Raw genomic sequence first — 144,179 nt, forward strand, 5'->3', positions numbered from 1 at the left:
AGGTGACTTCAGAGTTTGGGGCCTGAGTAACTAGAAAAACGGAGTTGCCATTGACTGAGAAGTTTAGGGCTGTCAGAGGAGCAGGTTCGAAGGAGAAGAATGATAGTACATTTTGGACAAGTAGAGATGAGGTAGAGATGAGGTAGAGATGCCAAGTAGGCAGTTGTATATGCTAGTCTGGAGTTCAGGAGTGAGGTCTGGGTTGGAGATCTATAGATGGTATTTAAAGCCAAAAGACATGATGAGATCATCAAGGAAATGAAGTCAGAGAGAAAAGAGAAGAGGCTGGAGCTCCAGGGCATCTAGCCCTGAAAAGGTAGGGAGAAGAGGATGAATCAGAAGAGACTGAGAAGGGTTCATTGAGACAGGAAGAAAATCAAGAGGGCACGAGGTCCTGGAAGCTTAGTGAAGAGAACATATCAAGGAGAGAAAGGGTTCACTCACGTCAAATGATGCTCATAGGTCAAGTAAAGTGAGGACTCTGGTTTTTCTTTGGATTTAGCCAGTTGGAGGTCGTTTGTGATCTTGATAAGAAGAGTGTGATGGAGTGAGTTTAGGAGAGATGGGAGGAGAGGAATTGAAGACAGCTAGTACCTACTTCTCTCCAAGGAATTTTGCAGCAGAGAAATGGGATGGTAGCTGGTGGGGGAAAGAAGAGTCAAGAAAAAGGTGAGGTTTTCTTTGTGTTTGTTTTTTACTTTTTATATGGGAGCAATAACTGCATGGCTATCTACTCATGGGAATGACTCAGTAGAGAGGGAACATTGATGATGTAGGAGAGAGAAAGATAGATTGCTAGAAGGGTGTCCTTGGAAAGACAAAAGGAGATAGATGGATATTCATCTGAGCTAATGTACATAGAGGCAGAGTATGTGTGAGATGCTGGTGGGGGCAGATGCAGTAGTGGGGATCTGTGGAAATTCTCTTCTGATTACTTCACTTTCTCAGAGACATCATCTGTTGAGAGCAAGGAGGGGGAAGGAGGTGTAGGGAGTTTGAGAGTCATTTAGGAGAATAAGGAGTGTATGCGGTGGGGGTGGCCCCACTCCTAGTGGGTGTGCTCTGTATGGATCTTTGTTAATGGATTTGGGGTCTGGAGAACCCTAATATTACCAAATCCTGCAGCCACATCTTCGTTGAGGATGATGGAACATGAGGCCTTAGGGGAAGGCACAGTTTTAAGCCATTAATTAGACTTGGTATGGCCTATTTTACAAGTCTTTTTTTTTTTTTGACTTTTTTGTTTGTTTGTTTGTTTTAATAGTTACTATTTATTTACTTATTTGGCTGCACCGGGTCTTAGTTGTGGCATGTGGGATCTTCGTTGCCATGTGTGGGATCTTCATTGCAGCATGCAGTATCTTTTTTTTTTTTTTCGGTACGCAGGCCTCTCACTGTTGTGGCCTCCTGTTGTGGAGCACAGGCTCCGGACGCGCAGGCTCAGCAGCCATGGCTCACAGGCCCAGCCGCTCCGCGGCATGGGGGATCCTCCCAGACCGGGGCACAAACCCGTGTCCCCTGCATCGGCAGGCGGACTCTCAACAACTGCGCCACCAGGGAAGCCCCCTGCAGTATCTTTTAGTTGCAGCATGTGGGATCTAGTTCCCTGACCAAGGATCAAACCTGGGCCCGCTGCCTTGGGAGTGCAGAGACAACCACTGGACCATCAGGGAAGTCCCTACAAATCCTTTTTTGCATGAAGCTTTAAAGTCTGGTGGGAAATACTGTGAAGAGAGCTTGGGGCTAGAATGGCATCTGGAGCCTTTAAACAAAGGGCTGCTCTGATCTCAGAAGTTGGGGGTGTGAGCAGAAAAGGAGCAGCCCTAAAAAGAAATGAGGCCACAGACTCACCCGAGGTCAAAGAGAGCACATGCTGTGGCCTTCCTGGGCAGATGACTTAGGGTATAGACCAGGATGGCTGCTTAGCCTCAAATGCCCTCTGACCCAGCACTGGGGGCTTCCTTCTAAATCACCTGACAGAAAGGACCATGAACCGAAAGGGCCAAGCCAACATCTGGGAGCTCGAAAGGGCTGTGACCATTTAGGGGCTGGGATGAATATTCAGAGCCGTAGTCTCCCCCGTGGAGGACAGCAAGAGCAGTGAGCAGTGCAGTGGAACAGAGACAACGGCAGTGAGTCACATGACTCGCCTGGGTTGCGGCTGCCCCACAGCTGGGTCACTAGCCTTCTGACCAGAAGGGAATTAGCCCAGCTCCCAGACCTCATCTCGTAACTTGTTCTTCAGAGAACAGACACTCTGCCAAGTGGTCTAGCCTCGTGCAAGTTGGCCAGCCCTACTGGGGGTTTGTCTAACCCTTCCCAGAACCGAGAGGAAATGAGGGAGACTGAAGAATGTGGATTAATCACCTCCAGCTGCTGACATGCTGCTGACAGTGGCAGATAAGAACGGATGAGTGGCATATGCTGAATGCAAGCTCCGATAGCGCTCTACTCGACTGCATTCAGATGGCTGGTGTTCAGGGTAATTGAAATTATTTATTTAGATCCATCAGCCCTGTTTGGGAAGCCTGACTAGTGTCAGCAGACACATGTGAGGAGCCACAGGGCAGATGTGTCAGGGCTCACACTTGCCCAGCCTATGCGCTGCCTCCCCGCCCCACGCAGTTCTGAATGTACTTCCTCCTCCTCTTCTTAATTGTGGAAGAGTGAAAGGGGCCTGGGTCTTAGTGATTCAGGCAACTCTTGGACTATCCAAAGTTTGTGTGTTATTAATTCCTGTACCTCCCAAGTGAGGAAAATATATAATTCTTTATGAGTATCTAAAATGGAGCAAAGGACTGTAGCAACCTCATGTAACAGGGCCTCACTGAGTAGGGGAAGTAGTCATGATGTGGGGAGTGGGCCACTAGCCCTAGGATCTTGGGCAGGACCTGTTACCTCTCTGAGCCTCATGTTCTCATGTGTAAAGTAAGAGAATTAGATCAGACTAAATCAGTGCCTTTTCTTTTTTCTTTTCCTTTCCTTTCTTTTCTTCTCTCTTCTCTTCTATTCCCCTTCCTTCCTTCCTTTTGCCTTCCTTCCTTTCAATATGGAACTATTTTCTCAAAAAAAGAAAATAATTTCACTGGCCTTACACTTTTCCTTGGTTCTTGTTCCTGGCTTTTTAGGGTGAAACTATCATTCACATGGTAATTTATGGATAATCTGTGGTATAGTCCAGGGTTCGGTGAACTTTTCCTGTAAAGGGCTAGATAATTTAGACTTTGTGGGCCATTTGGTCAAGTGAAAAAGCAAGAGTAGACAATAGGTAAACCAATGGGCATGACTGAGCTCCAATAAAACTTTATTTACAAGAACAGGTAGCAGGCCAGATTTGGCCCATGGGCTGTAGTTTGCTCACCCCTGGGATAGCTCTGTCAGTAATCTCTTCCACTCTTGAGCCCTGTATGAGAACTCCAAAGTTAAACTGAGTGAGGGAAAAACTGAGACAAGGACCTGGATTACTTCATTTCCCTACCCCTAACCCCCAAAGCATTCACCTCACATCCCAGCCTAATAACAGAAGTTCACAAATATATGCTCTATAGAGAATATTTTCTATTTAGAAATAAATTACTGTACATTCATGAAGGGAAAAGAGGAGAAAGACCAAACACCAAATTGTTGTTGACTCACCTGGTGAACAAATTGGTAACCATTCACCTCTGTCCCATAGGGCCAATGGTGAGTCCAGAGCTGGGTCCTGGAATCTAAAGGGTCCTGCCATCTTCTCCTACCACCGCAGAAGCCCACACAATGCCCCTGTCTGCTTGCAAAGTACTTATTGTATAATAGCTTCCCAAAAGTCCCCATGTCAGGTTGTTAATTATATAATGAATCTGCCTATGTAAGGGTAGAAATTCTAATAAAAACCCTCGTGTACAATATTTTACAGTAACAGGGAACACGTACAGGGCTATTTGGTCAGTCCTCTTCTTCTGAGTACTATTCCTCCCCACTTCTAGGAATCACTTCCTGTGTGATAGAGGCTCAAGGAGGGCCCAAAGCCGCCCCTTTCCTGCCTCAGGACATTTGCACATGGGCCCCAAACATTTGCTGTTTCCTGGACCTAGATCACTCTTCCTCCAGCTCTTTCCCTTATTCATTCTTATTTATCTCTCATATTTCAGTTTACATATCATTTCCTAAGAGGTACCTTCCTGCACCCTCCAGTGTAAATTAGTCCCCTCTCTTATCCTCCCTTAGTAGTCTATCCTTCTCCTTCATCATATTTATCATAAGTGTTGTTATATTTTTATTTGTTGTCTTTTGGTTTAATGTCTGTCTTCCCCAGAAGAATTTAGGGGAAGAACATGAAGACCATATCTATTTTGTACAACATTGTATCCCCAACATCACAAACTGTGCAGTGAGTTGGCACTTAGTTAACATTCGTTGAATGAATGGCCATCATTTGTTGCTACTCGTAAAAGAAAAGCCTGACATCTTTGCAGTGGGTCAGAGTCCAAGCGCACTCTCCACTCTGCAACTTGGACTGAGGTTCTGTTATGGACTGAATGTTTGTGTTCCTTCAAAATTCATTTGTTGAAATCCTAACCCCAAAGGCAATAGTATGAGGAGGTGGGCCTTTGGGAAATAATTAAGTCATGACAGTGGAGCCCTCATGAATGGGATTTGTGCCCTCATAAAGGAAACTCCAGAGATCCCCCTCACTCCTTATTGCCCGGTGAGGACACAGTGAGAAGACGTCAGTCTGCAACCCAGAAGAGGGCCCTCACCAGAATCCAACCTAGCAGGCACTCTGATCCCCAACTTCCAGCCTCCAGAACTGTAAGAAATGAACTTTGTTGTTATATAAGCTACCTTGTTTGTGATATTTTGTTATAGCAGCCTGAGCTGACTAAGACAAGTTTTTAGTAACTACACAAAGGACTACTCACAGGATATAAGTGATAATACTCTGGGCACTGCACTGACAAGGAAAAAAAAAGAGGTGGGAAGGGGGAAGCAGGATGAAAAGTCCACAGAGTACAACGTCTTGATTTCCAAAGTGTTAAAGGAAGCTTTAGAACTCCAGCCAATGTGGACTTGGGCGGTGTCTTTCATCTCATGAAGGTTTTCTTCTCCCTTAATGAGAACTACCTACTCCTTGACACTTCCTAAATTTATGGTAACCCTACTGCTGTCTCCACTCCACACCCACACCCCAACACACCCAGTTACTTGGTCCACACTTGACTGTGACCAAATAAAGTCCCTTCCCTGAGACACCCAATGCAAACCGAGAGATTCAGTCTCTCCATGATCTGTGGATCAGAAAAGCAGAAAAGATTTGTCTGCAGATAAAGAAGAATCAAACAGATGTGATGGGAGGGTCTGAGGGGAGGTGGAGAGAGAGCGTTAATTGTTCCAGTTCTTGATTATAGCCCTTTTATGAAGTCCAGCTGCAAACTCACCCTCAGGTGATTTGAGAAATCTACCTTTTTGATTAGGCAAGTTACCTACTGAAAAATGAACTCTAGGTAAATATAATGATTTCACATAGTCCATTCTGTTTAACCCTCATAACAGTACAGTGGGGGAAGTACTGTTATCCCCATTTTACAGATGCTTTTTGGCTATAAGAAATTATCCTTCATTGAATGCTAGTGAGACTTGAATTCTAGGCTTAATTCTACCATGACTGCATCGTCTGAAGCAAATGAACTTCTTTCAGCCTTTCTCAAGAAGCAATTTTAGACTGATGGAAAGGGTCAAGAATCCTGCTTGTAATTTATGAAACCAATGATCGTGACCTAGAAGATTTTGAATGGACAGGAAGCTGTCAATAAGCTTGGCTTTAGTCTCCTCATTTCAAAGTGCATGAATTGGATTATATGGTATCCAAGATGCCTTCTATGTCTAACACTCAACAGATTATTTTCTGGCTTCAATTACCAAGAGGTTTACTCTCAGTTATGAAGGAGCTGGAAATGGCTAATAAATTTGGTGAGATATTTGGACAACACAGTTATAGACCCACTTGTATCTGCAATAATTCTTTCTGGCTCTGAAAAACCTTTGAAAATTTTCCCTTTTATTATGACTACATGGATCATTACTTGGCAAAGAAATTCCCCCTAATACTGATCTATGAACACAAAGAATGATGTGCCAGGATAAAAGGATATAAAAATAAAATCTTTTAAATTATTGACAATAAAAGTCAGGGCTGAATTTTCCTGAAAATGAACCAACAAAAGCTACCAGCAAAACTGGATGAGCTGAGAAAATACAAGCTTAATTGACTTACACTGAGTAAGTGGTTTTCAAATGAATGTTTCCCAGTTCTGGGCATCCAAGACTTTCTTGAAATTGTTTAATAGAGAAAATTGATCCCCAAATTTCCTTGATTTGGGAGAGCTCACTGAGAGCTTTGACCTTGATTGCCATCTTCACCATGCTGTTCAGACACCCCCTCTTCACACGTTAACATTCCTCGAATGAATGAAATTCCAGAAAACCAAGATCATATAACCTCACTGCATTAATGGGGAAACATAAACAGAGCCTACTAGCCTGGATCTCACTGAGTTTCTAAACTGAAAACCCATTAAAGGATGGGTTGATAGTCTACCAATGTCATTGGCAAGCACTTTCCAAAACTGTCACAAAATTTGTAGTCAAGTGAAATTAGGAAACTACTTACATTTTTCAAACATTCAAGATGGAGAAAAAACAGATCTATTCATAGAATAATTCCTGGCAAATATCAGGTGTCCAATAAGTGATTCTTAATGAGTAAATTAGCTTTACATTTTTATACAGCTATCAAAGTTTTTAAGTGCATACACATAATATGTTTACATTTCATTACACATAAAAAGACAAAATATTTTCTTATTTTGTATTATTTGTCTGTTAATTCTTCACCTCAGTTTGAATGTACACACTTGCTCAGCCGTTCCAAAGTATATTCTTCCATATTGCTTTTTGAGTCTCATCTTCTGACCTTTAATGACCTCATCACCTGAAGCTTGAATGAGAATGGGGGAAACTCCATTCCCGGACCACTTAAGAAGAGTCCTTTTCCTGTCAAGGCAACTAAATATTATTTTGCTTCCCTTGCCACACGGATATATATAGATAGATACAGATACAGATATAGAGACATAGAGATATAGAGGTAGCTATAGGTAAATAGATATAAGCAGAAATGGAGATATATATTTCATTTTTACCTGACTTTGTCCTGAGCAGTAAAAATCCTGAATTTACCTCTTCCTGCTCCAAGCAGGTGATGCAGTGGTGTCCTTAACCTGTAACAGAACCCTTCATCTTCATTAGATCTCCAGGTCACTGGCCTTCATTAGCCTGCTGCAGCCTCTCGTTTGATTTGCATTGCAGGTTCCCTATTTAGGTAATGATTCTAATTTTGAAAATCTCCAGAGGTTACGGCAAAGAAGCTGGGCCAGAAAGAAAGATGGACGGAAAGGACAGAAGCGGTGCTGCCTCCCCTCACCCCTGCCCCGCCCTGCAACCTCTAGAGAGAGACAGGTTGCAGGCTGGTTGGCATCATGGGGCTTGGGGGTCTGAGACTTGTTCTATACTGTCTTTTCTTTGGTAAATGAGCATTCATAGTTAGTGCCTCAGAAAGCTTGACAAAAGGAAACCAAAACTTTAGACTGAAACCATTAAAGGCATTTAAAAGGCACCAGCTCCTCTTGTGCCCCGCTCTCTTTTATATACTACACAACTGCCACAGCAGCTTGCCCCCTGCCTTCTTGCCTCAGGGCCTTTGCACATGGTGCTCTTTGAGCCTGGATCTCTCTTCCCTGATAAATTCCTACTTATCTCTTGGGTCTCGGTTTATATATCATTTCCTAAGATACACCTCTCGTGGCCCCCTGATCTAAATCAGTTCCCTCTTTTATTCTCTTTTTTAGTATCCTAGTAGCCTCCTTTACCACACTTATCATAAGTGACACTATATATTTATTTGTTGTCTTTTGGTTTAATACCTATCTTCCCCAGAGGAATTTAGGGGGATACTGTGGACTGAATGTTTGTGTCCCCCCTCAAATTCTTATGTTGAAGCCTGAATCCCCAATGTGATGGCATTTGGAAGTGGGATCTTTGGGAGGTAATTAGTTTTGGGTGAGGTCATGGGGATGGAGCCCTATATTCATGATGGAATAGGGACACCATGGTGGAATTGGTGTCCCTATAAGGAATGAAGAGACCAGGGCTTTCCCTCTGCTGCATAAGGACACAGAGAAAAGGTAGTTGTATACAAGTCAGGAACAGGGTCCTCACCAGAACCTGACCATGCCAGCACCCTGATCTTGGACTTCCAGCCTCCAGAACTGTGAGAAATAAATGTTTGCCATTAGTCTACGGGGCCGTATCTATTTTGTACAGCACGGTATCCCCAGCATCTCACATCATGCAGTGAATTGGCACTTAATTCATGTTTGCTGAATGAATGACCAATTTTTTGCTGCTGTTGATAAAAGGAAAGGCTACGTCTTTCCAGCGGGCCAGAGCCTGATCACATGCTCCACCCTGCAACCTGGGCTGAGGGTCTTACTAACAGCAGGACTGCTCACAGGATGTAAGTGATACACTCTGCTCTTTGCCACAAGCATTAGCAAGAAAAAAAGAGTTGGGAGAGGGAAGCTCAATGAAAAGTCAACAGAATACAAAGTCCTTGTTCCCAAAGTGTTAAACAAGAAGTTAGAACTCCAAGCCAGTGTGGGCTTGTGCTGCGTCTTTCATCTCATGGGGGTTTTCTTCTCCCCTGAGGAGAACTATGTACTCGTGACACTCCCCAAACTAGGACTGCTCCAAAGCCCCCCTGGCTTTGGCGAGTTCATGATTTATAGTTTGCTCCTTCAAGCAGGCAGCACCCAGACACTTGTCTGAACTAGGGGTGCTTTTGCAGTCAATAAGGTCAACTAGTTGTTTTCATCTCCTATGGATACTGTAACAAAGTACCCCAAATTAAATAGAAATTTATTACCTTACACCTCTGGAGGTCAGACATCTAAAATGAGTCTCACTGAGCTAAAAGCAAAGTGTTGGCAGAGCTGTATTTCTTTCCGGAAGCTCTACGGGCGAATCCCTTTCCTTGCCTTTTCCCCTTTTTAGAGGCTGTCTGCATCCCTGGGTTCATGCCTCCTTCCTTCATCTTCAAAGCCAGCAACATTGCATCTCTCGGCCAATTCTTCCACGATCACCTATCCCTCTCATGCTCTTCTTCTGTTTCCCCCTTTTACTTTTAAGGACCCTTGGGATCATATTGGACGCACCCATATAACCAGGATAATCTCCCTATTGCAGGTCCTTAAATTAATCACATCTGTAAAGTCACTTTTACCACGTAAAGAAAAATCATCATAAGTTCTGAGGATTAGAACGTGGACAGCTTAGGAAAGATTCTCCCTACTATACTGGTAAATTATTCCCAGTCTCAAGAAACAGATAAAGAGTTTGTAGCTCCACCCTGCCAGTTCCTTTGAAGAGGCAGGGAATATAATAAGAAAGAACTGAGGCTTGGAACACTGATTAAAAAACAAAAGGAGTGGGCTTCCCTGGTGGCGCAGTGGTTGAGAGTCCGCCTGCCGATGCAAGGGACACGGGTTTGAGCCCCGGACCAGGAGGATCCCACATGCCGCAGAGCGGCTGGGCCCATGAGCCATGGCTGCTGAGCCTGCGCGTCCGGAGCCTGTCCTCCACAACGGGAGAGGCCACAACAGTGATAGGCCCGTGTACCACAAAAACAAACAAACAAAAACAAAAGGAGTGGCAGAATCCTAATGGCAATGAATCCCATTCTTCAACATGTCAGCCACCACAGTCAATAAAAGCCACCTGTGAAGACACTTCAGGCCCGGAGAAAGCTATGTTAAATACCAGATTGGAGTAATGTGAAGTCTCTGATATTTGCTAACAACAAATTTGGGGTACTTAGAGGTACAGTTCAAAGCCATTTGTGTTAGGAATTGTTTCAGCTGCAAATAACAGAATAACCACATACCAGTGGCTTAAGCAATAAAGACATTTAATTATTTCATGTAACAGAAAGCTTAGAGGTAGGTGGGTCCAACATGGGGCCAGCAACTGAGGGTCAGCAAGGACCTAGGGTCTGTCCATCTTTCTGCTCTGCCTTTCTTAATAGATTAGTAATGTCTCCCCTCATGGTGGTAAGATGGCTGCCACATTCCAATAATCGTGTCTTCCCAAAATGTCATCCCAAGCACAAAGGGCAAGCATGTGGAGGAGGACTGTTTCTCCTCTTGCTACTCTCTCTTTTATCAGACAGGAAACCTTTCCCAGGACTTCATTGGCCATTCAGGTCACTGGGATTCCCTGGCAAAGAGGAATGGGATTCTATGATTAGCATAGGTCAATCAGAAGTTGTCCTCTGTGTGTGTGTGTGTGTGTGTGTGTGTGTGTGTGTGTGAACATTGACACTCCAGGTAGAGTTGGGGCTCTGCTAAAAGAGAAGAAGGGGAATGGCTATCGGGTAGGCAATCAACAGTGTCTGCCATATAAACATTAAGTGTTGTTATCTATTTTTTAAAATAGATGTTTACTGGAGTATAACTGCTTCACAATACTGTGTTAGTTTCTGTTGTACCACAAAGTGAATCAGCCATATGCATACATATGTCCCCATATCCCCTCCCTCTTGAGCCTCCCTCCCATACTCCTTATCCCACCTCTCTAGTTCATCTCAAAGCACTGAGCTGATCTCCCTGTGCTATGCTGCTGCTTCCCACTAGCTATTTTACATTCAGTAGTGTATATATGTCGATGTTACTCTCACTTCGCCCCAGCTTCCCCCTCCCACCCCGTGTCCTCAAGTCCATTCTCTATGTCTACATCTTTATTCCTGCCCTGCAGGAATGGTTCATCAGTACAATTTCTTTTCAGATTCCATATATATGTGTTAGCATACGGTATTTGTTTTTCTCTTTCTGACTTACTTCACTCTGTATGACAGACTCTAGGTTCATCCACCTCAGTACAAATAACTCAATTTCATTTCTTTTTATGGCTGAGTAATATTCCATTGTATATATGTGCCACATCTTCTTTATCCATTCATCTGTCGATGGACATTTAGGTTGGTTCCATGTCCGGGCCATCATAAATAGTGCTGCAGTGAACATTGTGGTACATGTCTCTTATTGAATTATGGTTTTCTCAGGGTATATGCCCAGTAGTGGGATTGCTGAGTCATATGGTAGTTCTATTTTTATTTTTTTAAGGAACCTCCATATTGTTTTCCACAGTGGTTGTATTTTTAACATGTTAATGTATAAATAGATCGATCTCCATTCAAAATATGGCAAGCTTTATGCCCAGATCTGAGATATTTATCAGACTAATCCTCTCATCAACTGGATCAGAACAATTTTGGTTCAAATATACAGAGTTACTCTAAATTTATCTGATTTTATGTTAAAAGGGGGGCATTAAACTTTGTATTCATGGACAAATTCCCATGGAGTAATCATCCATTAAAAAGTTATTAGTTGAGTACCTACCATATCCCCGGCACAGTGGCTAAGCACCAAAGACTAAGATATAGTTCCTCTTCTCAGGTGATTATAATTAGGATGGTTAAGTGTTATTACAGGTACAAGTACATGAGACCAGGGAATGTGTCTAGGGAGAGCCCTATCTTGGCATTAGGGAGAGTTTTGGAAGATGTGACATTTAAAGAGATCTGAAGGACAAATGGAGTAGCCAGATGATGCATGGGATGGGGACTAGGCTATGGGGTGAGAAGAGGATGAGGGAGTGCTCCAGGCAAAGGAACCAGCTGTGCAAAGACTTGGAGGTAAGGGCACTCAGGAAAATTCTGAAAAAAAATATAATTCACTGTGGCAGGAGCAGAGTGTGATTGGTGGTGTGAGAAGAGAGATAGGCTGGGGTCACATCATGAACTTAGACTCTATCTCAAGGACAATGGGGAGTAACATAATCAGATTTGCATGTTAGAAATCCAGGTACTAGGTGGAAAATGGATTAGAGAGGATCAGTGGTAGTTTGCGTTATTGGCCCCAGTGCTCACTTCCTCCTGCATCCACACCCTTGCCATGGCCTCCCAGTGAACTGAGTGTGCTTCTCCACCTCTTGACTTTGGGCCAGGCCATATGATCTGTTTTGACCAGTAGCAGGTGGTAGAAGTAACCATGTGCCATTTCTAAGCCTAGGCATTAAGAAGCCTTGGGTGTTTCCACTTGCCCTCTTGTACCTCTGTCTTTGTCCAGGCCCATGGGGCCCAGGAGGAAGATGGGAGACAAATAAGCACAGCCAGCCCAGCTGCCCCACAAACTCATGAGAGAAATAACTGTCTTTGTTTTACAAGATGTTGAAGTTTTCAGTATGCAGTATTATTGTGACTATTGCTGAGAGAGTCACACTAGAAGCAGAGTGATGTATTAGGAGACTATTGTAGCTGTCAGGTGAAGGCTTATGGTCACCTGAGCCAAGATGATGAGGGAGGAGATGGAGAAGGACAGAGAAATTCAAAAGAGACTTAGAAAACAGAATGCCATGACACAGTAGCTTATAGAGAGGAATTAGTTTAGAATGTCTCCTGTGGTTCTTCCTTGGGTAACTATTCACTGAGATGGGAATATAGGGGGAAGATGATGTGCTTAGTTACACTGAATTTGAGGCACCTGTGAGATGTCCAAGGGCAGTGGTCCAGTAAACATGGGGTCTAGAACTTGAGCGAGGTCTCAGCTGGGCCATAATGCACACATACGTGGGTCTGGATAGGGACCCTCGGGGGAGGGTATAGAGCAAGAAGAATGTGAAGGGTAGAACTTCGAAGGGGCCAGCATTTGAGGACAAATGAACAAAAGTCCTCAGAGAAGAGCAGCCAAGAGAAGGAGAAACGTCCAGGGAGGGTAGTGTCCTGCGAGCAAAGAATGAGAGGGCTCTACAAAGGAGGGTGTGGTCAATTGTGCAGAAAACTGGTGAGGAAAGAGGCAAAGAGTTTATAAGGAACCATAAAGATTTGCCTAATTTACAAACAAAGAAAGGAAAGAGATTTTTGCCCAAGAAATTTCAGACAGTCCCACAGTAGATGAGTCAATAAAGCCCTAACCACAAGAACAGATGCTGAGATTCACTGAGATGTTCAGAAAACGAGCAAAAGCACCATCCAGGGCCTTTTGAGTCATTGTTTTTCCCGGTCCCTCTGGGTGAGTGGGTGCCTTTGAGCAGAACCTTGCCTTACCTGCAGCAGATTACTGTGTCATCCAGGCCACTCCACCCACAGGCCCTGGCAACCCTGACAAGTCCATGAGAAGCAGCGTCTGGCAGTGCCAGGGCTGGCCAAGTCCCTGACTCATTTCCCATTGACCCAGGTGAACTTTCTGAGTTCCCTGGAGGCCTCTGATGGATCCAGCCTGGCTTCTGCTGGGATCCAGGATGGCTCCTGCTTTCAACAGCACAGCTGGCTCTCTTCCCTTGTGTTTTGAGTTCCGTAGACCAGCTGCTGGCTGAAATATCGATACCCCTTCCACAGTGTTCCAGGAGAGGCGCTGGAGAGGGGGTGAGACGTGAGCCTGTAGAGGAATGGGATGCTAGCACAAATGCACGCGGCCACCCAGCCCAGCACAGGACTTGCAAGCTCTAGAGGAGCAATTACCACATGTACGGCCTCGGCAATTGCTCACGTTGGGGAATGCCAGCTACTTGAAGTTTGTTTTCCTGTTCAATTGAAACTGACATTTCCCCAAGACTGGATTACTTTGAAACCCAGAAATTGCAGCTCAGATAGTCCATAAATTTATTTCTGTTCCACCTTGTAGCAGTTATTACAAAGACTGATCAGCCGAAGAATACGGGCTTTCTGCTTTTTATTTCCTGTTTTATTGCAGTCACCTTTTAAGATAGGGTGGTGTGGTCAGCAGGGTGCAGGTGGCTCACAGGCAGCGAGAAAGGGTGGAACTAAGTAGAGAGAGGCGTCCTCTCACTCTCATGGACTCCATCTGCTGCCTACTCTACCCAGCCCCCTGGAGGAAGGGTCTGGAGAGAGATACCAAGGGTCCTGGGAGGAAGGTGCAGAAGGGGATGAGTTAGGAGGGACCAGAAACCCCCCACCACGCTGGAGGTAAACCCAGAAGAATTCCAGTGGGGCAGCTATTCTCTCCACCTCTGCCCCCTGCAGCCACCTTTTTTTTTTTTTTTAAATAAATTTATTTATTTATTTTTGGCTGTGTTGGGTCTTCGTTTCTGTGCGAGGGCTTTCTCTAGTTGCGGCGAGCGGGGGCCACTCTTCATCACGGTGCGCGGGCCTCTCACTGTCTCAGCCTCTCTTGTTGCGGAGCACAGGCTCCAGACGTGCAGGCTCAGCAGTTGTGGCTCATGGGCCCAGTTGCTCCGCAGCATGTGGGATCCTCCCAGACCAGGGCTCGAACCTGTGTCCCCTGCACTGGCAGGCACACTCTCAACCACTGTGCCACCAGGGAAGTCCCCGCCTGCAGCCACCTTTGGGGCAGGTATAGAGAGGGTCTTTGGTCAGAGGGAAGAGATTATAACCCCAGACTTCTGGAGAGGTCTTCTGGGACTTCAGGTGACTGATAGTCATCAGTCATCAGGATGATAGTCATCATCCTTGTGTGAGTGCGTTGGGTGTGTGGATGAGACAGAAAGAGAGATTTGTTATATAAACATTTTCCTACTAGAGGTAGACCCTAGGTAGGGGCCTAGGAGCTCACCAATAAATTGTCCCTGTCCTCCAGAAGCTCCTAGTCCTGTGGGGTCACTGAGCTGAGAGCCAGGATGGGTGGGCCCAGGTGTGGGGGAGTGCTATGGAGAGCTTCCTGGAGGAAGCGGAGGCTTCTGCTTGGAAGGCCCTTTGATGCGAGATAATTGCCTTCTAAGTGGTTAGACCCGGGCTCCTGAAACAAGAAAGGAGGCAGGTTGCGGGGCAGAAGCCCACTCCAAGAGTGACAACTGTGCTTTTGACCGTTTAGCAGGGCGTGAAGAGTCCTCCCACTTGATATCCTGGCTCTGTCATTTGCCAGCTCTCTGGCCTTGATCTTTTTGTGTCTCTGTTTCTTTATTTGTAAAAAGGGGCAAAAATGGCTTCCCTCATAAGCTTGCTGAGAGGATACAATGAGAAAATCCATGGATCATTTGAAGATGGTGCCTGCACACTGGAGCTTAGTGCAGCTCTGTTAATGGGGCAGGCCCTGACTTTGTGAATTTCAGAGGGGACAAGGAGGGTGAGGAACAGCCAGGGCCTGTACCTTTGTTCCTCGGGCCCTGTTCATGCAGAATAGAGGGCTGACCCAGTCATAATCAGCCTGAGAGTTAACTGACAACTTATTTTAAATGAGCAAAGGAGAGCAAAGTTTTTCTTCATCTATCACATGTCTTATTATCATCCTCACTTATTCCCTTGTGAAATAAATGGCTAGGAGCACAGTCTACCTTTCCTAACTGGGAGGATGAAATCTCAATGTGCTTAAATAACTTGTCTGAAATCCCACATTGAGATTATTAAAGAGTAGGGGTCTGAACTCTGATCTTCTAAACTACAGGTGCAGGCCTCCTAATCAGTCACATTGCTCCCTGTCATCTGGTACCCAGCAAAACCTGCTCACACAGGTGGAATGATTTCATCAAGTAAGCCATGCATAGAAACAGAAAATGTCACCTTAGGTGTTTTCTTGGATGCTTGATTTTAATATCAAAGCTAGTTCTGACCATAATGAGCAAATACCAAGTGATTGATTCTCTTAGGTTTCTCTGACAGCAAAGAATGGAGACTGAGAAGCAAGGAAGGGTCAGCAGAAGGGGACAGGGAGCACCAAGTGACTATTACTGGTTTGAGTAGGGACTTGACTTTGCACTGTAACTCTGTTTGACTATTCATCCAAAGGAAAATTGTGGCTTATAATTACAGAAAACCAGTACCTGGAATTATTAATAATAGCAAAAAAGTTGTTTGCACAGCAAGTAATGTGTGATAATGTTTGGTAATTGATAGTCATTTCTATTATTTAAGCACTAATTAATTCTTGTACTAAGCAATGTATTGACTTTACTTAGGGTGTTATGGCAGCCCTCCTAGCTTGAAATAATCCCTTACTGTTTTCTTTAGATAATTAAAATGCACTGCTTATTTGTTCTATTTGTGGTTATTGATAGGACTGAACCTTCTGGGAGGGCTTTATGGGCAGTTTAGGCAAAAGCGACCACATATAAGATCTGGTCCTTCTAAGGAGCCAGCCTGATACTTTTATTACCAGGAGAATTCACAGAACATCCCTTAGTAATCTGTCCACACAGTCCCCCTGTTTTTGGCTTTACTTGACCCATCTGTGAAAGGAGAAGAGTCAAACCTGTGAATGCAGCTGCCATTCTGCAGCAATGACCCAGCAGGTCTGGCTCTGACAAGTTGCAGGGGAAAGTCCCTCCATCTCTCCAGGCCTGTGGGCTTCCTCTCTAGGCCTGTAAAACGAGGGAGAGGGAAGTAGTCATCCTTACAAGTTCTCAGGGCTCTAAATTGAATGAGTTAACAGAATCAGTGAATATGCTTTCTTGCAGGTGCAGTGAAGGTTCTGATTGCTGGAAAGTGAAAAAAACACAAAAAGATTAATGGACCAGTGTCACTCAAGGATTCACAGCCAACAAACATGAGCTGTCTGTTCCTGTTTAGTATCTCTGCATCTTCCTGAAGGCTGAGTTTTACTATTTGACTCCTTCTATCCCTTTAAACAGCAGGCTGCACATAAAATAAAATCTACTGAACCTTAGCTGAGGCTCTAGGCTGATGTCTTATATGAGATATTCCAGAGTATTTTTCCAAGTATATTTATAAGATGGGAGTCTTTACATTCCATTTATTGGGCATATTAATTTTGTTTTTGTTTTCTTCTTAGCAAGAGAGACAAAAGCTCTCTTATAAGCTGTCAGTTCTCACCTCACAAGGTCAGAGCTGAAAGCCCCATGTAGGAAAAAATCAACTCCAGAATGCAAATATGTTGTATTGCTACTGCCAGCTTGTGGTTGTGCAGGTCAGTTGGTTTCAGCAACCTTGAGAGATCAAGATCATGGATTAGCATTTCTTATAATTCCATGAACTTTGTTCCATTCCATGGCTTCATATCACAGTCTTGGCTCTACCCAGCTATATGCAAATATTTGTTGCTGGTTGTAAGAAGCGTTTGCTCTGAACTGAAGCTTAGTGCTGGATTCTTGTTACCTGTGGCTGCCCCCTCTTCTCCATCTTGGACCAACCAATGCTGAGCCCTTTCCTGAATCACGGCTGGAAAGGTTAAGTTTCTTGGCACAGGATGTCTTGTCTGCTTGGTTGAATTTTGACTTTCAGATGGTATTCTCCAGCTCAATGGCTGCCCCATCATCCTACTGAACAGGTCTAATGTCAGGCCTATGCCTTCCCCCAAATTCATTTGACCCGCCTTGAATAAGGTGTCATGAGCCTTGTTAACCTGTCCTGAGATACAATCACAGACAACACCTCTTGGGATATTACACAACATTTGGAAGAGGTCAAACAAGGAAACATGGCTACTTTTTAATAAGAAACTTATCAGAGAACCAAAGGGCTACCCCCAACATTGACTTTGGACTTTCCCTCCGCTGGAATTCATTAAGAAAAAATATGGATGAAAACAGCTAAACTATTTTTTTAATAAAAAAATAGTGAGGAGGGACATGCCCTAGACATTAAAATATAATATTAATCTGAAATAAATAAGCATTTGGTATGATCACAGAAATAACATATCAAGAAGAAATAACTTAGATATAGAGCTTGATATTTACAATTGAGCTCTAATAAAGGAAGAATTACAAATTCAATAAATGGATTTGGAGGAGAAAAATAATTAACTTAGATATTCCTCCCATAGCATTTTACAAAATAATTTTCAAATAGATGATATGGGTAAGACAGGTATATATACAAAATGAAACTTAAAATCTCATAAGAAGGGCTTCCCTGGTGGCACAGTGATTGAGAGTCCGCCTGCCGATGAAGGGGACGCGGGTTCGTGCCCCGGTCCGGGAAGATCCCACATGCCGCGGAGCGGCTTGGCCCGTGAGCCATGGCTGCTGAGCCTGCGCGTCCGGAGCCTGTGCTCCGCAACGGGAGAGGCCACAACAGTGAGAGGCCCGCGTACCACAAAAAAAAAAAAAATCTCATAAGACATTGTAAAGATATTTTTATTTAACATCTACATGGCGAAGGACTTTTTAAGCGTTAAAAACAGTGGGTGGAGATCAAACAGATTTGACTAAATAAAAATTGAAAACATCTGTATATTTAAAGTGTTCATATTCAAAGACAAATTATGGGAAAATGTTTACCAGGGAGGGATTCTGGGAAGATAACAGTGACAGCAGCATGGTTTTAAAATCTCCCAGAATTTCCACATAAAAATAGAGTAGCTAGATAGCAAAAAATTAAAAATCCATTGACAACATTTACAACAAGGTTAAGTGAAGAGGTATCCTCCAAATCCCAACACAGAAGCAGGTGGGTCAGACCACCAATAGCTTCAGGATCTTCAAAGTACCAGCATGTGTAGCCGAGGAAGCTGGGGAGGGGGGGCGATCTGACAGAGTGTGGCAGGCTGACTCGAGGACAGCAGATAAACCTAGGAGGGGTTTTGCCCCATCCAATAGTGGCGAATGAATACAAGAAGCTCTGTGAGGAGGTCTTAAGGGGCCCCAGAGCAGTCTTTATCCTGCCATCCAGAGTTCCCCTATGGGAGAGTTCTCAGTAATTTTACAGGTTGTGGTAGTTTTTGTACTGTTATTCTGTTTTGTGTATAAGGTGGAATGAAGCAAAGAAGTAATTATGGAATATTCTATCATCTCCTAATTCCTTGAGAACCAGGATTTTTGGCATGAAAGAAAGGAGTATAGATATACTATAGATGAGGTTAAGTGAGTATAAGTGAGTAAAAACCTTATAGTCTTGCAATTGAATTGGAAGTACCAGTATGAATACCTGAGGTGGGTGCATGTATGTGTTCAGTTCTGCTACAGTATGACATATGTGTTCCTAAAAATCGCCACAATGGGCAATAAACACCACAGGGCTTATGGTAAAAATGGTGGTAAGGGCATAACACTCAAAAATTTCATTAGTGACAAATTTTTTAAAAGGATAGAAATTTAGCAAAAATGGTAGCTCAGTTCTATACAGGTCAAATGAGTCAGAAATACATAATATAAATATTACTATAAATACGGCACTTTGCCTTGAAAAAGACCTGAAGTTTGCTTGTGGAAGTGGGTGTTGAAAGGCTTGTTAGTTACTGTGAAGTGGTGGAAGGAGGCTTACCTGAAATTGGATGGTAGTTGTATCAGACGTGGGTGGCTGGCTCATTGTCCTCTGTTGGGCATTGGTGCTGAACACCTGAGTTACAGCCTTTTGCAGCCTTAAATCCTGGGTCATGTTTTTCTGTCTTTGAGATGGAGGCCCTTTAAGGCACGCATTTATAATACACAGCTATTTCATCACAACTGAAAATATTGGATTGGCCAAAAAGTTCATTTGGTTTTAAGTAAAAATGAAAGACACAGTTTTCATTTTCACCAAGAACTTTATTGAACAACGTATTCACTAACAGAACAAACTTTCTGGCCAACCCAATATTATCCAATGTACAGCTTTCTTCTCCGGTTAACTTCTGTGTCACTGCTGGAAATTCTTTTGCTTCTTTCTCATCTGCAGTTGCAGCCTGCTTGACAGCTGAGAACTCTGGAAATTGTAGTGATGTTTGAAACCACCAAACCAGCCTCCCATAGCAATAAAAGGTGCCACTTCTGCAGGATTTAGTGATTTCTGTTTAGTCTCTGTATACAGATTGTGTTTTCTCTCTGATTGTGGAAAAGATTATTCCTGATCTTTTTTTTTCTTTGCTGTTTCATGTATTCTTATACAGCTTGGTTCAGCTGGGTGAAGTTTTCTGCCTTCACCTAATATTTCTTCTGTATAAAATCACCCACAGCCAAATGCAAAAATTTGTGTTAGATTCACATTGTTCCTTAATATACCAATCGTATTTGAACAAATCTGCATTTTCAAAATAAGCATTATAGCAGAATTAACTGTATATAAATTTCCCCCCCATTAATTCCTCAACTCTGTCCACTCAAAGGACTAAAACAATGATAATGTTGTAGTAAAGTAGCAATGAGCATCTCTAAAAGATGACACTAAAAGAAGTCAAGGATGCTTGGATGAATGACTGATTTCAGGTCTGGGGCAGGAGATATATAAGGTGAGCCTGGAATATCTTGTCATAGCAGATAGCAGGGAATGGTATCAAGGGTACCACTAGGGTCATGCCAGCAGAACTCAGAACAAATTGAGGAAGCTCCCACTGCCCAAGATGGAACAATTTGTATTTCAATAAGGATAATAATTGTACAAATACATTTAAGTTCGTCAAATACGTTTAAATCTATGGATTTCTAATGCTATTTGAAAAAACTAATTGGTCACTATTAGAGGAGAAAAGGCACCTATTTGTGATCTTGAAGACAAATAAGATAAATAAGACAAAGAATCAAGCATCCGTCCTGCCTTTCCTTCAGGAACTATACCACTGGGTAACCAAATCGTAGACGTGAGGAAACATCTCTTTATGGAAGTATCCCAACTAATAAATGAAAAAAGAAATGTTAGAATGAGAACATCACCATTTGCAACCCCCAGTGAATTAACAGAGCCAGGCATTGAACGTCAACAGCTGCTCACATCACAAAAAGGGAGACGTGCAGACATTATGTGCCTCCTGATGAAAAACATGCCACTATCTATAGTCTTGCCAAAGGGATCAAACTTAAGTCTAATCAAGCCTTTGGATCCAGCTATCAATTTGCAGGAAATACAGAGCTCAGAGGAACACACTGAACCGTTCCTTGAATATGCAATCAGCAAGATCCAGACTGTGGGAAACATTACAGGGTAAAAGGCTCAGGTTCTTAAAAAGAAAATTTATAAAATTAAGCGGGAGTCTAGGTGGAATTTATACCTTAAAAATGATTTAAAAGACATCCCAAATTTTTAAAAATTGACAAGGCTAAATTATGATGTTTTAAGGAATGTACTTTTTAGTGATAAAGCTACAAAGAAACACAAGGCAGTGGCTGCTCTGAGTCAGGGTAGCCGGGGATTAAGTTAAACCAGAGAACATAACCGCAACTGTGTTGCCTGTGCAACTGTGTGTGAGGACTGAGAGTCATCCCCACCACGTGCCTTTATGGCCCTGCTTTTCCTAACCTGCCCTGTCTGGGGTTATACATAGGCTTGCCTCCAGCCAGATTTGTATCCCCTGCGGTAGCAGTAGTGGCCCTGAGGACTCGCACCCCCCAGGGCTTGGATGGTTTTCTCCAGGCTGACTCTTGCCATCCTCCTGTGGCTGAGGCAGTCCCCTGGGAGGAGCAGAGCGGCTCTTTTACTCCCAGATCTCCTAAGATTGTAAATTCCCTGTTCGTTTGTTTCCTCCGTCCATTCAGGAAAACAAAACCCAAAAAGAAATGCTGGGCCTGTCTGAGTCATTTTCCTCGCCATCCGTACAAGAGCCCAGGAGTCCTATTTGGCTGCTTCGTGACAAGCCAATTAGATAAAGATTGTTAATCGGAGTAATGGAGGGAGAAGGGACCAGAGGAAAGGGAAGGAGGGAAGGAATGTGGCCGAGGCAGTAATGGAAGATAGAGAGTACTGCCCCTCCCTTCCTGCTCCGATGTTTTATTCAGGCTATTTGCAAATGAGCCAGTGGAAACAGAATTAACAATAAATGAGATGCATTAGACTGTGGAGAGCCAGGGAGGGAGATCTGAGTGCTGTTCCTTGCCAGCCAGGCTCACAGGCTCCTTATCAAACAAGGTGAGCCCTTCTCAGTTGGCTTTACCTGCTCTCCCACCTGTACTCAGGCCTTCTGAAGAGGTTCAGATTTCACTTAGCAAGTAATATGAAGAAGTTCAGAGATTTTTTAGCACACGAGAGCCAGCCTAAAAGGCAAAGCCAATAGGTCAAAACCCAAGGGCTAGAAACTTGCACTCTCAGCCTCAGCACTGAAGTTGTCACAACCCAAAGGGTCTGTTAGGCAGTCACTCCACTTTATTAAAGTAGCTAATACTCAATTTATCCTTTACTCTTAACCAAGCACTTTCATATGCATTGTCAAACGTTTCTCATAATAACCCTGTAAAGTAGTGGTAGTGACCAATTTTATAAGCAGAAGAAGATGAACAAAATTACCCAAGACCTGAAAGTCCTCACATTCAAGAATGCAGGTGTTTCCATTATTCTTTTCCTTTGGACAATTTGCATAACCTCAAGTCCTCCCATCTAGTAATTTACCTAGACATGTATAATTACTTCCTTCCGTTCAGCAAATAGGTGCTTCGTGGGCCAGGCACTGAACAAGGTGGAGAATAGGAAATCTCAGTGGCCAAACAACCTACTGTTTTATATTATAGGCTATCAAGCTGCCCATCTTCTGCTTGATATGGATTCTGATTCGACTAGAATTAATACTTCCCATTAAAAAAATAACAATAGCTGTAATTCATTAAGCACTCATTTAATGCCAAGCACTGTGGCAACCAGTTTATGAATGCTATTTTATTTGAAGCTTTGGGTCCACATCTAAGCCCAGAGCTCATGTTTTCACAATAATATGCTATAACACACAGTTCTGTTATAAAGGGGAAAAGCTTTATTTTTCCACATTGACTCCCCACCCTTTTACAGCCTCAGTGAGACCCAACTCCCAGTAGAGATGCACTTTCCACCTGTGTGACGTGGCAGCATAATTCTGTGAGTGTATTTCTTCCACTGTATTTCCTCTTCACACCTATCAGCAAAGGGGGATAAAGCAAGGCCATGTTTCCTTCAAAAGCTGCCTCCAGCATATAGATGTTGGATTCCTGTTGGCCAGGCCAATGACACTGAAAACTTAGCTTAGAGTGATACTCCCTGGCACCTACCTCTTTCTAAGGTCATCCAAAATATCCCCTGATATCCCAGGAAGGCATAAAGGAAGGAAGAGCCTTCTATCAAAGAGGACCAGGGCTCAAGAAGGCAATGGCTTATTTCTGAGCATGTGGTCCTCACTGCAGCAGAATGGGCACCAAGCTCCACTCCAACGTACTCAATCAGAGTCTGTGCTTCAGTAAGATCCCAGATGACTGGAATACATGTTAAAGTTTGAGTACATGGGGAAGGAGTACAGTACAGCCCAGTGGTTCTCCAAGTGTGGTTCCCAGAAACCAGCAGCATCAGCATAGTTTGGGAACTTGTTAGTAATGAGAATTCTTGGGCCATACCCTAGACCAACTGAATCAGGAACTCTGGGGGTGGGGCCCAGCCAACTGGGTTTAATAACCCTTCCAAGTGATCCTGATGCATGCTAAGTTTGAGGACCACTGGTACAGATGATTACCTCTCCAGGCCCTGGGTCCCTTACTTCTGATACATCAGTTAGGATGCAATCTTGGCTGACACTTGGGAAAACAGAAGGAAGGTCTCTTGTGCTCAGCTTTCCCCTTTCCATTTTATCACCCTGGGGATGGTTCTGAAAACTCAAGCTTCCGAACAAAACCTCCCTTGCTTGTAAGTTAATCCTTCATTCACATTGTCAATAATAGCAGGAAGAAAGGAGTTCCAAGAGACCTACTGGCTTTTAAGCGCTTTATTGTATCTGCTCAGAAGCATGCCTGGGAATGGAAGGCCCAGATTTCCCAGCATAAGAATAAACAGGGCCACCAGCCACCAGGAAGAGGGACTCTGGTGGTCACAGGCTGGGGGTAGGGATAGGCATGGGGAAAACAACCCTGGTACAAGACAGATGCAGATTGGGAGTGTCTACACAGACAGAATAAGGATATGAATATTCTCCAAATCCAAGAGTCACTGGCTGGCTGTCAGAAAGCAATCTAGCCCATCCCCCAACTCTGGTCAGTATCGTACCTACATCTCTCCAGACTCAGGACCTCCATTTATTCAGTATGGGGAGGTGCCAACACCAGTCACTGATATTAAAAGAAAAAGCATGATAGTGTCCATTCATGTCTTCAGTAAGTCTTTTTTGAGATTGTCTTATATGCCAGACACAACGCCATGAGCACAGGGACAGATGCTACTTCCAACCTCACAGGGTGTATATGCTAGTGGAAGAGACAGGCATCAGACTCTCAACTAAGTGTTTTCTTACAGCCTGTGAACATGGCAGGGGAGACTGTAACAGGGAACCAGGCCTAGTCTCAGGCCAAGGAAGGCTCCCCTGGGGAAGGTGGTTGTTTGAGTCTGGATCTTAAGGAGTTAACTAGGCAAAGGCAGGTATTGATGGTGGTGAGAACACTACAGCAAAGGGAAAGGACCTGAGTCATGAGATAGAGGTTGGCAAGTTTAAGGATCAGAAAGAAGAACCAAGGAAGGGACCCAGACCATGGCAGACGGAGGTGTGGCATCAGATGACACGGGAGTGGAGGGCAAAAACCACGCCATGCAGGTTGATAAAGCTTTTTTGGGTCTTCATCCTAAAAGCAATGGGAAGCCTTCGAAGGGTTTTCAGCCGAAGGGTATCGGGACAGGTTCACATGTTGTAAAGCTCACTCTGGCTGCATTATGGACAGGGAAGTGCAGACGGCAGAAGGATAAGCCAGCTGTGAAGCTAGGTGAGTGGTCCAGGGGATTCTGACCAAGTGCTAGTAGTGGAGGTGGGGAAAAGAACGCAGACTAGAGTGAGAGAGACTTAGATGAAGTCCACAGATCTCAGGTATGGATTGGATATGTCGGCCAAGAGGAGAACAGGCACCAAAGGCATCTCTTAGGTCACTGGACAAGGGCTGAAAAGGGGGCAAGGGTTGGATTGAGAAAAAGAAAGAGTAGATTATTTACAAGTATAGAAGAGGTGTACTCAGAAAGGACAAGTGATGAAACTAGGACAGTCTTCAGTGAATAAGACTCACTCAGTGTTTAATTAAACTTGGTGTCCAAACAGCTCTCAGTCATTCATGGTGATCTAACATGTTGATTTGAGTCCCGTTGCTCTTGTTGCAATCTCTGTGCTTTGTTCATTCTTGCCTTTGACAGCAGGTAGAAGAAGGGAAAGTGTCTGGGTTGGTGGGGAGGGACCAGGTCACTTAGTCATGTACATCTGGTGGGGAGATGAAACCCAAATGGCCTCACCTACTTGGAGTGCCAGCTCATCGTGACTATTTAGCTTAGGACAGCAATCCTCTCCCTGAAGGGGAGGGCTGCATATAAATGCAATTTACATCTCCAGCAACATTCTACAACCCTCCCTTAATGAATGAGTCAAACCATCAAGGCAACCAAATTGGTTACTGAGATCCTTTCATCTTCCAGGTTGTTTGCCTTTAAAGTCTGGAATAGAATTGAAGGGTATTAATAGCAATGGGATGTTTTTGTGAGCCTGGGGGGAGGGGTCTGTGATAAATAAACCCTAGAGAACTGCAGAAAATGAACCGGCCAGTGGGCTCTTTTAGGCAGGTTTACAATGACTGGTTGCTCTGTCTCTTGGGAAGTCATGCAGGCAGCAACCACCACTGGGCTTGGAGATTATTTGTATGGAAAAGGGAGTCCAAAACTACAATAAAATTTTAATTGTATACTTTCTCTCTTTCAGGATGAAGAATCCAGATGGATTCAGGTTTCTGTATTAGGATCAGGACAGGGATCAAACAGTACACTCAGAAGAGATAATTGAAGATAAATTAATGAAGAGACTATTTCCAAGGGTGTGAGCAGGGTTAAAGGAAGCTGATATGGGATAGTGAAGTATCCAGGCTACCCAGAAATCTCTAACCTCCCAAGGCATGAAAGGGGAAGAAGAGAGAGTGGTTAGTTATTCCCGTAGCTGTAGGATGACCTGGAATCTGCAGAGGAATGAAGCCACTGCCAACTACAGCCCAGCAGGGACAGAGCCTGGGGAAGAAATACTCAGCCCTTTCTTCTTGCACGTACTTCTCATGTGTCCATCCAAGCCAGAAACCAATGAGCAAGGGAGCACGTGGCCTCAGTTCACACAGGCAGCCTCCCTGGCACAAAGCAGGGTGGAAAAAGTTGGAGGATCAATGAGTAGGGACAAGCCGAGAGAACCCAGCGCAGGAGCTGAGACTGATTCAGATGTGCAAACATATGTGGATCAATATATGTATGTGGCTCTGTGGATTTCACTGCCAGTGCTCTTCTGGTTTCATAATGATATTGTTAATCCCACATGGATGGTATTACACAAAGCAACAATGGAAAACAGACCTGCTAGCCTAGGATGTGTCTGGGGTGAGGTGGGGAGAGAACTGTACCCAACAGCACTGTCATTTCCTCGGTTTCCCCTCTGAAGTCAGCTGTGCCTCTGGCCACTGGATTTCTTTCTTTCTTTCTTTTTTCTTTTTTTTTTCCCCAAAAGGAGACAGGTCTTGAATTATTGATGAAATCAAAAGGATAAGTTTGGGGATTGCATGTTTCCATCCTGCCTGCTGTTTGCCCAGTAAATAACATTTCCTTTGTAAAACTTGAGTTTTCATCTCAAGCATGTGGACCATACTTAAGCAGACATCGAAGCTTCCTTTGGAGAAAACCCTCTGTGATCCCGGATAAGTTTGATCTGTTCTCTCCTGCTATGCAGTCATAACATACAGAGTCTATCAGGACACTTTCCCCTTGGCCCTGGTTTATTTCCCACTGGGCAGCCCACTCTGCAGCAGACTTTGCTCCTGCTCTTTCCTTTCACTGGACTTATTCTCCCCTCACTGGAATTTGCTAATTTCAGAGCAGTTTAAAGATTCCCTTTGGTGAGGCAGGGAACCCCTGAGGGCCCCAACAGAGGCAGACCCGCTCTGACACTGCCCTCTACTGGAAACTGTTGGTACTGCTCAAGTCTTCAGTGACGGCCGTGCACCAGTGCTGAGCAGTGAGTGCCTCACCCTTACTAGGCTGCAGATACACAGCAATGGAGATAAGGCATTACTTACTTAGAAAACCTCTCATTAACAACCCAGATGTGAAAAAACATTAGAATATGATGCAGGAAGATTTTTTTCATGAGTTTATATAGAAACTTGTTTCTAAACAAGGCACAAAAACCAAAACTTATAAAAGACTGATACATTTGACTGCTTCAGAAACAACTTCTGTATGAAAGAAGACACCATAAACAAAGTTAAAGGGCAAAAGGAGAAAATACTTGCAACAAAGGATCAATATACAGAATATATAAAGAACTTCTACAATCAAAAATAAAGTGAAAAACAGTTCAATAGAAAAATATTCTAAAGGTATAAAATGCTGATTCACAGAAATATAAAATATAAATGCAAAAAATTTTATAAAGCAAAAAATGTGAGATATAAATAAAAAGAAAATATAAATGGCCCCCAAAATGCATGACAAAAACCTCAGTTTTACTAGTAATCAGGAAAATGGAAATTCAAACATGAGGCAGGTTTTTGTTCCTAATAAATTAGAAAAAATTAAAAAGGATATAGGAGAAAAGGTATTTCCATACACTACAGATAAGATTGTAAACTGGTATGATCACACTTTGCAGAATAATTTGGCAATATCTATTACAGTGTAAAATGTTCATACACTATGATCCAATGATTCTATTTATCCATATCTCCCCCAGAGAAACACTTACTCACGTGCTCAGAAGGCAGGTCCAAGGATGTTTGCGGCAGCTTTGTTTGCAATAGCAACAAGTCAGAAATAATTTAAATGACCATCAAAGTGGGATTGGCTATGTTCATTGCAGCTCTATTCACAATAGCCCGGAGCTGGAAACAACCTAAGTGTCCATCATCGGATGAATGGATAAAGAAGATGTGGCACATATATACAATGGAATATTACTCAGCCATAAAAAGAAACGAAATTGAGTTATTTGTAGTGAGGTGGATGGACCTAGAGTCTGTCATACAGAGTGAAGTAAGTCAGAAAGAGAAAAACAAATACTGTATGTTAACACATATATATGGAATCTAAACAAAAAAAAAAGGTTCCGAATAACCTAGGAGCAGAACAGGAATAAAGATGCAGATGTAGAGAATGGACTTGAGGGTGCGGGGAGGGGGAAGGGTAAGCTGGGACAAAGTGAGAGAGTGGCATGGACATATATACACTACCAAATGTAAAATAGATAGCTAGTGGGAAGCAGCCACATAGCACAGGGAGATCAGCTCAGTGCTTTGTGACCACCTAGAGGGGTGGGATAGGGAGGGTGGGAGGGAGACGCAAGAGGGAGGAGATATGGGGATATATGTATATGTATAGCTGATTCACTTTGTTATACAGCAGAAACTAACACACCATTGTAAAGCAATTATACTCCAGTAAAGATGTTTAAAAAAAAATGGGATTGGCTAAATAACATGTGGTTCATCCATACCACACATACACATATACATAACAGCAGATTTTTTTTAAAAGTACTATATGTACTGACATGGAAAACTCTTCAAGACCTATTGTTAAGTGAAAAACAATCAAGCTGCAGAATGACATGCAGTATGATAACATGTATGAAAACACCTGGGCACATTATCCAATATAATTTTTTCTCTATGGGTCTAGATACTATGGGTTTTTTAATGCATGGTAAATGTGTAGAAGAAGACACATCAAACTGATGGTGAGAGTTACCTCTGGGGTGGAGATGACGACTGGAGGTGGTGGTCAAAGAAGACCTTATCTGTAATGTTTAATTTTTTATAAAGAGAATGTATTCATGTATTACTTATATAATTAAAGCTAATAAAAACTATTCTTATTTAAAAGGAATGAAACTAATCTTAATCTTTATTTATAAAGCACCTGGAAGGCCAGGGAATCATTGAACTGTAAGCAAAATGGGTGATTTATCAGGGGACATGTGAAGTAGAGGGCACTGTGGTTGTCATGGAGATGGCTGCTTTCAACACAAACTATCCTGTGCATCCATCTACATGTCAGACTATCTCCCATTCAGTGTCATGCTTTTAAATCTTGGTTCACAAACTCAGTAGTAATAATACAATCCTTAACATTTATGGAAGGTATTGGATGTTACAATGTAACATCTTATTTAATCTTTTATTCTCTCCCTCTCTGTCTCTTTGTCTGAGCGCCCGTCCCCCTCATCTCTCTCCCTCTCTCTGGATGAGGTTGCTTAGCTTTAGAGATATTATATAACCTGTCCAAAGTCAGTTAACCAACATGTGGTAGAGTTTGTCCTAACCCCAGCAGCCATACTTTCAACCATTTAAACTGTATTACAAAATCATAAACATCTTGGTATGTTTGTTAACTTCAGAATATCAACTTCTGGGACTTCCCTGGTGGTCCAGTGGTAAAGAATCCACCTTCCAATTCAGGGGACGTGGGTTTGATTCCTGGTGGGGGGAAGGCGGGGTTGTGACTAAGATCCCACATGCCACAGGGCAACTAAGCCCGTGTGCAACAACTCCTGAGCTCGTGCGCCTCAGTGAGAGAGTATGTGTGCCGCAAACTACAGAGCCCATGCACTCTGGAGCCCACGTGCCACAACCAGCGAGAGAAAAACCTGCACGCCTCAACAACAAGCCCACATGCCTCAACAAAGATCCTGCGTGCCGCAACTAAGACCCAACACAGCCAAATAAATAAATAAACAAATATTAAAAAAAAAAAAAAGAATATCAACTTCCTGTCAGGAGCTTTCCTAGGTTTCTCTGCCACTCAGGCCATACCCATTTGCCACATTGCTCTGAATCAGAATGGCAGCTGGTTCATTCTGGGAGAAAAATATACCATAGGATGAGGTGCTACTCAAGCCAGTACAACTAAGAAGCATGAAGACAAATACACACTAAAGAAGCAATTAAGAGATTAGGAATCATCCTCAACCCAGAAGACTACTTCCAAGTATATTCAAAGTTAATTTTAGGAACAAAACTAATCAATAATAGGAAAGGTTAAAGTCTGAGAATAATGCAAGCCTTGTAAGACTCTCATAGGACACAATGTGCTTCATTTTCCAAATTCTAGAAATTTCTTATATCGATATTAAATGCCTCCCACTGATGCAGGCCTGCTCTCACTGCTGAATCATTCCTTCCAGGCACAGAGAACACAACTGAGCACCATCAGGGACTACAGAGATATGTCTCCAGGCAGAGGCCCCCGAGAGGGCCCTTAGGGTCCCCTTTGGAGAGGAGGCAGGTCTCCTCCTGCTGCGGAGAAGAGGGCTTTTGAGGGAGGTTTCCAGAATAACTTATGAGTAGAGGGGGCAGCAAGTTTACAAATCAGAGCTGTGATTCCTTCTCTTCCAATTTAAAAAAAAATGAGTTACTTTCTTTTGGTTTCTTATTTGAGAACAGGTGTGTCTATGAATAATACATAGATGGGCAGGCCACACATGGATCTGAAGGCCCAGAAGTCTGAAAGCAAATGAGACCCAGAGTGTGAAGATTACACAGTGGGTTTTAAGTAGCATCACATAGGCAAGGAAAAACCTGGAAGAGCACAATAAAACAATCTGCAAATAATAAGCACATCCAAGCCCCTGGCTATGTACACAAACACATCTCCTCTCAGATAATGGCAATTGAAAGTCACTAGGTTCCCATTGGGGGAGGGAGGAGATAAATTAAGAAACACAATCTAAAGAAAGATTAGAACATTAGTGTTTTAATGAACAATGTTTCAGGGCAGGGAATTAAGGACATTTAAATCTTTCTTTCTGGGTTGGAACTCCAACTTCTCAAACTCAGGAGGGACTGAAACAAGAGGGACAATGGTTAGGGCAGCAGATAAGGGGTGGGGCGGGAGGCTGCTGAACTCCTGGGTCCATTCCGGGATTCCACTCCTGACTCCCAACAGCTGAACTCTGGTCTGCCCACTGAGGCCAAAATAGGTTTTTCCATTTGTTAAACATGAGATAACACCACAGCATTATATAGACTAGGGAGATTAAATGTCAGCAAAAGCCTTGTGATGTAGGATTATTAACAACAGGGTCTTATCCTAGAGCTCTTTGGGGGAAACAGGAAGATGTTGAAAAATGTGCCCCCCGACCGGCCTCAAGAGCACGGGAAAGATCTCCTACTACCTGATTTGGTCCTTTGAAGACCTGTGGTGTCCCCAGATAAAAAGGAAGCCGCAAGCATCACTGAGACTACTTATCTTTCCAGCAAGGAAGTACTGCTGCCCCAAGGAGGATAGCTTGAGATCTCTACAGCTTTAGCATGCAGGCATGCAGGCAGGCATGTGCTCAAGCACACACACAAATACATATGCTTCTTATCAGCTCTGTCGAGCAAAGAATTTTCAAGGGTAAAGGATTTGGATTTTTATCTTGTCCAAATCCCTTCAAGGTATTGTCTCGAGATAGGACAAGTCCCATTAACGTTGCCCCATTTGAAAATGTAACAAGTGAAATATTACCTTCCTGCCACTCTCCACCCCTCAAGTAAAATGGCCCACATTTTGGAGCAGAAGGTATTTGGAGCTGTGGCAGGAAGCAGATTAATATGTGAACCGAAAACAGACAGACCCTTTAAAAGTCTGCCCACATTGCAGAATTGGAAATAGATGAGCCTCTTTCCCATTACAGCAACAATACCACAAGGTGGGATTTCTTTGCAAGAGAAGAAATTGGCAAACAGGCTGGGACTAGAAGGTGGCTCTCCCCTCACTGGCCTGAGCAGGGCTGAAGAGGAAATCCCAGGCGGGGGCAGGCTCCCAGGGGAGGCAGGGCAAGGGGCTGCCCAGAACGCCCCCATCCCAATATCTCTCTCCTGGTGGCTGGAGTCACTCATGGATGGAACCCGGTAGGGTGCGGTTGGGTCAGCAGGTAGCTTGCCCTTTGTCCTCACCATGATGAGACCATTCCTCGTGGTGGCAGAGGCATTGTAGTGGAGAGACAAAGAGCACAGACTCTGCCATCTGCCACCCAACTTTGCATTCTGGTTCCACTGTGTATGAACTCTGTGACCTTAGACAAGGTGGAATAAGACATGCCCAGCAGTTGTACTGGAGTAGGTGAGAGGTAGGATGGAGGCCTGGCAAGAGCCTCGGAGCCTTATAAACCAGCAATAGGGGTGGCACCTTTATTCTGGGGCATATACCATGGGTGCTTACTCAGAAACCACCACTCTGTCTCCCTCACCCCAGCCTGCGGGTCTCTGTTCCCTGTGGCTGTGAGTCTCATTCTAACACCTCTCCTGATATTGCTCCAGCCCCTCCCACACACCCATTTAGCACCGCCTGAAGCATGCCACCCAGTCACACAGACCTTTAATAGCAAGTGAAACAGTAGCAGGTGTCAGAGCTGAGGGAGGGAAAAAATTCTTAATCCCCACCAGAAGGCGAAGATCATTTTCTGTATTTCGATTTAAAGGGAGAAGTGAAAAGCATGAAATCACATGCCAACCAGGAGAAACAGTTTAAACCAGAATAACCTTGACAGGAGCACTCACCAGCAGCTTCCAGGTCACGGGTCCCCAAACTGAACTCCTGGGGAGAAATGGACACACGAGCAGGGACACACAGGAAGAAGCCCCCTAGCCTTCTACCCTGAGTGCCACCCCACCCTATGGCCTACATGACCTTTAAACTTGGACATGCCTCAGGCTCTCAGGCTCTCCTGCTCCAAACTCAGCTTGTCATCTTTCTTCCAAATCGGCTCCTCTTCTAGGTCCCTTCCCACATAATGACTCCTACCCAAGCCAGAGATCTGGCAGCTCCCAGGACTGTTCTCTCTTCCTAATACCCACACCCTACTGCACCAGCCACAGCTACCCAGCATCTTAGCCCAGTCCATTCTGTCCCTGCTTCTTCCATCACCACTGACAATGGCCTTCGTCTGGCTCCATCGTCTCTTGCATGGACTGTTGCAGTAGCCTCCTGGCCAACCTCCCCTGAAACCCTCTCTCTAATCCAGCTTCTATTTTGCTCCAAGTATGATCCCCCCCCCTCCAAATGCAAATCTGATGATGGAAATTCCCTTCTTAAAATCCTTGAGTATTTTCTGGTGTCAGGAGAAATTCCAAACTCGGGCTGTCGAACAAGGCAGTCCAAGCCTTGCCCCCAGCTGTCCAACTTGATCTGCTTACCTACTCACCAACACCCACACCTCCCTGCCTGCCCCATTTTCCACTCTTTCCCTCAAGACTTCAGGCTTTTACACACTCACGACTTTGAAAAGCCTGTCTCCTTGCTTGGTCTTCCTGATGAACTCTGATGAACTCGTCCCTCCAGACCCAGCTCACACATCTCCCATTCAGCCCTCCATCTGTCGCCTCACGCATCTCCTCCATCACATCGGTGTTGCACATGCTCGGTCACCCTCTGCCTCCTCCACCAGCTCCTTGAGAGCAGGGACTCTGCTTTGTTCATCTTTGGCTACTCAGAAACAGGACAGAACCTGATACAAAAGTCTGAACAAATGTCCAAGGAACGGTCCTCTCTGGGGCCAGGAGAGGCTGTGGAGAGAGACTGGACAGCTCGGGGAACGTGGTGGTGTGAGAGAGGAAAGATGCTTCTCCCCCTCAGGGACCTGGAACCCTGCCTGGGACAAGTCCTGGGCTTCCCAGTCAAGGGGGCAAATGGCACACAGACACTGAAATCCATTAGAATAGCAGATACAATATAAAAATATAAATATTTTAAAAAATATCATGAGAGAGAAGTCACTGCCTGCTCCTGAGATTAGAGATCTTCATTTTGTCCTCTCCTGGAGGAGTGTTCTAAACTGGACCAAGGCCAACCAGGCTTCAGGGTCTACAAGTGCCAGGATATAAGGACATCAGAAACATCACTCTACAAGAAAACCAATTTTTTTATAATTATGTATGGTGATGGATGTTAAGTAGACTTATCGTGGTGATCATTTTGCATTATATAAAAATATCAAATCAGTATGTTGTGTACCTAAAACTAACATAATGTTACACCTCAATAAAAAAAAAAGAAACATCAGTGCTTCACCAGGAAGTTGAAAGCTGACTTCACTCACTTTTTTTTTAATTGAGGTAAAATTCATATAATGAGGAATTCACCATTCTAACCATTTTTAAAGTGTACAACTTAGTGGCTTTTAGTGCATTCACAATGTTTTATAACCATCACCACTATCTAATTCCGGAAACTGTTCATTGCCCCAAAGGAAGCTGTGTACCCACTAAGCAGTCACTCCCATCCCTCCCTTCTCCCAACCACTGGCAGCCACTAATATCTACTTACTGTCTATGGATTTGCCTGTTCTATTTCATATAAATGGAATCACATAATATATCTTTTGCATCTGGCTTCATTCACTTAGTGTGACGTTTTCAAGGTTCATCCACATTCTAGGATATGTCAGTTCTGCATTACTTTTTTAGCTGAATAATATTCCATGGCATGGACATATCACACGTGGTTTATCCATTCATCAGTTGATGAACATTTAGATTGTTTCCCCTTTTTATCTATTATGAATATTTGGCTGCCATGAACATTTGTGTACAAGTGCTTGTGTGAACATATGTTTTCATCTCTCTTGGGTATACAGTTGGGAGTGAAATTGATTTGTCAAATGTTTATGTTTAACATTTTTTGAGGAACTGCCAATATGCTTTCCTCAGCAGATGTACCATTTTACATTCCCACCAGCAATGTATAAGGCTTCCAATTCACTCACTTTTTAAAGATCTCAGATGTTGAATTCCTAATACCGGGGCCTTTCCTGTAGACCCTGCAAGAATACAACCAATTGGATAGTGACCGTCGGAACCTAAAATCTGAAATGGGGAAACAGCTTCAGGCTGGATCTGAGCTGATCACTGATGCCTCCACTCACGCATCTCCCAAGACTGGCTCCCTGCAGCCGTCACTCGAGTTCTGTGCAGCTCAGAATCACAAAGATGTCATATGACCTGTCTCCTAGACCTATTAGGTAAGTCATCTCCACTGTCCTCCCACTTGCAAATAGGATGAGGAGAAGAGGTGAGTCTAGATCTCACTGGCAAGTAGGAAGGAGAGGAAACAGGCCAAATCCAGGGAACCATTCAACAGAAATTAGTTTTTTTCCCGTGGAAGCCAGAACACCGGGGCATCCTCTGCGGTGGGATGGGTGGACCAGCAACAGGGCTCAGAATGGTTGGCTGCCAGGCAGGCACAGAGCAGCTTTGGCTACACAGAATTCTAGGCAGGTGGGAGGTCTGAAAGCACCAGTCACAGCACAGCCTCAAGGCATGAGTGTGAGGGGCAGATGGTGCCTGTGGGCGACAGGTGAGAACAAGGCAGGGTGCTGGCAGGCCCCGGAGGTGGGTCCACCTCCTAGTGCACCACTGCCCCTCCCCAGACCACATCTCAGCAATAAAAGCAACACTCACTGCTAGGTCCCTGAACACAGTCTGCACCCTCAACTTACCCCCATCATGTGCACACGTTTTCAGCTCCCTGAAGATTCCCATCTCTAGACAACTCCGACTTATTCTTCAGTTCTCAGTTCAAGCAGATTGCTTCTAGGAATCATTCCCCCTCAGATGCTGTCGGAGGGCCTGGGGAGAGCAAGGCATCGTTTTAAATCAGGGTTTCTCAGCCATATCACTATTGACATCTGGGGCTGGATAATCTTTTGTTGTGGGTCTATCCTGTGCATTGTAGGATGTTTAGCAGCTTCCCTGACCTCTACCCATGAGATAAACACCAAGAGCACTCCTCTTCTAGTTGTGACAACCAAAAACATCTCCAGACATTGCTCTTAGGGGACAAAAGTGTCCCCAGTTGAGAACTGCTATTCTAAATGTTTTACAAATAAACTCACAAAAACTCTATGAAATAGGTCCTGTTATTATCTTCATTTTAGAGATAAGTAATCTGTGGCACAGAAAGGCTAAGTAACTTCTCCAGGGTCACACAGCTGGTGAGTGATAGAGTGGGATTTGAACCCATTCAGTCTAGGTCCTATATCCCTGCTCTTACTACTGTTAATTTTAGCAAGTCTCAGAAACCGCTGAGCTGACCCCACACAGAGAACTGGAGAGGAATCCCCCTTTTGCTCTGTAGGATAGAATCAGAATTGAGGGTCTCCTTGCTTGACCACAGGGAGTACCAGCAAGATAAAACAGAGACTGGGAGAGGGAAAAGCACTAGAAAAAAAGGAATGGAGACAAGGCCAGGGGAACACAAAACTCCTAGGCATCCATGGAGGCTGACTCTGTGTGGCCTGATGGGAAAAGAGACAAGTCCTATTCTGTACCACCCTCTGCACTATGGGTGCTCATGACCAGCTGGTAGAAACGCCTCTCCGGTCTCCCTCCTCCCTTCCTCCCTCCTTCCTCTGTTCTTCCCTTCCTTCCTCTTTCCCTCCCTCTCTCTCTTCTTCCCCACTTCCTTACTTCCTCTTCCTTTCTTTCTTGTTGGTAATGGGCTATGCAGCTGCCTTACCAGATATTGTGGAACATAAGAAATAAGAGTAAATAAGTAAACTGAGGCTCTGAGCTTAATGAGGTCTATCGTACACACCCCTCAACCGAGGGAACTACTAGTAAAGCTGGGATTTTGTATCAGTTATGATTGCTTTTGGCTGCAGATAACAGAAACTAGACTTAGAGTGGCTTCACTAAAAAGGGGATGTTTTCCCTGAAGGGTCAGATGTAGGCACTCCAGGACTGCTGGGTGGTTTCACAATGCTATCCACACCCTAGGCTCCCTCTGTCTTTCTTCTTGGAATGTGGCTTTCCTCCTTTTGCTCACAAGAAGGCTCCTGAAATTCCAGGCATCACAACTGTGACCAGGAAGCAAATGGGGGAGGGGAAAAGATGGGAAGGTGAGTGCCAGCTAAGTCTGTCCCACTGCCTTACATCTCAGTGGCCAGAACTGTATCACATGTCTACCCTACCTGCAAGAGAGTCTGGAACGGTGTTTATTTTTAATTGGGCTATCACCACTCTGCAAAAAATATTGGGGTTCAATAAGTAAGAAAAAGGAGACAATGGATATTGAGGAGGCATTTAGCAGTGCCTGCTATAGATTCCAAAGGCAGCCTTCATTTCACTAGGAAACACTATTTCCTGAGAACCAGCCCTGGAATGGAGATCTAAGCTCTGGAGATGGATGCCTAACCTTGAATCCTGTCCTTCCCCTTACTATCTGTTGTGACCTTGAGCCAATTGCTTTATCTTTTCATGCCTCATTTTCCTCATCTATAAAACTGAGGAAAAAATAATATCCTATTCACGGTGTTGTCATAGGGATAAAATCAGTTAGCATATGTAAAATACCTAGACTAGTGCCTGGTGCGTAAAAAGTCCTCAATAAATATTAGCCATTTTTAGCTGTTATTGTTTACTGAATATCTACTCTATGCCAAATGCTCTACATTATCTTCTCCAATCCTCACAACAAATGATAAATGAGTTCAGGAGGGGTGCCCAGCCCCACTCCCTGTCATTTCACCGTTTCCTCAGAGTCTTCTAATCCTAAAGAGTTTCTTTAATGAAAATACCTCTAAGAAAGGTCTCTACGCCCTTTTCAGCAAGCAGCTTAGCAGTTGGTAGGGGTCAGAGATTAGTAGCATCAGCACACCGGGGTGTCAGACATAGCCTCTCCCTGGCACTTTCTAGTAGGCCTTGCCCTGGGTTTAGTTCCAAGTTTTTTTTTTTTTTTTTTTTTTTTTTTTGCGGTACGCGGGCCTCTCACTGTTGTGGCCTCTCCCGTTGCGGAGCACAGGCTCCGGACGCACAGGCTCAGCGGCCATGGCTCACGGGCCCAGCCGCTCCGCGGCATGTGGGATCTTCCCTGACCGGGGCACGAACCTGTGTCCCCTGCATCGGCAGGCAGACTCTCAACCACTGTGCCACCAGGGAAGCCCCTAGTTCCAAGTTCTGAGTAAAGATTTAATCTAATTTCTCTTCTCTCTTGCTTGATCTGCAAATTGGCTCGCCCATCCCAGATACTTAGAGAAATGTGTTAATGGCACTCTGGGGATAAAGCAGGGGCTGACACACTCAGGGCTTCCAGTGCTCAGTTAGGACCGGGTGGTGGAATGGATAGAAATGCTGGGGTAGAGGAATGTGTGGGAGAGGGGAGACCACAGCCTACAAGAGAGTTCAGTAGTTAGCTCCTGGGGAAGGCCAGACCAGGCTAGAGGACAGTCAAGTTCAATGCCCCAGACCCAGGTGCTGACTGAAGGGCAGTGATGTCCGAGGCAGCCAGCAGGAGGGAAGGCATTGTTTCTACTGCGAAGGTGAAAACAGATCCGAGTCCCCACTGCAGTCCCTCTGTGCTCACCAAGCCCCCAAATAAACCATCAGATTGGGCAGGGTTGACTCCTGGAAGTTCAGTCTAAACGACATTATATATTCCTAGAAGAGCTTTGAAGAATTTAAAGATTCCTGTCCCCATAGGATAAATTGCACTTGTAGGAATATTTCCTACAGAGGTAATGGGCAGAAGGATTTTGCATTATAACATTGTTTGTAACAGTGACCAATTTGGAAACAACCAAAGCATTCATGAATAAGGGGCTAGTAATTTATGGAATACATACATTTAAAAACAAAGTTGCACATCAGAATTTACTAGCATGAAAAGATGTTGCTGACATGTAAGCAAAAAGCACATTATGAAGCAACATGTAAAATATGTACTACTTATGTGAAAATACATATACACACACATACACACACACACATATATATAGTAATACACACACACACATATATAGCAGAAAGGCAAGAACATGGACAGAGACAAAGACAGAGATGTCTGAAAATTTTTCACCAAAATGTTAGCCTTGATTTCTCTGCATAAAAATTTCCTGCAGAGCCGGGTATCTCACTGTTGGAGTGGGAATTTACAGATAAGTAAGGGGAGGAAGCTAAAGTAATCCATAAGGTAATGGATTAGAGTTTGCAGCATCAGTATGAACTCATGTTTAGCTTAATATAGATATAGATGGTTACATATAAAAATATTTATACTTATGTATATACACACATATGTATTTCTGTCAACTAAGAGGATCTAGAAGAAATGACATGCCAGTAGCAAGGAGCACATATAGTGTCTAGATGTTTACTTCTAATACTAGTCTCCAATAAAAGGAACCAGGGATTCTTGAAGAAATGACTGATTCGAGGACTAGGGCAAGAAATATACACAATGAGCTGAAGCATCTTGTAGTGCCAGCAAGTAATAAAGTAAAATAAAATAAAATCACCTACATTGATGGGTATGTCAAAGGAGCACAGGAGCCAACTGATAGAACTCCCAAATGGCTAATACTGGAACAATTTAAGCAAAATATAAAATAAAATAAGTATTATTAGATTATAATCCAAATATAAAATAAATATCTATGAGTCCATACTAATACAAATAAGTTATTGAATAAATTAATAAATGGGGGAAGGAGACAAGATAAATCTCTCATGCAGAAGAATTCTAAATAATTTATGTAGATATTCTGCCCTCAAAGAGGAGAAGCATAACTCTCCACTCCTGAAGTGTGGCTATGCACAGTGACTTCCTCCCAAAGAGGACAGTGTGGAAAGAGAGGGAAAAAAAGAGCAGCTTCATAGTGGATAAACCTGACAAACTTGTCTCAGTCCTGTGATCAAGGTCAACATCAACAGTCATAAATCATGTTGATAGTATGTAACCCTGATATGATGTGAAAAAAAAAATGACACTTTGCCTCTATGATCTTCCTCCTCAAAATCCACAACCCCAGTCTCATCTTGAGAAAAACATCAGACAAATTCCAATAGAGGGGCATCCTACAAACTATTACATATAGGACGGATGAACAACAAGGTCCCACTGTACAGCACAGGGAACTATATTCAGTACCTTGTGATAAGCCATAATGGAAAAGAATATATTAAAAAAGAATGTCTCTATGTGTAGAACTGAGTCACTATGCTGTACAGCAGAGATTGCCACAGCATTGTAAATCAACTAGACTTCAATTAAAAAAAATTAAATTGAAAAAAAGGTAGACATAAAAAAAAAAAAGCCTGGCCAGTGCTTCTCAAAAATGCCACAGTCACCAAAAAACAAGGAGAGGCTATCAAACTGTCACAGCCAAGATGAACCTAAGAGACAGGTAAATCTAAAACTGTTCTTTAAAAAAGGGTGTTTTTTTAAGTTCCCACAGAACAATTTTTCCCTAAACAAGAATCAAAGTGAATTTTGATCTCAACCTTCTCAATACAGAAAAGCAGTAAAAGACTTACAATTAAAAAGCTTTTAAGCTTTTCCTTAAAAGTTTTCCAATATCCTGGATCAAATTCTTACATGGGGTTTAAGGTCAAAGTTCTTGGGCTTTCTCTAGGAAACAGAACAATTTTCCTAAAAATATTAGAGGCAGACACAGCCCTGACTGAAGGGAGGGGCTCAAGAAGGTTGAGGCTTCCTTTTCTGGGATGTTGATGTTTTCCTTAATACACATACTTGTAGGTTAAGTGTGTGCGTCTCAGCACAGCCTTTGTGAGATGGCAAAGCCAACTGTGTCCAGGTACACTTGCAACATTTTCATCAGGCCCTGGTCCATCTCAGTAGTTCACTTCTCAGGCCACTGTCTGCCCTTGGAACAGACCCATTGGAGCTTTTCAGAGAGGCCATGGAGTCTCCATACAGAAGCACACAGGCAGTTGCCAAATATTGGTGGTCACTACCTTTAGGCCCCTGATTCACTGGGATGGTTAGATGCTTCGCCATGATGATATCCAGTCTGTCATAGACTGGTTGATGAGACAGTCCAAAGATTCCCCTGGACGCCAATTTAAGTCAAAAAAGAAGGATCTTGAAAGGCTGCACTTCTATGAATCAAGAAGCTAAAGGGGGCAAACCATGGAATTGTTTTATTCCTTCTTACTGATTTTGTATGTATGCAACTTGACGAAGTAGAATTATAGCAAGTTGGTGTTCCTGATGACCCAGGAAATGCACTACAAAATAATTCTTCTGACTAGTCAGAGAGGTCCCTAAAGTTAGCACTAGGATTCAGAAACAAGTCAGAAAATGACATCTTTGAAAGCTAGAAATGGCAAAAATCAATATGCAATGAATGGAATTAGTCCCCCAGGTATTCAACTCCTGTAAGTCATTCACTCTCAGAGATGTTCGGAAAACATATTACAGATAAGACTGGAGTGTCTCCCAAATCCCGTCAAGGGCCCCAGGACTCTTCTGTATTTCCACGGGAAACTACTAAATTCAAATGGACTTTAGCTTATTGAGATAAGCTACAGTTTGGAAAATTGTGACATGCTAATGAAAAATGCAATGGAAAGCTCTACATGGAATCTAGAGACAAGAGAGAAATAGAAAAGTTCTGGTCAGTGTTTTAAAAATAGGTCTAACCAGTAGTCTGACCAATTTGTGGTTTCTGGTTGCTAGAAAAGTATCTTTTCCTGGGACAACTAGGGCAACTTCTCAGGTTCTACCAGGGCTAGTCCTGTGAGAGTAGGTAACCCTTTCTCTGATTGTGAGTCCTCCAAGGAAACTTAGGATCTCCAGGGAATACACTGGGAAGGAGGTGATCCAGATAAGCAGATGTAAGAAGTATCCGATTACTAGAAGTCCTGCATTAATATGTTTATAAACCAGTGTCTTATAATTTTGGAAAATGTCCCTCCATACTCTGGAACTAGAGCCCCTGCATATACTGACACAAGTGGGTTCCCAAACCCCAAGGCTGGGGACTCAGATGCTGGACTAAGCTGTCCTCACTAGGGGCTACTCCATGAAGCCTGCTTGGGGAGCTAGCTGGCTTCATTAATGCTTCCTCACACTAATCTGGATCTTGATTTTTTAAAATAACATCTTACATCTTTAACTCTACAAGGCTATCTATTTACTTAAGATGCCTCTTAGATTCATCTCCTTTTGGGATTGGCTAATGTTACAGTCAGTGAAGATGGATTCATCTGACTTACCAAGATCTTTCTCTAATTATGTTTGATTTTTCAAATTCATCTAAGAGCAGTAGGGTTGGATTCTTTCTTATATGCATTGAACCACTTGGTAACCCCTACCCAGAGGTTGGGTATCAGTGAAAGAACCGTGACAAGATGTGTTTAGAGCACAAAGCCCAAAGCCCAAATCCTTTACTTATGCTGCACACACAGACTTTATATCCATTTGTATGGAAATAACCTTCTATGACCTGAAAACAGCACTACTTAATGGACTGCAAATTTTTTCACTTACAATTTAAAAAGTAACACTCATAAGAGACAAACCTGTGGTAGTCACCCATGTGCAGTGAGCAGGCCCCAGTTTCCCTGAAGAAGTTTCATCCATGGGATAAAGACCTTGTGTTTTAAAATATGGTTTATATATGAGTAAAAACAACCTTATTTCTCAGTATATGCTCTTTAACAAGTTATTTGTACTCTTTTCTGCCTTCTTAGACAACAACTATCACTTCTTCCCCACTTTGCCCTCTCCTCTCTGTCAAATGTTTTCTATCACAAAGAAATTGCAAAGCTTCTGGTCATATTCAGCATTCTCCTTGGTTTCTGCAGGGCTTCTTGGTGAACACACGCCCTGTTATGATTAAAAACATTTGCCAGCTATAAAATGTCTTCTCTAAGCCTCTCTATAGAAGAATATTAAAATCAAAGCTCATGCTGTTATGAGTTTCTGGAACAATAGTCCTGGAGGCAACAGCTGTTCTTTCTTATTGTTATAACAGCAACTCTCTTGGCAGCACTGAGATGGGCTCTTATAACTTCCCTGGATGGAGCCCACTAAAGTTCAAAGCAGATTCCCACCAATCCCTGACCTCTGAGTGATGCAGAAGAGCCCTGTGCAGGATGGGGCTCATGAGCCCCTCCTTCTATGAACCACACAAGAAGGAAATGACAAGGAGAGAAAGAGAGCTCTCGGAGACCTTGGACAAATTTTCTCTTTATCTAATGGCCCCACTCAGAGGCAGCTGCCCAGGCTAGACATTCAGCTGCTTCCTTCAGGCATGACTTCCCACCTGGAGTATCAGGAAGGCCTTTGGTCAGGTGTCAGCACTTTGCACCAAAGATACCCATGGGTTTAACTTCCAAAGGAACAAGGCAAGGATCCTCCTTGCTGAACAAACTCCAAAGGAGAACAAAAATGGAGCTTTTTAGCAAGAAGCCTGACTTGACAGGTCTCTGGTTTGCTAAGGAGACAGCAGCATCACTGACAGGTAAGAACACAGAGGGTAAGATGACTCCTGCAGCTTGAATGGTTCAGACATGAAAACTAAATCAGAGGGCTTCCCTGGTGGCACAGTGGTTGAGAGTCCGCCTGCCGATGCAGGGGGTACGGGTTCGTGCCCCGGTCCGGGAAGATCCCACATGCCGCGGAGCGGCTAGGCCCATGAGCCATAGCCGCTGAGCCTGAGTGTCCGGAGCCTGTGTTCCGCAACGGGAGAGGCCACAACAGTGAGAGGCCCGCGTACCGCATAAAAAAAAAAAAAAAAACTAACTCAGAGTATTTGTGGAAGTGCAGCATCAGGTCCATGCTTTCTGCTCAGTTCTAAGTGGCGAGATAATCATAGCCCAGCTTTTGAATGAGCACAGACTATTTTTTTTCCTACTATCTGCTTCTGTCATCCTTGGAAGCCCAATAGATAAACCATTTTAATAGGCTATAGTAATAATATTAAGTACCATTTATGTTTTACATACATTATAATATTAAATCCTCACAATGAACCAATGAAATATTATTATATCCATTTTATATGTGAATAACTTGACAATGTTAAGGGATAAATAACTTACTCAAGAATATGCAGCAAGCAAATGGCTGAGGGGGGTTTTGAACCCAGATTGTCCTGGCTCCAAAGCACATGCTCTTCATCATGTTATCTTCCTTCTCTACTTCCTACTCCCTCCTTGCCCAGAGTGGCTGCACCTCTAGAAGAACATATGTCAAACCCTCAGAAGAAAATGACCCCTACAACACACTTTGAGATCTATTGCCTGAATATTTTAGACACTATTTGCTGCTGTGAAAGCCTGCATTGGGCTATATCACATGAATAGAGGGCCTTTTAAAATACCAGCGTCTCAGGGTTGCAGGGGTCCAAAAGAGGCACCTAATCTTCATATACATCTCAGGAATTCTTAAAGTTACAGTGTCAGCCCAAATCCATTTTGCATGAGGATCAGATGAATGGGTTCAGAAACTGGCACAAAACATTTTGAGGACTTCCCGTAAAGCCTGGAAATGAAAAGCATGTATTTACCTTTGCTTCCCAACATCTCTAAAATGACAGTACAGAAATTTAAAGGAATAAACCATATGGATACCGAGAATGGGAGAGGAGACAACAGAAGGCAAGATGATGGAAAGTGAATGGATGAGTGATCATTGCAAACCAGAGAAAGTTGAAACCGAACTGCCTTCAGAGAGATGGCCTGTGAGAAGTAAGCTGATTTGCACTGTGCAGCCCCTAAAAGGCTTTGGGTTTGAAGGTAGGGATGAGGAGTCTGGCTGGAAACAACGTGATGGACAGAAGTCTTCATGAGAAGCATTTATCCCACAGCTCCGTCCTTTCCCATACCCTACTCCATCAGATGGTCAGCCCTCCTCTACCTACTACAGGAGACAAGAGGTATATCCCTTGGAGGAACTGAACCAAAAAGTTCTCAGGTTTGGGGAGACAAGGTTCAACAGAAGGCAAAGTACTAAATGAAAATGGGTAATTCATGAAAGTCTATATACTGAATAATGAGACTCCAAGCCCTGTCTCCATCCCCTCCCAGGCTTACAGACAGATGCTTTGGACAATATGAACAACATCAGAGAAAAACTTACCTATGATGACATTTCAGGGCAGCTTAACAGAAAGGCACCGCTTCTGACTTAATTATTTTGTTAAAAAAATTTAAGCTTCTCATTTTGAAATAATTTGGCTTACCAAAAAAGTTGCAAATATAGTATGTAGATTTACCACAGACTCTTCATCCATCTTTCCCAATGTTAAAATTTTACATAACTGTAGCACACTTATGAAAAACAGGAAATTTACATTGATACCATACTATTAATATATAGACCTTATTTAAACTTAACCAAATTTTTCTCCTCTGATCTAGGACCTAATCCAAGACCACACACTACACTTAGTTGTCGTGTCTCTTTAGACTCCTGCAATTTAGGACAGGTGCTCGTTACTTTTTTGTCTTGAATGACTTTCACGCTTTTAAAGAGCACCGGTCAGCTACCTTGTAGAATATTTCTTCTCAGCACATCATATCAGGAAGCATACGATGTCAATATGACTTGTTACTGGTGATGTTAACTTTGACCATTTGGTTAAGGTGGTATCTGCCGGGCTTCTCCACTCTAATGTTAATCTGTGTGATTAATAACTATATTGTGTGGAACAAAGTATTCTGTCTCCCAACACATTTTGACCCACCAAGTTCAGCATCCATTGATGCTTTTCCTTGTAACAGTTATAACTGTGGTGTTTTTGCCACATGATGATTTCTAAAAATGTCCATCCTTCCTTCTATATTTTTAATTGAAATTCTAGTCAGAGCTTTCTCTTCTCCAATTATTTATTTATTTATAAAAGTATTTAGTTACATCAGTATGGACCCATGGATATTTATCTTATTCATCTTATTCTATTCTATCTTATCTATCTTGTTCTACTCTCATTATTTATTTTGTTGTTCTAATTGGCCACTGAAAACTTTTGAAAGCTGTCTCCTCTGTCCTTTTAACGTGTCTTTTTTGAGTACTTTCTTACTTTCTGGTGGTGTAAGATATTCCAGGGTCATCCTGTACTTTTTCTTACCTAGCCCAGAAAGAGTCATTTCTCCAGAGAGGATTGGCTGCTTTTACTAGAGAATGATATTTAAAAACTAGGATTGGTGAGGCTTACCTGGTGGCACTTCCCTGGTGGCGCAGTGGTTGAGAGTCTGCCTGCCGATGCAGGGGACATGGGTTCGTGCCCCGGTCCGGGAGGATCCCACATGCCGCGGAGCGGCTGGGCCCGTGAGCCATGGCTGCTGAGCCTGCGACTCCAGAGCCTGTGCTCCACAACGGGAGAGGCCACAACAGTGAGAGGCCCACATACTGCAAAAACAAAACAAAACAAAACAAAACAAAACTAGGATTGGCACTAGGCATGCTTACTGCTGTTGGAGTACATTCCGCCTAGACCCTCTCAGGGACAAAGCTAGAAAATAAACGTATGGACACACATATGCATACACACATCTGTATCCTATGGTTGTTTCAAAAATAGCAACCCAAATTTTAGATTAAGATTGATGTTTACTAAAATCTGCTTAAAAGAGGAAGAGCTGGAGAAGCCTAATACAACAACGGCTCAACTCCTCAGTCCCCTCAATTCCATGAAGTTATAAAACTCTTTGATATACTTTTACAGGGAACAAATATGTGAAAATAGATTAGTAACTTGAGCAAGTTGTCCAGGGTTTCTTCTTAATAGCCATCTGTCTTCATGGCTTCTATTCATACTATTTACATAGCTTATGGGATATCTACATAGGTTCAAAATTCCTACCCATAAAATATTTACTAATTACAAAGGCAAAAAAGTAAAACTTTACACAGAAGAAGCCTGGCAGATACCTTCTTAATCAAATGATCACAGAGAACATTGTCAGTATTAGGACAAGTCAAAGTCATGCACTCTTGATAGGATACAATGAGAAGCACACAGCAGCCCTTCTGTGATAGTCCTACCAAGGATGCATGACCTGAACCTAATCAAGGGGAAACATCAGACAAACCCAAGTTCAGGGAAAGTCCACAAAATAACTGACGTGTATTCTTCCGAAGTATCAAGATCACAAAGGAAAGACTGAGAAATTATCCTAGATTGAAGGAGACTAAAGAGAAATCACTAAAGGCAACACGTGATTCTGAACTGGATCTTTTGCTATAAAGGACTTTATTAAGGAAAACGTAAAAACTTGATTGGGGTCTGAGAATTAGAAGATAGTAATATATCAATGTGAATTTTCTGATTTTGATGGCTATATTGTAGTTATGTAGGAGGATGCCCTTGTTTCTGGGAAACATACACTAAAGCATTTGGTTATTATGGCATTTTCATGTCCAAAACTTGCTTTCAAATAGTTTAGGGAAAAAAGTTCTTACTATATCTGCAAACCTTCTCTAAGTTTGGATTTGCTTTAGGATTTGAAATAGCTAATTAATTAACCAAAAGAGAGAAATCATGAGAGAAAAGTTTTTTTTTTTAATACAAAGAACCCCTGGAAAGGGGAAAAAAAAAAAAGTCACATACTCTTTACGAGGCAATTTTTGACTGAAGAGGAGATCATTTGTCTTTGCCCAGCCTCAAATCAATAACATTCATTTTTATAAGACAGTGACTGAAATGTTCAGAGTTAGAAAAGACACACATCAGTCAAAAGGAGTTTTTTCAACAAAGTCCTGCCATTTCTACTCAAGATAATGTTAAATTATAATCAGAAAATGCTCAAACTAGTTTCTCAGACTTTTTCTTTAATGAGATTGTTTCTTGAATGGTGTCAAATGTCAGAGCAGAGATTTGAGACCCACCTGCCACTTGTCCTGGGAAGGCTGCATGAAAGAGGATAAGAATAAGGCTATCCGTATATCTTTACATAGGATATAAGAGATATAAAGGATAAAGGTCCAAGGATAAGGTGTGTGGACACCAGCTACTCACTGCTGCTCTTCTGGAGGTGACCTGCCTCTTTCATTTATACTCAAAGATGTTTAACAGGGATGCCATCCAATTATAACTTTTTCTTTGTAATGTGGGGCTCCAAGAGGTGGATGACTTCTATTTTCTAACAGAGATTCTACAATGTATTGATCACACAAAAGCTGTCATGACATAATGTACAACAGGAAAAATAAAGTCCCCCACTCATCCCTGTTCGATTCTATCCCTCATTTGCCTAGGCTTTCTCCAGGAATGGAACAACATAAGCCTTGCTGTCCTAGAGTGTCCTAGAATCAATTCCCCAAATCCATACATTCCCAGATAAAGGAAGCTACTGAGAGTCTCTGCCACACACACAAAGGAAGAGAATCAGAATCAACCTAATGACACGTACTGGATTCCAGTCCCCAGTTTTTGCTCCCTCAGCCCAGTACCTTTATGCCTCCAATGTAAAAAATGCCAAACATACATGGTAGCCCTTGGCATTTAGCCTAACCTGCTCCTCAGCTGGTGAGCTGGGCTGGAAGCAGGTCAAGTGGCCCTGCTGACTTCTTCCCCAAGACTTACAACCTGCCTGAGGCCTTGAATTCTGGCTGCTCTGTTGGTGAGAAGCAGCACAAAGAGACACAGGAAAAGAGGGCGTTTCTCCCTTGAGCCTTGAACAGCTGGTCCAAACCTGTCCCTCCATGTTTTCCTCTTCCTCTGTTCCATTTTCATCCTTGCTTGCAATACACGAGCAGGGTGGCCTCCTTCCAAGCAAGAGGCTGCCCAGACCCATCTTAGCACAGCTTATCACAGCCTGGGGTTTGGGGCTGGCAGTGGAGACTTTGCCCTCCCTAGAGACTGGAATGTGACCCTCACATCTGTCCAGAGCTGAGCTGTGCATGGGTGGCTGCAGGAGAACTTGAATGGTGCCAAGTAGAACTCAGATGCCACCAGAGGCTATGCCAGGGAAGAGAGAAACTTGGGTCTTAGCAGTTCCACTGTCTGAGAACTCACTGTCAAATGTGGTTTCTGTTATCCTTCTAATTGTTACCCTTTTGAATGTGCTTCTTAAAGTTAGCGTGGCCTGAGGAAGCACAGGTTACGATGGAGAAGGCTCTAGCCACATCAGTTCCACCCAGGTGGAAATCCTCTGAGTCACGCCCCAGCAGCTCCCCAGGGCCATGGGAAGTACAGGAGATTTGTCAACAAGGTGTCACTCCCTTTGGACAGCTCCAGGGCTTCTCCTCATTAATGTGATTCAGAAGATCATCCATTAAAGTTATCTGTACACGAAGAAAATTTAAACAGCATTCATGATGCCTCTGCTCTATCTGCCCTCAAACAATCAGTATCATTGAAAGGAAAGAGAAATCCTTTCCAATTCCAGCAAGCGGATTTTTAAAATCTCCATCCTTCCTCAGTTATTTTGCCCTGTGACCTGACCGAGAGCAGCCTTGAGGCTCACACTCCCACACACGCCACCAGCCATCAGGGATATATATTAAAGTTTGTCTTGACCTAATTCCATTCCAAATTTGAGAGCCTTTTGGTACCTTAGGAAGTCCTGAGTCACCTATCAAAAGTCTCAAGGTTAGATTCCCATTGTAGAGAAATTATTCCTTCCTTAGTTATGATAAAACTCTTCCAATTGGACCAGTGTCTAATTAGGCACTAACTAGAGTGACTTCTCAGCTACCAAATGTAGGAATCAATCAGATCTCCTTCCTTCCCTATGCCTATGAGCAATGGAGCCAGACTGCTTGTTCAGATCTTGACTCTGTTACTTATTAGCTGTCACCTTGGACAAACCTCTCTATGCCTCAGTTTCCATATCTGTAAGATAGAAATAATAATGGTTCATAATTCACGGGATTATTGTGAGGAGCAAATGAGTTAACATATGCAAAATGCTTAGCACAGTACACCATTTAGTACTCAGTACTTCATGAGCTATTATGGGTTATTATTATTATATAATAATATAATATGGGCTATTATTATTATTACATGGGCTATTATTACTAATAATAAAAATATGGGCTATGGGGCTTCCCTGGTGGCGCAGTGGTTGAGAGTCTGCCTGCCGATGCAGGGGACACGGGTTCGTGCCCCGGTCCGGGAAGATCCCACATGCCGCAAAGCAGCTAGGCCCATGAGCCATGGCCGCTGAGCATGCACGTCCGGAGCCTGTGCTCCGCAACGGGAGAGGCCACAACAGTGAAAGGCCCGCATACCGAGAAAAAAAAAAAGGGGGGGGGCTATTATTATTATTACATAACCGTGGCCCAATTTAGTAAAAGGTCTTCATATCTCAAAGTGCTGTAAGAGTGCTTGTATCATCCTTAAAAGGCAATAAAAAATCACATTCCCCCTGCACACCAAATAATGGCTTCCCTTCCAGTACTGATACTTGTAGGCAAGTTATTTCAGTAAACTATTTTCCCAGAGGTTGTTGGTCTTTATGAGCCCAGTGAAGCTTCTTGAGGTAACAGTAACATTCAGAAATAAAGAAGATTTATCTTTTCTCTGGACCTGCTTCTCCAATTCTGTTCCCTCTCTGACATCTTCATCTGAGTTTAGCCTCCAGGGAAACAAGCTTAGTCTGACCTGGCCAAGAGTCCACAGCTAGAAATAGCCCTCATGTGTGGGAAGAATCAAGTGGGGTTTCAGTCCTGGATCATGGTGTGTCCCTCCCTAGGATGCCAAGTCCAATCCCATCTAAGTTCCCCTTGGTACTGCTGGCTGTTTGCAGTTTTTGAAAAGAGACAGTTGGCCACGAAGGAGGTTCTGACTAAGTATAAGGCTCCTTGTAGCCTTGGCTTCCAGGAGTTTGGGGGCATGTGATGAGAAGCTGGGCTGGGCTTTATTCTCAAATAAAGGATCAACTTCAGATCCAGCTTTAGCACTAGTTCTAGACAGGGCTGGCCTCCCTGTCCTGCCAAACTAGGAAGAAACGAGATGAAGAAAATAGTGCTTTAGGAGAGCAAAAATGCCATTTGTGTGTAAGGTAGAAAGACTGGATCTGAAGACAGGGAGATGGTCCAGAAGGGAGAAAAATGGGCCTGGACCAGGTGGTGCCAACAGTAAAAATGAAAAGAAAGGATAGATATGTCTTAATCCACTCAGTCTGCTATAACAAAATACCACAGACTGGGTGGTTTATGAACATTGATTGCTTACTGTTCTGGAGGCTGGAAACATGAGATCATGGTGACAGCATGGTTGGATTCTAATGAGGGGGTGTCTTCCAGGTCTCAGCCTTCTCATTGCATCCTCACATGGCAGAAGGGGTTTGGAAGCTCTGTGGGATCTCTTTTGTAAGAACATAAATCCCATTACTGAGGATCCCACCCTCATGACCTAATCACCTCCCAAAGGCCCCCATCTACTAATACCACCACCTTTGGGGGTTAGGATTTTAACATATGAATTTTGTGGGGACACAAACATTCAGACCATAGCAAGATTTAAGAAGGTCCCAAGGAAAAGCAATCTGGAATACTGGTTGGCCAGCTGGATGTGAAGCAGCGGGAGAAGGAAGGTTTAAGAAAGCCCAAGGTTTAAATTTTGGGTGGTTAAAAGAATCTGTGATTAGGAGGAAGGCCCAGTGATAAAGTTGAATGATAAGCTGCTGGGTTTGATGACATCCTCCTGTAAAGATCCAGTCAGCAGCAAACTTGGGGTGAAGAAAACAGTCAGAGCTGAGAACTCATATTCTGCAGTAACTCACATACTTTGTGAAGTTCTGAGAATGGGTGTGTTCTCTGAGGGAAAGAACATAAAGAGAAAAGAATGAGAAATTGCCATCCAACATTGAAGAAACCTCTAGTCAGGGCAGAAGGAGGAATGAGGACTAGAAGGAGACAGAGAAGGAAAAGTCTAAGAAGGAAGAAGTATTAGGGTTTTTCAGAGAAACAGAACCAACAGGAGAGAGATTCATTTTAAGGAAATGACTCAACCTATATATAGAGAGATTCATTTTAAGGAAATGGCTCACATGACTATGAAGGCTGGCAAATCTAAAATCTGCAGAGTAAGCTGCAGGCTAGAGACCTAGGGAAGAGCCAATGCTGCAGTTCAAGTTCAAAGGCCATCTGATGGCAGAATTCCTTCTTGCTCAGGGACCTCACTTTGTTCTCTTAAGGCCTTTAACTGATTGGATGAGGCCCACCCGTATTATGGAGGGCAATCTGCTTTACTCAATGTCCACAAACTTAAATGTTAATCTAATTTTTAAAACACCCTAAAAAAAAAAACCTTATAGAAACATCCAGAATAATGTTTGACCAAATGTATGGGCCCAGCCAAGTTGACACATAAAATTAATGATTATAGAAGATGAAGCCATGTCTTTAAAGAGACTGAGGATAGCATTCTAAGATAGATAATGATGATCAAACATGAGCACTATCTGAGAGTCTGGGGATTATGAAGGAAAAGTCCAGTGCATTCTGCATCTGGGGATCATTGCTAAGCAACTTTCTCCTCCTATTAAGTGTAAGGTACTGGTTAAGAGCATAGGCTTGCAGCTAAAAAAATTTTGGGAGCCCACAATGACTCAACCATTACTTGCTATGACCCTGTACAAATCACTCTCCCTCTTTGGGGCTCAGTTTTCCAACGTCTAAAATAGGGATAATTGTACCTATTTCTTAAGATTACTTTGAGCATTAAATGAAATAATACTCTTGAGGGTCTAGTACATACTAAGTACTTGATAAAGAGTAGCTCATACTCTTTAATTAAATTAAATCAATTAATTAGATTATTAATAGATTAATATTGTCATCATCTTGATCATTATTATCTTCATCTATCCCAAATTCTGAGGACACAATTTAGAGTAGAAAGACTAAATGGATTAAAGGGAATAGATTAAAGACTAAAGGAGTCGTTGAAGAGAAAATGACAAGTAAGGAAAAATGTGTGCCTGCACTGGATTGCAGACCCAGCATTCTACACTGCAACCCAGTCCTGAGACCTGAACCCTTTTGATTCATTCCCTCTCCTTCATAAGCAAGGAAACATTTTCAGTATTAATGCACTGACTTCTCCCAACCCTTAGGTTAGTAACAGTCAGAACTAGAGAACAGACCTTTTCCTCTACTTTATGCCTATGTCATCAGATCAACATGTTCCCAACTCCTATGACTTAGCCCTTGATTTTGATGCATTTCCTAGAAAACTGAGAATGAGGGTCATAGCGGACCACATCTTCCCCTCCCCAGAGCAGTGCTGAGGCAAATGAGGAGGAAGCAGGTATGGAACTTAACACTGCACAAGGCAGGCATGGATCCTGACTCTTACATTTAGCTCAGCGTTCCCTGACAGTCAGACTGCCTTTCCTTTCTTCTTTCAGCCCAGTGGAACATGGGTTAATGACTTTGTCCAAAGAAACAAAAGACTCAAAAAAAGATCTCAGAAACAAGTCAGGCATAAATAGTGTTCCAGAAACTCTACAATTGAATTTTTTTCATTGACAAATGATCCTGCCATCATTGTAGACAGGGTAACATATCTAATTCCTATAATTCTGTATCTTTAACTGAAGCCTTCAGGAGATTCTTTGATGGAAAGAAAGATCAATGGGACTGAAAGGAATATATTCCACTTCATTCCCTCTCTCTGAACTCAATTTCTCACCAGGTACTCTGATAGCTTCCCTCTTCCACCCCTGCCTGAAGCCAATTCGCATTTATTCAACCCTAATGAAGAACACGAATCCAATGGATTCACCAAACACTTAACCTAGTAAAGACCTCAACTCCCTTCCCCAAGCAAAACTCTTCCTCTTGGTAATTTTGTTTGATGTTCTTCATCCAGAAGAGAAAAAAATAAACTGGAAAAAGACCAGAAAGAGAAGAGGTGGAGAGAAGATTGAAAGGCCCTGAGAATTCACAAACAAGAGAACCTGCTTCAGTGTTATAAAGTGCTAACCACACTTGGTTTATACTCAAATTAGGCTTCATTTGGCTCTTCTAAGCAAGTACCAGCATTCAAATCATTCAATTAGTGGCATATCCATGGCCTGCTATATATTGCATAATGCTACATGTTGCCACTATGAAGACAAGACATCATCTTGGAACTAACGTTACTTGCTATGTGATCTTGGACAAGTTATTTAATCTCCCTGTGCCTCGATTGTTTCATCTGTAAATGGGTATAGTAATAGAGTCTACCTCAAAGGCTGTGATGAGAATTAAATGAGTTATTATGTACAAAGCAATTCAGTGCTATTGTAGAGATAGTATTAAAAGAGCATAGGATACCGGAGAATAATTCCACCAGGACCTTCATGAAGGATACGGTACTTGGACTGAGCCTTTAAAAAATTGAGTAAGGGTTTAAGGAGAATGGAAAAGCATTGGAAAGGCCATCCTAGAGGCGAGGCCTACATAACAATGGCACAGAAGTGAAAATACGCACAAGTCACTGGCTGGTGAGGGGCTGGAGCAGGAGAGAACAGGAAGGGGTAAGCTGATGGAACCTCGGGGCTCCTATCTCAGGCTCTGCTGGGCCGGTGCCTGCAGGGGGAAGGCTGTCCAGATGATGTATGGTGCTCCTGCTACAGGGAGGAAGCAGACCATGACTGAGTACAGGAAGAGCAGCCCTGGAAGAGGAGCGGGGAGCATCTCCCATCGGCTCCCATCAATTCCCTCAGCATCTGTTCCCATGACTTTCCCATGGGTGGGGCAGGAAGGACGGAAATGGTGTTCAGCCTAGGATGGGATGCTCTTCCAGTTCAATTCAAACAGTACTAAACCTTGGAAAGTTTCTAAGTGGAGCCTTCTGTTTTAGAAGTTTTCCTCCTTCTGGGCACCACCTTCATAAGCAGCCCCTACCCACAGGCTTCTCTCTGCCCCTCACTTTTCAGAGACCCCCAGCACTCCGAGGAAGGAGCAGCCCAGGTGAGGCAAAGCTGGGGAGACCATGAGGGTACAGAAGTGACCTCAGCAGACATAGCATCTGTCCTCTCACAGGGAGACCAGACTGTCCAGGGACAGAGAGAGGCAGAGGTCAGGGAGAAAGACAGAGATGGACATAGAGAAGGAGGAAGAGAAATGGAAGGAGACAGAGAATCAAAACCACAGAGGGAGAGAGAGTCTGAGTGTACCCAACAACTTTTGTGCTGCATCTCACAGTGCCTTGGTGCTCAGCTTTGCAAAGGTGTAACCTGGGTGGAGGTGAAATAGTTCCCTCGCCACCATCACTCTCAGTGGTCCGCTGTGGGATTTGTGCTCCTGTCTCATGACCTTAGGCTCTGTTAGATTAAAGGCCCCAAGTCCCAAGGTGGGAAAATAGTTGGAGTTCTACTAGAAGCCATGACTGCCATCTGTGCATTATAGATTTCTCATGCCAATTCATGAGCAGGCAAGAAAAGACGTTATGACATTGGCAGGCAGGGGTGAGGGCGTTGGGGTGGGGGGCAGGCAGCTGGTGGCCCTGACAACCACGAGGAACTGGGCTGCTGCTCTACAGTGGGAGGCAGGAAGAAGTGTGTCTGGGACCCAGGGGATCTCCTGGGATATCTCTCAGGGCTTCCTGTGCCCAATGATCACTGTTAATGGGGCCATTTGTACAACCATGGAAAGGCTCAGAGCCCTTAGAAAGGAAGATCTGGGCCATCCCAACAATCTAGCTGCCTTGACCCACCAAAGTGTTTGCTGAGATGAAGGAAATATAGAAGATGTGGTGGGGAAAGTGGATAATGAATCTTCATCGAGGCTTGGGACCAGTTGTAAGATCACAAACCATGGCATGTTCCACTAACCTCCTGTCCTAAGGCTTTTGCAGAGATGGCAGTTGGCCAACACCTTGCAGTCTCTGTGACAAGTTGCACTTAACGGAGACATCACTAGATCTGCACAGTGCACGGGAGGACTGGGTCTTGCATCTTGCCTCACTCCTTCCTGGCCCACTTTCCATCCTGCTGTTGCCGTGGTGACCACCTTTGCACAGGGGTAAGCTGAGAGCATCCGGCCTCAGTTGCACATGCCTCAGGGTTTCTTGGCTACAACAGCATGGAGCCAGCTGGATCTCCAAGAAAGTGCAGTCCTGAAGCTACTTGATGTATCTCTTTCCCTTCTGTCACTTAGGTGGATATTTCTGAGCACATTCTGTGTGACTCCTCAGAGCATCCCAGTGGGGTTGAGCCCCAGTGGCCTGCCAGAGTGACTCACTCAAGAACACCCACTGTAGTGGCCTCTGGCCTTGCCTGTCACATGCTTTCCAGTCCCCACTCCTGTTCCCCAGGAATCACTTCCCCAAGCCAGCTGCCCGCACCCACGCTCTTTGCTCAGCTCTCCTCTGAGGAAAACCCAGACTAAGACACACACTTGGTAGGGGAGGACGAGACAGAGAAGAGAGCCACAAAGGGAGATGTAGAGGTAAATAGAGCCAGCAAAAACCATAAAGGAGAAAGGTCAGAGAAGAGGAGAGATGCTCCATATTCCCAGACTAATCAAATTCCCAGGTCAGTTTCTGGGTCAGAGAGGCAACATCGAGTTTAAAGTGGGAAGGAGAGGCCAGTGAGGGATGTGAGTGGGGAGGGAAAACTGTTACGATTATAGGGAACACGCTACAATCCAGACCTCTCACCACCTCGTCACCCAGCTGCCCAGATTCCACAGCCAAGTCTCAGAGCAGCTCTGCTGCAGAAGGGACTGCTCGGAGAAGCAGGGCCAAGGACACCTCCGGGGAAAGGCATCCTCTTGGAAGGTGGTCTGAAAAGCCAGGACATAGATGTAGATGGGCTGAGCCACCTCCTTCAGGGAGAAATAAAAGTCAAGCTAGGGAGACCAGGCCAGTTTCCGGGGGTGGGAGCTGAGTCATAAACAGGAGACTGAGTCAGGGATTAGGAGCCAGGCTGAAACAGGAGCAGAATGGGAACTGGAGGCACACTCCTGAGCACAGGCAGGGATAACTGTCCCTCTCTGTGGCTTCCCTCTGCCTGTGTGAGGGCTCCCACAAGGGTACAGAGGAGGGTGGCTCAGGGTCAGTGACACAAGGAAAAAGCAGTCACTCCTGCCAACAGCTCAGTGCACTAGTCCAAAGATATTAATGTAGTGTTCTTTGAAGAGTATTTATCCAATAAATATTTATTAAGCACCTACCAGGTGCTGGGCTCTGTTCTAAGCACAGCAGGGAACAGATCCCCTGCCTTAATAGAGTACACAGTCTTGTAGGGGAGGCATGATGTCTTAGTGTAAATGATTCTGAGAAAATTCCCCATAGTGAGTCTTACCTCTGCTGACTCAACTCCTTTCCCTACACCATGAGTCTCTACCCATAGCAGGCTTGTGTGGGAGGGAACGCAGAGTAGGTACAGCCTCGGGGTCCCCTCAGGATCCCTCTGAGGCTCCAAGCCCAATCTCTCCCTGGGGCAGGTCAGTCCCTGCCTCCCCTGGGTCGGCTCAGCTCTGGCACTGACCCCAGCCTTGCAGATTTAGCCCCGTTGCTCCTATGTCACACAGTGCACAGGCTCCATGGGGTGCTGCATGCCTACCCTGCTCTTGGTGCTGGATTCACTTGCTGCCCTGAGCCTGTGGCTCGGGGATGAGTTCCACGTGCCCCTGAGCTGCGGCCTCTGTAGTCTGGGCTTGTTCCTAGTTGCTCTGCTGGAACCAGAGCCCTGCCCTGAGCCCCAGCTCCCTTAGCTGCATGGGGAAACCATACCTGTCCCCTGCTCTTCAGTACCCCCAGCTGCCACCTGGTGTCATGCTCCAAAGAGAGGAACCTCTTAGAACCACAAGGCTGCCACTGCAGACTCCAAGTACCATCCCAGGTACCTGACTACTCCTGATGCCACACCTCACCCCTCAGAGTCATGCTGAGTGGCAAGGCTGCTTCAGATGGTCTCATTTCAGGGACTTTTTCCTCGCTTTTCCCTCCATCTGCCCCACTGACTCCCAGCCTGACTCATGGCTGAGCATGCATGGATTTGGAGAGCAGCAACACTTCTGACCAGGAAGTGAATATATATATGTGTATATATTACAAGATATAGATAGAGATAAGTGAAACCTTTTTCTAATATAAAGATCCAAGTCTTTGTAATGGTTTTAAATTACCCCATTTTCTATAGCAAAGTTACACATACAGACATGCCATATCTTAAACCTAAGTTGACAGGGTGTGAAACTGCCTGTGGTTTACTATATAATGAAACACTTTAATGATACTCTCAGAAACAATGCCTTTGCTCTGAACCACTTTTCTTTTTAGTATTTAATGTACATTATTACCACAATTTTCATCTGTTTTTCAGAAATACTCTTCAAAATCCATTTTCCTTGTGAAACTAAACCCAAAGAGTAGGGATCCCTGTATACGTTGTTAACAAGTATTTTGAGATTCCTTTAGAGATGTATAACTCCACAGAATTGAGCATACAGGCCTATGAGATGCTGAAAATGTGTCACATCTATAAGGATACCTCTGGGTATAAGTTGAAATGAACACTAGAGGGTGGGGGGCAGGGTTCTACTCTTAGAAGCGTTTGTTGGTTGTCTGAGACAAAAACACTCACAAAGGTGAAGCCAATAATAAAGCAAATGACCCCAAAAAATTTTATATCAATTGAAACTAGTTTTTCAACTGAAGTGAGAAAAACACAACTCAGTCACAAAAATGTGTGGAGAGCGGACAGTGGAGTGAGTTTCAACATACCCAAGTCCAGGAACTCAAAGGGAAGCTATCATATCTCTCTCCCTCTCCGCTCTGTTTTTTGCAGTGTGGTAGCCCCAATCTCTCTGACTGAAGAAAGATCTTGGTTGCAGAAAATTCTAATCATCCCAGCAGATCCTTCCAGAGAAGGACACTGATTGGTCCTGTTTCAGTCACATGCTCACACATGTCCAATCACTGGGACCTGAAGGATGGGGCACTACGATTGGCCAGATTCTGGCCACATGCCCATAGCTGTGGCTTAGTGGACCGGAGCACCATAAGTAGCAGACCCACCAGAGCCACATAGTATAGAAAAATGGACATTTCCCTAAGGAAAGGGAGTACCAGAAAGAGGGTGGAAGGGAAACCAGGCAGATAAAATAATACATACCTACCTCAAAATTCAACACATTGGTTTTCCTCAACTTACACTTAACCTCTTAACAGTTTCTTCTGACCTCATAAAAGTGGAAAAGAGGATTTGCCTATATTCATATATAACACAGACAGAAGAATGAAGAGAGACCCAGAGAATGCTCCAAAATCTATCAGTCAGCATTCTGCTTCCAGAGAAGGAGCCAAGTTCAAGTCAGAGGTGATGAATGTAAGCAGGAAAGCTCACTTCCTCCAGGAACATTCAGGTCAAGTGGAGGAAAGGTTGGTCAACACTGTGAAATCATAGCAGAGTCAGGCAGGGCTCAGGATGAAAGCTGCTGTCACCGTCCCACCCCAACCGATCCAATGCGAACACGTACCTCTTGCAGCCCAGCTTGACTACATCTACCTGGGTGGTCCCACCAGCTCCACTGAGCACTCTGACTCCAGCACAGACTGTAGCTCTCTTGTCCTATCCTTCTTCCCATCACCTATTAACCAGGACTTAACTACCCCTTTGCATTCTGCTTTTGGCTTCTGCTTCACCAGGCTGTGGGAACTTAGATTTCATAATTTGGCTGAGACTTGTAAAAAGAGTTTTAAGGAAACTTATTCCCACACTACTAAAACAGTTACATGATTCTGGCTCCCCAAATTCCCAAAGTCTTAATCCTTGTTCTGAAAACTCTGATCTCAATCACTCTCTCTGGTTTTATCTCCACTACTTTTCTTCATAAATACTTCCTTCAAAACACTATAGGGGGAGGGCTTCCCTGGTGGCGCAGTGGTTGAGAGTCCGCCTGCAGATGCAGGGGACATGGGTTCATGCCCGGGTCCGGGAGGATCCCACATGCCGCGGAGCGGCTAGGCCCGTGAGCCATGGCCGCTGAGCCTGTGCGTCCGGAGCCTGCGCTCCGCAAGGGGAGAGGCCACAACAGTGAGAAGCCCGCGTAACGCAAAAAAAAAAAACAAAACACTATAGGGGGGCTTCCCTGGTGGCGCAGTGGTTGAGAGTCTGCCTGCCAATGCAGGGGACATGGGTTCGAGCCCTGGTCTGGGAGGATCCCATATGCCGCAGAGCAACTAGCCCCATGAGCCACACTTACTGAGCCTGCGCGTCTGGAGCCTGTGCTCCACAGCGAGAGGCCGCGATAGTGAGAGGCCCACGCACCACGATGAGGAGTGGCCCCCACTTGCTGCAACTAGAGATAGCCCTCGCACAGAAACGAAGAGCCAACACATCCATAAATAAATAAATAAAATTAAAAGAAAAAAAAAAACAAAAAAATCACTATAGGGCTTCCTTGGTGGCGCAGCGGTTGACAGTCCGCCTGCTGATGCAGGGGACATGGGTTCGTGACCCGGTCCGGGAGGATCCCACATGCTGCAGAGCGGCTGGGCCCGTGAGCCATGACCGCTGAGCCTGCACGTCCGGAGCCTGTGCTCCGCAACGGGAGAGGCCACAACAGTGAGACGCCCGCGTACCGCAAAAAAAAAAACAACCCCCCCCCCCAAATCCCACTATAAAATAATGTCCTTCAACTAGTTTTTTACATTGCAGCCACTGGGCTTTTCCCATCACTATTCCCATGTTCCCACCATTTGGGTTGTTCTTTCTCCCATCAAAATTACAGTGATTCTTCAAATGTCACCTCAAAAACAACTTTCCTATTGGAGACTCCTATGGCCACCACAGTGGGAAATGATTGCCATCATTGGTATTAGAATTTAGTGTTGGAATCAAGCTGATTTAACTAGCTTTCAAGAATGAAATTTCTCTACTTGTCTCTATGATATTCTCCACCACTTCTAGAAAATGATTTCACCCAACACCAGCCAGAAAAATTAACACATGCTCTGGGTCTAAAGAAAGTATTGCTTTTTGGATTGTTATAAGAATTTAGGATTGAAAGAAAACTGTGATTGTGCTATACAAAATAGTATGAGCCTTACTCTCATGAACTCAGGGAAGCAAATTTATATGAATCTGTGAATCTCAGAACAACATATAAAATATGTGAGGATCTGATAATACAAGGGATACTCATTTGAAATTTGGAAATTTTGCTGCCCTACCTCCATAAACCATAGTAGCGACTGACAAACACATTCATTGAATGTTTAGCCCACAAAAATTTACAAATAAATTCCCAGAAATTTTACTAATGTGTGGTAGAGCACTCCAGTGGTTAGAGCTTATGAAACATACAAACCGCTTCTAAGATAGTCTTTCCCTTTATAAAATTGCCCTAACTTAATATAGGTTAATTTTTGAAATTGTCTACCTGAGAGTTTCCTACTTGTTAGTATTCTGTTCTCCATCACAGCAAGCTATTCCAGAGATTTCCCTGTTGGGAACCTTGGATTTACAGATATCTTTTAAGAATATGTTTCAAAAAACAGTAATTTCTCCTTACAATCAGACTTTTAAAACGTGTTCTTGCCCTGTCTCACCTTGTCACCCACTGCAGTGTGGCCACGGATCTCACCACCTAACTCTCTCACCAAGATTATAACCACCATCTGCTGACAAATCTAACAAGAATCTTTTGGGCCTCATGTCACAACTTATCTGTGGTATTGACACTGGGGGCTACTTTCTTGTTTTTGAAATGTGTCCCTGGAGCTCAATCTTTGCATCTCCTTCCTCTATGTTCTCCTGAGCAATCTGGCTCCACCAGTGGATTCAACTCCCACCTGTCCCACTGAGCATCTTCACCTTGACACCCACCTCACTCATCTTCACACACAAAACATGCTCCTCCTCTCACGTCCCCATCTCAGGAAGGACATCACTCCCACCTACCTTGTTGTTGGGAGTCTTTCAAGATTCCTTCTCTCTCAACCCTCACATCTGATTGGGACTAGTTCTTATTAGTTCTGACTTCTAAAATTCTCACATAATCTGGAGAAAACTCTAATTCGAAAAGATACATGCACCCCAATTTTCATTGCAACACTATTTACAACAGCCAAGACATGGAAGCAACCTAAATGTCCATCGACAGAGGAGTGGATAAAGAAGATGTGGTACATATATACAATGGAATATTACTTAGCCATAAAAAAGAATGAAATAATGCCATTTGCAGCAATATGGATGGAACTAGAGATTATCATATTAAGTAAGACAGAAAAAGATAAACATCATATGATATCACTTATATATGGAATCTAAAAAAAAAGATACAAATGAACTCACTTATAAAACAGAAATAGACTCACAGACATAGAAAACAAACTTATGGTTACCAAAGGGGAAAGGGTGGGGGGTAGAGGGATAAATTAGGAGTTTGGGGTTAACATATACACATTACTTTATGTAAAACAGATAACAAGGACCTACTGTTTAGCACAGGGAACTATATTCAATATCTTGTGGTAACCTATAATGGAAAAGGATCTGAAAAAGAATATATATATAAAATAACTGAATCACTTTGCTGTACACCTGAAACTAACATAACATTGTAAATTAACTATACTACAATAATGAAATAAATTAAAATCAAATCAAATCCCCCATATAGGTTGTCTCCCTCCTTGCCTTTGCCAATGCCTTAGTGCACTCATTGTTTCTTGCCAGTGCCTTGTAGCCTCCTAGCTTCCATTTCTATTCTCCCCATCTATCCTCCCACTGCTGCCAGGGTGATCTTAACATGGCATCATGTCTCACACAATCAGAATCAATCAATGACTTGAATCCCCTACAGAACGTATCCTAAATTCCTCTTCACAGCGTATGAATTCATCCCTACTTACCTGCCCTATCTCTTCTCTGGCCTCTCCCCAACTGTACTCTGTGACCAAGGACATCTTTACCCTTTATCTCTGTCTTCTTCACTCTTGCCCTTCAGAAAAGCCTAAAGCACACCAGAAATGAGGCCACTGGGGCGTGTTCCTTTCTCTTCCCTATAGGGTTTTCAAGGTGACTACAACCTCGAAGGTTGTCTAAGCCTATGAAATCATATGACTGAATGGTTACACACTCAGGCTCCTGAGCTAGACTGCCTGGCTACAAATCTCAGTGCCACCACTTACTAATTCCAGCTGTGAGCAAGCTGTTTAGCTCCCCAATGCCTCAGTTCCCACATCTGTAAAGTAAATATAGTCGTAGTACATACCTCATAGGGCAGTTGAAGGATTCAATCAGGAAATAAATATGAAATGCTTAGAAAACTGCACATGGTAAGTGTTCAATAAATTCTTACTTTTATGATTATCAATAATAATAATGAGGTTTTAATTATCCAAAGACCTATATTTACTGGGTCCCTATAGAGTATACAGCCATGTGTAAAGTGTTGTGGGGAGATACAAAAATAATTGAAGTCTTGACTTTTGTTCCCACAAGAGTTCATGAACAAAAAGAAGACAAAACATAAAAGCAAGAAGTCTCCCAAGGCTATAGAAGCAAACAACACTTCTGCCAAGACGAAAATTCTTGTCTTTCAGTAGATTAGTGCATGCTTAGAATACAACTCTCTTCAAAGAAACTCAGAAAGTAAGACATTTCTCACTCGCCTTTGACAAAGTCATATTTGGGTTTATTGCAGTGTTTCTCAACTTTGGCACTATTGACATTTTGGCCAGGTAATTCTTTGTTGTGGATGCTGTCCTGTGCATCGTAGGATGTTTAGCTGCATCCTGTGTCTCCACCCACTAGATGCCAGGAATACTTCACCCTGCAGTTCTGACAACCATAAATATCTCTGGGTGTTGCCAAATGGGGGGCAAAATCACCCCAGTTGAGAACCACTAGTCCATCAGCATTTCAGGAACAACACCCAACGAGAGCTCACTATAATGGAAAGAATAAAAGAACATGACATTTTTAAATGGCTTCTCTCCATAAAACCTGGGACAAGGCCCCATTTCACTACCCTAAACAGGAGACCTTGGTCCTATCTCTTCCCCTTGCCCAGGCTATCTTTCCTTGTTGGTAGAATCAGGTTATCGTGGGCAGCCTCTCATGATTGTGGTGGGGATTAATGGAGTTGTGTTAGTGAACCTTCTTTAACTGTAAACCACCATTACCATGTAAAGAGGTATCATTTTAAACACCCAGAGGACTATTTCACCATTGTGATTGTGCCTTTGTGTGGACAAGTAAATCTGAATTGAAACATCATCACACTAGAGTCTAAGATTTTGAACCCGGATGATTCTGAACTTAGTTAATAAATATTCACAGAGGAGAAGACCCCCTTCATGTTAGGCACCAGGCTGTGCCCTCTAGAGACATAGGGATGGATCAGGGGCAGCCTCTACCTCAAGGCCCTATGGTTGTCAGGTGTGGTCTTTGCTCCATCATCACCCATGCCCAGGACTGGACAAATTAGCCCTTCATGTTCACAATTCCCAGGAAAGACAAAAACTGAGTTGCAAGGTCCCATCTGGGTATATTGCCATGTGTGGTTATTTTACATTAGAATTTCACAGGGACTATAAACTTAGCCTTTAAAATCTCTCAGAGGACAGGAAATAAACATTTGTTGAGTCTGTACCACGTGCCAGATTCTGCTCAGGTTCATTCAGGACTGTGAGGAAGGTATCATTATCTCGTTTTTACTGATGAGGACATTAAAGCTCATTGAGAATAAAGTAATCATCCCAGTGCCACAGGGTAAACGGCAAAACTGGGATTTGCATCCACATTGGTTTAATCCAAAGCCTTTTGCTACCACACCATGCAAATGGAGGTGTATTTGGAAATGATGGTCCTACTATGGATAGCAGGAAGTTGTGTGCACTACTCAGACCATCTAGCCCAGGGATGTGGATGTCAGAGGAAGACATCTCCTGTGTGAATCTCACGTTTGGGTAATGCTAGGTAAATGGCTGTCACAGTGACCTGCAATCCCTCTGCTGAAGAGGTGCTATCTAGGCTGAGCCAGTAGAATCTGGACACAAAGTACAAAGGAGGGGGACTCCTGACCAAAAGAAGCAATTACAATTGATGTTCCAGTCTGTGGCTTCTTGGAACCGAGCTGCCCCAACAACCCAAACAGAGATAGAGCATCTCTGTGAAGCTAGCCTCTCCAGGAGTCAACCGGGTTAGAACAACTTAACAAACCAGCAGAACCAAAACAGAGGCATGGGGCTGAAGATGTGTTGCCTGTAAGGCCAGATCCATAAGAATTATGCTCAAGGTCATCCTTGACAAATAACAACAGTGCTATGATTTTGCAACCCTGTAATTTCACTTATAATATATGAATATGCTTGGGGCCAGAGAAAGGGAGATTGATAACTTCATTTAGAGCAAATCAATTGGATTTCACTGATAGACTCATGAACCATCCAAGAGACAGACAGGGGTGTCAAGGAACACTGAGTCCTCTCCCCTGTTGATTTTTACAAGCCTCATCAATTTCTGTCTAACTGAACACTTCCATTTGGGTTATTAACATAAAGCTTCTAGAATTCAAGAAGTTAAATCCTTTCTAAAATTCTGGCACCTTAGCCAACACAATTTTGTCATCATGCCTTTGATTTAATTACCATGAATAAAGAAAATGTATGCCCATCCAAATGTTGGCTGGTCAACCATGACACTTAGAAAAAAAGTCATAATGGCAACCATTGGCAATGTCCCCAAAAGCAGTGTCCTGGAAAGAGGGAGACTTAAATAGTCCAGATGCCCTTGTCAAAAGACTGTTAGAGCCATCTTAGCCTCACACCATTACACACAGTAAAACGTTTCTTGTTCTGATCCTATATGTATCGACTGAGTTGGAGGAGTTGCTTTACGCCACAACCTCCCCTGATATATCCATGTACTCCATGACTGACATAAAGATTAAGAAGTCACTGGGATGAAGTCTCATATCCTGGGGTTCAGTTATAAAAAACACAGGTAGTGGACTTAGCAGAAGATGGGGCTTGGTACAGGAGGAGGGTATAAGATGCCCATGGATACCTCCATATTGTTTTACATATTGGTTGGACTAATTAATATTCCACAATAGAGCTACCATATGATCCAACAATTCCACTTCTGGGTATGTACCCAAAGGAAATGAAAACAGTATTTTGAAGAGATATATGCACTCCCTTGTTTATTGTAGCATTATTCACAACAGCCAAGATATGAAAACAATGTAAATGTCCATCAATGGATGAATGGATAAAAAAGATGTGGTATATATACAAAATGGAATATTATTCTGCCAAGGAAAAGGAGGGTATCCTGCCATTTGTGACAACATGAATGGACTTTGAGCACATTATGCTATGTGAGATGTCAGAGAAAGACAAGTACTATATGATATCACTTACACGTGGAATCTAAAGAAGTCAAACTCATAAAAAACAGAGAGTAAAATGGTGGTTACCAGGGCACGGGGCTGGGAGGATAAGGCTGAGGCTGTTTAAGGATACAAACTTGCAACAAGTAGTAAATAAGACATAGCAATCTACTGAACAATATAATGAATATAGACACTATTGTACTGTAATTATGTAATGTGATAAATATTGCTACAGTGGTAATCATCTTATAATATATAATTCTATCAAAGTAACACATAAACCTTAAATTTACACAATGTTATATGTCAAATTTATTCAATTAAAATAAGTAAATAAATAGAGCCTTTTCCACCTGTGGCCAAAAGAAAAAAAAAAAGATGCTAAGGACAATGTAATGTGCTTGTGCCCTCCCTCCCTATTATCTGCTGCCACATCGCTGAAGTTTGCTGTTAGTGAGTTGCTGGTGCCCACATAGGCTGGTGCCTGGAGACAAAGGTCTTCCCCTGCCCCTTGCTATTTCTTTGCCATTTGGTGGGGAGCAGGGGAACTAGTAAAACCCACTTAAAGGAGGCAATCATGGGGATGTTGAGAGCTAACTGACCATAAGGGAAAAAGCCTTGAGCTATGAATAGGGCTTGATGTCAGAAGGGGTTAGTGTGGTTCATGGTGGTGTGCAGCAATTGACACTAGAATCTGTCCTGAATCGTGTGCATGCCTTATGAGGGAGAGGTTGCACAAGCAGCCTTGTTCTGGAGACTTTGCATAACTAAGAAGAAATATTTCTTCAAAGAGGGATAAAGGATCTTTGGCCTTGGGTCCTGTAGAACTGTCAGAGTTTGAGTGTGTGATATTACGTTCATCTAGCTGGGATAGCTATTAATAAACAGGACTTGTGTGTGTACAAATATAAAAAGCACCTCTGGGTTTCTAAATCTATTTGGGGAAAATAAATTTAGAAAAGGCTGAGATTCCAGCAGCAAACAGAAAAGCTCAGAGCCATGAAGATTCGGATCTTTTTTTAAAAAAAGTATTGAATTTATTTTTAATTTAATTTAATTTTTATTTTTTATTTTTTGGCTGCATCAGGTCTTAGTTGCGGCATGCTGGATCTTCATTGAGGCAGGCGGGATCTTTCACTGCAGCGCAAGGGCTCTTTGTTGCATCGTGCTGGCTTCTCTCTATAGTTGTGTTGTGCGGGCTTCTCTCTAGTTGTGGCGTGCGAGTTTTTTTTTTTTCTCCTCTCTCTAGTTGTGGTGTGTGAGCTCCAGGGCACATGGGCTCTGTAATTGTGGCAGGTAGGCTCCAGGGCACATGGGCTCTGTAGTTTGAGGCATGCAGGCTCTCTCATTGAGGCGCACGAGCTCAGTAGTTGTGGCATACGTGGGCTTAGTTGCTCTGTAGCATGTGGGATATTAGTTCCCTGACCAGGGATCGAACCCGCATCCCTTGCATTGGAAGGTGGATTCTTTACCATTGGACCACCAGGGAAGTCCCGAAGATTTGGATCTTATGGAGATTACATCTTTATTCTCAAGCTCACAAAGCCAGAGATACCTAGGATATATATGCTGACCAATCTTACCCACCACAAATATTTTCATTCTGTAAGGCATTAATTTCTTTTGTCTTTGTTGATTTCTTTTCCCCTTTTAAAGCCAATCCCTCTACATGTGACTACTTGTGACTAGATTCCAATCCTTTCACTAACCCAAAGATTTCGCTCCAGCAATTCTCTTCCTTCTCTTACATCAGCAGTTTTTCTGTTCCTATTGGGCCATTATCATGAGCATATGTGCATGCCACTATTTCTCCATCATTAAAACAAACAAACAAACATTCTTCTAGCCCTACTTTCCCCCCTAGCTTAAACCCCATCTCTTTGCTCTCTTTTCTATGAAACTCCTCAAAAGTGTTATGTATACTAGTCAATCACTTTCCTCCCATTCTCTCTTAAACACTCCAATCAGCTTCTTGTTCCCCAAATTGCTCTTATAAAGGTTACCAGTTACCCACATATTCCTAAGTCTAACGATTTTTAGTTCCTGTCTAACGTGATCTACCAGCTGCATTTGGCATGATTTGCCATGCTTTCCTGCTGGATTCACTGCCCACTGGCTTCCTGGGAAATACCCTCTCTGCTTCTCTTCTCACCTCTGTGGTTCCATTTTTAACTTTCTCTGTTCTTCTTTCTTTTTTCCCCAACCTGTTAAGTTAGAGTGGATCTTTAATCTATCTACACTCACTCCCTTGATGATTTGATCCACTCTCATCATTGTTTTAAATCCCATCTATTCTCTGGTGACTCTCGAACTTAATCTTCAGCACAGACCTTTCTTCTCAACTCTAGACCCATATTATATGCAACTGCCCATGGGAAATCTTTACATTTTCACTTAATATGTACAAAACTTAATTCCTGAGCTGTGCCCGAAACCTATTTCATGCACATTCTTTCCCATCTCAGTTGATTGCAACTCTATTTTTCCAGTTGCCCCACCCAAAATCCTTGAATTAATTATTGACTCCAGTGTTTTTCTTATACTCTCCACATATAATATGTCTGGAAATCCTATATTTCGAAGTATATCTGGAATCTGACCACTCCTTACTACCTTCCACTGCTACCACACTGGTCTGAACTGACATCCCCTCTCTCCTGAAAGATTGTAACAATGCCTTAACAGCTCTCCTTGCTTCCACCTTGCTTCCAAACTATTTTCAACATAATAGAGTAATCTTTTTTTTTTAAAGAAAGAAAATAAGAGTAATCCTTTTTTAAAAGGGAGAAACTGGTTTAATATTTGAAATTCCACCAGTGTAATTCATTGGTTTAACAGAATGAGAAAAATCACATAACCTTTTCAATAAATGCCAAAAATCATTTTATAAAATTCAAAACCAATTCCTGATTTAAAAAAAATTCCCACTAAACGAGGAGTAGGAAGGAGTGTTCTTAAAATATCTACAAGACAAAGAGTATCTTCAAAAACAAAAAACCCCCCCAAAACTGCAACTTCATACTCAGTGGTGATACACTGAAATATTTCTCCCCCAAGGCCAGGAATAAGATAAGGATGTCCATCAACACCATTTCTTTTCAACATAGTACTGAAGATCCTAGCCAGTGCAGTGAGGCAAGAATAAGAAACACAAGGCTTAAAGATTGGAAAGGAATAAGTAAAACTCTCCTATTCACAGATGACACGATAGTATATATTGAAATTCTTAAAGAATATTCAAATTATTAGAATTAATAAGTGAATTGAACAAGGTCACTACATATAAAGTGAACATACCAAAAAATTAACATATCAAAAAATTAACAGTATTACTGGCAAAAAACAGTTGGAAAGCTAAATGAAAAATACCATCTACAATGGCATCCAAAATAATCAAATACCTAATAAAAATCTAACAAAAGATGTGTAAAACCTCTACACTAAAACCTACAAAATATTGAGAGAAATTAAAGAAGATTCAAATAAGGGGATAAATATTACATGTGCATTAAATGGAAGGTTAAATATTAAGATGCCAATTTTTGCCAAATCGATCTATAGGTTTGATTCATTCCCAATCAAAATCACAGCAAGATCATTTATTTTTTTATTATTATTATTTTTTTGCGGTACGTGGGCTTCTTACTGTTGTGGCCTCTCCCGTTGCGGAGCACAGGCTCCAGACGCGCAGGCTCAGCGGCCATGGCTCAAGGGCCCAGCTGCTCCACAGCATGTGGGATCTTCCCAGACCGGGGCATGAACCCGTGTCCCCTGCATCGGCAGGTGGACTCTCAACCACTGCGCCACCAGGGAAGCCCAAGATCATTTAAATTGACAAGGTGATTCTAAAATTTATGAAAATGCAAAGAACACAGAATAACCAAGACAATGTTGAAGAAGAGTAACCAAGTTGGAAGACTGCACACTATCAGATTTCAAGACTTATAAAGCTACAGCAGTTATGGCAGTGTGGTATCGGTGTAATGCAGACAAATAAATCAATGGAAAGAATAGAGAGATCAGAACAGACCCACACATGTGTGATCACTTGATTTACAAAAAGCCACTGTAATTCAGTGGAGAAAGAATTGTCTTTCCAAAAAAATGATGCTGAAGTAACCAGATACCCTATGAAAAAAATTAACCTTGACTTCTACCCCACACTATACACATATAATAATTCAAGGTAGATTATATGCCTAAATGTAAAAGCTAGACCCTAAGCATAAAAGAAAAAACATAATAAATTATATTTTACTAAAATTAAGAATGTCTATTGGTCAAATCATATAATTAAGAAAGTTAATTGGCAAGTTACAGACTGGAAGGAGATATTGACAATACAAATATCTGACAAAGATCTTATACCCAAAATATATAAAGAACTTCTACAAAATAATGAGAAAATAAGCAAACCATTTTTTTAAATGAGCAAAATGCTCAAACAGGCACCTTATAAAAGATGAACTCAAATGGCCAATAAGCATATGGAAAGGGGCTCAGTAATATTACTCACTGGGAAAGTGCAAATTCCCACACCCACCAGAATGGTTAAAATTTAAAAACTGACAATACAAGTTTTGGTGAGGATGTGGAGAAATTGGAACTCTCATACATTACAGGAAGGAGTGAAATCAGGTCACCATACTGGAAATATCTATTAAAGCTAAATATACCTGCCTATTCCATGCCTTAGTGATTACATTCCTGTATGAAATACTCCTGGGTATATATCCAAGAGAAATTAGTGCATATGTCCACTTAAAACATGCACAAGAATGTTCATAGTAGCCAAAAATTGGAAACAACTCAAATGTCAACAGGAGAATTGAGTGCTTCCCTGGTGGCGCAGTGGTTAAGGATCTGCCTGCCAATGCAGGGGACGCGGGTTCAAGCCCTGGTCCGGGAAGATCCCACATGCTGCAGAGCAACTAAGCCCATGCACCACAACTACTGAGCCTGCACTCTAGAACCCATGAGCCACAAGTATTGAGCCTGCATGCCACAACTACTGAAGCCCGTGCGCCTAGCGCCCATGCTCCGCAACAAGACAAGCCACTGCGATGAGGAGCCCACACGCTGTAACAAAGACCAACACAGCCAAAAATAAATAAATGAATAAATAAATTTAAAAAATTATATATAAAAAAACACAAGAATTGATAAATTGTGGTGTATCCAAACAATGAAATACTTTACATCAATTAAGGAATTTTGCAAACAAAATGGTGAGCTAAAATAGCCAAACATGAAAGACTATATTTTGTGTGATTTCTTTTATAAAAAATTCAAGAACAGGCAAAATAAATCTGTGATGATAGAAGTCAGAATAGTGGTTACCTTGGTTGGTGGTGGGGTTATGGATTAGAAATTGACAAGGGAATCTGGGGTGCTGGAAATATTTTATAAATTCATCTGGATGGTGGTCACAATGGTATATATATATATATATATATATATATATATATATATATATATATATATATATACTCGTGAAGCTGTACTTTACTATATATTATACCTCAAAAAGACATTATATAACTGAAATGTCTACTGGTTAAAGGATATTATATTATATCTGGAATTCAGAGAGGAGGAAAAGTGAATGGGGGTATAGATATAAAAGATTGACAACGAGTCAGTAATTGTAATTGTATTCTATCCGCTTTAAAATTTCCATAATAAAAAGTTTAAAACAAACAAAGATTAATTAAAAAAAAAAGTCAGATCATCATTCCTGGGTTTACATTCTTGCCTTGCTTTCCATCTTATTCAGAGTAAAATGTTAAGTCTATACAATGGCTACAAGGCTCCACATGCTGTGTTCTTATGGCCTGTTACTGCTCTCTGTCCTCACTCATGCATTCCAGTGACATTGGCATTCCCCCTCCTTACAGTCTTTGCTTAGACTCTTCTCTCTGCCTAGAATGCTCGTCTTCCACTTACCTATACACCTCCTTCAATCTTTGCTGGAATGTCATCTTCTCAATTGAACCATACTGACCACCATATTTAAAGCTGTAGTCCATTTCCCTGGTGTTCCAGATCCCTTTTACCCTGACATATTTCCCCCTTTTCCCCCATGGAACTAATAACTTTCTAATGTACTACATACTTCATTTACTTATTATGTTTATTGCTTATTGTCTGTGTTCCTCTTACTTCTGCCTTAAAATGCAAGCTCCTCAAAAACAAGTATCTTTGTCTGTTTTGTTTACCAAAGTATCCGAAGCACATAAAACAGTACCAAGTTCCCCAAAAAAGTACCTGGAACATAATATGTGCTCAATAAATACTTGTTTAATAAATCAACAAATGAACAATAACGCAGTAGAAAGACTGATCCTGACTTGACCTCCCAAGCATCTTGACTATGGGAAGAGAATGTGCTGGTCATGCTACCATAATTGCTTCTGGCCATATAAGAGTCATTTTTTTGTTGTTGTTAAAATGGCATATGTCAATCTTTGATGGTATAACAAACATGTTAGGCAATGTGCCTGTTATTCTCACCTTCCTGTATATCTTAATGGAGAAGATCTTCAGGGCCCTGAAAGGGGGAGATCTAGGAGCTTGTCTTAGTTCATGCTGCTATAACAAAATACCACAGGCTGGGTGGCTTATAAACAATTTATTTTTCATAGTTCTGGAGGCTGAAAATCCAAGATCAGGGTAGCAGCATGGTTGGTGAGGGCCCTCTGGGTCGCAGCCTTCTTGTTGTGTCCTCACATGGCAGAAGAAGCCAGGGAGCTCTCTTGAGTCTCTTTTATGAGGGTACTAATCCCATTTATGAGGGCTCCACCCTCATGACCTAATCACCTCCCAAAGCCCCACCTCCTAATACCATCTCCTTGGGGGTAAGATTTCAACATATGGATTTGGGGGGATATATTCTGACCAGAACAGAGCCTGACTGATCTGGCTTCCTCAGCTACACTCAGTTTGATGGAGAGTAAACCCAGGACACAGGCCAGTGACAAATCTGACCAATCACCTTTCATCTCTCAAGAATTTAGACCACGAAACACAGAAACCAGTCAGCATGGTGAATGCCGTACCTGAATAGGTTGGGTCCTGCACTAACAGGGAGTGAAGTACATGTAGCAGTCAGGCAAGGAGAAGTGAAGGAGGAGGGCCTTGGCCTTTGAGGAACAAGAGGGTGACCTCTGTCCTGACTCTATTCCCCTTTACACTCCCTGTCCCCAGATGGCCCAGCAGGACTCTTTCTCCTGGCCTTGGATGCCCTGTTGGATCCTTAAAATAGACCCTCTTTACTGAAGCTTCAGTGACTCTGTGTTCATTGAAAAGGCATCCTCATATTGGGGCACACAAGCCCTAATATGCCTGAACCTTGGGGAATTCCAATGGAGGCAGATCCAGTCAGCACATCAGTGCTTCCCAGAACACTGGTCCAACCTAATCAGTACACACCCTTGGGCTGAATTCTCAGAAATATAGATTTACATGGAAATAGTAGGAGATAGGGCCTGAGAATATGTGTTTTTAACATCTCCCTAGAATATTCTAATTTGCAAATCAGTTTGGGAAATCACTATAGGCTACTATTTCCAGATACAGACTCTTAACTAGTTCCTACTGTGTAATTGCAGTTCTTTCTATAATTTGGGACAGAATTTGCCTTGCAAATACAATAAGTCACATGCTATGATACATACCTATACCATCTCCCACCCCCACTTAAGTGATATACTAAAGGTGCAAAAAGCAACCTCTGTAACACTTAGCCTTCCCTGAGAAAGGAACTCTCTTTTCTGACAGCATTACCTTGGTCTGTATATGCAAGTTCACGGAAATGAAAAAGAACAAAGCTCCTTACTTTGTAAGCAGCCAGCCCTGTTTCCATTCCCTGGAGGTCACCAAGTCCTACAGCTGGGTCACACTGACTAGGGGTGGACAGGGTGGGACTCAGTAATTTTATGACCTGTTGTAACAGTCCAAGTGATGCAACGGAGATAAAAGTGCTAATCAAATTTCATGCTTCAAGGCGTGAGCTGATTACTGCTGGGCTGAGGGTGGATTTATTTTTGGTGGTTCAGACAGGCACAGGGCGCCAGGTGCTCTCTGTGCAGCTTCACACACACTGACCACTTCCAAAAAGGAGGATCCGTGAGTCAGCTCCCTGACACCCACTGGCTGGGCTTCTGTGGTTTCTCAGATCAGACAAAGAGGGATGCCATAAGAGAAGGTTCACAGGCAAAAGATTTGCAGAGAAAGAATGACAGGGGCTATGTGGAGTGTACCTGGAGAAGCCCTAGAGAACTTGTATGCCAGGTTCTGGTCCAGTCAAGAGAGGAAGGAGTATCCTGATAACCTCTGCTTCTTTCTCTTTGGTGTCTTAACTTCTGTAAGAATCAGTTTCACAATCTGTGAAATTGAGATAATAACAGTGCCTGCTTCTTGAGGTGGTTGTGAAGACAAAAGTGGGCAAGATTGGATTATGGGCTAGGATTACAGGTAGTGCCCCCCAAACAACCTGGGAGACATCAGAGCACAGGCCTTGGCTGCAAGGCAGCAATTCTCATGCTTAATATCTTTGTATAGCTAAGGTCTCTGGCTCTGGATCAGAGGCATATAGGTAGACCAAAAGTCTAAAATGTTTTTAAGGTAACTATAAAGCCAAAGAAACTGTAAACCTAGCAATTATTCAAACCCTAAGGCAATTCTCAGGTCCCAGAACTTGCACCAACAGGAAATGGGCTACCAACACTGACACCAAAAACATCGTTTTCCCAGTGCTCACCTAGAGTATGGCCACGGAGAACAACAAACTAGAAAGATCCTTCCAGAAGCAGACCTGGGCAGTGTGCAGTAACCCAACCATGGGGATAAGAGTCATAAATCTATCCTACCCCCAGAACTTCTCCAGCCTTGGAGAGCCTCTTGGTTAGAATTCAGGTGAAACTAAGCTATACCTCCAAGTGCACCAGGATGCTGGAGTTCAAGCCAGCTCCCCCTGCAGGTAGGCTGGTCCCTCTTTCCTCTTTCTAACTCATACTACTCATTCTTTAGATCTTAGATAAAAATCAGTCCACCTCTATCCAGATTCTCTAACCATTCCAAGCCACAGTACACTTTCCTTCCTCAGAATTCCTTGTAACCCTTTTTACTAATTATCAGTATTGTACATGGCTATAATCTCTATCCTGATTAAAATCAACAAATATAAAGGAAGTATAGTTCAGAGGAGAGCTCTGGCTTTGAGACAGGCCCTGGCACCACCACTTGTTAACTGAGTGAACTATGGAAAGTTCTGTGTTTTAGACAGGGTTCTCATCTGTTAAATGCAAATAATAAAATTTTTTAGGGTAATTTTGAAAAGTGAAATAAAACATGTAAATCACCTGGCACACAGTAGGCATTTAATACACTGAAGTTATTAACACTTGCATCATTTAATTTTTCATACGCTCTGGTTTTATATATCTAACTAAAGTTTAAGCTATTTAAGAATAGAATTAAGCCTTGTATATTTTCATATTCTTCATAGGTTAATGCCCACAATTAGTGTCAAGAAATATTTGTAACTAAGGACTAAAGTAACATTTGGGGTAAGGCCATTTTTCTTCCCTTTGGTACTTCCAAAATACTAGCCTGAGGAGATCAAGCCTAAGTTTGTGTCCATAGCAAATGCAGTGTCATTTTCCTAATAGTTCTGGAAGCAGATGATCAGTAAAAATGAGAAGAGAGTGGGCAAAAGATCCCAAAAAGGAATCAGGACAATATGTTCAATAATCAGAGACCAGTGGTAAGAAAGAGTTTATAACGGAATCAGGTCTTTTGACTCAGGCTCCATTTTTATGTGGTAGCTGTAGAGACAGGCATCAATTCTGGTCTGATCCCCAGGTGAAGCAGGAACGTGGAGGCACCTGACTAAAGAGTACGTCCAAAGATCACCCCAGGCAGATACTGACATATGTTCTCTCTTAAAAACTAAACGAGAAAAAAAACCTTCAAGGCATATAATCTGATTTATTTTCAGTCTTCTCCAAGAGAAGCCATGTTCTCTTTCTATATTTCTAAAAAAAAAGGCAGAGAAAAGTATTGAGCTTCCAAAACATAAACATAGAAGCAAGGGGCAACTGCTGTTGGGTGGTATCTAGAAATCCAGTCAACTTGGTCATTCCACACTTGCATCCCAGAAAAAAAATACAACTATCTTCCATTCATCCATCAACTTCCAAGTGATCCTTGGGCCATTCCCTTCTTGCTCTCAGTGGTTTAATGATATTTCTTGAAAGACTTCTGTGTGTACCAGGGGAAAACATGTCTTCCCAGGCCAAGCCCTGCTCTCCCATGTCTGGGGTGGTCTCCCAGATTTACCACTAGAGTGCCTCACATTTCCCTACCTTGACTTCTTCTGCCATCAGGCATTGCATCACCATCAGCCTTGGAAAAGCCTCATAACTCAGGATGACAATATTGAGACCATTAAGCCTACATACATCAGCAAAACTGCCTCACTGATGTCTCCACTCCAGGTTATAAAGATATGTCACAGCGCACAAAGGCCCCTCAAGCCCTGGATTTGACGGGTTGTACTCAGAAAGCCACTTCTAAGACCAAAGTCATTTTCCACTCAAGAACTCTGTCAATGGGGGCCTCAAAATACTGCACAGTAATGCTGATGGTGATAGCCATGGGGTACCACCCAGGCATGGCGCATAGCTCAGATGTCAAAACTGGTGATCAGATATAGTTTGGCATACTTCAAAACACATACTCATTCATACATGTACACTGAAACATGAATATCAATTTTTCCTTACTCATGACTGGGGAAAATCCACAGTCTACAGTATAAGAATTCACTCTCTTGGCTTATGGATAAACTGATAAGAGCGTATAAAGTCAAGATCCCCAAATCAAGTCTAATAATCCTCCAAATTCCCATATAAGAAGAAAAATTTCTGGAGCCTGTGGGGAAGACTTTTTTCCTGGAGCCCATAAAATTTGATCTCTATTTAAACTACCAAATTTCAATGGCTCTTGGCCTACAGGCTGCCTTCTGAGCCCCCTCAGCTTCCTCTCGTCAGCCCCGCATCCCAACTTCCACCTCCAGCCAGATTAGCAAAAGCTGATGGATGACAGCGTCAAAAACACAGCGATGACTTAAAAGCAAGTGGCAAAATCGATAGTATACACATCAAAACCTGCAAATGTACATGACATTTGCCTAGAAATCTGTCCATTTTCAGTGTCACTGTATCCAAAGGCTACATGAGGATACAATTCCATCTCTTGTCCCTCTTTAGGGCCTGATGATGACATCTTAATTGTGAAATGTTGTGTAGCCTGTACAAACAAAACTTCAAGCTTTTAGTTTAATATACACTGGCATTTATTTTGAATTAGGGCTCTTCTTCATTTTCATATCTTATCCCTACCAGTTTAAACTTCCATGGCAATGTCCTTCCAAATCATCATTGTCCAGTACAACTTTTGCAGTGATGGAAATGTTTTGTCCAATAAAGAAGCCATTTAAAATGTAGCTAGTGCAACGGAGGAACTACATTTTATTTACTTTTAATGAATTTAAATTTAGCCACATGAGAGTAGGAACTACTGTATTGGACAGCACAAATTCTATATGCTCATGACATGGGACTATGTTCGCTTCCTCAGCATTTAGCAAGCCCTAGAATGATAACCCAGTCCAGAATGGTGACACATGGATGACGAAGAGGAATTTAAATAGAACTCAGACATATCAAATACCAAAATGAATCTGGGACTGCCTCCCCAGATTCAGAGTTTTTACAAAGGAAATGATTAATTGAACTGGTTCAATGATTTTTGCACCCCCTCAGCAAGATGAAGCCTATAAAAAGGAATCAAAGTATGAAGAGGGGAGAGGGTGTGATGAACAGAGTCTTTGGAGAAATTCGCTCTGACTGCTACCTTGTGATCTGTCTGAAATCCTTTTAGTTTGGTAGGACAAAATATGATAAGGATTACCTATAGACACAGGAGAGAGCTGGACTAGAGCTGATTAAATCCTACTCAAGAAGGCTGCCTGGGCTTCCCTGGTGGTGCAGTGGTTGAGAGTCCGCCTGCCGATGCAGGGGACACGGGTTCGTGCCCCGGTCCGGGAGGATCCCACATGCCGTGGAGCGGCTGGGCCCGTGAGCCATGGCCACTGAGCCTGCGCGTCCGGAGCCTGTGCTCCGCGACGGGAGAGGCCACAACAGTGAGAGGCCCGCGTACCGCAAAAAAAAAAAAAAAAAAGAAGAAGACTGCCTGGGAGAGAGTAAAGGAACTCCAGTAGCAGGGGCCCGGGTTAGATGGACCCAGTGGTGTGCTGATAAATGTTTAAGGTCCAACTCTCTAGGGAAAAGAACAATAAGCTCTGATTTTTTTTTTTTTTTTTTTTTTTTTTGCATTTTCCCAATTTCCTGAGTCGGGAATGGATGTGCACAATCAGCTTTCGTGAGGCCATGTAAGCCAGCTCCAGCACACCACTGCGTGGACCACAAGTGAGCCAGGGCCTACCAGCAAGCATCTTGCCGAGGGAATGGGCATCTCCGCAGTGCAAGACTTGCACATGAGAGGTTCCCAGTGATGAGTGTGTCTGCAGAACCCAGGAGAAAGAATGAGTTTGATTACCTTCCAGGCAGAGAGCATAAGTCACTGAGTTGAGTCAGACCTTTCCTTTCCCCTTATCTGTTCCCTCCTTTCTGCCCCTTCATCCCTTGTAGGATATAAAATAGCAGTTTGGGAGTCTGTGAGAAGGGTAGTGGGAGAAAGAGCAGAAGCCAATCACAGCCCCTTCCTTAAAATCAGGCAGCTGCCAAGGAAAGATGAGGGGATGCCTTACCTCTGAATGAAGATGATGGAGGCACTGATTAATATCATGAACTGGATTTATTCTAGTTACTGAATTGAGAGGGTGTTGGGAGTCAAAATGACCATAGGACCATCTATTATCTGCCAATTTTTTTCTTCTGGGAGCAGGGGGTGAATTTAGAGGGACAATGGGAGCCAAAACTTAATAATGATAAGTTTGAGCTTCTATTACATCTTAAGTTGTACATGTACAGCATGAAAAAACAGAATCAGGGGACTTCCCTGGTGGTGCAGTGGTTAAGAATCTGTCTGCCAATGCAGGGGACATGGGTTCGAGACCTGGTCCAGGAAGATCCCACATGCCACGGATCAACTAAGCCTGTGCGCCATGACTACTGAGCCTGTGTGCCACAGCTACTGAAGCCGGCGCACATAGAGCCTGTGCTCTGCAACAAGAGAAGCCATCGCAATGAGAAGTCCACGCACCCCAACGAAGAGTAGCCCCGGCTCTCTGCAACTAGAGATAGCCCGCTTGCAGCAACGAAGACCCAATGCAGCCAAAAATAAATAAATAAATAAATAAATAAATACATTTTAAAAAAAAGAACCAGGTCTGAGTGTCCCTTCTTCTCATATTTTCATCCTCACAGCATAAGAAATCAACACTACCAATGATAATTTGAATTATGTTTTTTATTGAGAGACAAGGTCTACTATTTGGAGCAGGATAGCAGCAAACAGGCCACATAGTCTAAAGTCCCTGACCTTAACAATGTATGCATTTGGACGGTGGGGTGGAATTTAAATAAAAGATGGGCCAAGATGGGAATGTGCATGACCCCCTGATACGTAGGACACTTAACCCGTGAAATCTTCAGCTAGTCATGTCGGATAGTTTTATTTTTCTTTTAAAAATAACTCTTAAAAAGTATTAGTGGAAAAGAAAATAGCAGTTATTTCATGAAGTATTCCAAAGCTCTCAAACTCAAAGGAGTGTTTGTTCTCTTTCAGTCTCCGAGTAAGCACCCACCCCCCTACACTTCAGGGGGCAAGGTGAAGGTGGTGACCTCATAGGCGGTAGTAGACAGTCATGGTGGACTGGTCATGGGAGCTGAAGTCCCTGGCCAGCTGCTGGGCTCCACTCTGGCTGCCACACCAACAAACCACAGATTCTCAGACAACACAAAAGGATGAGCCTATAGGTTGCAAAGGACCTTATAGTTAGGCTAGAGCTACAGGAGCTTGTTCTGTAAGGACCATTTTTCTATTTATGGCTTAAATTTAAAGCTGAATGATATGTGTTAGCCCTAAAGTGACTGTTTCATTGCTATCAAAATCCAGCCTGTTGACCAGGGGAGAGTTTCATAACTCTCATATCAAAGTCAACAGCTGTCCAGATGGTAAACCTCTTCTTAAAATTCAATGTCTTTGCATGAAGCTTTTCCTCCCAGATCTCCTATGGTGAAACAACTAAGGGAAAGAAGAATGGAGGCATTTCCTGCTATGACACAAGATAAACATAAATACATATCCATTCTTTTCATCTGGTCCAGTTGCTTACTCTGGACATTCTTCTTTGTCTGCTGGCTAGGTACTTTTAGGGCATGGATGTTGTCTAAATTCCTGGAGAAGCCAAGGATCAAGCTGAGGGCTCAGGAAAAACAGGAAGAATCGCTAATGTTTGGTAACCACCCGAAGGTGTCAATCTGGAGAGAATGGCAGAGTTTGGTCTGAGAAAAACAGCCTTTTTCTCCCTACCTGAGGTGCAGAGGTGATGGGCAATGTCACACAAAGTACTGCTGCTTCCTCTTCTACTCATGACAAGTGCTACCCCTGGACCCTCCATCTTCTCCTTCTAGCTTTCTGATTTTAAGCAGAAATTCAAATGATTCTTAACTCTTTCTGGGTCTTGGAATTGGGAACTGCCAAAAGTGCTGAGATCCCCAGAATAATATATATATGCTCATATTCAGATGTTTCCCAAATCCTGCATATAATTTTAAGGGAAGTTCACAGACAACACTCACCTCTACCCAGAGTCTGTGGACCCAGGTTCTGGGGAATCAAGATTCAGAAGCCCTGTTTCCAGGCAGGTGCTCTGGTGCTAATGCCCTCTGAGGGCACTACCCTGGAAGATCACCCCCCCCCAACTCCTTCCCACCTTCTCCAGCTGGCTAGGTTTCAGCACAAGATTGCTTGCCAGTTGAACTGGCACCATGGACCACTCAGTAGTTGTTTCCTAGGTATAGGGGAAACAGCCAAATTCCTTTAAGCAAAACATGTCTTAGTTATTCATTTTTCTACTTGAAGTTTTGAGAATCCCTGATTAAATCATAAATTGCTGCATCAGTCATCTGTCTGCTGCTTCAGTCTCTTGAATGAAACGTCAATCTCTTTGGGGCACTTCAATTCCAATGCAGCAACTTCTGGATCTACATACGTCAATCTTTCACTCATTTCAGCACTAACATTTATTGAGCATCTATTAAGTGCCAGGCACTATTCTGAGCATCAAGGATATAGCAATGAACAAAAGAGACCTCATCTTAATTTATTCTCTTCCAAAATAGCAGTTCTAACTACTGTTGCTTTTTTAGAAATGATAGTAATTATTATAATAACTACCTAAGTTACAGGCTCTGTTTTAAATATTTTATATGCATTATCTCATTATTTCTCAGAAGACTTAGTGAGGTAGGTATTATTATCATCCCCATTTTACAAACGTAAAAACTGAACCAAAAAAATCTACTTAAGTAATTTACCTAAGCTACAGAGGGGCTAAGACCAAATGTATTATCAGGCAGTTTGACTAAACACCTTCAGATTCAATATCCCAGGTTGTAGTTACAAAGCAAAGTTGGAAAATGCAGCACCACTGAAATGTGAACAGATGTCCTACAAAAAATTAGTCTGGCAATGTGCACATACTTAGGCAGGCCCAGGGGTTACCTGTGGTTCCCAAGAGGCTCACAGTCAGCATGAATATAATCAGGAAGCACTGACAACTTTGTTAACCAGAGATGGTTTGGTGATCCTGGAAAAAAGTAAGATGTGTACGGCTAAGGATTACTGGAGTTGAACTGGCAGTCAAAGGACAGATAAGTCAAAAGTTATTTAAATATTTAAAATATTTAATATTATATTTAAAATTACATGTATTTTAAAAACCATAATGGATAGCAGAGATGATTATAATCTTAAGGCAATAACTGGAGAAAGCACAGAGTAGGTACTAAAATGACAGACCAGTCTGAAGAAAATATTTTAAAATACCAGTTTCCTATATCCATGGCTTCCAAAGGTCCCAGTTAGTTCTAACAGACACTCAGATGAAATCTGGGGCTGGGATAACTGAAAGTGATAGCTCCTAGAAGGGGTGAGTCCATATTTTGCAGGCTCTGAAGGTTATACAATTTGGGTGTCCCTCCATAAAAAAATTTGCTCATACCAAATTAGGTCCAGGGCTTTGGAAGGGGCCCTGAAGCTTCAGCTACATTAGCCTCACAGCAAATCCATCTCTGCCCAAGTGGATATCAGACCCAGAGGGGAGGTTGCTAAGAAACACACCTCCTTAGCATTAGAATCACAGTGGCTGAGACAAGACTGAAAGCCCAGTTTGGAAAACTTTGTGATCCAGAGAACAATTATTTGAAGGCACTTTGATAAGAAGATGTGAACAAATAGTGGGGGTGGTTTGAAAGGAGCCTTTCGGCAATCCAAACCACTGAAAGAGACATTTAATGTAAATTCGAATAAGATATCAATTTATCAATTAAAATAATCAGACTGTTTAGTCAACCCCCACCTAGCACACAGAGCACCTATGTAGGATTTACAAAAAGACACCTATGTAGTCAGACAAGGTGAAAGGACAAATCCCCTCTGAGCAGGTAGAGCCTCTGTAGGTAAATCGTAGAGCAATCAGGTGGAGCTTTGGGGCAAGGTAAAAAGCATTTCTTTCTCTCTGTGTGGTCCCCCACTTGCAGGGTGCAAGGCTGGGCAAGGGAAATGCAGACTGGATTTCAGCCCCAACTCATCCTCTCATCTAGGCACCTTTGTGCAGTATTCAAACTGCACAACCAAACATGGTGGTCCTAGTGTAAGGTATAGTGATTTTAATAGCACACCTAAAGGGACTTTAAAATGTGCAGTTCTCTGGCCCAGAAAATTCTGTTCTTGTAATCTATCTTAAGAAAATTATCAGTAAACGGACAAAGACTTTTGTAAAGTAAAGCACACAGATGTAGTATTTATATAGTGACAAATTGAAAACAACCTGTATGTCCAATAATAGAAAACTGGTTAATTAACTTGTGACTCAGCCTTACAATAGAATAGTAACCATCCACCATCCATTAAAAGACTTTTCAATGACAGGAGGAAGTGTTCATGACATGTTTCTAAATTAAAAAGTAAGAAAGGAAATTTTGCAGAATTTAAAAATGTGTATGTCTGTTAACAGACTAGAATATTTCCAAAACATTAAAAGTAGTTATGTATGGGTAGAGGGATTAAAGGGGATTTATATTTTTTCTTCACACTTTTCCATATTAAAATTTTTTTGTTTTTACTTTGTAAATGTCATACTAATATCCTCACTGCAAATAAACATTTTTAAATGATATCAAGACTGCAGGGCAGAGACAAAGTGGGAGCAGAGAGCAAACATTGCCTTGACCTCACAGGCATATTGTTTGCACCTCATTGATTTCCACTTCTCATCAAGCTCCCAGCCTCTGGTTGCCTGGCTGCACTTTGCTTCATTGCTCTCTCTGACCTAAGTGATGGATGGTTATTAAAGGAACATGACATCTCCCTATGATTGTCACTATGTTTCAAAGCCCTAGGAGGTCTCTGTGTGCTGTGTGTGTGCTTGAGCATTATGACAAGACAGCTTCAGGTCACTAAAGACACTCACCCAGGAGCCACCATAGAAGGTGAAGGTAATGTGAGATAGGCTAGAGCAGCTAATTGACTTAGCTACTTACTTGCATATTTATAGGACACCACTGCTGAGTAAATTTACTGGGCTATTTCCACAAGACATTAACTTTACGTAATCCTCACTGAACATACATTGAGAGCTGGGTTTGGGTTTTGTTTTGCTGTTTTTTCATTTTGGAATCAGTAATTAAAGATTATTCTGTTATGATAATGTGTTTCATTTAGGAATGGTCTTTGTAGCTGAAGCCTGATGAACACGAGGCAGCTTGGGTGATAATAAGGATTTTAGAAACTCTCCTGTAAAATTCCAACTGGAGGAGACGTGCTCTCTCATTTTTCTATGGCTAGTTGTTCTCCAAACTTCATTCCAGACCATCTTCAATTGAGGGCAGATTTTCTCCCCAGGGTTAGAGATGGACAGAGTCAGGCAGCATGTGTTTGTCTTGGAGCCCAGTTATACCTATGGCCCCTGGGGAATCACCCTTGGTACATTGTGGGTGTTAATGGGAAAGGGCTTCAGGTATAATAATCATGGTTAAATGGTGGCATTAAATGGTCAGAGAGAATAGCCCAGGATCCCAGGCCCACAAACCCCCAAGGGATGAAGGAAGAGGGCACGCTTGGGCCACCCTGGCAGGTAGGGCTACGCAGCCTGGACTGGCCTCTTCTCTCCGAAACTGCTCTTGCCTCAGGCTTCCCCAGCAAATATTCATTGACTGCTAGATGCTGATGCCCGTAACACCCCTGGTGAACATGTTATCAGCACTCCTTCTGGTGAGCACTTAGTGGCCACTGGAGCAGAAGGCAAATCCAGGTACAAACAACTGACAGGTAGCAAAATTACAGGAACCAGATCTCTCTCATTCTAAGCTCTCTCTTGGGGGATCGGGTTGCTGCATCACACAGCAGAGGGAACACAGGCTTCTAAATAAGGCTAGGTTTTAAGTCTTCCTATCTTGGGCAAGTTTGGAAAGAAATACAATTTAATTTTTTTTTTTTTTTTTTTTGTGGTACACAGGCCTCTCACTGCTGTGGCCTCTCCCCTTGCGGAGCACAGGCTCTGGACGTGCAGGCTCAGTGGCCATGGCTCACGGGCCCAGCCGCTCCGCAGCATGTGGGATCTTCCCGGACCGGGGCACGAACCCGTGTCCCCTGCATCGGCAGGTGGACTCTCAACCACTGCGCCACCAGGGAAGCCCCTTGGGCAAGTTTGTTTTGGTAAACCTCAGTTTTCTCATCTGTAAAGTAGGGATGATACTATGTAACTCCTGGAGAATATTGTGAAGTCAGCAAGGTACCGGATGTAAGTGTGTGGCACAGTTACTGATACATAGTATCTGTTGCCTTCCACAGCTCCCAGGTAGCTCCCAGACTCCTCCATTCATTCAGTCCTTGATACCAGTGGCTACACTTTAGAATCACCTGGGAAACTTGTAAAAAATACAGCTTCTTCAGCCCTGTATTACTTATCTATGCTGTGTAACAAATCATGCCCCAGCTTAGTGGCTTAAAAAACACACATTTATTATCTCACAGTTTTCTTGGGCCAGGAATCTAGAAGCAGCTTAGCCAGATGGTTCTGATTTAGAGTTTCTCATGATGCTGCAGTCAAGGGGTAAGCTGGGGCTGCAGTCACCTGAAGCTTGCCTTGGGTGGGAAGATATACCTCCAAGCTCACTCACATGGCTATCAGCCAGAGTTCCTCATCAGGTGGGCCTTTCCATGAGGCTGCTGATGGCATGACGTTTGGCCTTCCCCAAAGCAAGTGACCTGAGAGAGTCAAGCAATGCCACAACACTTTTATGACCTTATCTACAAGTCACATACTTTCACTTCCACCTTATTCTATTCATTAGAAGCAAGACACTAAGTCCTGCCCATACTCAATGGGAGGGAATTATAAAAGGGTGTGAATACCCAGGGGAAAGATCACTGGGGGCCACCCTGGAGGGTCCCCTCCACAGGCCCCATCCCAACGAGTTCAATTTAACTGATTTGGGGCCCAAGCATTTTTTTTTCTTAGCTTTCTAGGTAACTCCAATGGGCCACCAATGTCAAAGACCACACTCTATTCAGTTTCTCCTAAGTTGCTTTCTCTTCAGCCCAATGTTGTCAATTTAATCCCTTCCCTCAGCATGTCTTTAACTGGCTCATCATCTCTTGGCTCCTAAGCAGTCAGTCCAGAAGCAGGGGCAGCAGGTCGCAAGGGAGTAGGACCCTTCAGAGTGCAGGGATAGGAGTGGCAGTGTGGAGCTGAAGGCCAGATATGCACCCAGCATCTGAACTCAAGATGATATAAACACTGGAAGGCCCTGGAGCTCCTGGAGCATGTGGTTAGGCAAAGGCCAGGCAAACTCAGACATTAGCAATGCCGGAGGGGCTGCCCATGTGTGGCCAGGAGGCCCGGAAACAGTGACACGTGACCAAGAGTAAGGAGTACCCAGTGCGGAGGCAGTCTGCTGGCTCAGCCCCAGCTGCCCACTGCTCTTTACCCTCGTGAGATCCATCGTAAAACACCTCCTTAAAGGGCTGCAGGTGATGCCAGCCAAAAACAGCCTGAAGTGAGCTTTCCTGGTGGCGCAGTGGTTGAGAGTCCTCCTGCCGATGCAGGGGACACGGGTTTGTGCCCCGGTCCAGGAAGATCCCACATGCCACGGGGCGGCTGGGCCCTTGAGCCATGGCCGCTGAACGTGTGCGTCCGGAGCCTGTGCTCCACAAAGGAAGAGGCCACAGCAGTGAGAGGCCCGCATACCTCAAAAACAAAAACAAAAACAAAACAGTCTGAAGTGTGAATTCAGAGAAGGAGGACAGCCCCAGCTTCCTGGCAGAGGCAGTTCCCCTAACACAAGGTGCCTTTAAGCCTTCTTCCAGTAAGCAAGCTTTCCTGGCTCATTATAATGTTGGCATTGCCATCCACAAGATGAAAGTTGCCTACCACAAAAATAAACATGAAATGATTATGAAATACACATTACTTGGGAGTGAGGTGTCTATCATCACAGACGGCTTATTCATCTTTGTATAATGAAACCCAAACTGTAATTGTATGTAGTTCCAGCCTGTTGTGTCTCTCTGCTCACTAAAGACGTGTCTGGCTTTGTCCGTCTGATCAATTGCTGTCTGCTCTGGCCCTCTAGTCCTTTGGCCTTTTGTAGCACAGAATCTAGAGAAGAGGGAGGAATAGAAGGACCAGAGCAAGGGCTCAGGGAGGGCTAAGCAGGGGCAAATCTGAAGAGAGGTGGGGAACATTTATAGTATGTGAGAAAACTGGATGGAAGATAAAGGGTTGTAAAAAGAGGAATGTTTCATAGGACCATGAGTCCCTTTAAAATGTTCAAGAATGCAATTTTTTAAAAACTTAGATATTTGGAAATTTCTTTTTAGTTGATGGACTATGTTTTTTGATCATGATCATGTAATGAGAGTGGATCATGGGGGCCCCCGCTTTACTGAGGTTACATGAGTATCCATATGGGTGTCCACATAGAGGCTTAAACCTTACAGAGAGTTCATGGCACTCCAAATAGGCACCATGAGTGAACTGGTGGTTAGACAGGAAGCCACATCATAAACATTTATGCCTTTGAATTGTATCCTGTCAACAGTGGGGAGCCAGTGAAGAATTTCAAACAAAGGAGTCACAGGATTCAATCTGGGAGCTGGGGGGATGGGAAGTTAGAACAGGAGGCCGGGAAACCACTTAGTCGGTGTTAGTCCTGGTGAGAGATGATAAGGAATGTGCTAAGGCAGTAGCGGGTGGAAACAAAGAAAGGAACTAGGGGGCTTCCCTGGTGGCGCAGTGGTTGGAAGTCCACCTGCCGATGCAGGGGACACGGGTTCGTGCCCTGGTCCGGGAAGATCCCACATGCCGTGGAGCGGCTGGGCCCGTGAGCCATGGCCGCTGAGCCTGAGCATCCAGAGCCTGTGCTCCGCAACAGGAGAGGCTACAATAGTGAGAGGCCCGTGTGCTGCAAAAAAAAAAAAAAAAAAAGAAAGGAACTAGGTATGAGGAACATTTAGCTGATAAAGTCAATAGGACTTAGTGATTTACTAAATCTTTGATGGGACAGGGGCCAGAGGTACTCTGAAGAACAGGGAGGGAGGAGTGGAGGCTGACTCTAGGGGTCCAGCTTTGGTGTCTGGGGTAGTAGGTCATGACAGACTTCATGGATATAAGGAATTCAGAAGGGGAGAAAGTACTGAACTCTGGTTATAGGCAAGATAGATTAGAAAGCACTTGATCACACACAATGATGATGCATGGTCCTTATGATTCTCATTACCATGATATTTCAGCATTTACAACAGGTTCCTCCGAGCTTTATAAAGATGTAGTATTTGTCTAGCAATTTTTTTTCAACAATGACTAGGCTCTGCCATTCTAGGCACTGTGAATACCCACATCACCCACAGCTCCCAGATCGAGTCCTGTGACTCCTTTGTTTGCAATTCTTCACTGGCTCCCCACGGCTGACAGGATAGAGTACAAAGGCATAAAATGTTTACAGTGTGGTTTCCTGTCTAACCACCAGTTCACTCATGGTGCCTATTTGGAGTGCCATGAACTCTCTGTACTTTTGCATCTCTGTGCCTTTACTCAGGCTCTTCCTCCCACTGCACTGCCATTCCAGCACCACTGCCAGCACCTCAAACCCCTACCTAGAAGGGAACCTACTGTGTGTGTACTGCACCAGTGCAATTATCACCCATCCTAGATACAATTAATTCCCTCTTTATTTTCCCCACTGCACCACCATAGATAATTCTACCCCTGTATTTATAACCATGCTGCACCTATTATTTTGAATCTGTCTGACCCCATGAGGTTGAAACCTTCTTAAGGGCAGGACCTTATCATGACAGTATATAATAATTATAGCTTTATTGTTATGAACACTGTTCATGGCCATTTGTTGGACACCTAGTTTGTGGAAGAGCCAACCATCTTTCCAAAACCATGCTGCCTTTTTGCCTTTTTTATTCCCTAGGCCTAGCAGAGTCTGACATATAGCAGAAGCTCAATAAGCATTTTTAAACAAAAGTGTAGGTATCTGTTTGTTGAGGAACAGTAATAGGGAGTTTGAATTTAACTCTTGTTACTTCTCTTCTCTGGTAGACATGAGGCCTATAAACTGATATCCTACTTCTGACCCTCAAAAGTGGGTTTTTAGGAATAAATAAAGCAAATGTAACAAAATCTTTTTGAATATACATATATATGCTTGTTTTTATATGAAAATTTCTGGAACAATAACAGATGATTGGGGAATACTTTTAACTGTATTTCAGTGAAAGGAAGGAAATACAAATGTGAAAATGAACTTTCAGTTAAGTATAATTCATAGTATAAGACATACAACCTAGTAATTATATCTTCATTTTTTGTGATTTGATCCCTGAGGTTTGGGGTATTATTGTAAGTTTTTCATGGTGCAATACCTTCATAATTGTTGAATTTGACTTATGGGTACATGAAGCTTTATTTTACTATTTTCTCTACTTTTTTTTTTTTTTTTTTTTTTTTTGCGGTACGCAGGCCTCTCACTGCTGTGGCCTCTCCCATCGCAGAGCACAGGCTCTGGACGCACAGGCCCAGTGGCCATGGCTCACGGGCCCAGCCGCTCCGCGGCATGTGGGACCCTCCCGGACCGGGGCACGAACCAGTGTCCCCTGCATCGGCAGGCGGGCTCCCAACCACTGAGCCACCAGGGAAGCCCTATTTTCTCTACTTTTTAGTGTATTTGAAAGTTATCATAAAGAGATGAGAACTTTTTAATGCATCATTGTGTAAGGATCTCTCCTTAGAGTAGACTTGATGGTAACTGCCTAGTGGTTCCCTGACGCCTCTCCCAAGCCCTTCCTTTTTTCTAATGAGCAACCAGACCACTTTCAGTGAGGTCACTCTGGTGAGTGCTAGGTCAACTGTGACACTTTCTGTATTTTATCTGGTGAAATCACTCTTCAGCATGAGCAATGAATTCCTTCTTGGCTTGATCTGATTTGCCTGGGTGATGTATGCAACAGTGACTCAGGCCTAAGCAGTCACCTGGAGAGGCAATCCTTCTTCAGGGCACAGCCCTGGGTATATGAGATGTGGTCGGTGACAGGCATGATGACAGCAAGATTTATCTGCCAGATGGGGACATGGTTGGTGATCTTTTTAGCTCTAGGACAGGCCCCAGACTCAGCAGCAAAGCTGCTCAAAGTCTGCAGCCTGAAGCAAAGAAAATTTTCCTTAGTCTCTGAAAACCCTCAGCCAGACCTCAGAGACCAGAAGAGTTGCAGCTTGAAGCCCAGCAAGGCATTTAGCACTCCTGGGGGCAGAAGCTGTAATGAGAGGAACAGATGTACACATAAATTTGATAAATCATCAAACTTTCCAAATTCTGGAGGGGGAAAATTGGGTTCAGATTATTTTGCTGAGTTTTAGAGCAAAGGTAGAAAACCAACATGGAAAGAAAAGTTTTAGAGTCAGTCAGATATAGTCTGATACCAGAAAAGCCACTACCAATTTGTGACCTTGGACACTATTTTAGCAGCCCGAGTCTCCACTGTCTCAGGTTAAAGATGGTGACAACCTTTTAGAAATAATATATATAAAGAACCAGCACAATGCCTGGAACACAGTAAGTTCTCAATGAATGATAGGTGTACTGTTCTAGAAGATTTTGACAAAGTTTGTGTTGTTCCAAGAGGCACACCAGAGAGAGAATAAATGTTGGCTTTTTAGAGTAGATAGAATACACTGAGGAGGGCAGGGAAATCATCAATTATGTAAAGATAGGTGAAAAAGAGATCAGAGAAATTAACAGGTGCCAACAGGAAGAGAGGAAAATACAGACAGCTAAGTTTCACTTATGTAGAGTTCAGTTTTTCAGGACTTGCTCCTGGTTTTACAAGACGTTAAATTATTAAAGTTGAGCCAAAGTCTTTTGAACATTCAAAATCTCATGCATGTGTCTGAAAGCTTTTAGCACTGACATGTGTTAAGCCCTACGGAGATGTACAAGTGCTGGAACAGCATTTGCCTGAATGTTGACCTCAACACCCACTGTACATAAAAAGAAGCAGAACAGACAGTAGCTTAAGAGTTGCTAAACCAAGCCATTTTCCTAAGTTATACTTCTTCCATTTCCCACATCTCTGTAAAAACTTTACAGTTCATTAATTTTGTTGGATTTCGGGATCCCGAGTCTGTAATTCTTGGTTAGTGCTGTCCCATATGCTCTGGCAGGGAAGACGAGCATAAACAGTTCCCAGCCACACATCAGTGCCAGCCCAGAGACTCTGGGCTCAGTCCTAGAGATGCAGCTTCAACTAGAATGTTTAACATCTGCCTGATTTATGACCTCCTTGATTTATTAGGAGAGCTGGTGAAAGCTGTTGGGGAGCATTTTGATGACACTTGTGCTCATTTTCATCAATAAATTGTAATGGTGTTGCAAAAGCAAATGTATCAGACAGTCAGAGTCTATTATGGTGTAAGGCCAGTAGCATCCTGGGAAAATCACACTATATATGGGATGCGAAAAGCTACCTTCAAGTATCATTTAGGGCATATTTTCAAATACACGGGAAGTTAGGAATATAGATATTAATGTTCCCATAGACACACTAATTGGGCCACAAGATTATCTAATCATCAGGTTGTGTATGGCATCGAGCAAGGCGAATGACTATCACAATTAGACCCTAAAGTCAATCAACCATCTGCAGTGTGGAATTGTCAGCGCTAATGGTCTGATTACACTTTGTATTTGTGTATGACATTTTACATGGCTTATGCATTAGCTCCCAACTTGTTAAATAGTGTCATAGTCACATGTCTCCTTTCCCTAGGTCCTCCCTGGTTCAAGAATCTTCATTGCTTTTTACCCCAAAGATTCACACAGTTCTCCCTGGCACCAGTCAATCCCCCAATCAACTCTCTTACAACTGAAAGCCAAATTAATCTTTCTAAAGTAGTTCTCTATTCACATCAACCACTGCTCAAAAACCACCAACAAACTTTCACATCTCTTCAAATACAGTCACAACACATTTAATGCCTAATCTTCTGTATAGACCTGGTCTTCTGGGAGACCTTCCCTAGCCCCCTAATTGTAGTCAATTTTTGTGTCTTTCACATTTGACATTAAACTCTCCAATAGCAGAGATGGTGCCTGCATATAATAGGTGCTCATTAAATATTTGCTGAACGACTAAATGAATGAACCTGCTCATATACAGTGGCTGGCAATATAAACTATTAAAAATTCTTCTGGATAGCAATTTTCAAATATCAATATTCATTAAAATATTCATAATCTTTGACCTTAAAATAACATTTCTGAGAATATATTCTAATGCAATCATTCAATGGGGAAATGATGTTTATAAAGTATTGGCTGTAATAATGAAATGTTAGAATGAATTTAAAGCAATAATAAGAGAATGGTTAAGTAAATTAAGGTATATCCACTCAAATGACGATAAAGTCAATAATTATAAAAACTTGTTAGTTACAGGGAACATTCTTGTGACCTATTTCTTTTTAAAAAGTATTGAAAATTAAAACTATATCTTGTTTTATTCACTTTGCTAGCAGGATGGTTAAAAAATACTTAAAAGTGGGGTTTCCCTGGTGGCGCAGTGGTTGAGAGTCCGCCTGCTGATGCAGGGGACACGGGTTCGTACCCCGGTCCAGGAAGATCCCACATGCCGCAGAACGGCTGGGCCCGTGAGCCATGGCTGCTGAGCCTGCGCGTCCAGAGCCTGTGCTCCACAATGGGAGAGGCCACAACAGTGAGAGGCCCGTGTATCACAAAAAAACAAACAAACAAACAAACAAACAAAAACTTAAAAGTAAAAATGGTAGTATTTTAGAAAATTTTTCCTTTTATTTGGATATCTGTATTATAGTGCAAGTGAAAAGATCACCTTTCTACCTAACAAATGAGCACTTCACTGGCTCCCTATCCTATGGAATAAAATCCAGATCCAGCCTAGCATTCCAGACACTGAACAATTACTTTTAAACCTGTATTTCTAGGCTTACTTCTTTTTTCTTTATGGTTGTGAACAATAATATATATAGGAAGCACAGAAATTGCTGTGTGGCTCAATGATTTCCCCCAAAGTGAAGTCTATGTGACTGCCACCTAAATTAAGAGAAACTTCAGAATCCCCTCCCAGTCCCTTTCCCTTCCCTCCACAAAGGAAACCACCATCTTGACTATTTTGTAATCATTCCTTTTGTTTATGTATAGTTTTGTCACAAAAACATTATCTCTGAATATCACAGTTACAGTTTGCTTTGAGCTAACTTAGATGGAAACATATACAATCGTCCAAGGGTATACCATGAGGGATTGGTTCCAGGAGCCCCTGCAGATAACAAAATCTGTGGATGCTCAAGTCCCTTATAGAAAATGGTGGGGTACGTATATTTATTGAAAAAACCTGCATATAAATCGACCTACCTAGTTCAAACCCATATTGTTCAAGGGTCAACTGTATTGACTTTTTTTCACTCAACATTATGTTGTTTCCATTCATCCACGTTGGTGTGTGGGTCTATATTTCATTCATTTTCTTGATTGTTTAGCATTCTATCACATGAATATACATCATTTATTTATCCATTCTACTGTTGATGGATAATAGTTAGAGTTCTTGCCGATTTGAGGTTATCATAAATAATGCTGCTCTGAACACTCTTATACACATTTTCTTGGTGCACATGTGTATGTAATTCTGTTGGATATATAGCTAGGAGTGAAATTGCTGACCATATGGTATGTGTACTTTTAACCTTAGTAGATAATGTCTAATTATTTTCTAAAGTGTTTGTGCTAATTTCCATTCCCAGCAATGTATGAGAATTCGGATTGCTCCATATCCTTGCCAAAACTTGGTATTATCAGTCTCAGGTTTTAGCCTGTTCTAGTGAATATGAGGCTTTTTATCTCATTGTGGTTTTAATTTGTACTTCCCATGACTTATTAAACTTTTATATGTTTATTGCTTATTTTAATATTCTCTTTTCTGAAGTACCTATTCAAATCTCTTGCCCATTTTTCCATGGTGTTGTCTCTCATTTTCTTAATGGTTTATAGAAGTCATTTATATATTCTGGATGCAGGGTTTTTTTTGTTATATGTTGCAAATATCTTCTCTCACTGTATTGCCTGCCTTTTAACTCTTTTAACGACCTCTCTTGATGAACAGTTTTTAATTCTAATGAAGTACAATTTGTCACTTTTCCTTTGATTACATTTTTACTGTCCTGTTTTAAAAGCCTTTTCCTATCCAGAGGTCCTATATTATCTTGTAGAAGTTTTATTTTTTGCTACTGACATTTAGATCTACAGCCTACAGCCTGGAATTTATTTGGGGACTGGGTGTGTGATAGGGCTGTTTCTTTTTTCTTTTTTCCTTTTTTGCCCCATAATGCTCTTCTCCCCCCTTTCAGTTCCCTACATGGAGCCTTTTCTTTCATTCTGCACACTTGTGTTCACACCTTCCTCCCCAACTTTGCCTGCCTTTCCTATCGCCAGCTCTTTAGGCTCTATCCATCCATCAAGATCTAGCTTATATGCAATTCCAACCCCAGTGCCCAGTCCCCAGAATTAATTTTTATGCTCACCTCCCCTCTCCACCATATACTCCAAAAGCATAGTTTCCAGTATGTCTCATTTATCATTTAACACATTTGTATACTGAAGACGTGTAAAAATGATTATTATTAATACATCTAATCAAACTTACTAAACAATAAGTTCCCTGTGGAAAGTATTGAAACTGAGCAGGACCCTGTGGTGCTCCTGACCATGGAAGCCTTTTCGTGTCCCCCATTTCTTGTTTCTGGGAACAGACTCCAGCCTCCATGACCTTCCCTGAGTTCTAAAGGGCAGATTCTAATAGTTGTTAATCAAGGAAGGGAGGGGATGCAGAAACAAGGGAGGAGCAGCCAAGAAACAATAGTGCAGACTTGGGACAGGGTCCTGGTTCTGCCTCAAGGGATACACATAACAATATCTTTAAGCTTTTTACAGAACTAAAACCCTCAACAAATGGAAGATGTCAGCATTCTTCATTCCAGAGAAGACTACTTGAGGCCAGATTAAAGGAACCAGAGAAGCTCATCAAGAGATTACCTGTGATTAGATTAAAGAAGTACAGGCCCTGCACACATCCTAATCTTATCAGCAACCCCACCCTTGAACTATTGCTACAAAACTCCTCACCAAGTCCTCCCAGGTTGGGACACACAGTTTTTCAGGACAGGAGCCCGCTGTGTCCCCCTTTGCCTGGCAAAGCAATAAAGCTATTCTGTTCTACTTCACCCAAAACTCTGTCTCTGAGATTTGATTCAGCACTGATGCACAGAGGCTGAGTTTTTGGCATCAGTGTCTGTTTCATTTTTGAATTATCTGTAAACAATAAAGACATGATATTTCCTACCAGCTAGGAACGTGAAGTCTCAAAACAGATTGAAGTTGATCAGGGAAAATAAAGGAATGCGACATTTCATCAGAGTTGTGGGGTTAGAGCCACACTCCCTTATCTGTCTCATTTTATCCTTAAAACATTTCAAGGGTCCACCAAAGACTGAAAGTTCCTCAAACACAAGATTCAGCATAGCCCAGGGGATGCCCAGAACACAGTGGGGTTTATAAAAGGTGTTCAGATACCTGCTGACTGATAACCAATAAACTTCTAGAAAGGTATTTTTAAGACACAGAGAACTAGTTAGTTACTTAAGATAGCCAATCTGGATTGTTGAGGAGGAGAAGTATCATTCATTAATTTACATTTATTCAACAAGTATTCATTGAGCACCTACTGTGCTCTAGTCACAATTCTAGGTGTTGTATGTATGGCAGTAAATAAAACAGATAAAGTCCCAGTCAGCATATAGCTGACAATCTCATAAAGAGAAACAAATAATAAACTAACCAAATACAGGCATCCATAAGTGCTATGAGGAAAACTGAGCAGGGAGAGGAAGGAGAGAGTAAGGGCAGAATGGGGTGGTGGGGCACAGACTGGGGAGCCAGATACTTAGGTGACATTGACTGAATGGCTGAAGTGAGAGAGAGGGTGTGGTGGGCAGAAATTTGGTCCCTGTTACCTTCATTTCCTGGTGTCACTCTTATGAATACGTTATTATGTTCCATTACATGACAACAGGTACAAATTAAGGTTGCTAATCAGTTGACCTTAAAATAGGAATATAATCCAGGAATATGGACTCATCACATGAATCCTTCAAAGCAGAAAGCTGGAGCAGAAAAGGAAGTGTGAGGACTCGACATACACTGTTGCTGGCTTGGAGATGGAGGGGTCACATGAGGACTGTGGGCTGCCTCTAGGAACTAAGAGGCAAAGAAAAGGGAACCTCAGTCCCACAACCACAAGCAACTGAATTCTGCCATCAACCTGACTAAGCATGGAAGCAGATTCTTTCCCAGGGTCTCCTAATAAGATCCTGGCAGCTGACACCTTGATTTCAACTTTGGGAGACCCTGAACAGAGAACCCAGCCACACCACACAAGACTTCTGACCTATAGAACTGAGATAATGAGCAAAGGCTATTCTAGGCTGCTAAATTTGTAGTAATTTGTTACTGCTGCAGCAATAGAGAACTATTACAATGGGCCATCTACTCTCTGGGAGAAGGGGGTCCAGCACAGAGAACAGTAGGGTAACAGTCCTGAGCTGGAAGCACACTCAAAATATTCTAAGAACAGCAAATTGGCCAGTGGGGTAGGAGCAGGGTGACGGAGGTGGAGAGTGGTCAGAGATGAGGTCAAAGATGCAGGTAGAGGTCTACTGTGTGGGACCTTAAAATTCTACAGGAAGTTATTGGAGAGTTTTGAGCAGGAAAATGATGTCATAAGTTTTAAACTTTAGAAGGATTATAAAAGGGTACCTCTTGCTGCAAGTGTAGATGCAGGAACAGTTAGGAATCTGCTGCAGTAGACAAGGAGAGAGATCATTACGGCTGGGACCAGTTGGTAAAGGCAGGTGAGGAAAAGTTGAATATTGAATATGTTTTGAAGATACAACCAACAGGATTTGCTGATGGAGTGGATGAGGAGTAAGAGAAGATGAGATGTAGAGATTTGAGTAGGTGGTTAGATGCACAAGTTTGGAAACTTATACAAGGAACTGACGGCAGATAGATGCTATTTAAAGCTGCAAGACTGGAGGAGGTTTCCTGGGGAGTGAATGTAATTAGAAACAAGGACTTCACTCTGCAGCAGGCAATATTTAGAGATCTGAAAGAGGCAGAGCGAGTGAATAAGGTATTAGGAAAAACAGAAGGGTCGTGTCCCAGAGCCAAAGGTTGCAAGGAGCAGGGGGTGGACCAGGAGACTAGGACTGAGAGTGAGTCACTGGATTTGCAGCAGGGAGGGCACTGGTGGCCTTCATAAGACTGCTTTTGTGGAGTGGTTGGGTGATCTCAAGAGGATTGGAAGAAGTGGAGACAGTGAGTACAGATACCTCTTGTTGAATCATTTGACTGCAAAGAGAAGCAGAGAAACGAGGCTACAGCAGGAGAGAAATGCAGGGTCAAGAGAGAAGGTAATTTTTCCTAAGCTGGGAGCTATTACAGCATGTGTTTGATGTTAATGGGAATGACCTAGCAGACAGTGGGGATTCCTGCAGGAGGGAAACGCCAGAACAGGGATCCAGGGCCCGGGGAAGGAGGCAGAATGAACAAGGGCAGAGGTCAGCAGGTTGGAACACACATCAGGAGGGTGTGGATGTGTCCGTGAAAAAACTGTAACCACTGGAACACGTACACAGCCCCAGACACTTTACAGAGATGCTGCTTTGTTGCCTCACGGGAGTCTCAGTCGTGTTTCACAGGCAAAGACAGAGGTTAAGTAACTTGTGTCTGGTCATCCATCAGTAGGGTCAGAGTCAGATGGCAGGTCGTTGAGACCAACTTCAGAGAGAGAACTATCTGGAGGCTTTGATGAATTGGTTTTCTCGGTCCAGAGGGTGATTCCTGCTTAGAATGATTGGAAACTGCCTGGAGAAAGTCAGGCCTGCATGGTGGATAGAGCTGAGAAAAATCAGGAAGAAAAACATCTTGTAGCTTTGTGAACAGACGAGTTAAGAGTCAACATATATTAACTAGGATAAGGTATGTAAAAAATAAATAAATAAGTAAAATAAAGCTAGAAACAAAAAGCTAGAAAATTCTAATAGAGACAAGATATTATACCTGAACATACTTTATAAGGTTTCTGCTCAGAAAACTCACCCACTATAACAAAGCCTCTTGGTGTCTGTGCTCCAAATGTGACCTGGATCACATCACAATGGTTCCAAGGCCTCACTCGTACTGAAACTTGGCTACCATCACTATTTTTACTACGGAATACACACAGTTGCCCACAGAGCAGCCTGTCAGCTTCAGAATCCCTGGCTTATGCCTTGTTTTTTTCGGGTTCCTATGCCCCCTTGTTCATAGCCACAACTAAGCCGTGTTTCTCCCCACAGCCTCTGCTGCCTGTGTTCATCACAGGATGCCCTGTCTGGGCCAATGACTGACTTCTCTGCCCGGCCTTGGGTAGTCAGTTGGTGTAGGGTCCTGTGCAGAGTCAGGCAGAACATCTTACTTCCCAACCTGGGACACATCTGGTTTCCAGATATGGGGGCCAGAGCGTCAGTGTTTCCTGAATCCTTCTGTGAGGCCCTGCCCCAGTCTGTCACAGTGTTGTCCATTTTCAACCTCAGGGGAGTCAAGCCCAGTTCAAAGGGATGGGCAAGGAGTGGACACTGCACCATTTCCACCACTTCTCCCTCTTCCTTTCTCATACCTGCTCCCAGTCCAAAGCTCTCCTTTCTCTCCATTTAAATCAAGGTTGCCAACAGCTGGGGAAGAAGTTGAGGTGCTCTGCGTGACAAAAATGTCTGTGCCCCAGAGCAGCCACAAACGGCTTAGTCCATCCTCTCCCAGCTATCCAAGGGTGAATTGGCTGCAGGTACCTGATAGGGGTGAGAAAATGAAAAGAAGAAAACGGGAAAAGACGATGGCTGGTGAAGAACATCTCACCACCCTCTTTAAGCTGTGTGAGGAGCTGAGGTCTCCCTGGGTCCGTTTGCTTAGAGCTAGTGAGCAAAGGAAAACAGCCTCCGACTGGGTTCTCTGAACCTTACAAGGGAGAAGATGCTGACACTGACTTCCTTTTAATCCGTAAGCTCCTAAGGGCAAGGACCGTGTTTTTGCTTGACCCAAGCAGACAGACGTGAACACTCAATTAAACCGTATGTGACTTGAGGGCAAAGGATGTGTCTGATACTTTTCTTGTTATTTCCACAGGGTCTTAAGGGGTTCATATTAAAGGCTTATCATACGCCTAGTTGTCATTGGGAAGCAGCTGGGATATCAGGCCAAGAGCACAGGAGTGTGAAATGGAAGAGTTGGCTTCCAGTCCCAGCTCTGTTCTGTGACCATGAGCAAGTCCCTCCACCTCTCTGAGCCCCATTTTCACATTTGTAAATAAGGACACCACCACTCCCCAGGGCTGTGAGGTCAGATGAAACAATGTGCATGAAATTTCTGGATACAGTAAACTTGAAGCACTGGACAAAGGAAAGGTATTTCTACTCTGCCTTTCCCTCTCTCCCACCACAGGACACAAGAGGCATATTTTAGAAAACATTGGAATTGGTGAGCCAGCACCTTCCAACCAGAGGGGATAGGCCTACAATTTCAAGGCTGTTAGCACGACCACAAAGAGAAACACAAAAAGAGGAAGCTACATCCATGCACTCTGGAAGACAGACAGGAGGGCACTAAAGAGAAACCCAGGATCCCAGACAGAAAACTTATCCCCAAGTCTAGGTAGCGCAGTTGCTTCTGCAGAGGCCCTGAGTCAGAATTAAGTGGGTAGCAAGTTAGGGGAAACAAGAGGCTTTAAGGAGACACTGGCATTTTTTACTTTTCCTGCAACCAGATATGTTAGAAATAAAGCCTCATCTGGGGTCTCCCTAAAGTTAATGAGACTGAGCTGACAGTTCATTGACTTGCTTTGCAGAATTTATTTTATGTGTCTCTAATCCACATGGCTCCTCTTCACTTTGGGACTCAACCAAGGGAAACTCCCAAAATCCCACTGGCTTATTTACACTTACCACATCGCCTCAGACACAGTGTGTGCTCAATCAACATATTATTATTCCATTCTGAGAGAAAAAACACTATTTTAGAGATGACTTTAATCCACATGAGCAAACACATGCATGTATGCAATACACATTTGTGCGTGTGTCTGAATGCTCAAGTTACAGTTATAAATTTCCTACAGGTATTGGGCTTCCTGTTCAGTCTGTCATCTAGATGAATTTTACAGGGGAAGGCTATCCCCAATTACAAATCAAAGATTTCCCCACTGGTCCAGGAGAGGAAGAGAAAGACCTTTGACCTCTGCTCTTTTCTAAGACAATGTCTCCAGGCAAGGGCCAGACCTCAGAGGGGACATCTATCTGCATGCCACACTCAGCAAAAGAGTCCCTGTTCCTGGCTTTCCAGCCACAGTGAAGATTCTGATGCCCCAGTATGCTGTGGGAGGTGGGGAAGATGGGACTGAAGGGACCATGGAGATCTCAGAATTGGCTGATCATGTGCAGAGATGACCAGTGCCATCCCCGACACTCTACCCTACTTGGGACAGAGAACTTCAAGAATGACAGGTTAAACTTCCTCCCAGCTCAGTGAAATGGGAACTCAGGGTCAAAGTAGGTAAGTTAGAGATTATAAAAGTAAGATTTAAGCACTCTGAGTTTATGGATAAGATTCATATCTATTCCAATGGGAAAATGATTTATTACCAAATGAATACAGTTGGTTTGCTAAATTAAATCTTTTCAAAATTCAGTGTCCATGGAGAAAACTCCAAGTGGTTGGGGTATGGGGGTTTCTTGGCGGTGAAGACATTGAAAATCAAGTCTCTGCCGTAACCCTCAAGCACACGGCACTTTCTCCTCACTGCCCTCCCCTGCTGGTTCCTGCACCCCCAGGAGAGAGCCAGCCGCGGTGCTCTGCTCTTAGGCTCTCGAGGGAAAGGCTGACGTGCTTTGCTTCAGGCCATCTTTTCACTGTCTCAGTTACTTCGTCACTCCCCCCCGGAAAGCTATCTCAAAAGAGCGTGTCCAACGAGTAAGGCAGTATAAATGGGTTGGCATGTTTAGCCAGGATCTTTGGGCTGCAAGAACAGAGACCCATTCAGGTTAGTTCACATTATGGGAGTCTGTCATAAGGATATGCATGAAAACAAGGGGTGCCATAAAGCCCAGAAACAGCTGCATACCAGCTGGAGGGAATAAAGAAGCCTAGTTCAGATGTTTTCTTTCCTGAAGAATTTCATCAGTCTTCATGCAGAACTCCTCCATTAACACTAATGCAGGTCCTCTCCATCTCTGTTTCTACTTCTCCATGAACCAAGTCAGCCTCTACTCTAGTGACTCTTAGCTACCTCCTAACTTGCATGCTCATGGTTATTACATGGCTATTATCCCGGACTCTTCTCTAGCATGATATCTGTATCCTACCTTCTCTCAGTGTGCTGTCCCATTTCTGTTCCTCCTACAAACTAATCAACTCTTTCTAATTCTAGTTCAAATTTCTAAGGAAGACTCATGATGTCCTTGCTTAGAAGAGCTTTCATGCCATGTGACATCATAGGCTGCCATTTGCCAGCCTACGGATTTCCAATCTATACATCAGATACTTGCTACCAGTCTAATCGGTTCAAGCTGTGGCAGTGAGGTTCCCCTATATAGAGAACTTAGCCACTACTTCCATAATTAGAAAGCTTCCCATGCACATAATTAGAAAGTGCATGGGAATCCCTTCGCATGAGGCTGTGGTCATAGCAGACTTTTAGCCTATTTGGAACAATCAGGAAGTGAGAGATCATTTGTCAATTAGCTGAGCATACTTTTGCATATCTCTTGCATTGTGTTTAATAAATAATTTTTAAACCCCTATTTTACAGGATCTCATCCTCTCCATTTTAAGAAAGAAGATAACCATAGATATTTGATCCAATTTCCACTTTAAAGTGGAAGATATCACTGAGCAGAAAAGTGGCCTTAGATGCTTGGCAAGAGTCCCAGTTTAAGAAGCCTCCTACAGCGAGTTTCTCAATGCCAGCAGGAGGGCACAGCAATGCTCCTGAGTGGGGAAATACCTTTTTCTCCATAACCAAAGGCTCGTGTTTCTAGGACAGTTCAGAAGAAAACCTGCCTAAGAAGGACCATCCTTCCCACTCATTTAGTTCCACTGTCTCCTCAGTCAGCAAACAGACCACTGACCTGGGTCTGAAGCTGTCGTGTGCCATGTACAAGACCCGTGCCCCAAGCAAACATCCTCTGGCATCGGAATCTAAGGTGATGGCCCAGCAGAGAAAGTCAGTTTGGTCACCAGAGGCCTACATGGTGCCTCTGTGGCCTCCTGGGGTCTGGGGATGGGAGCTGATGACTCTAACCCTCTGTCCCCACCAAGTGCCACTTGAGTTGAGCACGGAGAGGTTGCTGCAATCAAACGGGCTGGCAGAATGAGCACACTTGTGCTCAGTGGTGCATCTGGAAATTGGCCTTCTTTGGCTTTTAACAGGACATTTCCCCAGCAGTTTTATGATTACCAAAGACAATCAGGGCAGTTGGAAACCTGGAATATTTGTACCCTTTCCTCTGTTTGGGCCTCAAGCACCAAAAACATTAAGTCAGTGTTCTAGAGGGTCCCTCCCCTTTAGAGAAAATGTTTAGTAATTAAAAAGCACTGTATTTCTGTACTCATTAATTTTAAAATATTCCCCAGTCACTATTCTTAGCAATTAACATGATTATTTACTGCTTAGTGATAAGCCGAAGCTATAACAACAGTCTTTCTTCTACCACCTTCTGTTTTCTATCAGGAATAAATAATAGCACTCAACTATTCACAATATCTATTGTAGCCAGTGTGATTTTAAATTATAGACATAAACATCTATGTTTTTTGTTCCATCAATTTTTGGTAGTATTTCTTGATCACCACCTATCACTATAAGGTGAGGAATAGTAAGGACTACTCCTAACTTACTGTCCCTATCTCTCTTCTATTCTTATCCATATTTCTGTTGTATATTTTCTTTTACATAATTAATGAAAATAACATTTAAATACTATTCCATAACCTTAATTATGTCTTCCACCCTTTGTTTACAGGTTGAGTCTAAAAACTAACAAGCCAATAAATACCTTTTTTGTTATAATTACTATGCAAATATTATTCACCACAGAGGCAAATGGTATCATATAATTACTTTTCCTTCTCTACAGGAAAAATATCATAACCCCTGGGACATCTGAAGAAAAACATCATTAGTGTCAAGGTCAAATAAATTATCTGTCCTGACACTCAACCAATGCACCAATCATCTCACAATATATTAAACTTTCTATGTGACCCATGACTTTGTTATAAAATAATTTGGTTTTTCCCAGGATTTCTAATTGGGCTTTTTCCACTCAGTTGTAGGAGGGCATGGAATCCCCATTTTACCAAGGGACCACCTTCAAGGACCTTCCCTCCTGGTGGACCAATCATTCTCTAGGCCTGATGCACCACTTGCTATGCTGGGACTTTCCTTCACCACATTATTGGGTTAGAACCACTTTTCCCTTAATCATGGCTTTCTTTCCCCCTGTTTTTGCTAGAATAACTCTCTTATTTTGCCAAGTAAATATTCTGAATTCCTGTAATGTCTAAAAATATATTTTACCCTCCCACTTGATTGGCAGTTTGGCAGGATATAGAATTCTAGATCAAACTAGATCCAGTTGATCAAACTAGATCCAGTTCAAAATAATTTTCCCTAAGAACTTTGTGGCACTGCTCCATGACTTCTATCATCCAGTGTTGCTGATGCCAGCTGATTTTTGTTACAATGCAGGCTACTTGATTTGTCAGTTTGTTTTACTCTGAAAGCTTTTAGGGTCTTCTCTTTATTCTGATCTTTCTAAGTATGAGGAGATGACTCTTATGTGTGGATCTTTTTATTTTTTCACACTGCTCTACACTTAAAGAGCTGTGTCAATTGAAGACTTGTACCTTTCATCAACTCTTGTAAATTTACTCACAATTTAAAAAATCAACCCTATATTATATAGTCTAAATTCTGGAACTACCATTACTCATATGTTGAACCTGGATTGATCATTCTTTCATGTTCTTTTTCTCTCATGTTTTCCATCTATATTTTGCTTTATAGCTAGGAAGATGGCTTTGACTTTACTATCAAAATCTGCTATTGATTTAAAACTTTTTAACAATTTTATTTTTACAAAAGTTAATTCTTTGACTATTTGATTATTATATCATTCTGTTCTTGTCTTGAATACGATGTCTTCTCAATTTTCTGTGAGGACATATTCAGCTTTTTAAAGTTATCTTTTGTTTCCTGAAATAGCTTCTCCAGGATCAATTATATTTGTTTTGCTCCTTCTTTTACATACTGCTCTTCTTCCTCATATATTGTTCATTCATATTCAAGAGAAATGGACAAGGCTGATTATTCCAGGTAGATACTTTACCTAGAAGATTCCCTTCTGCTACTTTATAGGACTGTATGATTACTCCCCTAACAGACCTCTGCCCTAAATTGTAAGACTGATTGTAACTTTTGCATATCTGGATGGGATATATTTAATGGCAGGCTTTGTTTTAGGGTGATCAGTGAGAAACAAACTGCTCAAATTTCAGAATAAAAAATGCTTTATTCTGGGACAGCAATACTCACTAAGAGTCTCAGCTCTCTACAGATTGCTTGTTCTTTTTCTAGAGAACATATTTCAGTTTGGGTTTGTTTTGCTTTTGGCTTTTACTTATTTGTTTTTTAGTCCTGGAGTAAATTCAAGCTACTAATTGTTTTACAAAGGGAGGCCAAGGAGAAGGGGAGTATGGGGCTGACTTCTGCAGCTCTTATCTTCAATCAATCCTTTTCTTTTCAGTTGCCTCTCACTACTACTCTCAACACCTATTGACTCAGAGTCCAAAACCTCTTAACGGTTGCACAGGTAAGATCAGCTTCCACCTCTCCTGCAAGCCCCACTTGCCCTGTGGCTTCCTCTGCTTTGCTCACTAATCAACACATTTTCATTTTCCCTCTTCTGAAAATTTCCTAAAATCACTTACTCACCAATGATCTCTCTTTCCAAACTTTTTGCCATTACATGCTTATTCCGTTTTGTGTTTCTCTAAGTCCTGAAATTTCAACTGGGGATTTCAGGGGGTAAAGGGAGTCAATGAGTGAACAGGTTTTGAATCTTGAATTAGCAGCCCCCCAACACATGTTTTGGGGTGTTTAGACAAGAGGAGAGCAGTATTTCCCCTCCCCCAGGGCCAGAGAGAGGACATCAATCGTGGTGGCCTGTGGAAGACAGTTGTGCCCAGCAGGATGGCTGCCTCATAAGAGTCATGAGCCACAAAGGCTGTGTGACAGCAGAGCAAAGAAGCCCAAGTAGAAGACCTTGAGAAACGATTGTGAGTCAACTGTATGAGTCAGTCATTTGTCTGCAGAGTTCTCATAAGTAACTGGGGGCCACTTTAAAGAGGGTAGAAAAGAGGGGGTTAATTTCTAAAAGTAGTTAAGCAAAAGCTCATTTCAACATACACTGGGATAAGAAAAGAAGTGTAATCTTATATTCTTTTTGTCCTTTAAAAAATTTCTTCCATAGAAGTGTTAGTACAGTTCAAATGAATATCAAACTTTAAAACATAGAAGGCCACCTCCAGGGACGAACTTTTGTTTGGTACAAGACATCTTGCATGTTACGTAATGTCTAACTCAAGGTGAGGGAAGGAGGGTGTGGAGGAAACCCATACTTACTACGATTCTACTACATGTTAGGAATTTGAGATATCTTATTTTGATTCATCCTCACAAGAACTCCATGAGATTTATTCATTAATTCCATCAACCCACTAAATTTAATGAATATCCTATGTATACCTGGAACTGTGCTAGGCATGGGGAGAACAATGGTGTATGAAAACAAACACTCATTGTGTTTACAAACTAGTGTAGGAAAACAGACAATTAAATGATCACATGAATGAGTGTAAAGTTAAAATTACAAGTTCTACAATGTGCTATATGATGCCGCAAAAATGAGGAAATCTGAGCTAGTATAAGGGGAGGATGAGGGAAGGCAAGAAAATGATATTTGATCTGAGATCTAAAGAAATAATGAGAGTTAACCAGCTGAAAAGGAAGCGGAGGAGTATTCCAAGTAAAAGACATATCTGTGCAAAGGCCCTGGGTAGAGAAAGCACTATAGTTTTAAAATATTTATTTATTTATTTGGTTGCACCAGGTCTTAGTTGTGGCACGCGGGATCTTCGCTGCTGCTTGAGGGCTCTTAGTTGTGGTATGCAGGATCTAGTTCCCTGACCAGGGATCGAACCCAGGCCCCCTGCATTGGGAGTGCGGAGTCTTAACTACTGGGCCACCAGGGAAGCCCCAGCACTACAATTTTAAATATGTGAAAGAATCACCATTTGGCAACCACCATAGTATAATTATTTTAGGCAAGAATCATCAATGAATTCTAATATCTGAAGATGAAAGTTTGATAAGGAACAAGACTCTAGATAGTCTCAGAGTATTTCCCCACAAGATATTTTTTAATTATAAAGGGAAGTATCACAATGGCTAAACCTGACAGACATCACTTTAACTAAGTGATCAAAGTTAACATCATATCAACAGTAATGGGATAGTTGATATCACGTTCCTCCTGCTATGATGCACTAAGAAGAATACAAAATTGCTTCCGTGATATTCCTGCCCAAAATGTATAACCTGTATCTAATCATGACAAAACATCAGACAACCCAAAATGAGAGACATTCCACAAAATAACTGGCAGGATTCTTCAAAAATGTCAGTGTCATAAAAGACAAAGAAACACTGAGGGACTATTCCAGATTAGGGAGTTGAAAGAGACATGGAAACTAAGTGGAATGTGTGATCCTGGATCCTGAAGCAGAAAACATTTTTTTCTTTTGCTATAAAAGACATTAATGGGATAATTAGTGAAATTTGAGAAAGGTCCATAAATTAGAAAACAGTACTACTTTCATATTAATTTCTTTATTTTGATGGTCTCAAAAAATTCAGAAAAATATGGTGAATGATACATGCAGTAAAATTTAACATTTGAGGAATATGAGTGAAGTGTAGACAAGAATTCTTTGTACTATTTTTGCAATCTTTGTATAAGTCTAAAATTATTTCAAGACAAAAGGTTAAAACAACAAAAATACATGAAAGATGACTCCTGTGAGTGGAAATCAATAAACAAAGGAAAGTGGGAGGCAGGATGAAGCTGAACTCCTAGAGAAAGGCCAAATCATGCTGTCCTTGAAAATCATGTTGAGATGTTGGTCTTTATCCGAAAGCAATGGGAAGCCACTGAAAGGCATGGACAGGAAATGGCATAACCAGATAAGCATTTTGAAAGGCTCACTCTGGTTGCAGGACAGAAGAGAGACTGTAGAGGATCCAGAATAACTAGATAGGAAGCTGTCATGTAAAGTGCAGCAGAGTGGTGGCAGTGGATGGATTTAAGAGCCACTCGGGTGTTAATATTTACAGTGCTTGGAATAGAGTGGAAATGGTAGAGGAGGGTGACGAGTGGGAATGGGAGGAATTACACTGGACTCCCAGGTTTCTGGTTTGCACAACTGGGTAGATAGTGAAGACCTTCTGTCAGATAGGGAAGACAGAAAGAAGACCAAGTTGGGGGGGAATCAAGAGTTTGATTTTGGATGTGTTGTGTTTAAGTTCCCTTTGAGACATCTAGGGAGAGCTGTCAAGTAAGCAGCTGCATCTGAACAGCGGTGGGAATGAAAGGTGGGGACGTGGCTGAGCTCGCCCAGAGAGCAGGGCCTAGGAGAGAGCCTCAAAGACCTCTGGTCTGTCTGCGTATCTCAGTTCTTACCCTCATTTCATAGATGAAAACAGAAGGCAATAAGTGACAGAGCAGAAATTGAAATGGAGGTCCTCCTGGCTTCAAACCTCTGCCTTTCCCAGTAAGCTCTCAAAAAAGTACAAGATGCTTTTGGTCCTTTTCCAATTTTATGCAAAATCAGCCTGAAGGAATCAAAATGTATTAAGAAAGAAGTGACATGGTAGAAGAGGTTTTTAGGTCTTCCTTTCTCTAGATGCCCAGTTAACAAGATTTTTAGGAAAACCAAAAAGCCATACTTTTCTTTTATAGGTTTCAAAATTTGCTTGCAGTTTATCTCCAGAAGCATATTGGAAAGACACTTTTCTTTTTAATATAAACAAATCCTTTGGTAATGGTGTGGAGAGTCAGAAAAATCTATCCCTGCTTTGGGTATAAATTTCCATGGTCAGGCTTTGCTGAGTTGGTTCTTCCCTGAACTTTAACATTCATCTCCTGTTAACATGTAAGAAATGAGAGAATTGGAGCTTGCAGTGGCCATTTTAGCAGAGACTCCAACATAAAACTGCAGTAATACTGCTTCCCGCCCTACCTCCTCATCTCAGGTTATGGCCGTATATGTGGAGTGAAGAATTTCATGTGTTGTTTAGAGATTTCACCTGTTACCTAGAACTTTCATGTCTGTGATTCCATTAACCTTTTCTGAGTTAAGAGAAACAAACTCACAGCTATCCTTTGCACGTCTCATAAAGAAGCTTGTAATAACTTCTGGCTTATGAGGTTGGCTGCTGACAAATCCCTAGAGCACTATGGTGGAATATGAGAGGCCAGCCACAGAGCCCAGCTAACAGAAGTGCTTAGAGTGACGAGCTAAAAATGAGAGGTTCAAAGATGTGAGATTCTGGGATAACTCAGAAGCCCACCTGTTTTCTTAGACAGTCTTTAACGTTTGTAAGAACATTCACATTTATTTGATCTCCTACTGTGCTTTGCCAACACCAAGTACCCCCCACATCCATATGCTAGTGTAGCTCTGACCCCAGCTCTAGGGTATCTTCCCTAACCTCACAGTTATCTTTTGAAGAAGCAGTGTATTTTTCAGACAAGCAAATAAATACAGGAGCGTCCAGCCCTGTGCCCAAACTATGTTAATTTGAGTTAACATTCAGCTGTGGTCTTGAGCCCTTTTGCTATGGTGCTGACCATCCTTTGAGCAGGCTTAGACCAAAAATCTCGAGCAGAAATAGCATCTCTTATTCTCATTGCATCACCAAGACCCCTCTACTGAAAGAAGCATCCCCCAAGTACTATTACTAAACTTAGTCTGACCCAGGACAGAACCCTCATCAAATCTCTCAGGTCCAATGCGTTAACCTGGAGTGGTAGTGTGGCTGGTTATGTTGTACCCAAACTCCTCTTTATGACATCTGTCCTCTATTTCCTGTCCATGTCACAGAAACACAACTAAATGATAATCTGAAAACGTGTCAGAACATAAGCACAATGAAAATAATAATAGCTAATATTTACTGAGTACTTACTGAGTGTCAGGCACCATGTTGAGCCCTTCACATACACTATTTTATTGGTTCTTCCCAACAACTCTATAAGGCAATTACTATTGTCCCCATCTTGCTGATAAGGAAATAAGACTTGGCAAGACTAAGTAACAGCAGTCAGTGGTGCTTGGCCAAGGGGACAGAGTAAAACACAACTCTAAGTAAGCCACTAAATCTCAAGATGGGAACCCCCAAAACATAATTTCATCCAGTTTCAAAATAGTTTCATGACCAACAATCAGCCAGGGAAACATTGGACATAGTCTCATAAAATGAAATTTAGCTTGTAAGCGCACTTCACGGGGTGTCAGCAATGTGATCCTATGCCAGAGCAAGCATTGTTTCATAAATGATTGTAAGTATTTATAACAAAACAATTTACATCCTTGTAATAATTATTCTTTGTGCAAGAATTCCCATTGAGGACTTCCCTGGTGGCACAGTGGTTAAGAATCTGCCTGCCAATGCAGGGGACAGGGGTTCGAGCCCTAGTCCAGGAAGATCCACATGCCGCAGAACAACTAAGCCCGTGTGCTGCAACTACTGAGCCTGCGCTCTAGAGCCCACGAACCATAACTACTGAGCCCATGTGCCACAACTACTGAAGCCCGTGCGCCTAGAGCCTGTGCTCCACAACAAGAGAAGCCACTGCCACGAGAAGCCCACGCACCGCAACGAAGAGTAGCCCCTGCTCGCCGCAACTAGAGAAAGCCCATGCACATCGACGAAGACCCAATGCAGCCAAAAATAAATAAATTAATTAAAGAATTCTCATTGAATTTTTTCAACGTTTTTGTGCACATTCACACAGAAAGTGAACAAAACCTAACTGTACAACTCTATGTATTTGTATAAAGTAAACACACATCTAACAACCATCACTGATTAGGAAACTGAATATTATTAACACACAAATATCCCCCTTTCCCCCCCAATATATCAAATGGTAAACTATTCTCCTAACTTCTATCACCATAGATAATTTTGCTTGTTTTTTAACTTCATATAAGTGGAGTCATGCATTAAACATTCTTTTGTGTCCAGCATCTTTTGCTCAACACTGCGAGATTCATTGTGCATGGTTGTAGTTCATTCATTTTCACTGCCTCATGGCATTTCATCGTATGAATATACCATGATATATCTATACTTACCCAGTCTACTCTTGATAGACATTGAAATTGTTTCTAATTTTTGATTATTATAAATAATGTTGTTGTGATGATTCTCATACATGTATTTTGGTACCCATATTATGAATTTCTGTTGAGTATATATCTAAGAACAGAAACAGTGGGTCACAGAGTATGTACAGCTTCAATTTTAGTGGATGGTGCCAAGTTGTTTTCCAAAATAGTTATACCAATTTGTACACCCACCAGCAGTATCTGCAGGATATGAACATTCTCATTGTTCCATATTCTTATAAATACTTGGTATTTTCAATCATTTTTATTCTAGCCATTCTGGAAGTTGTAGAATCTTGTTATGATTTTTATTTGTATTCTAATGAGGTTAGCATTGTTTTAAAAGCAACTGAGAGTTGGTTTAATCAGGTAAGATACATAAACAAGAAATGAGAGTCATGAAAAAAGAAGTTTCTATGCTCACAGCTCCCTAGAAATGGCAGGCATGGCATGGTATGCCACATAGGGAGGCCACACAGGGAGGCACCAGGGTTGCTCAGGTGGCAGAGGGAACTGGGGAGAACATAAGCAAGAGCTTCTATGGTGGTTTTGTCAGTTGTTCCCAGGCCCTGGGATGGTTAGGGCACAGGTATGGTGACCTCAAATGTGAGACACTGATAATGGTGGCTGGGAGTGTGGCCTCTGGATTGGTTGGTTTGTTTACTATTTCTAGGAATTAGCTAACCTTTAGAAGGGCAGATCCTCCAGAGTCAGCAAGGTCCCAAGATGTCAAAACACCAGAATACAGAAAATAAAATGACATGGTTAATGCAAGGACTTTTTCATATGATTAATGGGCATTTGGAGATACTCTTTTGTAGCCATTCAAGTCTTTTGCCCATCTTTCTACTGAATTGTCTTTCTCTTTTTTTTCTTGCTTTTTATTTTAAAATTTTTATTGGAGCATAGTTGATTTACAATACTGTATTGGTTGTCTTCCTCTTATTGATTTACAGGAATTCTTCCTATGTTCTGGATGTGAGAACTTTGTCAGCTATGTGTATTACAAATATCTTTTCCCATTCTATTTCCTTTTCACTACCTTAGTGCTGTCTTGTGATGAATAGAAGTTCTTAATTCTTATGTAGTTCAATTTATCAATCTTTTTCTTCATGGTTAATACTTTTGCTTAAAAAATATTTGCCTACTCCAAGGTCGTGAAGATATTATCCTCCATTATCTTCCAGAAGCCTTGTTGTTTTACTTTACCTATTGAAAACTACAATCCATCTGGAATTTACCTGTATGGTGTTGATATGGGGAAAAAATTTTTTTTCCACATAAATATCCAATTTGACTAGTATCACTTATTGAAAAGCAATCCTTTCCCCACTATTTTCAGTAACAATTTGCTATAAATTAGGTGAACATTTATGTGTGTGGGTTTTTTTTTAAGACTTACTATTATGTTCAATTGGTCACTTGTTTAGAAGATTTTGCCAACAACATACTATCTTAGTTACTGATAGTATAAGAACTCTGGCTTTGTTCTTCTTTTTCAGGAATGTCTTCACAATTTTGGGGCCTTTGAATTTTTATATGAATTCTAGAAGCAATTTGTCAACTTCCACAAAAAATAGTACCCATTGGGACGTCTCGAATCTATAGATCAGTGATGTCAAGTTGATATCATTACAATATTGAACCTTCCAATCTATGAACATTGTATGTCCTTCCATTTATTTAAGTCTTCTCTAATTTCTTTCAATTTCGTTGTATAGTTTTCTTTGTACAGGTCTTACACATCTTTCATTATATTTATTCCTAGTTATATGATGTGTTTTAATGCCTGTGGCCATCATTGAGCTATACCGCTTGGGTCTCCCTTTAGAAAAGAACTTGCTATTGAGCTGCAAGAAGTTCTGATAGCTGACAGTCTCCAGCTGTTAGCACCTTTAGGATATGCTTCATCTTTAGAGGTTAAGAACAGGCTATTCCTGAGAAATCCCCAGACAATGACAATACAGTAAGGATACTTGGCTCTGGCCATATCTGCCCAATATGGGACCCCTTTAACAGACAATTTTTGCTTCAGTGCTCCACACTGTTCTGGTCAAGACTTTGTGAGATCAATATCATGGTCTGAGGCTATCCTTTCCCAATTGTGCTTCCTCCCTCTTTTATCTTTCATGGATGTGACCCCACAACAAACATCTTGCACTCCTCAATCTGTCTCACTGTCTACTTCCCAGAGGATCCAACTGATAATGCTATTATTAAGGGCTTTTTAAAAAAATAGTATATTATTCCATGTGCGGTACTCTTTATTTTAAATATTTATTTATTTTGGCTGCGCCGTGCCTTAGCTGAGGCATGCGGGCTTCTTAGTTGCAGCATGCAGACTCTCAGTTGTGCACGAAGACTCTTAGTTGCAGCATGCAAACTCAGTTGCAGCATGCGTGCCGGATCTAGTTCCCTGACCAGGGACTGAACCTGGGCCCCTTGTATTGGGAGTACAGAGTCTTACCCACTGGACCACCAGGGAAATCCCAAGGGTATTGGTTTTATTTTCTTTTTTTAAAAAAATAAATTTATTTATTTATTTTTGGCTGTGTTGGGTCTTTGTTTCTGTGCAGGCTTTCTCTAGTTGTGACGAGCAGGGGCTACTCCTCATTGCGGTGTGCGGGCTTCTCACTGCGGTGACCTCCCCCGCTGCGGAGCACGGGCTCTAGGTGAGCGGGCTTCAGTAGTTGTGGCTCGCAGGCTCTAGAACGCAAGCTCAGTAGCTGTGGCGCACGGGCCCAGCCTCTCCGCGGCATGTGGGAGCCTCCCGGACCAGGGCTCTAACCCGTGTCCCCTGCATTGGCAGGCGGACGCTCAACCACTGCGCCACCAGGGAAGTCCTTGGTATTGTTTATTAAACTTCAGTTTCTACTTGTTTGTTGCTGGTACATGAAAACACAATTGATTTTTACGTGTGACTTTGTATCAGCAACATTACTAAATTCATTATTAATCATGATTCTTCTGCATTTTCTAGTACAAACTACAGAATCCTTATATCTTTAATGTTTTTCTCCTGCTTTGTTGCACTAAGACCTATTATAGAATATTATAAATATCATAAGACAATGGTATTATTTTTTATTTAAATAGTTCTTTGTATTTTAAAATAAAAATCATCTTCTATATTTACTTAAATACTAACTATTCCAAATGTTCTTCATTTCTTTCTAAAGATCCAAGTTTCCACATGGTATAATTTACTTTCAATCTGAAGAAATTCCTACAGCATTTGTAGAGCAAGTTTTCTAACAGTAATTTCTCTTAGTTTTCTTTTATCAGAAAATGTTCTTATTTTACATTTGTTCCTTTATAAAATTTTTTTTAATAATTTCTTTTTTATATTAATTAATTTATTTATGGCTGCGTTGGGTCTCTGTTGCTGTGCACAGGCTTTCTCTAGTTGCTGCGAGCGGGGGCTACTCTTTGTTGTGGTGCATGGGCTTCTCATTGTGGTGGCTTCTCTTGTTGTGGAGCACAGGCTCTAGGCACGTGGGCTTCAGTAGTTGTGGCACGTAGGATCAGTAGTTATGGCTCAAGGGAATCTAGAGTGCAGGCTCTGTAGTTGTGGTGCTCGGGCTTAGTTGCCCTGTGGCATGTGGAATGGTCCCAGACCAGGGCTCGAGCCCATGTCCCCTGCATTGGCAGGCGAATTCTTAACCACTGTGCCACCAGGGAAGTTCCCTAAAAATGGTTTTATTGATATATAATTCATATACCACATAATTCACAATTCATTAAAAGTGTATAACTTAATGGTTTTTAATATATTCACAGAGTTGTGCAACCATTGCCACAATCAATTTTAGAACATTTTCATCACTCTCCCGCAACAAACCTCAAAGGAGCAGTCACTCCTCCTTTCTCCTCCACTATCTTCTTCCAGCCCTAGGAAATCACTAATCTACTTTCTTTCTCTATGTATTTGCCTATTTCGTAAAAATGGAATTACATAATATATGGTCTTTAGCGACTGACTTCTTTCACCAAGCACAATGTTTTCAAGGTTTATCCATGTTGTAGCATGCAGCAGTATTTTATTTCTTTTTATGGCCAAATAATATTCCATTGTATGAATGTGCCATATCTTATTTATCCATTCACCAGGTGACAGATATTCAACCATTTTCACTTTTGGATATTATGAGTAACGCTGTTATAAACATTTGTGTACATGTTTTTATGTGGACATATGTTTTCATTTCTCTTGAGTATATACCTAGAAGAGGAATTTCTGGGTCTTATGGTTATTCTATGTTTAACTTTTTGAGAAACTTCTAGACTGTTTTTCAAAGCATCTATTTGCATCATTTTACATTCTCACCAACAATGTATGAGGCTTCCAAATTCTCCACAGTCTTGTCAACATTTGTTATTAGCTGTCTTTTTTTAAATCATAGCTATCTTAGTGGGTATATAGTGTTATCTCATTGTGGCTTTGATTTGAATATCCTTAATGGCTAATAATGTTGAACATCTTTTCATGTGTATATCTTCTTTGAAGAAATATCCTTTGCCCATTTTTAATTGGGTTATCTTTTTATTATTGGTTTGTACACCTTTGTTCTATTTTCACTGGGTATAAAATTCTGGTCAAAAGATTGGTTTTTTTTGTTTGTTTGTTTGTTTGTTTTTTTGTTTGTTTAAGCACTTAAAGATATTATTCCAGAAATCACCATTAGGCAAAAACCACCGTAAAAATTTTCACAGACAAGATCCACAGACAGATACTAGTGAAAGACTGAAGTGAAACAGGATAGCTGCATGGTCTCAAAACACTTCCTACAAGACATTTTTAATTACAAAGGGAAAAATAATAACTTTCCAGTGAAGAAACCATGACGTTACCCAACTGATCAAAATTAACATCACCAGGAATGAGACATTTGCCATCATGAACTCCCTGATATGATGCACTGAGAAGATTACAACATCACTTCTGTGATACTCTTACCCAAAATACTAATTCTAATCACCAGAAAGCTTCAGACAACCCCAAACTAAGAGACATTCCACAAAATCTGACAAATAACCTTCAAAAGTATGCAGGTAATAAAAGACAAGGAGAGACCAAAGAATTGTCACAGACGTTGGAGAGGAAACATAACAAATAAATACAATATGGGATTCTCAGTTGGATCCTGCAACAGAAAAAAAAGGACATTAGTAGAAAAACTGGTGAAATTTTAGTAAGGTCTGTAATTTAGTTAATAGAATTGTACCAATGTTAATTTCTAGGCTTTGATAATTATCAGTGCTTATGTACACTGATAACATTAGGGGAAGCTGGGTGAAAGGTGGACAGAAATTCTCTGTACTATTTTTGTGACTTTTCTGTATTTTCTAAAGTTCCTTTAAAATAAAAAGCTTTTAAAAAGATATTATTCCACTATCTTTTGGCCTCTAACATTTCTGATGAGAACTGAACGATAATTCAAATCATTTTTCTTCTGATGTAATATGTCATTTTTCTCTGGCTGCTTTCAATATTTTCTCTTTAGCTTTGGTGTCAGCGATTTCCCTTTGATGCACATATGCAAAGCTTTTTGGTGTTTATTTTGTGTGGTGTTCACTGAGATTCTTGAGTCTCTCAATTTATGTCTTTCAATAAATTTGGGAAATATTCAGCCATTCTATCTTTAAATACTTTTTATGCATAAGTCTCTTCTCTCTTTGGGATTCTACTCATTTAGACGCTACCATTTTTGTTATTGTCCTTTAGTTGTCTGTGATTCTGTTTATATTTTTCAAACTTTTTTCTCTCTCTTCTTCATACTGAATAACTTCTATTGATATATCCTCACATTCACTGACTCTTTTCTCTCTCATTTCCATGTTTTCAGTGAAGCCCATTCAGTGAATTTTTAACTTCAGATACTGTACTTTTCAATTCTAGAATTTTGTAGTTTATTTTCTATAGTATTTCTCTGTTGAGATTCCTCTCTTTTAATTTATTACAAGCTTATTTTCCTTCACTGAGCATACTCATAATGTCTATCTTTAAATCTTGTGAGCTAATTCCATGGGTTGATCCTAAATTTCTCAGTGTTGGTCTAAGTTTACTGTCTTTTCTCTTAAGGCTGGGGCACATTTTCTTGGTTTTCATATGTCAAGTTGAATTGAATCGTGGACCTTATCAATGCTGTGTTGTAGAGACCAGATTTATTTACATCCCTCCAAAGAATGGTGATGCTTTGTTTTAGTGGTCAGTTAATTTGACTTGCTCAAATTGTAAACTCTGTCTCTTGCACAACAGCTCAAATCTCACTTCTGATCTTCTGGCCTTCCTCAAGGTACTTGGAGTATATCCCAGGCATGTATGGTTCAGGGGTCAGCCAGAAACTTGGGCAGAGTTTATACAGAGAATTTGGGGCTCTGACTCTCTCCTTTCCAGGATTATAATTTCACTTTCCAGTCACTGTGGTAATTTGTTCTCTGATTCTTTAGGACAGAAAGACAGGTCTTAAAGGTCTTTTACCAGAGTTTTTGTCACCTCAGATAGTACCAGTACTTTGGCCTGCCCTCAGACTAAGTCATAAAAATGGGGATCTCCCCCTTATTGGTCCCTTCTTTCAGGTTTTATCTCCCCTCCAGACTTGCCCTCCTAAAAGACTGCTGTTGTTATCTGTGGGATGGTGAGATCCAGTTGGAGCCCATTTAGTCTTGCCCTTGGCTGCTGTTTCCTGATTTGCTTCTTTCTGGGCCAGTGCCACTTACTACTTTGCAAACACATCAAAGAGAAGCAACTCAGACTGTTAGGCTCATGTCTCTGCACTTCCCTTTGCAGTAGCACCTTCAAGTCCAAGCTTACTCGGTAGTCTTGAAGGCCAATTATCATCTCCTAAGCACCATAGCACTGCTGAAAACTCTGCTCAGTTTCTTTCCTTCTTAGCAGGTGTCTTTTCTCTTACTTTCTGCCCCTCTTCCCAGGCCACTTATAAATTGGCAAATGTCTCATTTGGAAAATAGCACAGCTTGTCGGGCCTTCCTCAAAGAGTTTCCCTTCTCTCCAGGATTGTGGCCCTCCTGTCCTAGCTGCTTTGAAGCTCTCCAATGCTTCTGAAACCAAGTTTTGTTTTGTTTTTAATCCATGGTTTCTGTGCCACAAGCTAGTTTGCCATCACTGGAAGTTGAACATTGTCATCTAACTTTTTAAAATTAATTTAGGAGATTCACTTAAGCATATAGCAACAAGAAGGCAATTTTGATTAAATATTTATATTTATGTAAGATGAAAATAAGTTATGAAAATCAGAGTTTTAAAGGTTTAATTCAAGTCGGTGAACTCCCTGTATCATAGTGGATAATAGCATTCACTTTCGAGTAGCCAGATATGACCTCGAATACTACTCTGCTGCCTCCTAGGCAAATAACTTTGGGCAAATCACTTCAGTTTTCTCACCTGTAAAAGGGAGATAGATGATAGTATCTACAACCTCAAGTTATTATGAGAGAACTAAATAAATTATTATTTGTAAAGGCCTAAGGATAAATATCTCTAAGGTATAGGTAACACACACACACACACACACACACACACACACACACACATATATATATATATATATATATATATATATATGCCTTCACCACAATCAGCTAAGGACTTGAGGCCTCTTCCTTCATATGGTAAATACATTGGGCATGGTAACCTAACCATTATAACCATGTATCCCCAAATCAGAGTGGATTAACACAATAAATGCTATTTCTCCCTCATGTCACAGTCCAATGCAGGTTGGCAGGAAGTATGGGGGAGCCCTATGTTTCACACAGTCATTCAGGGATCCAGGCCCTTTCCATCTTGAGGCTCCATATTCCTCTGGCTCTGTGGTATTCTCTCTATTCAGACGATAAATGCAGAAAGAGAGAGAAGGCTCGCACATGGGAGGGCTTCATCGACCTAGAAGGCCTAGAAGTGGCATATGTCACATCTGCTCACATCTGACTAGTCAAACTCCAGTCACTTGGCCACATCTAATTACAAGGGAGTCTGAGAAAAGAGTTGCCAGGAAAAAATAAAAATACTTGCTGAACAAGTAGTCAGCAACAAATATCATATTAAGTTGTAAAATAGAGCATATCATATGATGATATTGATGACATAAAAATTGTATATCATCTATATTCTTAGCTAGATTTTGACACCTTTTAGGACAAGGATTTTGTATCATTTTTTCTAGAACAGTATCTAACACTTACTGTAGTTGCCCAATAAATGTTTGAAGAATGGGTTGTACAATACTGAAGCTAAAAGAGTCCTTGGAGATCTTCTAATCTAAATCCTTCATTTTAAATGTGAAGAATCAGAAATCTAGAGATGCTAAGCCCTTTGCCCATGTTTACTGGCAAGGCTGGGACCCATTTATCTCATATTCCAAATCAAATGAGACAATCTTTTTTTTTTTTTGAGACAATCTTTTTTAAACCAACTTATCACGCTTCCCAGACCAAATGAGATTCTCCTTTTAACCAACTTATCAGAACTCACACATAACAAGAATTATTTGTTCCAAAGAAGTCTTCTTAGAGTTTCTATACTAGTCAGATACTACTGCCATTTTAAAAATTCACGGAGCTTCATTTTAGGAATTGTTTTCATAGCCGATGGCATTTTCTTTAGAATTCCATTAATAGTGGCTGATAAATATTCATCCCCTTTATGGGTTTGATTTTGAGAAACAGAAGTTGTTTGGAATCCAATTTGATAGATAAAGGTGAGTGGAGGTGACCTAGCTATGCAATACTGGTTTTTATTTTTGTAAAAAAGGTGAGACTGTGTGTTATATGATTTGCCAGCCTGTTTGGGGGACAATTCCAGAAAAGGGGATGTGTGGACATTTTGAGCAATGGCATCACTGTTGGAATAAGTTTGTGGAGTCCTAAAGTTACTGGTTTAAAGAAAAATAAGTAACAGTCATCTGAACTGTATACATTCTAGTTTAACCCACATGTCAGAAATGCCAGTGTTGTCAAACGCCCATGTCAAGTTCTAATGCCTAAGATTCTAGTAAGAAACTTAGACGATTTTTAGGCCCATACTAGCTCCTTTTTCAAAGCAACCACAGGATGAGAGAAAGAATTGCTATTAGAAGAATGGGGGAAATGTTTCTGGATAAAATAGCCGAAAGTTGGTAACCCTATCCACCCTTTTCTTGGGAAATACTTAGGAAAATACAAGAACAAAAAACTGCAAAATTTAGTTAGGAAATTTTGTACCCCAACTAACCCTTCAGTTCAGGAGCTGAGAGGATTCTAAAAGCAACCACATGCTCAGTGAGAGGATCCAAGAAGAAAACTTGTCCTCTCCATCAACAAGCCTCAGATGAGGAGAGATCTCTCCTCCTTAGATGATCAACAAATAAACAAGAAGCAATGGGGACCCTTGATGAGAGTCTGCAACACAGAACAGAAAGAACAATGCTCTAGCAACAGGTGTCCAGGGTTCTGCCTTAATTACCCTAAACTAAACTGGAGAAGATGGAAGTCAGAGTTCAGAATCTTGCTTTTGTTTTGTACACCTTTATAGAAATGTAAACATCAGTCTCATTAACTTACACTCACACCTGGCCTGTTTTGAAACGCTCCATGGCATTTCCCTGACAACTGCATTTAAAGACTTTTCAATTGCATAATTACACTCATTTGGTAAATTACCATCTTGAGCAAAGATCCATGTGGAAAGGAAAGGACTGTTGGGCAAGTGCTTCCTGCCTGGGAAAGTGCTGTTGTACTGTAATAGGAATCTTTTTGGAAGTAAACATTTATTTTAGAAAATAGAAACATGTGAACATGTGGCCACAAAATAATTACCCAAGAATTCAACAAAGACCCCAGCCTAGAAAGCCTTTAGCTGGCCTACTCTGCCCTCACAGCTACACATAACGAAAACAATTCATTCCACCGGGCCCAAGCCACCCTTTTCTCAGGCCGAGCTCTAATGCCTCTTGGATGTGGCATTTCCAAGAAAGTGGGAGATATGCAAATACACAGGTGGATGAATTGTCCAACCTCAACAAGCCAGTCATCTGCCTCACCTCAACAGCTGAGCTTCTTAAAACTCTTTTCCCCTGGGGCTTTTCGATCACACTTAACTGAGGAAGTGCTGAACCCTGATGTGTACTCCTGAAAGGGCAGTTATTCACAGGAACCAACATCAGGGGGTTTCAAATTTCATCTCCCCGCAATTGCCTCCAGATTAAATTGTCCTCAGTTAACAGTCAAAAGCGGCCTCTATCTGCCAGTCCTAAATGCTCCACCTGGGATGAGGGACCCAGCTGCACTCTTTTCTGCCTCTCACATCTTCAAAAGTAATAAAGCCTCAGCAATTGGAATTTAGCTGTCAATTTTGCTGATGAGGCAGCAGGAAAATTAGAAACCATTTCCTAGCCTATAGCGGTGCTGGACCCAACAAATGCTAACCAGAGCAAAAAGTTGTGGCTGCACATTTAAGTCAGCAGCCAGGAAGGGCAAGGCTTGGAGAGCCTTGACTGAGAAAGGGGCATTTAAAAATAGCTATCTTGCTTCCCAGAACTCCTATTTTAAAGGGGGCATCTCTGTTAATTGAAGGTTGTTTAAAATCTGATCTTCTCCGTTAAAAACAAAACAAACAACTTAGAAATGCATCAAGCAGATTCCCTAGAGACCAACATAACCCAGAAAATGTAATAACTTGCAAAGCCTAAGCAGCTGAGTTTTTATTTGTGCCTAGCTTCAGAAAGCCAAACCCCTAAGGGGTCTGAACCTAGGGTTCATTTATTCTTAATAAGCTCAGTTCCAGGGGTGCTGTCAGCCTCCAGCTAATGACAACACTGCCAGCAGCTGGGGTAGCTGGATTGCAAAGAAGAGTGAGGATCTGAGATAAGAAATATAAGTGTTGATTCATGTCAGCATTTATTAATGTCCAGACCCCACGTCTTATGTTTCTAACAGTTCATTCAGTATGGATTCGCTAATCCCCCTAAAAGAGAGCACTTCTTGGTGCCAATCAAGATGGCACTGGAAACAGAGGCAGTGATAGGCACTTCCATGAAGCTTCCCCTTCACCAACCACAGATCCAGTGTTACAGCCACTCAAATGAGCTGGTCCTGGCCCACAGGATACACAGGGGGACTGCCCAATGTCACACTGCAAAATGGCTGTCTCCTGGTCACGAGAGACATCAACCCAGATGATAAGTCATGAACTCATATTTTACTCTCTTCCCAGAGATGTGGTTTCCTGAGGAATCCAAGGCTACCACACCCATGTGAAGTAAAGGATCTGGGTCAGCAACTTAGCTGCAAGTCTGGTCAGCTTGGTCTTGTAATGCAGCCACCCTATCACAGGCCTCGCTCAAATCACCTTCCCTGGGCTCCCAGACTGAGTAATTCAGGTGGTCCTCCCTATTCTCTTGGTCAGCCCCATCTATAGCAAAAGTGAAGCATTTCCAAAATGATGTGAGCAGTGAAGATGATGATAAAGGAACAGAGTGAAGTTAATGGCCCAAGGGATTGGTTCTCTCTAGATGGGCCTGGGTTGCTTCCCTAACGGAACATGAAGAGGGGTTTTCTGGCTGAGGGTACATCAAAAGCAGACAAGGGGACATTCTTGGTAGAAATAGCAGGGTAGACACACTACGTGTAGGAGGCTTTTCTGATTTCTGGGTCCTATCTGTCTCCAGTCCAATCTAAGTACAGAGCCTTATACTCTAGGAAGTACTAGGGTCTCACTTTCCACTAAACCCAGGATTCTGTAGCCTGACTCACAGAATCAAATCTCCAGTTTGGACCTCTCCTTGGTCTTGCATCTGCAGAACCATTGTCTACTCAACATCTACACTTAAACATTTCAAATGATTATTGAATTCAACCCACCAAAACCGAAGCTTATGATATTCTTTCCAAACCTGGTTCTCTTCCTATGAAATCTCCATGGATGTGCCAGTCACTTTAGCCAGAAACTAGGAGTTGTCTTTGACATATTACTCTCCCTCACTCCTGATATCCAATTGATCATGGGATCCTGTAGATGTTATCTCCCAAATGTCTTTCAAATATACCCTCCTCGCCATCTCTACAGACACTCTCTCTAGTCCGTGCAGTCGTTATCTGGATCCCAAGCTACTGCCATTGACTCCTCTTTGGTCTTCCTATTTTCACCCTAGCTTCTCTGCATTCAATTCTCCAGAGTAGCCAGAGTGACCTCTCTGTAGTACAGATCTGATAGATCACTCCCATATTTATGCCCTTCAATTGCTTCCCATGGCTCTCAGGACAAAAGCCAAATCCTTGGCTTGGTGTATGAGGTGGTCCATAGACTGGCTCCTACCTACCTCTCCAGGCCCACCTGCTCCTCTCCAGACACATCAACTTCCCTAGGCTCCTCACAGGTGCTATGCTTAGCTCCCACCACAGGAAGTTTACATACCCAGCTCCCTTTCCCTGAAGTGCTCTCCTCTCTCGGCTTCACAGTCACTACTTCAGGGGCTCCTCTCTGACCTCCTGACCAGGCAAGTTGCCCTGTTACATGCTCTCATAAAGATCATGTGTCTCCCTTTCAGAGTCCTTACCACAGTTAGTTTCTGTTTGTTTGTATGATTATTTGATTAGTGTCTCTCTCTTCCAGTTTGCTGTAAGCTCCATGAAGTCCATTTTTGCTCATTAAAGTGTCTCCTGTATAATGATGCATAGTTGGCATTCAAAAATTGTTGAAGAAATTTTTTGAATTAAGTGCTAGAGGCAATAAAACAAGGTCTACAGAATCTTGAAGGAAAAATGTTATGATCCAAGAGATTGCTTTAAGTTTTAATTTTACTTGGAATGCTTCACACTGTCCTTGCTTAGAAAAATTAAAATCCTACAGTTGACATTAACAGAGTCTTTGACCACTACCCACCCCCAACACCACACACACATACACACACACAAACACACACGAACAAGCACACACACACACATGCACACACACTCAAAATACCTATTCCTTACTTAAGAGATAACTACTGTTGAAAATGTGGTATGTAGTCTTTCAGAATTTTCTCTCTACTTTTACATATATACACATGTACCCAGAAAAATACTTAATACTAGTTTATGAGAATGAGGGTAAGGTCCTCAAGAATTTTCAACTTGGATAGGATGTCTTTTACTTGGCAAGACAACGGAAAGACATTTCCAGATACACAAGCACTAAAAAAATATACCACCCATGTATCCTTTAAAAAAAACTTTTGAAAAATTATTTCATCCAAGGGAAGATAAAAAGTGTGATAACAAAGGATTCATCTTCACACAGTTTAGACTAAAGAGTTGTACTGTATGTTTTCAGATGAGGTCTATGGTCAGAGGACAGCTTTCTTTACCATTTTTCTCATTATTTTTCCCTTTTTGTTTCCACACCTTCTAGTTTCAGGAAATTGGGTATTGAGCCATATTCCTCACTCCCCAGCGATTGCTAATTTTGTCTAATAACATCATAAAATAATAATAATGCTGTTTCAGCCCTTGCTAATAATGATCAAACTCCATGTGGATAGGATGCTGCCCCAGGAGAACTGCTAGAAAAATCTCTTTTCTCTTTTCTCCACAAAAGCTTAGCTATAGGAAGAACATATTGTTCACTTCATTACCAAGGAAATTGAGATAAGATTAGCTGCTTTAAAACTCATACAGCTTTTTTAAGTGGTAAAGAATAACAAGCCAGATGCTGTCTGTCATTACACTTGTTCTTTTATCATTTTTCATCTAGTATCTATGAAGGTATCTGTGTAATTGACACTTAAAACCAATATACAAGTGAATGATATTTTAAATATATATATATATATATAAATACCCCAAAATGTTAACAATTACTATATGTCAATTTAATTTTTCATTTAAACAAATACTATTATATGAGAAGAATGGAGCAATGGGTAAGACAGGCAAGAAAGGGTGGTAGAATTTTGGCTGCTTTATCTCTATTTTATACTTTATAATAATTTACAATTTCTATGAATTTGAACATTTCTCATACTTTTGGGTTCACTGCCATTAAGCTATTTGTAATATTCCTTTGTAATATTCTTAAATTTGCCTGCATCAGTAGTTTTCTCCTCTGCTTCATTCTTGACGTTATTTCTTTGTGGCTTCTGCCTTTTTTTCCCTTAAGTAATTCTGCCAGAGATTTGTCGGTTTCCTAATGCTTTAAAAAAAAAAAAAAAAAAACCTTTTAGTTTTGATACCTTTACTGTAACTTTTTTCCCTAGTCATTAATTTTTGTCTCTTGTTGATTATTTTCTTTCTTCTATGTTTTTGGAAGTTTATTCTATTCTTTTTAACTTCATAATTTGGATGCTAAGCTTATTTATTTTCAGTGTTCTTTTCTAATACAAGCATAATAAGCTATAAATTTCCCTTTAAGTACCACATACATTCTAGACTATAAATTTCCCTCTGAGTACCACTAACTACCACACGTATTAATACGTAGTATTTATTTCTTTGTTGTTCAGTTCTAAGTGCAAAACAGTCCCGTAAGCAATACCTACAATCTGTATATTGTTAGCAGTTTACAACAAACACACTCTGTCACAGTCTATTCCTGATCTAAATTTTCCAGTAATTCCCAAACAAGAAGCCATGCAGTACTAAATAGCACTAATAGTATTATATATAAGTACTAATCTGAGTATAAACTCTGTCTTTAAGATCTAAATACAAAGACTGGCCAAACAGGCTAAGACCACACACCCTGTGAAGGTGCCAATCCACTAATTTGGTAAATAACCTAATTACTTTCTCCCATCATGAATAAAAGTCTTTCCTACATATCCTTGGGAAGTTATTTTCCTGATTGTATCTCAGGTATACATCTGTACATCTGTTCATGTATGCAAGTCTTTAATAACAATTTGGCTAGTGCTCAATATAGTTACTGCTTTTTGCTTTAGCACATATTTTTCAATACCCATTATTTCTGACATTTGGATTATTTAGAAATAAGTGTTACAGTATACAAACGTGAGTTTTCTTAAGTTATCTTTTTGGCGTTTAATTTCTGAACTTGTTAGCTTTGCAGTCATTAAATATGATCTGAATAATACCCAATCATTAAATTTGTAAAGACTTGCTTGCTTAACTACCTAGAATCAATTTTTATAAATGTTCCATGAGAATTTAATACAAATATATATTTGCTGTTTGTTGGATGAAGTGCTTTATGTGCCCATTAGAATAGGCTTGCTGTTTGTATTGTTCAAATCCTCTGTGTTTATATTGATTTCTTTTTTTATCTGCTTGATCAAATATTGAGAGGTGTATTAAAATCTTGTACTTTGATTACAGCTCTGTCTATTTCTCCTTAGTGTTTTATCACCAATCTGTAATTAGGTGCATTCCAGATTAAAATAGTTTTATCTTCCTCTTAAACTTTAACTAATACTTAGACACTTCTTCATCTCTAGTAAAGCCCTTTTGCCTTAAAGCTTATTTTATCTGACAATAATATGCATAGCTATGCAAATTTTCTTTTGGTGACTATCTGTCTGCCTACATTTCTTTCTCATGCCTTTACTATCAACCATTCTGTGTTCTTATGTTTTAGGTGTGTTTCACGTAAACAGTTGTTGGGTGGATTTTTTTTTTTTTTAATTCAGTGCGACAAGCTTTGTTTTTTGAATAAAGAGTTCAATTTATGGAAGTTTATTGTATTAATATACTCTCTAATGTTGTCCCTCCTCCTATCATTCTTTCATATCTATCTATGGAGGGGTTTCAAACTAAATTCCTATCTTCCTTCTGGGGCTCTGATTAAACATATATTGGAGCTTCTCTTTCTATTATCCATGTCCCTTAATTTTCTTATATTTGCCATCTTCATGTCTCCCTACCAGAAATTCTAGGAAATTTATTTAAATCTATCTTCCAACTTGCTAAATCTCTCCTCAACTGTATCAAATCTGCTATTTAATCAATCCATTAGTTTTCTAATTTTCATCATTATATTTTTTATTTCTAGAAATTCTGTTTGTTTCTTTTACAGATCTGAGAATATATTGCTCCTTCATATACTTTCAATGACCTCTCTTTAATTTCTTTAAACATTGAACATACTTTTAAAAAATATTCTATCACTGATAATCTTAACATACGCAACATTTGATGGTCTAATTTGATGGTTGTTGGTTTCTGCTGACTCTCCTTCGCATCTTGTTTTGTCATGGGTTCAGTGATTTATACCTGTAAGCTCATATTCCTTGGAACTTTATCTGTGGAATTCATTGAGGTCTGAGTGTAAAGCAAGTCTTGTCTAAGATAATTTACATTTGCTCCTGCCAAGTATGTGAGGACACAACTAATCCAGAACCACTTTAAGTTAAACTTTCAAATTGGGGTTTTGTAGGCCAAACAATAGCATGAATTCCAGCCCCAAATCTTTTCAAGTATAAGCTATGGCTTAGGAATTCATAGGGAGAGTTTTTTCTTTGCCCTTCAACCTGGCCCACCAACAGCGCAGGTTTTTTCCTAGCTTTGCCTCTACCGAGGTATACTGCCTTCCAGGAAGTCTCAGCTTTATTGAGAGGGAGTGTTCTTTGACCTTCCATCTGTTCAAACCCCCCTCTTGTCTCTGCACTGGTAAGGGTTTCTCTGAACATCTACTCTGCCACGTTGCCAGAATCTGAAACTTTTAATATTTTTTTGTATTTTCAATTTTTCTACAAAGAACATGTTTTACCTTTATGATTTTAAAATCAGATATTTTCCCCAAAGAGGTATATACCATTTTGGATATGACATATGATCATAGCAACACTGAAGAAAATACGTCCAAAAAAGATTAAAAGAAAATATGCCAGGGACTTCCCTGGTGGCACAGTGGTTAAGAATCCACCTGCCAATGCAGGGGACATGGGTTCAAGCCCTGGTCCAGGAAGATCCCACATGCTGTGGAGCAACTAAGCCTGTGCACCACAACTACTGAGCCTGCACTCTAGAGCCCGTGAGCCATAACTACTGAAGCCTGCGCACCTAGAGCCAGTGCTCTGCAACAAGAGAAGCCACCACAATAAGAAGCCCACACACCGCAACAAAGAGTAGCCCCCACTCGCTACAACTAGACAAAGCCTGCATGCAGCAACGAAGACCCAATGCAGCCAAAAATAAAATAAATAAATAAACAAACAAACAATAAAAGGAATGAGCATCTTGTAATATTTTTTAAAAAAGGAAATATGCCAAGATATATTCTAGGTATAAGAATTATAGAGAATTTTTCTTTGTATTTTTCTGTATTTTCCAATTTTTTTATATAGAACAAATATTTATATTAGAGCAGGAAAAAGACAAAATTTTTTTAAGAGAAAGAATGAGATTAAGTGACAGAAAATGGTATTGTATCAAGAAACCATTCATGTACCCCTCTAGAAAATTATTAAGCTATATTTTAGCTAGAAAAAAACATTTCTAACAATATTAACTCAAAAAGCTACTTCAATTTGACCTTGGTTATGGTCTCAGCATATCTTCCCACTAGGTCCACATCATCCTGAAATCAGAAAAGTTCTTTCCTAATGTATTTATAATGACACACACTGAAACCAAGGAACATCTACTGCATGAGGAAGATGTCAGTGCAGATAAATAGCCCAAAACTTTAATTCTCTACAGAAATACTATGCTTATATCATAGAATAAGCATAGTCTCCTTTCCTTTTGATTCCACAGCTCTGGGAAATCCTAATAGTCAAACTAACAAGGTTCTGAACTGGCATCGATCACACTGAGCCCTGTTTTTGTATTCTCCTGGAATGCAAGTTTCAGCCTTCAATTTATACAAAGGGAGAGTATGTAGAAAGTAAACAACACACTCCTGAACAATTAAATCAGAAGGGAAATTTAAAAAATATATATCTTCAGAAAAATGGAAACAGAGTATACCAAAACTTAATGGGAAGCAGCAAAAGCAGTTCTAAGAGGGAAGTTTATAGTGATAAATATCTACATTAAAAAAAGAAATATCTCAAATTATGTCTCAAGAAACTAGAAAAAGAAGAACAAACTAAGCTCAAATTAGCAGAAGGAAGAAAATAAAGATTCGAGCAGAAATAAATGAAATAGAGAATATGAAAACAATAGAATAGATTAACAAAACTAAAAGTTGGTTATTTGAAAAGATAAACAAAATTGAAAATCCTTTAGCTGGACTAACCAAAAAAAGGAGAGAGGACTCCAGTAAATAAAATTATAAATGGAAGAGGAGCTATTACAACAGATAAGACAGAAATACAAAGAATCACAAATGACTACTATAAACAATCATAGGCCAACAAATTGGACAACTTAGAAAAAAAAAAAGGATAAATTCCTAATACATACAACCTACCAAGACTAAATTCTGAAGAAATAGAAAATCAGAACAGATAATAACAAGTACGGAGATTGAATCAGTAATTAAAAATCTCCCAACAAAGAAAAGCCCAGGACCAGATGGTTTCACTGATGAATTCTACCAAACATTAAAAAAAAAAAAAAAAGGGCTTCCCTGGTGGCGCAGTGGTTGAGAGTCCGCCTGCCGATGCGGGGGACACGGGTTCGTGCCCCGATCCCGGAGGATCCCGCATGCCGCGGAGCGGCTGGGCCCGCGAGCCATGGCCGCGGAGCCTGTGTGTGTCCGGAGCCTGTGCTCCGCAACGGGAGAGGCCACGGCAGTGAGAGGCCCACGTACAGAAAAAAAAAAAAAAAAAAAAAAAAAAAAAAAAAAAAAAAAAAAAAAAAATTAATGCCAATCCTTCTCAAACTCTTCCAAAAAATTAAAGAGAAGGGAGTACACCCAAACTTATTTTATGAAGCCACCATTACCAAAGCCAGATGACACTATAAGAAAACTACAGGCCAATATCCCTGGTGAATATAGATGCAAAAATTCTCAACAAAATACTCGCAAACCAAATTCAACAGTTCACTAAAATAATCATGCACCATCAAGTGGAAGTTTTCCCTGGAGTACAAGGATGGTTCAACACATTCAAATCAACAAATGTAAGATATCACATTAATAGAAAGAAAAATAAAAATTACACAATCATCTCAATAGATGCAGAAAAAGAATTTGATAAAAACCAACAACTATTCCTGATTAAAAAAAAAAAGAAAAACCTCTCAACACCACAACATACTAAAAGTCATACATGACAAGCCCACAGCTAACATCATATTCAAGGGTGAAATGTTGGAAGCTTTTCCTCTAGGATCGGGAATAAGACAAAGGTGCTGACTCTGACCATTCCTGTTCAACATAGGGCTAGAGTCCTAGCCAGAGCAATCAGGCAAGAAAAAAAAAAAAATAATAAAAAACATCCAAATTGTCTGTTTGCAGATGATATATTATCTATAGAAAACCCTAACGACTCCACCAAAAAACTGTTCAAACTAACAAACAAATTCAGTAGAGTTTCAGGATACAAAATCAACATCCAAAAATCAGTTGTGCTTCCATATACTAAAAATTAACCATCTGAAAAAGAAATAAAGAAAATGATCCCATTCACAATAGCACCAAAAACAATAAAATACTTAGAAATAAATTTAACTGAGGGGAAAGAGCTATCCACTAAAAACTATAAGACACTGATAAAAAAAATTGAAGACAGTATAAATGAATGAAAACATATCCCATGATCATGGATCAGAAAAATTAATATTGTTAACATGTCTGTACTACACAAAGCCACCTAAAGATCCAATGCAATCCCCACCAAAATTTCAATAGCATTTTTTACATAAATAGAAAAAACAGTAATAAAATTTTTATGGACCCACAAAAGACTGCAAATAACCAAAGCAATCTTGAGAAAGAAGAACAAAGCTGGAGGCATCACACTCATTGATTTCAAACTATACTACAAAGCTATAGTAATCAAAATAGTATAAATGGCATTTTAAAAAAGAGCCCTGAAATAAACTCACACATATACATTTGACTAATATTTGACAATGGAGCCAAGACTACTCAATGGGGAAAATACAGTCTCTTCAATAAGTAGTATTGAGAAAATTGAATATCCACATGCAAAAAAATGAAACTAGACCTCTGTCTTACATCACTCACAAAAATTAACTTAAAATAGATTAAAGACTAATATGTAAAACCTGAAACTGTAAAACTCCTAGAAGAAAACAAGGGGGTGACCTTGACACTGGTCTTGGCAATGATATTTTTGGGTACAACACCAAAGGCACAAGCAATAAAAGCAAAAATAAACAAAAGGGCTACATCAAACTAAAAATCTTCTGCACAGCAAATGAAATGATTAGCAAAATGAAAAGGCAACCTACAGAATGGGAGAAAATATCTGCAAACCATATATCTGATAAGGGATTAATATCCAAAATATGTAATGAACTCATTCAACTCAAGCAAAAAATATATATATAAATAACCCAATTCAAAATGGGCAATGGACCCAAATAGACAATTTCCAAAGAAGATATACAAATGGCCAGCAAGTACATGAAAAGGTGCTCAACATTACTAATCATTGGGGAAATGCAAATCAAAACCACAGTGAGATATCAACTGACATCTGTTAGAATGGCTATTATCAAAAAGACAAGAGATAAGTGCTGGTGAAAAAGGAACACTTGTGCACTGTTGGTGGAAATGTAAATTGGTACAGCCACTATGGAAAATAGTAAGGAGGTTCCTCAAAAAATTAAAAATAGAACTACATATGATCCAGCAATCCCACCTTTGGGTATATATCCAAAGGAAATGAAATCATTATCTCAGAGATATAGCTGTACTTCCATGTTCTTTGCAGCATTACAATAGTCAGGACATGGAAACAACTTAACCGTTTGTCACAGGTGAATGGATAAAGAAGTTGTGAGATATAAATACACACACACACACAATGGAATATTATTCAACCATAAAAATTAAGGAAATTCCGCCACTTGCAGCAACATGGATAAACTCTGAATGCGCTATGCTAAATGAAATAAGTCGTATGGAGAAAGGCAAATACTGTATGATCTCACTTACATATGGAATCTAAAAAAGCAAAATTCATAGACACAGAGAGTTGATTGGTGTTTATAGGAGAAGGGTGGGGGATGAGTGAAGGTGGTCAAAGACTATAAATTAAGAGTATAAACTTAAGAGGAATAAGTTTGGGGGTCTAATGTACAGCATGATGACTATAGTTAACAATACAGTATTGTATACTTGAAAGTTGCTAAGAGAGTTAATTTAAAAAGTTACTTTATACACACACACGCACACACACAAAAGAGTAACCATATAAGGTGATGGATGTGTTAACTAGCCTTATTGTAGTAATCATTTTGCAATATATATGTATATCCTATCATCATGTACACCTTAAACTTACATAATGTTATATGACATTTATATCTCAATAAAACTGGGGCAAAGTTTTCTGTGTTATTCCATATTGATATAGGGCTGGCAGTAGCTTTATTATTTTTCCTGAACCATTCTACCATATAGTAATATATTTCTGGGCATTGGAAGGGTCTGATTCATATATAGTTAACTACTATCTATATTTCTCTTTCTGTGACTCCCTCCTCACTTGTTCTCCTGCTCTCACTTGCTATTGGCTGGTTCCCTTTTGGTCTCTTCCTTAGACACCCCTAGCCCACCCCACTCCAGACTCGGCACTGAGCATCCTTATCTTCATCTTAAATTCCCAGGGTCTAACACAGTGCCTAAACTGAAGAAGGCCTTCAATAAATGTCTGGTGGAAGGTAGAGGGTAATCTCATGGTTATATGAACTTCAGTGGCAGCTGGAAGATTGTTTTCCCCTTAACATACATACAAATAATTCCCCAGTGCAGCTATCCTCAAACTCCACCATCACAGAAACATGCGTTTTTTAATGGCCTGTTGTTTGAGATCTTTATTAATAATAAAATGCAAGAAGGCCAGTAGCCATGACAGAAGCAACAAAGCAGCGTGGTTTCACTCATGGCTGCCTTACCTTTAATGAATTAAACTAGGCAGACAACTGGGAGAGAACTATGAGGCTGGATTCAATTCACAATAGTCCAAACAAATGCTTGAGATTGTGTTTTCTGGGCACCAGGAATGTAGGAATAGGCCAGCTGAAGTCTAGAGGCAGGTCCAAGTAGAATAACAGGCAGGAGGGAGCAGTCTCAATGTGGGGAGTGGGGTCTGCCTAGAAAGTCGTTAGAGCTTCCAGTGACACTAAGTATGCAAAAGGCTTGGTGAACTAAAAAGCCTTAAGCAAATCTTGGGGGTTATTATTGTTGTAGAAAGAAAATGTTTGTGAACTTCTGGAGAAATTGTCACCCCATCCAGGATTCAGGTGGGGCTGGCCCCGATCAGCTATGGCTGGAGGGAAAGCAAGGACCCCAGGTTGTCTTTGAGAGGCTTTAGACTTTGTGCTCATCTAAGCTGCCACCTGCCTGGCAGAAACAGATTTCATGTATAATTCACATCATGGAGAGTGATCACAACAAATGCCACAAGTGCTCTCAGGGATCGTGAGTCAATTAGGTTGTGCTCCCTTAGCCCTGGTTAGCTTCCCCTCAGAAACCTGAGCACTAAGCAGGTGAATCTTCCACAGTCCACCCCCCACCTCCCCTTTCTTTTTAAAGACAACTGAAAGAGAAATGAGCCAGAAATCAGTCCTTCAGGGCCCAAGGAGTGCTCTTCTTTCAAATGCTTAACCAGCACACCAGGGTGATGAGGAAACAGAAAGCGTAAAACTGCTTCCCCAAGCAGAGCTGCTCTGGGAATTCTCTCAGCTCCACAGCTCCCTCCCTCACAGCTCTTAGCTAGTTTTTTAAAGACAAAGACTAAACAGACAGACGATTCCTTAACACCCAATGCTTTATTTGTTCAACATGAATATGGGAGTTTAGCATAGACAGAGGGAATTAAAGAGGTTTGCATTTGTAGTCTTCCAGTGGATGGATCCAATTTGAGTTCAAAAACAGTGAGGGAGAAAGACCGCGAAAGAACATAGGAGAGGTCCAACCCTCCAATAATTGGTCTTTGCCCAGATATGTGCTCAAGATGTTCTCAACAGGAATTTTAAATATTGGATACTGACAATTTAGTAAAGATCCTTTACTCCTTGCCTACAAAAATCCCATCCACATTGCCACAGCCTCTCCCTAAAGGACCACTAAAGACCACGCACATCTTAGTGGAAGAAGGGACCACCCAAAGAAAGAGGTTAAAAAGACTTGTTTGGAGATAAAAGATGACAAACAGTTTGTTTGTTGGATGACAGCCAAGGTCCCTTCCTCACACTGTATATTCTTCTATAAGCTTGTCCTTGTCCTCTCACTGTATCCCTCTATCACTGATGTGGTCATCTGACCAAAGAAAGCCCAAGCACCTTTGTTTGGTTTTCAAGTGCCTCCTTGGGCAGATCCTGCACTGACTTTTCTAGCCTTTTCTCACATGGACTGTGGAACCACACTGCCTGGTGCAAAATCTTGAGTCTGCTACTTACTAGTGGTGACCTTGGAAAGTTAGTGGGGTTTCTGTGCCTCAGGATAATATAATATTTCACAAGTGCTGTCTTGACTGAGTTTTGAGATCATGGCTAAAAAAGCTCTCAATCCCCTTTTGCAGCATTTTGCTAAACCCACACTCCAACTGTCTCCCTTATGGGGCTCTAACATTCCTAGGCTATAACATACATACCACAACTGCCAGAGGCCTGACACCAAACTTCAAAGGACGGCCCCTTCTTCCTTGCACTTGCAGAATCATGAAAAAATATCCAATCCACAAGAAGCCTGCGAAACCTAGCTAACCCCCCCTGCTTGTCATACACATTAGCCATCTCCTATGGTTCCAGCTGTCACTCTTTCCCCTGGAGTAACCCCTTGTTGCTCCTGTGGCTCTGTGTGGCAGCCTCTTCTCTTTGAGAGCTGTGAGTAACAAAACGTTCTGCCTTCCATCTGTTCGCGGATCACGGTCTTGTATCCTGCCATTATCTGAACCTAACAAATGTTAAAATAAGAAAACTCAGTTTCCTCACCTGTAAAATGAGGATAATTTTTATTATTGGTTGTAACTACCTCACAGCAATGTCACAAGAATTAAAGGGGTTCTTATTGATAAAGCCCTTAGAAGCTATACTAGTATGTTATATAAAGAAAAGAAAAGAAGTCATCAAATCTAACTACGGGAGGCTGCTTGGACTTAGTATGCATATTCCATCTCTGCTGCTTCCTCCAAGATTACTGTTTTTCCTATCCATGCTTTTTTCTGTCCAAATCCTTCCTATTCCCTAAGTTCCAGTTTAAATGCCATATCTTTAGGTCAACTGGGTTGTATTTCTTTTGCTCTGATTAGTTCCTTCTCAGAAACCTGAGCTCCAGGCTGGTGAGTCTCCAGCAATCCTCCCTTAACTTCTTTTTAAAGATATTTTAAGGAGTAATTGCGCCAACAACGATGATCCTTGATTTCGACAACAGAAGTCACCTGTCCCTCCATTTAACTCTCATAGCACCTAATTCTTGGTTACATAAAATCATGGACCTTTGAAGCTGAAAGAAAGCCAAAGGTCAGCGCATTCAAGTGGAAGCCTATCTACAACATCCCAGGGCGTGGCCCGCCAGCCTCTGCTCAAGAACTAGACATTCAATCCACCCTTGTAGTTCTGACCTTGGAAGAAGGCTGGTGCTGCAGAAAGTCGCCCAGTGCCACTAAAGCTTTAAAAGGTCTAATGCTTTTCTCTTCTCCTTACCCAAATCCTGGTTCTACCTTCACTCAATAAAATTCTAGAGTAGAGACTGCAAAATGGCAGCGTACAGGGCCAAATCTGTGTTTTGTTTATCCTTTGTAGTGATTTTCCTCTACATAGTGTTTTTTTAATTTGTAAAATTAACTGCGAACATAAAAAAATCGAGAGGTTTCATGTAAATTTCTGTATTTCTGATTCCTCTTTAAAAACTGAAGGATATGATTACGTTGAACCTGTAATTTCAGGAGACAATTATCACCTGGGGTGGAGTAGGGGCTGCCCCTAAGAAGGGCCGTGTGCCCTCCACAGTTCTCACCCATCCCTATAGCTTCCCTGACCCAGGGTACTTCTGCTCGGCTATGTCACCTAGTTGTTTCTTATGAACACTTGAGTTTGAAACGTTTGCCCGTGAGAGTCTGGCTAGTACATACCACATCTACTTGCACACTCAAATCCAAAACATAACTCATGGAATACATGTGAGAGGAGCATGTTTCTTCCTCCTTTGTTGCTAAAAAAATTTCCATTCAAAATGGAGAAAACCACAGAGACACTGTTGAAACCCTCAATTTATAGGAACTGGGGAGAATATTTTGATGGAGCCATAAACAACAACCCAGGAATACCCACATCCTGCCCAGACAATCATCTTAGACCTTCATCCTACCCTGTCCTGCCCCTCCTAAGGGAGCTCTGCACAGCCACACAGTGTTAAGCAGAAAACTAGGACAATGGGATTAGAGATGTAGGCTGGATGGGAATTGTATCAAAAATCTCATCCTCATGTTGTTTTCTATCTGGGTTACAATTAAACAAATATAATAAATTTTCTGCTTTAGCCAGAAACACTTCCAGATTTAGCTTTCTGGAACAGACACTAACTGCATTAGAAAGATGGGAATGTAATTTGGAGAGGGAAAGAAAAAAAGATTTGAACTCAAAGGGAAAAAAATAAACTATTCACAAACTTAAAATGGGGGTTGGGAGAAACCAGTGACTTCACAAAGGCACCTAGAAGCTACCTCCAGTGGCAAAGTGCCCCTCACAGAACCCCAGTGCATTTCCTTGGAACCCCAGGGTTCTAGAAGAAACATTTGTGAAATGCTGCACTATCAGTTAAAACAGCAATGGCAGCAGTTGTGCTGAGTGAGGCCAAAGCATCTGACAAGAATTAGACACCCAAGCAAAGCAGCTGAGAGCAGTTGAGGAGAATAACCCTGCTGGATCAGACACACGCTTCCAATATTCCATTGCTACAAATGCCACCTACAGACCTGAATGCAAATACAGATGCCTTGACTTATTCAATGGAGCAAATAACTTCTCTGAGCCTTGGTTTCCTCATTTATAATAATATTACCTACCTGAGAGGTCAACTGTGAAGGTCAAATGAGGAAAGCGCTTAAATGTTCTCTCTGGCCACCAGCTCTCAATAACTCTTGGCTAGTAATTATAATTATTATTGCTAGTGTTAGCAGGAACTGTAGCATGTTTGGATTAAAGAGAGTAACTTGTTGCCTATCTTGTGGTTTAAAGCCATATTTTCGTCTATTCTCTGCTTTAACAATCCACAATCATAATGTCAGGGTCTCTCTCTTTTTGTCCCCTGACCTTTCCCTAAACTGACCGACAATGTGGAAGTGTCTACTCTGGATGGCTCATGATTTTTGTTTCAGCCACGAGTTTTCTATCTGAGAGATGAGCTTCTGCTTTTAAATTTGGGGGTGGGGTGAGGAATAAAAGGTAGGAGATGAAGCCCCTTATACTGCCTTATGTCTTTTGAAGTTTCTTTTCTGAAGTCATTTAAACTCTTTGACTCTATCTCTCCAAGGACACATGAGAAACAATATGGGATATTCTAGTCTGGCTTAACAATAAAGGACTTTTTTGAGGCCAGCTACAAGCACTGCTGCTCCTTAATGTGAGGCTTGCACTGCATTTTCAATGCCTGTCCTGTTAAACAAAACTTCTGAGCACTAGTCTTAAAAAGCATATCCTTGCTCTTCAGTGGGGCTCTGTTGTTAGAGTTCACTTAGAACAGAAACCCGTAGGATATTATAGAATCATATTTGGGGATCTGGAAACGATCTGGGAGACTGCAGATTTAATAGTTTTCAAAAAGTAAGGCCCAGAAAGATCATAGAAAATAAGATCGTATGTCTTATCAGAGGCAAAGCCAAGACTAGAACCAAATCTCCTTAGTTTGGGTTCAGGGCTCTTTCCATGACCCCCATTCAGATAGAGAATGGTCAGGATTTCCTATTTTCCCCAAACACGCATTTACTCCCAGTTTGCTCCTGGGCACCTCGGAGGCAACCCTTGGCCATCACTGTCCGCCCCAGCTCTGTGGCGCTGAGAGCTGCCCAGCGACTTCCTGCAGCTCCTATTTTCCCATCGCTACACTGGTGCTGACATTTTCCAGAGAGCCACAGTTCTCTAGCCCCACATTATTTGTCCAAATGGAAATGGAAATTTGTATTTTTGACTCCTAAAAGAAAGGTTAAAAGCCCTGAGGTTTATTTTCCCTGGTCTCTTCAGGGTGCTAATCAGCAGACAGCCTTTGAACTGCAGCGTTTGGATCCCTGCAGGCCTCTGCCACCTGCTGTGGCTATAGATATTTTGAAGTAAAGAAAAAAGCTACCTGGTTTTGCATCTAAAAGGCTGGAATTCCCAGAAATGGGGAGTCTGTTTCCTGAGGAGACTGTCCTCCTGATCGCATTCTGTGAGGAAATGAAGAGGCTCTCTCACTGAGAGCAAGAGGAAGGACCAGGAAAGGGAGAGGGGCTAAAACACAAAACAAAACAAAACAAAGCTGAGAAATTGATACTAAGACAAGAAAAGGCACAGGAGAAAAAAGACGAGGAAAACAGCCATATAAAAACAGGAAGAGGGCTCCCCTGGTGGCGCAGTGGTTGAGACTCCGCCTGCCGATGCAGGGGACGTGGGTTTGTGCCCCGGTCCAGGAAGGTCCCACGTGCTGTGGAGCGGCTGGGCCCGTGAGCCATGGCCGCTGAGCCTGCGTGTCCAGAGCCTGTGCTCCGCAACGGGAGAGGCCACAGCAGTGAGAGGCCCGCGTACCGCAAAAAAAAAAAAAAAAAAAAAACAGGAAGAAATGAGAAAGCTTAAAAGTAAATGTGGGAGCTGGTGAGGCTCACATAGCAGAAAGAGCATCAAGGACAAAGATGACGGCTCTAACATAGGAGAGACCATTGGTCTCTAACACAATGGGTCTGAAGTATAGCAGAATATGCCACCCCTAAATATGCCACCTCGGCATAGGGATCATCTTGAGTGAAGGCAGTTGAGAAGAAGCAGATACAAGAAAAGCTCTCTGTCCTCCCCCTATTTGTCTAAAAGCAAGACATGAATTTGTAAAGGTGCCCCCCCACCCCGTCCCAGCCGGGAGGGACAAAAGTTAATCACCAGAGACAATATACACACAATCTACACACAATCACCAGAGGAATCTACACACAAACCATGCTAATACTAGCCCTTATCTTCCATTAGTTTCTCCACATATTTGCCTTCCCACAATTTGCCACCCTACAAACTCAAAGTCCTTTTCCTTTGCCTTGTCACTTTACTATAAATTTACTGTTCTTTTGTTAAGATACTATATAAGCCCAAGTTCTAATGACCCCTTTGAGTTTACTCATTGCTAAGTGTTCACTTGTATTCAATGAATTCAGATGCTAGTAAACTACTGTTTGTTTTCTCTTGTTAATCAGTCTTTTGTCAGTCTAATTTATAAGGCCCCAGTCAATGACCCTAACATGGTGCTATAGACAATGTTTGTGTCCCCACAAAATTCATATGTTGAAATCTAGCCCCCATTGTGATGGTATTAGAAGATGGGGCCTTGGGGAGGTGATTAGAACATGAGAATAGAGCCCTCATGAATGGGGTTAATGCCCTGATAAAAGAGACCCTAGAAAGATTCCCCCACCTCTTCTGCCAAGTGAGGACACAGCAAAAAGATGACCATCACCAGACACTGAATCTTCTGGTGCCCCAATCTTGGACTTCCCAGCTTCTAGAACCGTGAGAAATAAATTTCTGTTGTTTATAATCCACCCAGTCTATGGTATTCTGTTATAGCAGTCTGAATGAACTGAGACAGATGGATAGAGAGAAAAAGAATTTTTCTTCTCCTATAGGTCACACCAGCCAGGGATGGTGGTCCAGCCTTAAAGACAGAAAGGAGCTGCACATCTAGACTTCCATGGTTTGACAATTCTTATTACTTCCCCAAGTGAGGTGGGAATGGACGCTGCAAGACGTGGGGTTAGATATCTAGATATTGAAATAATAACACTCAGTAAATCATAGTTAAAATCCCATCTAAATGTCAAATGTCATTTGGGACATTTTGAGGACATTAGGCTAATGCTACTGAAACCAGTTCCCAAGGAGGATCTAACTCTCTGTACCCCTGACCCACTCATAGTTGGCAGAGGCAGGATTGTAGAATAGAAATTTGGATGTAGAAGGTTGCAGTGACACATGTCAATGGGATTGAGTTCTTATGTTCCCAAAGTGGAGGACAAAGTACTTCAGATGATAGGTAAGGCCTTCCAGAGCACTACCTACATGCCTCACACGTCTGAGTCTGTTTCCCTCTCGAAAAGAATAGAAAATCTAAGAGAAAGAGTGTAAAAGAATAACCCTCCTGGATCAAACACAACACTTCAAATATTCCATTGCCACGAATGCCACCTACATCACAAAAGCCTCTGTCAGATTTTCAAATTCCATGTTCACTCCTAAAGAAAATAAGAATGAAGGAAAAAAATTCCTTCCATGTATCAGCTCAAGTTCTTGGGCCTTTCTTTCTGAACAACTCTGCATGCTTGAGGAATCTTTTGAACTTGGAACTTTGGTTCATAATCCTCCCAGTAGCAGGGTGAGTTTTTATATTTAAGCTCAATGTTTTCTAGTCTTACTATTACATTTATACTTAGCTGCATATAACTAATTAAATGTCTTTAAAGTCTTAAGTAAAAGTTTATGTATAGTATTAAGTGAAGAAACTCTTTTTAGGATCCCCATTTGAAACTATGGATAAAGGATTAGGTATAGTACGGCAGATATAGACTGACTGCCCCCAAACCACTGGGTACCTCTTTTCCCTTGTTTTCCTCAGCTATAGAATGCAAAAGCCAGAGCACTTACCTCCCCAGTCTCCCTTACAGCTAGGGGTAGCCATATGATCCCTGAGGAGGTGTTCCCTTTCCAAATATGAAGAGAAAGTCTCAAAAGAAGAAGGATTAGGGCTCTTCCCCCTTCTTCCTGCCTGGAATTCAGAAAGAGCTTCCTGGAGGCATAGAATCCATCTTGAAACCACATGGATGAAACTAAGAATGGAAAGCAGGAGATAGAAGGAGACTGGTGTATTGCCCTTAAAAAACACTGCAGTAGCCTAGGGCTGCTTATCTCCAGGTTTCTTGGGACATGAGAAAAATAAAGGCCTTGCTGATTTAAGTCACTGTTGGGTAAAGGAAAAAGTCTGAAAGACTTTAAAATGGACCACTTGTCTTCAAAGGAAAGTTAGGCATTGACTAATGCACTCTTCCAAGTTGTCTGATTCTATGGGGTCTCTGCAGTTTTCAATGTTGTTGAACTATTTTACAACTCTGTAAATTATATGGAACTGACAGCAAAGCAAATGATTCTTGTCCATAAACATGCAAATGAATTTTGTCTGGCAGAGGTGCAACAGATCTCCCACAGTTTTGCTCTACTAAGCCAATTCAGTTTAGTATTCCTGATTGCTTATATATGTCTCTGTTCTCTGGATTACCCTTTGAATTGGTTGTAATATCTTACTGGTTCCCTCTTTAATTAATGAGTTAAATAAAATCATTGGCACGTGTTCATTCTATATTTGTATGGATATCATAACTTTACCTTTTTAAAAAAGATATATTCTTTAACAAGGGTCCTCTATTACTTGCAGTCTTACTAAAGTAATCTTAACTGACACATATACCCAGAATGACTACATATCCAAGTAAACTGGTACCCAGATGAGAGCTGAAGCCACCACCCAATACAGAAAAGGAGAGCAGGAAAAACAACTCATTCTAGCAGACTCTGATCAAACCAGTGTCATCCAGACTTACCACACATGGCCATCTTCCTAGTCAACATCCTCCACAGCAGAGAATGAGCAGGGACAGTCTCAAAAAGAGCTGACTTCGCTTACAAAGTCCTGAGATATTTTGGCTATAAGAAAGTCTGGAAGAGCCTGTGTGGGTTTTACTTCCCTTGTAAGTGCTGACAGTTGAAGGTTTGATTTTGAGATGAGCATGTGCACACTTAGAGAAAGGAAGCATCACTCCTGCTCTATCCACTCTCTTTCTCTACCCACAGCAAGAGACTCTGTAAAAGAGAAGAAATGTTAATCAGGGTTCAGTCTCTTTGTCTCTGACATAGGGAAACAAGTTCAAGTGCCCTTCTCCTTCTCCTCTGTATTATTTGTCTGACCCTCTATGGCCCCCCGAATGTGTCTTATCTTTCCTTGATGGAAATCCCTTGAGGGCTGGAGCAAATCTCTGTGATGGATCTCATAAAGCATCCAGCACACTGGGGGCATTTTATTTGAATTAAAGAGCATACTGGTAATTGAAATAAGATACTAGCTTTTTTTTTTTTTTTTCTCCCAGGGATATCTCTGCAACAGTTCCAGGAGATGGGCTAAGTTCTATCCTAATAAACATGGGGACATTTTGCATGAGACTATGAGACCTTGTCATATTCAACCTAACCCCCACCCTCATCTGACCTCCAGGAGGCTCTGTGAAGAATTGAATTCCATTGTCTGTGTTTGAAGATGTACTCTCTTGTGTATTATCATGTTAAAGGTTAACGCCAGCCCAAAAAGCACTTTCTAGAGACCTGGGTAAACAAGGGACCAGAGTTTGAAAGGGAATATCTTAACATTTGAAAGAGAATATTTTAACAGTAATGCTATTTAAGCCATACTTGATCTAAAGGATAACCAAAAAACTCCCCTGGGAGAAAGAATGCTTAAAAACTGTCCTTCCTTTACAGATGTGGATTCTGAAGTAATCCTCTACTGGCTGGACCTGAAGTACTTTTTTTGGAAAGTAAATTATGCTTTTAAGATGCTAGTATCACTAATATGTATAAAATGGATAACTAATAAGAACCTGCTGTATAAAAAAATAAATAAAATTAAATTTAAAAAAAAAGATGCTAGTATCTGCGAGTGATGGTAAATGGTCCAGGACAGGGCTGTGGAGTCAGATAGACCCAGGTTATTACATTAAATTAGATAACATGGGGAGCTTGACAGGATGCTTGGCACATAGCACCAATAAATGGTCATTATTGATAGAAGTCTATCTGGCTTATATGACCTTACCTTTGAGGGTTGGTGACCTGGAGTTAGCCAGTGAGGTTAATTAGATGAAAGACAACCTTTTAAAGAGAGGATAGTAAGACCAAAGGCACTGGAATCAGTTTGTGGGAAATAAAATGAGGGCACGGGACTTTGTCCTATTTACCCTGTGTCTCCAGACAGGGCCTGGCACATAGAAGGCATCAATAGATACTTGTTGAGCCCAGCAGGAGGTCCAACTCCCTCCTCAGTACTTCTGAGCTTCAAGGGGAGGTGGGTGCTTCGGTTTTCAAGGTGGTTGTCGTGAGCTCCCTTGGAGCTCCACTCCAGGCACATCCGCTCCTCTCTCTTGAGTCTTGTTCACCAGGTGTGGATGCATGAACCCTGGCCGCTTTCTCTTTCCTTCTCCCTAACATCTCTAATACAAGGCTGGTGTGTGAAGCTCACCTTTTCTCAACAGCACGTGAGGATCACAGCACAGTTCAGAAAAACATGCCCCTTGGAAGTTGGATGAACATTACTGTTCCTCGAGCCTCTGACCATTTCTGCCACAGGAGACCCATTTTAAACCAGCTCTCTCCCTCGCTCTCCTTACAAGGGCTCACTGCCCCCAAGGGCACAGAAGCCAATACTATGGCACCGGCTTTTGAGAAAAGAAGGAGCTTTATCTCCGGTCTACTGGCAAAGAGACAGGAGACAGGACTCAAATCTGTCTCTCTGATCTGGGGTTCGGTCAAACATTTATGACTTAGAGGAGGAGGGTTGGTGTGCAGAAGAACTGGCGGGGCAGACTTCCATTGGAGGGCTTGGAACGTGGCCATTTACGGTAAGATACGGTAAATGGGTCTTCAGCAAAAGATCTTCTGGGACGTCGGCCCCTGTGCTTCTGAAAGGGTTTGGCTTTCAGGTTCCGGTCGTGTCCTGGTCCTTTGGTCCTTTGGTTCCGTGTGGGGGGCAGGGTGAGAAACTTTGGTTCCGGTCGTTATTTGAGGTCAAAATTTTCTCCTCTGTGCATGCTTCGCCTGCGTGACTGTTCTGTCTCTAAAAAACAACTCAGTATCTTGTTAGAAACAGTATAGGGCCTGTTTGACCTGGTTCTACGGATACACGCTGGTGGACCATCAGGTGCTTGGGGCTGGTTCCCCCATCTCCTCTCTCCTCTCTCCTGCCGTTTTTTTTTTTTTGCGGTACGCGGGCCTCTCACTGTTGTGGCCTCTCCCGTTGCGGAGCACAGGCTCCGGACGCGCAGGCTCAGCGGCCATGGCTCACGGGCCCAGCCGCTCCGCGGCATGTGGGATCTTCCCAGACCGGGGCACGAACCCGTGTCCCCTGCATCGGCAGGCGGACTCTCAACCACTGCGCCACCAGGGAAGCCCGAAACTGCCGTTTTTATCTCCTACACTGACAGACTGAGGATGGCAGAGCGGATGGAGGGGCTCAATAATTCTGCTTCGGCATAGCAGGTAAACCCCTTTTGTCAGAACCTCCCTCTTTCAAACTACACCAAAACCTTGTCTTTCAGAACCAAAAAGGACATTAACCTGTTTCTAAACATAATCATCCTCACTTCTTCATCTCCCCTAATATACCCCACTTACCCTTATGCATCCCCTCACCCAAGTTCACTGGTAAACATTTCAACTCTTTTGCTTCCATTTGTTTTTTCTGGTTTTTACTTCCATATCTTTTAACATGATGCTTACACTGCTATTTCTTTTTTATCAAT

This window comes from Hyperoodon ampullatus (genome assembly GCF_949752795.1).
Source record: "Hyperoodon ampullatus genome assembly, chromosome: 3".
NCBI lineage: Eukaryota > Metazoa > Chordata > Mammalia > Artiodactyla > Ziphiidae > Hyperoodon > Hyperoodon ampullatus.